The 143,304-nt window shown below is 40.3% G+C and overlaps 12 protein-coding genes and 3 long non-coding RNA genes across 21 annotated transcripts; 7 read left to right on the forward strand and 8 right to left on the reverse strand.

Moving 5' to 3' along the window:
• The first annotated feature begins 6,069 nt into the window (after window positions 1-6,069).
• On the forward strand, window positions 6,070-8,094 carry Ser7 (serine protease Ser7). Of its 2 annotated transcripts, none has more exons than XM_018017144.2 (3): window positions 6,070-6,297; window positions 6,349-6,491; window positions 7,047-8,094. In XM_018017144.2, exons 1-3 carry the CDS (start codon window positions 6,210-6,212, stop codon window positions 8,040-8,042), a joined length of 1,227 nt encoding a protein of 408 aa, XP_017872633.1. In that variant the 5' UTR covers window positions 6,070-6,209; the 3' UTR covers window positions 8,043-8,094. The 2 variants fall into 2 exon arrangements, with proteins under 2 accessions (XP_017872633.1, XP_017872635.1); XM_018017146.2 differs by having other exon boundaries at window positions 6,071-6,297; window positions 6,352-6,491.
• Window positions 8,095-10,177: 2,083 nt separating this feature from the next.
• LOC108619971 (uncharacterized) lies at window positions 10,178-12,423 on the reverse strand. Its single transcript, XM_089475109.1, has one exon. The coding sequence runs from the start codon at window positions 10,649-10,651 to the stop codon at window positions 10,421-10,423; it is 231 nt and encodes a 76-aa protein (XP_089331235.1). The 5' UTR covers window positions 10,652-12,423; the 3' UTR covers window positions 10,178-10,420.
• A 3,589-nt stretch (window positions 12,424-16,012) lies between these two features.
• On the reverse strand, window positions 16,013-19,284 carry LOC108619969 (uncharacterized). The gene is made up of 2 exons (XM_018016812.2): window positions 19,052-19,284; window positions 16,013-18,974 (listed from the first exon to the last, which is right to left on the reverse strand). Exons 1-2 carry the CDS (start codon window positions 19,278-19,280, stop codon window positions 18,958-18,960), a joined length of 246 nt encoding a protein of 81 aa, XP_017872301.1. The 5' UTR covers window positions 19,281-19,284; the 3' UTR covers window positions 16,013-18,957.
• A 763-nt stretch (window positions 19,285-20,047) lies between these two features.
• On the reverse strand, window positions 20,048-23,138 carry LOC108619967 (uncharacterized). Of its 2 annotated transcripts, none has more exons than XM_089475108.1 (2): window positions 21,955-23,138; window positions 20,048-20,188 (listed from the first exon to the last, which is right to left on the reverse strand). In XM_089475108.1, exons 1-2 carry the CDS (start codon window positions 22,345-22,347, stop codon window positions 20,138-20,140), a joined length of 444 nt encoding a protein of 147 aa, XP_089331234.1. In that variant the 5' UTR covers window positions 22,348-23,138; the 3' UTR covers window positions 20,048-20,137. The 2 variants fall into 2 exon arrangements, with proteins under 2 accessions (XP_089331234.1, XP_017872299.2); XM_018016810.2 differs by lacking the exon at window positions 20,048-20,188 and adding an exon at window positions 20,872-21,885 and having other exon boundaries at window positions 21,955-22,499.
• A 2,410-nt stretch (window positions 23,139-25,548) lies between these two features.
• LOC108619962 (uncharacterized) lies at window positions 25,549-27,870 on the reverse strand. Its single transcript, XM_018016804.2, has 2 exons — window positions 25,867-27,870; window positions 25,549-25,784 (listed from the first exon to the last, which is right to left on the reverse strand). Exons 1-2 carry the CDS (start codon window positions 26,969-26,971, stop codon window positions 25,720-25,722), a joined length of 1,170 nt encoding a protein of 389 aa, XP_017872293.1. The 5' UTR covers window positions 26,972-27,870; the 3' UTR covers window positions 25,549-25,719.
• A 3,523-nt stretch (window positions 27,871-31,393) lies between these two features.
• Window positions 31,394-32,176, forward strand: LOC108619963 (uncharacterized). The gene is made up of 2 exons (XM_018016806.2): window positions 31,394-31,717; window positions 31,786-32,176. The coding sequence occupies exons 1-2, from the start codon at window positions 31,435-31,437 to the stop codon at window positions 32,115-32,117; spliced, it is 615 nt and encodes a 204-aa protein (XP_017872295.1). The 5' UTR covers window positions 31,394-31,434; the 3' UTR covers window positions 32,118-32,176.
• A 1,513-nt stretch (window positions 32,177-33,689) lies between these two features.
• LOC108619966 (uncharacterized) lies at window positions 33,690-34,458 on the forward strand. Its single transcript, XM_018016809.2, has one exon. It carries the CDS (start codon window positions 33,855-33,857, stop codon window positions 34,344-34,346), a length of 492 nt encoding a protein of 163 aa, XP_017872298.1. The 5' UTR covers window positions 33,690-33,854; the 3' UTR covers window positions 34,347-34,458.
• A 707-nt stretch (window positions 34,459-35,165) lies between these two features.
• Window positions 35,166-36,055, forward strand: LOC108619965 (uncharacterized). Its single transcript, XM_018016808.2, has one exon. The coding sequence runs from the start codon at window positions 35,380-35,382 to the stop codon at window positions 35,890-35,892; it is 513 nt and encodes a 170-aa protein (XP_017872297.1). The 5' UTR covers window positions 35,166-35,379; the 3' UTR covers window positions 35,893-36,055.
• A 1,164-nt stretch (window positions 36,056-37,219) lies between these two features.
• On the forward strand, window positions 37,220-37,910 carry LOC108619968 (uncharacterized). The gene is made up of 2 exons (XM_018016811.2): window positions 37,220-37,689; window positions 37,755-37,910. Exons 1-2 carry the CDS (start codon window positions 37,302-37,304, stop codon window positions 37,760-37,762), a joined length of 396 nt encoding a protein of 131 aa, XP_017872300.1. The 5' UTR covers window positions 37,220-37,301; the 3' UTR covers window positions 37,763-37,910.
• A 5,170-nt stretch (window positions 37,911-43,080) lies between these two features.
• Window positions 43,081-64,740, reverse strand: LOC108619964 (uncharacterized). 3 transcript variants are annotated; one of them, XM_089475107.1, is made up of 5 exons: window positions 64,084-64,740; window positions 51,156-51,357; window positions 50,969-51,085; window positions 50,285-50,428; window positions 43,081-50,223 (listed from the first exon to the last, which is right to left on the reverse strand). In XM_089475107.1, the coding sequence occupies exons 2-5, from the start codon at window positions 51,354-51,356 to the stop codon at window positions 50,116-50,118; spliced, it is 570 nt and encodes a 189-aa protein (XP_089331233.1). In that variant the 5' UTR covers window position 51,357; window positions 64,084-64,740; the 3' UTR covers window positions 43,081-50,115. The 3 variants fall into 3 exon arrangements, with proteins under 3 accessions (XP_089331233.1, XP_089331231.1, XP_089331232.1); XM_089475105.1 differs by having other exon boundaries at window positions 64,501-64,739; XM_089475106.1 differs by having other exon boundaries at window positions 63,959-64,100.
• Window positions 64,741-65,008: 268 nt separating this feature from the next.
• On the forward strand, window positions 65,009-66,672 carry LOC149268095 (uncharacterized). Its single transcript, XR_016271198.1, has 2 exons — window positions 65,009-65,303; window positions 65,375-66,672. It is a non-coding gene; the product is annotated as an uncharacterized LOC149268095 (long non-coding RNA).
• Window positions 66,673-68,348: 1,676 nt separating this feature from the next.
• Window positions 68,349-72,523, reverse strand: LOC149268096 (uncharacterized). Its single transcript, XR_016271199.1, has 2 exons — window positions 70,631-72,523; window positions 68,349-69,210 (listed from the first exon to the last, which is right to left on the reverse strand). It is a non-coding gene; the product is annotated as an uncharacterized LOC149268096 (long non-coding RNA).
• An 11,918-nt stretch (window positions 72,524-84,441) lies between these two features.
• On the reverse strand, window positions 84,442-89,003 carry LOC108620249 (lipase member H-B). 2 transcript variants are annotated; one of them, XM_089474289.1, is made up of 5 exons: window positions 88,639-89,003; window positions 88,194-88,436; window positions 87,972-88,126; window positions 85,270-85,746; window positions 84,442-85,207 (listed from the first exon to the last, which is right to left on the reverse strand). In XM_089474289.1, the coding sequence occupies exons 1-5, from the start codon at window positions 88,698-88,700 to the stop codon at window positions 84,771-84,773; spliced, it is 1,374 nt and encodes a 457-aa protein (XP_089330415.1). In that variant the 5' UTR covers window positions 88,701-89,003; the 3' UTR covers window positions 84,442-84,770. The 2 variants fall into 2 exon arrangements, with proteins under 2 accessions (XP_089330415.1, XP_017872647.1); XM_018017158.2 differs by having other exon boundaries at window positions 88,194-88,433; window positions 88,639-89,000.
• A 25,477-nt stretch (window positions 89,004-114,480) lies between these two features.
• Idgf4 (Imaginal disc growth factor 4) lies at window positions 114,481-118,336 on the reverse strand. 2 transcript variants are annotated; one of them, XM_018016899.2, is made up of 4 exons: window positions 118,178-118,336; window positions 117,559-117,688; window positions 115,307-115,867; window positions 114,481-115,245 (listed from the first exon to the last, which is right to left on the reverse strand). In XM_018016899.2, exons 1-4 carry the CDS (start codon window positions 118,190-118,192, stop codon window positions 114,596-114,598), a joined length of 1,356 nt encoding a protein of 451 aa, XP_017872388.1. In that variant the 5' UTR covers window positions 118,193-118,336; the 3' UTR covers window positions 114,481-114,595. The 2 variants fall into 2 exon arrangements, with proteins under 2 accessions (XP_017872388.1, XP_089329497.1); XM_089473371.1 differs by lacking the exon at window positions 118,178-118,336 and adding an exon at window positions 117,773-117,797.
• Window positions 118,337-118,416: 80 nt separating this feature from the next.
• LOC149268097 (uncharacterized) lies at window positions 118,417-130,146 on the forward strand. The gene is made up of 3 exons (XR_016270897.1): window positions 118,417-118,702; window positions 118,811-120,828; window positions 124,301-130,146. It is a non-coding gene; the product is annotated as an uncharacterized LOC149268097 (long non-coding RNA).
• The last annotated feature ends 13,158 nt before the right edge of the window (window positions 130,147-143,304 follow it).

Here is a 143,304-nt window from a genome sequence, read left to right on the forward strand (position 1 = left end):
CTGCTTAAAGAAATCGCAAAATATTTGAACTCTTCAAATTTTGATATTGTAATAATAATAACATAAATCATATTAACTTTCATATATACATTGCTGCCGAAGGTATACAAACTACATATATTAAGTTCGTGAACTGTTTTGTTGTCGTTCCGTCCGTTTGTATGCATTTTATCCTTTTCGCCCCCAATGAAACTAGAAACTTGAAATTTTGAACATATGCTCTTGTATATCTATGTCCGATAAAGTGTCAAGTTTTTCCCGATACGTCTACTAGGGGCAATTTGGAATGCTAGAATGTTGATATTTGTTAATTGTGTTTGGTATCTGAACACATAGTGCTTTTTCAAATTATGCCTGTCCTGAGCAATATTCGATATTTAAATTTAAAATTATTGCTGATCAAAAATGATCGCATATCAAGGTTAAGATCATAAAGATATTGCGGCTATTGCAGCACACTACGAAAGATTATACATATATTATATTAGAGCTAGAAGCTTTCAAATTGAATATTTAAGTTATTGAGGGTTATCCAACAATAATTTTTATTCACTGTTGGGATGCAAGTCAAAGTCTTGCAGCAGAAGCATCCAAATTTGACAGCTACGTTAACTCAGGCTCCCTCTTAGAAAATGACAAAAATTATATAAATGATAAAATTATACAACTAAAAATCCATTTGCGTGTTCCACCTAAAGTTTGCCATTTTACTTGAGTTCCAGGCATAAGCATAAAGCGGGAGCAAAGTTTTATCCAATTGGGCCCAATTGCAGTTATGTCAATTATTTTCCAATTTACTATGTATGTATGTATAAGTATGTATTGTATCTAAATTTTTACACATTTAGCCCTACTATTTCTGGGGACAGCCTATTTTGAATATATCTTTCTATGAAATTGGCAAAAACAAATGAATTCTGAATCGAAAGAAACGGTATTTTACGTAAATTTCTTCAATACCTTCTATTCCACATACAAATTTATTTTTTATTTTTTTTTTTTTTTTTTGTATACAACGGGAAAAGTGCGTTGCATTTGGAATGCAGCACTACGATTTGCATGAGCACAACTGAATTCACACACACACACATACCTATGTATATTTATGTACATAATGGTATATATACATATGTATGTATGTACCTGGCGCGCTCTGCTCGATTGCATTTGTGGTGTGCTGGTGGGAAAAAATGAAAAAACGATTTCTTTTTGGGAGCAGCGCAGCGCAAGACTGCAACTGCTGAGGCAGGGGCTGAGGCAGAGGCTGAGGCTGAGGCTGAGGTTGGAGCTGGGGCTTGGGCATCAGTTACTAATTCCAGCCCCGCCGCCTCGGCAACATAATTCTTGTCGCAGCCACCTGCCGGGCTGCTGGCAGGAGAAACGGCTTGAAATTTCAATTAAAAACTGTAAACTTTTGCCGGCGCTGCTGCGGAGGGGCAGTGGCGTTATTTTTGAAAAGTTATTCATAACATTGAATCAATGGTAAAAAGGCAAAGTCCAAGTCCGATGCGAAAGAGCATTGTGCATGGAAATTCAACAACGGCCACAGGGCATTTTATCAGCACTCGCCACCGTTGACTTGTATTAGGCTGGGCAGCAGGTGGCGGTGGAGGTGGTGGTGGAGGTGGCGGTGCAGTTAGGGCAGCGCTTGGTCCACTGACAGCGATGAGCAGAATTGCTGCTGACGGAACCCGAAGCCAAACAGGCGCCAACATTATCGCCAGCCAGCATTATTCATTATCGTTTGCCCCGCGAGGCGGGCGGGCCAGCGCATTGCAAGTTGGTGACATTGCAACAGATACTTGTGCGAGCTCCGGGTGCTGCAGCAGCAGCTGCTTCAAGTTATGCAATGCCTCTTCCTGGCCGCAGCGGGCATTCAGGCTGTACAATGGACCCTCGGCCAGCCACCCGTCACCCGCCGCCCGCCGCCCGGGGCCTGCCACCTTTGCCCGCAGCCCAGGGCCTGCCTTTGAGCCACATAAAAGTCGGGCTCCAGACAAAGTTTTGCACTGTCAAATAAAAACGAAACAGCCAACAGGAAAAGCAATACCAACGACGTCGCCGTCGACTGCCGGCGCACAAAAACTTCCGTTTCATCTTGTCCGCCAGCAATTGCTGGCGCCCCTCGCGCGCCGTGTCGACCCGAGCTGGTCATCGGAATGGAAGGCACTGCTACCGCTATCAGGCCAACTAAACGGGCATAAGAATTATCGATATCGATACATGGAGATGTGAAAGAATTGCAAACTCCACAGAGGAGCTATCAAAGCATTAACAGTTGGGTGAGCAAGAAGTGCGTATACTCAAATCAGAAATAAAACCAGGAATGCTATCAAAGGATATACTCGATACCACACTCGATATATGTTAATTTGAAAGAAAATCTGATACAAGCATTTCAGCTTTATTCCAAGTGAATAGGCTATCAAAGCTAGAAGTTATTGCTAGACCAAAATTTTATGGTAATTTTTTTTAAACTCTTTCTGTTCGCGCTCTTAAGTTTCGTTGCTCGCACAGTCGCAACTGTGATTGTGATTGCTACTCGCATTGTTGTTGTTGTGACAATGCAACTGCCGCATTTATGTCTCAAGTCTTGCAGGCGAACATGTCACACACCCACACACACACCCATTGACCAGCACGTGGCCGCCTTGAAACCTGCATCCTCCGTATCCTCCTGTAACCCGCTTAGGGCTCACGCAGACAGTTGCTTTCGGTTGGCATCAGATTTTCATGGCTCGCACAGTTTGAGCTTTGCATATATTTTGCATTTATGCAAAGACGCTGGGCTCCGCCGCGTCTGTGTGCTCAGTCAGCTCCCCTTGAGTTGCTGCTCCTCGGCCCCCCGCAATACAGCATACAAAAAACGAAATGGAGCGCAGCTTGTAGCCCAAATAAAAGGCAAAGCAGCTGCTACGCCCACTGCAAAAGTTTAAACTTTTGTGTTCTATGCGGTTTTTCTGTGACATTTTTGTAGATTTAGCTTTGGGCCTGTTGAACGAGTCGACCAAACTGTAGAGACCTACCCATCCGCACACCCGACCATCCGCCCACATCCCAGCCACGCCCAGCATCATCATCCAGTTGGCTCTGTCTGCTCGGCAGTCAGCTTTATGAAATTTTCGGCTAGCAATCGCCTTTATTTATTTTATTTTATTTTTTATTTTATTTATTTTTTTTTTTGTATTTATATTTATTTCTTGAGGTCGCTGCTCGCCGAGCATTTGTGGTTAATGAATACTTCTTGAGGGCTAAACGAAAACTTATATTTTTAACAGTTTGCGCCATTTGCAAAGCCGTAGATCTTACAGCAATTGAAATAAGTTTGATGGCCGACCATAATACTCCTGGCTTGACTTGTAATAAATGAAACGCTTTGAGGATAAATAATAACTAAGAGTGCTTTAGTCGGGTCTGCTCGACTAGGAGATACCTGGAGTTCTTAGGTTCTTTTACGAATGCATAGCAATACGAGATCACAGCGTTCACATAGACAGACAGATGGACGGTGAATGGAGATGAAGACAGACAGACAAACAGACAGACGTATGGGGTGGACGGATAGAAGGACATACGGCGATAAAGACAAACAGACGGCCGTATGGAGAGACGGATGAACGTACAGATATAAGGACGGGGAGATAGACAGATGGACTGGCAGACGGACGGGCGGGCGGGCGAACAAGTAGATGGACGGAGGGATATATGCACATACGGCTATAAGGATAGATAAGGCCGTTATAAGTACGGTCAAACGGTCGGACGGACGAATGGACGGACATCTGAGTAGCACTTAAAATTAATAAATCGCAATCGCTGTCGATAAAATTCTGTAATTTATTGACTTCGCTGTGCCAAAGAAACAAAACGATATCATAGACTAGCTCTGTAGCTCCATAGAAAGAATTAGTTATAAATCAAACCTATGTATGTGTATATACATATGTATATATCTTTCCCAATTCAGCTCATATACTATATGCCATTTTTATCAGCAATATCTTATCAACGATTGACTCGCATACATATAATGTGTAGGGAAGCCTTCTCTGCAATGGCTGTAACAATTGCGTTTCTCTAGTTGCGTCGCATAACGGCAATATTTATATTATTCCGGCGAACTGCTGCGGGCCGCTCTGTGCAGCTCTGCAGTCAAATAACAACTACTTGGCGAGTTTTCAGGCTACGAGCAAACAGCCGTTCTGACCGAATGATTACAAATCGCTGTCCAAATTGAATATTCGGCTCGTATACCCTGTTCCAGGTGTCTGCAGTAGGCTATGACAAGCGATTGCCTAAGTAGGATTACAAGGGATTACGGATGTTAAGTTCTCTTCTTGTTTCTCGGTAAATAAATCTAATGTACTATTATTTTATTTGTGAGTTTCAAAAACTTCATTACACCACCCTCTTATACATTCCTTGCAAAGAAACTTTGGAATTTAAACATTAGTTAAATGTAGTAATACTAATTTTATATGTTTCCCTGTGTGAAAATGTCTCTCTTGTCTATAGTGCGCTCAGTGCTTGAAATGCTGTACATTCATCATGCTTGAGATGTATGCCTATTTAGCGGAGCTGATCGACTCTTATATGTACATATATAAGAAATTCTACCAACTAGGAATATTCTCCTAACAAATAAACATACATTTTTAACTCAAAGTAACTGAACTCTGTTGCTTTCTTCAGTCTCTAAGCTCGGGCGTTTAGGATAGTCGTAACGCTTTCGGCTCAAAGGTAAAATCATGAATATTATAGAGTTAAGAGACGCAAATGAGATTACCGTTAGAACCATATTCTTGCTTTAACCCTTGTAATACAAATACATATTTATTTGCTTGATGAAACTATTCACTAAGTTACTCCAACAATTTGCTATCTTGCTGTCTGTTCAGCCTATTTAAACCTACTTAGATTGTCGTTGCAATATTTTGTAATACCTCCAACCAATTGAAAATTGAAAATCAGGGTATACTGTTTTTTTTTTTTTTTTTTTTTTTTTTTTTTTTTTTGAGAGGCAGAAGGACGCGTGGCAATGGCATAATGTATACATATATATTTTGGTGGTCATGTTCCATCTGTTAAGCTCTTTGTTTTTTTTTTTTTTTACCATGGTGTGTGGATGGATGCGTATGAAGAGACGCAACGAATTATTGGATATCAGCTCAGAAAGATTCGGGAGATCTCTTAGTCGAGCAGTCTCGCCGAGAGCTTTTTTTCTAGTATATATAAAAATGGAAAACTAAACTTAGTTTAAGGTTTGATTGAATGCTTTTCTAGTTTGCTATTGCTATGCAGCAACTTGTATTGGAATATAGAATGAGATGTTAAAAAAGGCACTTGTTTGTGAGTATGGGAGAGATAGTTCAATGTTTAGAGAACTTGTTTGACATGATTGTCAATAATTATATTTCGATTAATTAATTATTCTTCAGATTGCGTATTATATAAGTATATAAGTATTACCATTTTATAATGTCGAAAAGAGCTTGTAAAATATAAAACATAAAAAATATGGAAAATGTTTAAGTATATCTCAAGTGTAAAGCCAACACAAAGCTTAACTTATATGTGAAAACATTTTTAGCTAAATCTCAAACAAAGTGAACTTTTATGTCAATAAATTTGATGCTATGTCAGCTAATTGTAGATCCCCTATTAAAGCCAATCGGAAATATGTTATAGCCGAAAAGAGAGCGAGAGAGGTGATTAACTTATGTAATTACACTTATATAAACATTATGAGATTGTTTAATTTCAAACGTGATTAACCTTGGCTACAACTACCTTGGTAACAACAGCTTGATGTAATTGCGACATGAATCTTTCTCGCAAGAGAACTTCTTACATAATGCGAATTGCACTATGTACATACACATATAATGGAATAAGTTTAGGTTCGTGTGAGCTTTGCACCTTTTACCGATCAAAGCCATCTTGCTTAATTGCAGTGTAAGTCCGTAGAAATCAAACGCCTAAGCTGGTTTTTTCAATTGAAAATGAGTTAGTGCAATTGCTAATCAGTGAGAGAGGCAGAGAGAAACAAAATCTGAAGCCAGCCACTCGGAGGTCAGCTCCATTCGCGTTGGCTTTGAGTCGGTTTGCCAGCTCTGCTGTGAATAGTTGATTTAGCGCAATTCAATCGCTGAGCTCAATCAAGCTCTAGTATCAGCTCCGGAATTGTGGTTAGCTGCAATCACCCATCGATGACGTCACATGCGCTGCTGTCGCTGACACTGCTGCTGGCGGCCGCCCAGCTGAGGGCACAGCAGATTGAAACAAACAGCGCGAGTAGTGAGTAGATCAGCCTGGGAATATGCAGTCATACAACTCTTATCCAATTAGCAGAGGTCTACTTCGGAAACTGCAATACGGAGAACTACGGCTCCGGACGTTGTGTCTACAGCAGCAATTGTGATTTCTACGATGTGAACTTGCTAAAGGCGGTTGTCAAAAGTGTTTGTCGCTCACAGCAGCGCCCTGAGTTGGTGAGTTCAGTGTCGAGAGAGACAGACAGCGGAAGGCAGAAACTAGTAGCATCTATGTAATATACATGATATGGCTAGGTCGATAAAAATTAGTCAACACAACACTACAAGGACAAAAGTGAATATCCGATGGATAGTGGGGGGAAGGATAGGAAGAGAGACATCAATTCACTTGACTGACAGCAAGAAGAAGAAACGAGTAAACGTATGAATGTAATTGCTGATATGTGGATGGCTCGAACTAGAATTGGAAAATATGAATATCAGCCTTTATTGTAGAGATGGATTAGTCGAGTCCATTGGTGATAATCAGATCACAAAAATAACACACTGCAGCTGTGACAGCTAGAGTTATTGAGGGTTATCTATAGACACAACGAACTGCCGAAACAAACTGGCGAGCTAAGCCACTTTTAATCACTGTCAACAGGCTATACCTAGTATGCGATCTATGGCAGATACAGAGGGTCCACACAGCAAAAGCTTGATGTGATGGGCAAGCCCGCATTGGCAAGGTCAAGGCCATTCACACCCGATTTGATCTATCCCTTGCAGATTTGTTGTCCACGTGAGCAAAGCGTGTTGCCTTTGCTGGCGGGTCGCTCGCAAAAGAACTCATCAGCCGTGGAACAGGGAAGGACCTTCCCAGCTGCACCCGCCACGCCCGATGAACTGCCCAGGCACCCGCATTGCGGCACCTCATTTGCATTCAAGGTGTACGGCGGCCACATAACGGGTCTTCTGGAGTTTCCCTGGACCACGCTGCTGGAGTATACAGTGATCGCCGGCGGACAGAAGCAGCACAGCTGCGGCGCCTCGTTCATCGCTCAGCGCTGGCTGCTCACCGCAGCGCACTGCGTGCACCAGAGCTTCGTGGGCGCCCATCGAAGACTGACCGGCGCCCGGCTGGGCGAGTGGAACAAGACTAGCGACCCGGACTGCCTAACGGCCTGGAACGGGCAGCGAGAGTGTGCGCCGCGCCACATCCAAGCAAGCATCGATCGGCAGCTGGTGCATCCGCAGTTCGACGTGGCCAACTTGACCCACGACATCGCACTGCTGCGTCTCGCACAGCCCGTCGACTGGAGCCAGCTGCCGCACGTGGAGCCAGTGTGTCTGCCGCCCGTGCGAGGCTCGCGCGCCGATCAGCTGGTGGGCAGCGCTGTGGACGTCTCCGGCTGGGGTCTGACCGAGCACGACAACAAGCCGAGCGAGGTCAAGCTCAAGGCCGTGCTCTACGTGCAGCCGCAGGAGCAGTGCCGCACGTCCTTGCGCAAACACGACTACACGCTCTCCGAAGGCCAGTTCTGCGCCTCGGGCGGCATTCACGTCGACTCCTGCTCCGGCGACTCGGGCGGTCCGCTCACCGTCGAGGCCTACTCGCCCCAGAGGGACCGCTTCGTCTACCAGGCCGGCATCGTATCCTATGGCAAAAGGTACTGCGGAGTGTCCGACTTCCCAGGCGTCTACACCAGAGTCAGCAGCTACGTCGACTGGATCGAGCACACCATTGAGAGCAACAGCGATGCTGCAGCAAAAGCGGGCCCATAGGTGATAGTTGATCCGATTATTATACTAATATATACTAATAGATACATAGTAATTTACTATTCTCATCAGCTCAATTCTGTTTACCGATACTCGTTCATAGCATGCACATTGACTTGACCTAATATACAATTTTCGATATTTGATTTCTTGAACGAGCATTGCATAAGCAGTTACAGCCGACTAAAATATTCCTTATATATTTTCAGCATGTTTCGACATTCTATAGAGATAATATTCGATCGAATTATCAATTCACAATTTTTTTTTTTTTTTTTTTTTTTTTTTATATATATTTTTATTCTAAGTTCCCAATATATTCTAAATACAAGACTTATATGAACTACAAAAGCCAATTGGTACACACTTTTGTATACCCACTAGCACTTGCAAAGTCGGCTATACCCGACAATAATATTTGTTATATATTTTCCACACTTTCAAGATTCACAAGTTTTGTTTTCTTATTGTCCCAAGTTCTCACTATTTTGTGCATACAAGAATTCTACGTATTTTCGACAGATTTATTAGTGCCAGCTGCAGTTTTCATATATCCAGACACGCACGTGTACATTTGTGAATGTATAACATTTCGATAATTTGAATATGCAAATTTGATGCCTCAATATCATAGGCAAACGCATTAAGTAAGCTCTTATATAATCATTTTCAATGAGTTTAGTCAAAATTATGTCACCAACAGAAAACGAACCTAAAACGCGACTAAAAATGGACACATTTTAATTTCTGCGCATTGCCGTTTGTCACGATTGATAGATCTAGAGATTGCGTAAAACACACACGACAGAGTGTAATTAACAGGATTGTGACGTCATTAACTCGATTTACGGTCTACGGTCTGCGTTTTGTTAATATAATTCTACAAACTCCCTATAGCAACTGCGAATCGCCTATTCCCTTAATTATGAGCATATATTGATTGTCACGCAGAGAAAACATTTACGGTTCGATCTTATCGGGCGACTTTATTAAATTTTTCAATTTGAATAGTTTTTGCTCTAAAAGCATTGACTGAAATTAGTTTTCCGGTTTGTGGAACACCTTAAATGTCGATAAGCCCTTGGCTAAACACCTTTTTCTGTGTGGGGTCATTCCGTAGATAACACCCCAAGACAAATACCATAAATTTTATAAAGATATTGTTGAATTCGTGTATAAACGAAAATAAGTTAAAGCCCTGGGAATTCAAAGTTTTTGTTTCCATTTAATCATTTCCTTTCTCCAGCTGACTTTATTGAGTTAACTGCTCTCCGTTGCTACGCCATCGATAAGATCGATCCCCTTGCCCCTTGCAAATTCAATAGTCGATCAATACGAGTCTTTGTCTTAGAAGAAAGAACAGCCTTAAATTAAATACTATGCCTATGACTTAGATACGAGCTGCGGACATTCAGCAAAGGGAAAGAACAAACAAATCATCAGTTGATTGGCTGAAAACTGAAGATTATTCAATTTAATGGAAAGTTTTGATGACATCAGCGAGCTGCCAATCATTGTAGGGTAATACCTCGCAGCCAAACATACGACAGCTTCAAGTCACTCCCAGCACTGTTCATAAAACATATACATGGGCTTTTATTATCATTACCCATTCATCATGAGCTAATAGAGGGTATACTGGACACAAGCATGCACGCGGATAAAATAAAGAAAGCACTGTTAATCAGGGTAATGAGCCGAGTAGTTGTCTAAGCGTCGCTGGCTAGTGTTTGGTCCACTCAGATCATGATTACATCCCATCGACAATAGCTTCACTTGTCTTTCAGAAAATTAAGAAATACTGCAAACTGCGCGTTGGATCATAGTTGGATTTTTATTGTTTCAGTACCTCTTGTTAAATTTACAGAGATCTATTTTGTAGGAGCTTCACTTAATTTACAGATATTTTTAGAATCTTGATCTAAGGGAGATGAGGCGGAATGATTAAGTTTTCACATATATCGACAGCGACTTCCAGATAAGAGAGATGTGTCTTTGGTTAAGATTACACTATCTTCAAGCCTTAACATTGGCAAACACTCGTAGTCTCGCATCTCTAATCGAAGCACAAATATCACTGTTCACAATCTTGTATAGAATACTTGTATAGTCGAATATAGTCCGGAAAAGTGCATATCTTTATGAGGTATAGGTATCGTTTATTTGTCTACATGTTCGTTACATGCATTACACAGCTTACAACTGTTAATACTACTGCGTGGATGTGCATAAATTACAATAATCAATAAATACTAAAAACAAACATAGTATAAATACTACAGTACAATTATAATAAATTAAATCGTAAGTGCCTAGCGAATACAAAAAAAAAAATTATAATAATAACCCGAAGAAGACGACTCTTCCCTGTCCCACTCACTTCACTTGTTTCGCGCAAAGATCACGGCGCGCCGACAGCGATCGCGATGATCGCGCATTTTACCCGCCGGACAGGGTCGCTTGACCCGACTGGAGATGAGCAGCTGGCCGGTTAGCGTCTTGCTGCGCGGACTGTAGAAGATAAGGCGACGCGCCTCTGTCGATTGGCTGCACTGGCCTAGCAGCAATATGAGAACACATCCCACGGCGAGAATCAGGCGTTGCAGCTGCATGTTGATCGGCGGATTGGCGAGATGGCAGAGTTCACTTGGTTTGGTTTTGGCTTTGGCTATTTCTTTGGCTTTGGCTTTGCTTATTTTCGTTGTTTGTTCGGACCGGGCGTGCGAGATTCTTTCGACGCTGGACTGACTACGACTGCGTACGATCGTCGATGTTGTGGCTGTAGTCGTAATTGTAGTCGACGCTGCCCTGTCGATGTTTTCAATACTTAATGCGCCGCTGTCAGATTAGATAAGGGCATTCCACACGATCCGCTCGCTGATAAGATACGCGATAGGCATGGGCTGGCGAGCTCCTCTACATACCAGCAAGTGGAAACCACATTTGTTGCCCCTGGACTGTAACTGGCAGCGGCCAGTCGCTTCTATTTTTGTATCTTAGTAATGGGCAGCCGCCTGCCACTCACAACAGCACACACAGTCTGTGACGAAAGCGTGCGGGAATTCACTCGGCGAATTCCACGACAATGCGTTGCGCTGCGTCCACAAATCGGTTACGTCATGGTCCGTGACATCAAACTTCCGGCCATATTCCTACCAAATTATTCGCAATTGCAGCTCACGCCTGAAAATATACTGCAAAACTTGCCAATCGAAAGCTTTGCTAGCGCCAGCCCCTCCCCGTCAGTTTCGTTTCTGCTATGTGTAACCAGAAATATGCTTATCAGATCTAAGGCTGGCTATCAACTGGAACAAGCCTAAGTAGAATGGTATAACAAAAAAGATTGCAATAGATCGCAGCCTGAATTAAATGCTAAATAATGAATACAAATTGTTAAAAGTGATCTCATTATATAACGGACGTGTTTAATTACACCCATGTAGAATAAAACAGATCTCTGTTTAGATACCAATTATTATATATAGAATAGAACTGCTTAGATACTTAATACGAGATCCTAAAATACTAAGTAAACCCTTAGATCTTCTGTTTATATTGTAACAACAAAAAGTAGGAACGTTGCAGTCGGGCGTTACCGATTGCAGAATACGCATTCGCAGCCCAAGTGCTGTCAACCCGAGCATGAATATTGAGAATATTGAGAAATCATTTATATTTAGTACATCTTTGCAAATAAGATCTTTAAATTACAAGTATAATTTACATAATTTTAATTTTTTTAATATTTTGGATACCGGCTGCAAGCTAATTAAAGATTAGTTCGATTTCCCCATACATGTGCCCACATTCACCGTTTATTCTATGCGTACAGACAGAAACGTTCTAGCATATTCTAAGAATTGCCATTGATTTCTGGATTTTCTAGTTGTTACTATAGTTTTGTCAGATGACTCTCTGTTGTGAAGTTATTCTATTTTAGCTACTAGCTGGTCAAGCAAAGTAGTGGCGGCGATGTTTACGACGACGCAAGTCGCGTTAGATAACGAGGGCTCAAAACCTCTTCGGTGTTATATGTTTTTCATATCTGTTTTTATACCCTGAACTCATTTTCAATGGGAAATCTGAGTTGAGTCTGCCTGTCCGTCCGTCCGTCCGTCGGTCTGTCCGTCTGTCAGTATTGTTGAACGCGTCGATTTCAGAAGATATAAGCGCTAGAGACCTCAATTTTTTTGTAAAATGTCTGTGTATACCACGCGGATATCGAGCTTTGCGTTAAAAATCGATAACTTGTTCTGTTATTTTGTTATCGATGAAAAACATTATCGAAGAATAGTAATAAATTTATATCTGGTACATCTTTAACGATAGAGTCGCCAAAATTTTAATGTAGATTCTTATGTACTTTATAGAATTTCGATTTTTGGTAAAATAAAAATAACAAGTAAGAAAGCTCTAGTCGAGACTACTCGACTACGAGATCCCCTGAACCCTTGGAGTAATAGCTATTTCAATAATTTTTCGCGTCTATCAGCTTACACAAGAAACACGCACACACACACACACACACACACACACACACACACACACACGCACGCACGCACGCACGCACACACAGGCATACATACACACACATACATACACACACACACACATACACAAACAATTACATACATATACACACACAAGCATAAACACGCATGGGCGGCAGTGAGCGCTTACTATGAGAACTTAATTGCTTAATAACTTTTTTTGTGGACGTACGATCTTCATGAAACTTTTAGATTATGATTATAACATGGATATGCATGTAATTGCCAAAGCACAAGTCTCTAGTATTTGAAATACGCTTTTTACAAAAGTGAGGGTGAGGGGGTGAATTTAAGGGTGGGGGGTAAATTTTAACAAAAACCGAAATTGTATAAATTGCATATAAGTATACATTAAAAATTTTGAGACTCTAGCAACAAAGGTGTAGAAGATATAATTTTATAACTGGTTTTCGATAAGGTTTTTTATCGATAAAAAAAGATCGGGATGAGTTATCGATTTTTAATGATAAACTTGATATGCGCGCTGTAATTACGGACATTTTAAAAAAAATTTGAAGTCTCTAGCTCTTATATCTTCTGAAATCGACGCGTTCATACATACGGACAGACGGACGGACGGACGGACGGACGGACGGACAGACAGACGGACAGGGCCAAATCGACTCAGCTCGTCGCCCTGATCAAGAATATATATACTTTGTGGGGTCTGCCACGCCTCCTTCTGCCTGTTACATACTTTTAACAAAACCATTATACCCTGATTTCCCATTTTCAATGGGTTCAGGGTATAAAAACTAGAAACTTGTGCTTTGGCAAATGCATGCAGTGTGTTTAGACGTGTGTGTGTGTGCTTGTGTGTGTGTGCCTGTGTCTTGTGTAAGCAGAAAGAAAAATTATTGAAATAGCTATTGCTCGAAGGGTTCAGGGGATCCCGTAGTCGAGCAGTCTCGACTAGAGCGTTCTTACTTGTTATAAATTAAATACTTTATTGGGAATCAGATATTTTATTTGTATAAGTTTAAATTTGTTTCTTCTTAATAACCCTAAATGCATATATATATATATATATATATATATATATATATATATAAATGATGTCAGAGTGGACGCGATAAGCGATGCGATAATGTTGAGCGACAATGTGCGAGAGAGCTCTGCATGCAGATTTACATTTAATCGCTTGAATCGCTTACATGTAATCGCTGTAATCGATTCTGAATCGCTTTCTTGCTTTATCGCATAATAAAGATTTTCTTAAACGTTTTTTGTTGCGTGCTAAGCTGAAATAACCGTTGGTTAGTGTGTGTAAGATATGTTCTTTTTCGCAACACTTTCCTTGACTAGATTTGAGTACTTTGACATTTGATAATCTTTCATAAAAAGGTGGAAATCAACAAAATCTTCCAGCATCTTGCTCTACGCTGATAAAATTCAATAAATAGCAAATAACCGAGCCAAGACTGATGATAGCAATGAGTCTTATGTATTCTCCATTTACTCAAGAATGTGGGTACAAGAGATCCGGAAAATGGAGCTGCCACGATGAGCAGGTTATATTGAATTAAAATTCAATATTTTTATATTCAAAACTATCGACATATTTCTTATTGTCTTGTACCGACTTACAAAAAATAAATTATAACATCATTTAAATCAAAACATTATCAATATTTTGTTGCTTTCCCATTTCATATAGTTCAGATGACTATCTATATATACATATTATCTCTTTTAAGCTGTCGAATATAAATATAGATCAAATTTAAAGATATATGTAGATACTCCCGCCCCAGAGGGCGTAACTTGGTCTGTAAGGTTTATATCTATATTTATTGCAAATCTATACGAAAATTTCAAGTTATTAAAACATGATTATAATAAAACAAGTAAGAAAGCTCTAGTCGAGACTGCTCGACTACGAGATCCCCTGAACCCTTGGAGTGTTAGCTATTTCAATAATTTTTCGCGTCTTTCACAAACACGTACGCACACACAGGCATACATACACACACACGCATACAGACACAAACGCATACACACACTCACATACACACACACATACACAAACACATACACACACATACACACACAAGCACCCACGCATAAACACGCATGGGCTGCAGTGTGCGCTTACTATGAGAACTTAATTGTTTAATAACTTTTTTTATGGACGTACGATCTTCATGAAACTTTCAGATTATGATTATAACATGGATATGCATGTAATTGCTAAAGCACAAGTCTCTAGTATTTGAAATACGCTTTTTACAAAAGTGAGGGTGAGGGGGTGAATTTAAAGGTGGGGGGTAAATTTTAACAAAAACCGAAATTGTATAAATTGCATATAAGTATACATTAAAAATTTTGAGACTCTAGCAACAAAGGTGTAGAAGATATAATTTTATAACTGGTTTTCGATAAGGTTTTTTATCGATAAAAAAAGATTGGGATGAGTTATCGATTTTTAATGATAAACTCGATATCCGCGCTGTAATTACGAACATTTTACAAAAAATTTGAAGTCTCTAGCTCTTATATCTTCGGAAATCGGCGCGTTCAAACATACGGACAGACGGACAGACGGACGGACGGACGGACGGACAGACGGACAGACAGACAGACGGACAGGGCCAAATCAACTCAGCTCGTCACCCTGATCAAGAATATATATACTTTGTGGGGTCTGCCACGCCTCCTTCTGCCTGTTACATACATTTCAACAAAACCATTATACCCTGATTTCCCATTTTCAATGGGTTCAGGGTATAAAAAATTAATGAAGTCGATGCAGAATTGTCTTATGTCCCATACCCCAATGCCATTTTAAAAAATTTTTAGATGTAGGTCATAATCTGCTTATTGTAAATTTTCAGAGTCCACCTTCAATTTTTTTTTTTTCCAACAATGCTAATACATATACTCCTATTACTAATTAAACAAGGACATAGATCTAAAACTTACTATAATATATTTACTATATATATAATTAACGGTTTTTTGACGGTGTGGATTGATCGGTCTTAAAAGTCTTTTCAAAAGAATCTCTTGCTCACATTAAAATCTAAACAATCATAAACCCTGGGAGAATCGAATGCTCAGCTATTCTTTTCTCTTCATATCTGATAAAATGCTGATATGCCAGTTTATCCATTCGTTTCTTTATTGTTTTTTTTTTTTATACCCTGAACCCATTGAAAATGGGAAATCAGGGTATAATGGTTTTGTTGAAATGTATGTAACAGGCAGAAGGAGGCGTGGCAGACCCCACAAAGTATATATATTCTTGATCAGGGCGACGAGCTGAGTCGATTTAGCCCTGTCCGTCTGTCTGTCTGTCCGTCTGTCCGTCTGTCCGTCTGTCCGTCCGTCCGTCTGTCCGTCTGTCCGTCTGTCCGTATGTTTGAACGCGTCGATTTCCGAAGATATAAGAGCTAGAGACTTGAATTTTTTTTTAAAATGACCGTATATACAGCGCGGACGTCGAGTTTGCTTTTAAAATTCGATAAATCATCCCGTTATGTTTTTATCGAGTAAAAACATTCAAGTTCAAATCAGGTGCCTCTATAGCTAATTGTGAATGATTTTTCTTTTTTCAAATTTCTCAAATATTCAATATAATATGTAGATCATATGCTGAAAGTTTCATTAAATTCCGTTCAGTCAAAAATTAATAAAAAATAATCAAATATTTGGCCAATTAACAAACGCACGTGCAGCAGCTACAACAAAAACATCACATCAGCTGTTAGTTTCGTTTAGTTTTGGTAGATGGCGCAGCAGCAGTGAATCTATTTGAGTTTTGCCAGCGCCACCAGCAGGAGTGGGGTGGCCTAGTGTGTTAGGTGCATGACGCTCGATCAAGAAGTCGCGGTTCGAATCCCGATCGGTGCAACACTGATGTTTTTTTTTTTTTAATTGTTTCAAAATATTTTTATATTTTCATAAATACGTTTTCTATTTAATTTATATTTTTAAATACACCGAAATTGAAATTTTAACTATACTTTATGTGCGTTTTTAATAGTTTGGTTATTCTAGCAGATTCTTAGAATCACATCAGCAGTTAGTTTCATTTAATTTTGGTAGATGGCGCTGCAGCAGTGAATCTATTTGAGTTTTGCCAGCGCCACTAGCAGGAGTGAGGTGGCCTAGTGTGTTAGCAGCATGACGCTCGATCGAGGAGTCGCGGTTCGAATCCCGATCGATGCAACTGATGTTAATTTTTTTTTAATTATTTCAAAATATTTTTATATTTTATTAAATGAGTTTGGTATTTTATTTATATTTTTAAATACATCGAAATTGAAATTTCAGCCATACTAAATGAGCATTTTTATTTGTTGGGTTCAGGGTAGTATCTAGTCGAGCACTCTCGACTAGAGTTTTCTTACTTGTTTTTATTATACCCTGAACCCATTGAAAATGGGAAATCAGGGTATAATGGTTTTGTTGAAATGTATGTAACAGGCAGAAGGAGGCGTGGCAGACCCCACAAAGTATATATATTCTTGATCAGGGTGACGAGCTGAGTTGATTTGGCCCTGTCCGTCTGTCTGTCTGTCCGTCTGTCCGTCTGTCCGTATGTTTGAACGCGTCGATTTCCGAAGATATAAGAGCTAGAGACTTCAAATTTTTTGTAAAATGTTCGTAATTACAGCGCGGATATCGAGTTTATCATTAAAATTCGATAACTCATCCCGATCTTTTTTTATCGATAAAAAACCTTATCGAAAACCAGTTATAAAATTTTATCTTCTACACCTTTATTGCTAGAGTCTCCAAATTTTTTATATATGCTTATATGCAATTTATACAATTTCGGTTTTTGTTAAAATTTACCCCCACCTTTAAATTCACCCCCTCACCCTCACTTTTGTAAAACGCGTATTTCAAATACTAGAGACTTGTGCTTTGGCAATTACATGCATATTCATGTTATAATCATAATCTGAAAGTTTCATGAAGATCGTAAAAAAAATTTATTAAACAATTAAGTTCTCATAGTAAGCGCACACTGCAGCCCATGCGTGTTTATGCGTGGGTGCATGTGTGTGTATGTGTTTGTGTATGTGTGTGTGTTTCTTGTGTAAGCTGAAAGACGCGAAAAATTATTGAAATAGCTAGCACTCCAAGGGTTCAGGGGATCTCGTAGTCGAGCAGTCTCGACTAGAGCTTTCTTACTTGTTTTTATATAAGGTTAGCCAAACGACGTTCATCTATCCTTCTCTCCACTGGTGCGGTTCAATGTCTTTTTACTTCCACGCAAAATATAGCTAATTCCCATGTAAACAAAGAGCTTACTGGTACCACTTAAATACAAAGGCTTTTTCCGACCGACTTCTTCAATACGATGTAAGCTATCGTGGCTCGAATTGATATGGTCGGTAAGGTGTAATACGTACATAATTAGCCATGAAGATATCTTCAAAAATGTAAAGTGGGGCATGGGGATCTTTAGATATAATCCGTATTTAAGTCAGCTCTAACAAAAGGGATATTGCTTGGTCTAGTTTTTGTTTATCAGAAAAGCTTTGATTTGACTTGGTGAAAATATTCAAAGTCGGCTGTTTTATAGTTTCTGATAGAGTTGATTTAGATGGCTGTCGAGATAATATGTTCTCTTCTCCGGAAGAAATCAAAAGAAATCTTTTCCGAAGACCACTGATTGAACTATGAACTTTATGATCACCTCCCTAAATTTAAGCCCGACTATAAGTTACCCTGACACAGATCTGATCTTGGAATCATGTTCAGCTTCATGCATGAATGTATGCCAGGAAACTATACTGAAATGAGCAAATATTAAAAACCTCTAATATTCAAAATTTTTGATTCATCACAGGACTCTACAGTACTCGAAGCGGCACAAATTTTTTTTTTTGAAATTGTAATGCTCTAGCTATTTTTGGTTTTTGAGACTTTCGCATCAATACGGATGGATGTCTTTTTGGATGGCTAGATATTCTACAATATGTATACAGTTTATGTGATCTGCCACAAATGCCTGTTACAAAGATTTCCACAATACCACTACATTCCTAATACCCATTTTCAATCATGCTTAGAGAATAAAAATCGCCACGAAAAATAAGTTTTTTTTTTTTTTTTTAATGGATAACCATTTTTTGTGTTATTTAAATTCCATTAATAAAATGTAATGTTGTCACATGGTAAGTACATATATCATTAGAAGCTATTTAAGTAATAAGCAAAAAAAAAACAAAAAAAACAAAAAAACTGTTAGACATCCATAAAACTGTCTTTGGGGTAGGTAAACGTAGGGTGTGAAAGTAATGTAATAAATAGTGCACTGAACGCGAATAAATAGATTTTGATGACGTTTATGTTTAGTTTCTGAGAGAGTTGGAGATTCAGTTGATAGCGCTCGACGATATCCGGTCGCGATGTCAACAGTGCGAGCCATCTGAAAGAGGCAAAAGCAGAGAGTTGAGCACACTCGAGATAAGACACTGGGCCATTGGCCTGGGCCTCAATACACACCTGAACTGTACGATATTAGACGCCGACAGTTGCCCCGATGGTCTCTCATGTGGCACTTCTGGCAGGGCTTCTCCAGGCCGTGCGTGGCCAGTATCTGGCCCCGGGCGATGCCGGGTGGCGCGAAGAAGATCACACGGCGCGATTCACTTGGTGCTGGAGCACACAACACGACCACGAAGAGTAGACACAGCGCGTACAGAAGCAATTGATGGATGCGATGCAGCATCATGATATCGTTCTCTCTTTACTGATGGCTCTCTAGCTCTCTCTCTCTCTATCAATTTTGATCACTCTCTCGTGACAATGCACTCACTCCCTTTTGCTTTCTGTGTTCAACTCTTGTTCTCTCTCTCTCTCTCACTGTATTTCTCTCTATCTCTCTCTCGTTGGTTGCACTTTCGTGAGAATGTGAAATTGTGTAATCGCTATTGGGGGCTGGAGCTCTAGTAGGCCTGGTCTGGTAGCAACCGAGTTATACGCTCCAACGCCGTCAATTAACTGATTATATACGATTTGGGCAAGCAGTTCTTAAGTAAAAGTGGCCTCTGCCTGCCAGCCGAGCATTGGCGTCGTCTTCGACTCCGTCTCCGTCTCCGTATCCGTCTCTGTCTTGATAAACTATACAGGCTACACCACTGACTGAGTGACTGTGGGCAGCACCCTGTATGGGCGAATCTTATCTGAGAGCCGCTACTATGTCATTCGCAATCTGGGTAATTGAATGTCTTGCTTTGCTTTACTTTGCTTTGCCTTGCTTTACGTACTTAACAAATATTCAACGTGACATTAAAATCAGCGCGCGAAGCCCAACTCCAGTTTAGATATCGGTACAAAGAAACGAAGCTTATCATTAGAATTAATTGATATATTGCACGGAACGTGCGGCAGCGCTTCTAAATATAAAACCATTTGGCATCGCTCCAATCGAGCAGATCCTCGAAAATAGTATATGAGCTAATACCTATTTTTTAGTAAGAGCTTCTATCCACTTGTAGATCGCAAGAGAAGAAGGAGAAGCCAGAGTGCCGAAGATGCAATACCCTGCACCTTAGACTCTATCACGTGAGTTAAAAAGCAGATATGTATTCAGATCAAATAGGAATTCACATCTATATTCCGAGTGTAATTTTTTTTTTCCTAAAATTCGTAAAATTCCAATATTTTTGTTAAATTAAAATTGTAATGCCATTTCGTGTTATATGAAATTGAATATACAGATGAAAAATACTTTGTTAATTGCAAGTAATTACTTTAATTAAATTTTGTATATATTAATTAAACTCTTAAGTAAAGTCGTATTTGAACTAAATATAAATACCATTTACCGTTTGAGTTTAGCATATAGTTAAAGTCCGAAAAGCATTGCAACGTATTGCTTATTAGTCAATACGAATTCGATCACCTGTCGCCCAGAACATATGTATAAACATATATAAGATAGCGATAGATGATAGCGATGAGCGCAGTATTGATGAATGAAATTTTATTGGTATAGTATGTGTTTAATTGTCTGTGAATAATGTCAACTATAAATATATATATTTTATCTAGATTGTTTAGAATCGTTAATATAAGTTGCAAAATTTCTTGCTTGAGCCTTGGGCTGTCGACTTCAAGATACCCTGCAGAAGATACAAAGATTGCGGCGGCTCTTAAATAGAAACGATAATTATGGCAATGCGACAACATTTCAATCAGCCCATTCAGCGTTTCCATTGGATACTTAAAAAAGCTAATTTCTATTCCATTGTGTCTCTAAAGACATTTATTGAAAATAAAAAATCTCGCAATTTTACCAAGAAGTAAGCAGAAGTAATTGATTAAATTTTAATTTAATTTATTGAGCAAAGTAATTGAGTATAATATTATGAAAGATAAACTACAAAATTCACGAAAAACAATGTGCATAATTATAAGTATAGAAATGTAATTTTTGTTGAAAATATAATCGCTTATGTAGAGAAATCATTATCAATTAAGTTTCGGGGCTGTAAATTTGAAGGGCGAAAATTGAAATATATGTGAATGTAATGTAATAAACTAATTGGCTATGTTTACTTATAATATTGCAGGAAAAACGTATTCACATTTATGGAAAAATTGCTTAACATTAAAGAGCGCCATGCTAGTCTAGGGTATTCGTTAGACGACTAATTCCAACTAGCTTACATTAACTTGTTTTTGTTTCCGATCGGCTGACCAGTCAACAGACAGCAAGTTAAGCAGCAATCAGCACTTGGAGATATGTTTTCCACATAACCATATATGTATGAACCTTATACAATGTAAAGCAGAGTGAGCGAACTGAGCTATATTAGAGGGGATCATCGCTGGCAGACGTTCACGATTTATTGGGCCCATATTGTGGGCCAAAAACACCGCCGGCAGCATGACTCGCTGGGCCACGATCTGTGTAATCAACTGCAGTGGTTGCCTCATGGCTTTCCTAGAAAGCCCCCGGCTACGTCACAGAGCAGCTGCTATGACAACATGAGTCGAAATTTCCAAAAATGTGATCGAGCCAGTGGCAGGCAAATGCTCCATTATCGATTCGAAAGCGCACGACTGAGTCAGCGCCGTGCGGTTGCTCCCTTTATCTAGGAACACTGTATCTTGTAGTCGTGTATTTTGTATCTGCATTGGTATCTATGGAGTGTCTAGCGCAGTTCGTGAAATTTCGCGTAATTTCATCATGACAAATATGGGCTGGCGGTTGTCTTGTGACGTCTTCTTTTTTTTAATATATTGTATAAACATAATGTATTTGTTAAACGTTAATGAGTTCTGGATAAGCGATAAGGTAACGAGCCCCAGTCCAAAGGTCGCTACACAATCTGCAATCGGCACCGAGCGAGTCAATTCACGGAAATTCGAATATTCACACGGCCGGTGGCCTCACTTACCCGGCGGCAGCGATTGTGATGATCGTACATGTATCCACGCCTGCAGCCCATCCGCCGTGACTCGAACAGCATGCCCCTGCCCACGGCATCCAGGCTGTCGTTCCGGGCCGCCAAGCTCTCATTGCTGCTCAGCGCATTGAAGTAGATCACGCGCGCTGCACTGCCACGCAGCTGGCACAGCATCAGCGCTGCCCAGAGCACGCCCAGCACGGCCAGCCGCCACAGAAGTCCCGAGCGCAACAACATCTTCGTTCTCTTAAGCCAGCACGTCGCTGTCTGACCACCGTTTAGCACGCACCCAGAATCCAGATTCGATATGAACCTTGCTGCTGACACGCTTAATCTGTGTGCTCGCCTCTCCGTCGCGTCGCCTTTTGCGCTCCCTTCGCCCATTCGCCCATTCGCCCATTCGCTTATCAGTCTGTTTACAGTTAAGAAAACACTCTCTATGCGCTGTTCAGCTAATCCAAGCAGGCTGTATTAGCTTGCCCTCACACGACATGAAAGCTGCAAACTAAAACGAGAGTCGAGCAGAGCTACCGCTGATGCTCACTGTTTCCGAGCTAAATCGGAGTGCTGCTAGGGTGGGATGTCTGCTCGAAAGCTGCAACTGATTGGCTGTCATGAGTATTGAGCCTAGCAGCGCATCGTGCAGTCGGTTGGACTCGTTGGCCACGCTTCTGTTTTTGTCAGCGCTGATTAGAAATCCGCCGTCAGCTAAGACACTGCGCAATTGATTATTTCGATATGATTGCATACTTTGCGGCACATAATTCTATTCGATTCACAGCGAACTGCGGCGACAGCTGTTGCTGCAGCATTTGAAATTGGGGGACAGTACGGCTGAGAAAACAAACGCTGCTCTTCTGTTTATGCATGTTTTGTTGCTACACTTGTAATAAGTTTTTATTGGGAGTTAAGAAATTAATTAAGATACCATGTGAGAATGTTGCGAGCGAGCTCTACCGACTGCACAATACCCATTCGCGGTCATCGACAATGGAATCTCTTTTGGTAAAGTAGTTGGAAAGGAGTCTGCAGTAACTTAAGTTTTGCGCTTTACAGTCAAATCATTGCCTGATATATAAGTATATACTTTTATAATATTCTATAGCTCTAACAGACCTCACAATCATTCATAAGATATAAGATATGTCTTTTACATTCGCCACGCCCCTAATGATCGTGACATACATGTATAAGATTCCCCTAACATCTTTAGTTAGAGTCGCAAAATAGCTGTCGAATTTTTAATTGTATGCCACGCCTACTATCTAGTACTATCAACCTTTTGAGCGAATTAAAAAAAAAAAAAAAAAAAAAAAAAAAACAGAATATTATATTTTCCGGATATTTGTCCGATTTGAGAAGCACTTAATATTGAAATATTCACATTCTATATAGACGAATGTACCCATGGGAATATACATACCAAATTTAAAGTATCTAGCCCCATTGGTGACGAAATGGTTTTCGTTCATATGAACGGGCGAATGAACGGACAGACAGACAGCAAAACGGACATTGAATTTCACTTTGAGAATGTGTTGAAAAGTCACTTAAATTATAATGTCTAATAAAAAGCTTTGTTTTGCACATATTGTTGCCCAGTGGTATAAATTGTATTTCATTCGTAATAATAATACTAATATACTAGTTGGGTAGTATATGTATATATAGCTAGCTATGTAGAGGGTATACATGAAATATGTTTCTGCCTCGAACGGGTTGAGTTTCTTTTGATTTGAGGACTGAAGAAGAAGAGCATTTGATCATAGATATCTCTGCATAGCATAGAAATTTTCTGGCAATCATATACAATATGTAGATATTTAACACAGTTGAAAAATCTGAAAGCCTTTTGACACGTTAGATTTTAAGAAAGTTGGAATTTATCTCAGCATCTGAACTAAATAGAACATCATAGCAATGTTGCTATCTAGGGATATAGGCTTAAGAACATTGCAGTGTAAGATTATCTGCGAGAGATTGAGTCAACTATAATATAAATAAGAGCATTAAATCTTGGCATATCTATAATGTAAGACTCTTTCTGACTTGTGACCTTATTTAGTAATTATAATGACAGCCAAGCTTAGATTATTATACCCTGAACCCATTGAAAATGGGAAATCAGGGTATAATGGTTTTGTTGAAATGTATGTAACAGGCAGAAGGAGGCGTGGCAGACCCCACAAAGTATATATATTCTTGATCAGGGTGACGAGCTGAGTTGATTTGGCCCTGTCCGTCTGTCTGTCTGTCCGTCTGTCCGTCTGTCCGTCTGTCCGTCTGTCCGTCCGTCCGTCTGTCCGTCTGTCCGTATGTTTGAACGCGTCGATTTCCGAAGATATAAGAGCTAGAGACTTCAAATTTTTTGTAAAATGTTCGTAATTACAGCGCGGATATCGAGTTTATCATTAAAAATCGATAACTCATCCCAATCTTTTTTATCGATAAAAAACCTTATCGAAAACCAGTTATAAAATTATATCTTCTACACCTTTATTGCTAGAGTCTCCAAATTTTTAATGTATACTTACATGCAATTTACACAATTTCGGTTTTTGTTAAAATTTACCCCCACCCTTAAATTCACCCCCTCACCTTCACTTTTGTAAAAAGCGTATTTCAAATACTAGAGACTTGTGCTTTGGCAATTACATGCATATTCATGTTATAATCATAATCTGAAAGTTTCATGAAGATCGTACGTCCATAAAAAAAGTTATTTAACAATTAAGTTCTCATAGTAAGCGCACACTGCAGCCCATGCGTGTTTATGCGTGGGTGCTTGTGTGTGTATGTGTTTGTGTATGTGTGTGTATGTGTTTGTGTATGTGTGTGTGTATGTGAGTGTGTGTATGCGTTTGTGTCTGTATGCGTGTGTGTGTATGTATGCCTGTGTGTGCGTACGTGTTTGTGAAAGACGCGAAAAATTATTGAAATAGCTAACACTCCAAGGGTTCAGGGGATCTCGTAGTCGAGCAGTCTCGACTAGAGCTTTCTTACTTGTTAATTTATAACTCAGATAATGAGTTGGCATTGAGAATCCAAGTTTATCGCAGGTTGTTCAAACATGAACATACATAATAATAAAAATAGAGACAGTACTCGAATAACCTGCGCGTTATCCGACACAAAGTAATAAATATGTCATCCCTTAGTTGCAGCGACCAATGCAGCGTCTAATATATGTAAATGTAACGTGAGCCTGGGCCCAAAGATTCAAAAAAAGGGACACTTAAGTAAACATCTGGGCACTTGTTTGTGTGAGAAAATGCACCCTTCCAGTGACTGGAAGTAGTTTTAAGAGTCTCTGTTAGGTATATAAGAACTAGGATTTTAAGCAATAAAGAGTTCAGTTAAGATCTTGAATTCGGCAAATGTGGAGTGTTTTTCATTTTAACGCTCTAACACAGGTACAACAGGTAAGCCTAAGTCTTGATAGTTAAACTGTTTATATAGCATTAGGCCAGGCCATGTCCATCCATATCCAACTGCCTCGATAGTTGCTTTGTTCATTCAGATCGCTAAACGTGCACATGGCGTATACGTAATGGTATTTCGATATGCCCGTGGATCATACGCAGCTTTGCCATTCACTGTGTGTGCTATTCTTTTTATTTGCATTAATTTACATAGAGTTGGCTTTCAAGACCAAAACAAAGCAGGAGGTGGCGCATATATATGTATATATATAAGTAACAGTAAGTTGTCTCGACGCTCACGTGAGCATAAGTGTCTGTATATCCCGTCCGCGAGTCAGCGCTGCGTCGCGCAGGGCTCCGCTCTATAGATGCAGTTGCCTGGATCGACCGTGATGAGCTCTGGGAAACAAGAGAGAGAGAGAGAGAGGAAATAGTTGAGCTGTTCAGAGAACAGACAGGTCTAGCGCCAAACAGTGCTCACCTGGCGCCGGCGAATCCTTGCCGCAAGCGCGCTTGCCACGCCTGCCACGCGAGTGCCTCGCCAATGGCTTGTGGGCGTCGGCGTCGGCGTCCTCGTCGGATGATACTGGTGGCGCCTGCCGGCAGCGCAGCTGCGACTGTTGACGCTTGTGCGCCGTGACCTGCACGTCGCTATCCGCGGGGCTCTTGCCCTGAGGTGACAGCACGTTCTCGGCGGAGGAGTGCCGTTGCCGGCGGCGGCGCTGCCGCACGCGACTGAAGCTGTCCTCCTGGATGACGAGGGTGCCCGCCTTGCTGCTGCAGAGGTAATAGCGCGGCCTGTGCTCCAGCTCCTGCTCCTGGACATACTCGGGCGATGAGTGCCGCCCGCGCGTCATGCTGAACCGCTCCAGTATCGAGTGCTGGCCGGAGCTATGCGAGCGTCGGTAGCGACGCTTCTCCCGCGGACCGGACGAGGAGGAGTTCGCCGTAGTGGTTAGCGTCGAGGTGGACGGCGGCGTGGGGTACGCCGATTCCTGTGTGCGCTGCGGCTGGGCCTGCCGCTCCTCCTCCACCGCCAGCCGCACGCCGCGCAGCGAGCTCGAGCGTCGCGAGCTGCCCACCTCAAGCGGCTGCCAGTCGGGCAGCTCGTGGGTGCTGAACTCAATGCAGCTGCCGGTCAGCTGCTGCCTCGTGGGCGAGCGGAGGGTCGAGTGCGTCTCGCTCGGCGTCGCCTCGCCAATGCTGAGGCCATTCAGCCTGCCGGCGAGTCGCGCCTGCTGCAGGCTCCTGCTGAGGCTGCTCGAGGCCCGCTTGCGCCTGCAGTCCTGCGCGCTGCTGGGCCGGTACGTCTGCTCGCTGTGCCCATCCGCGTTCACCAGCAGGGCGCCCGTGTGATCGTAGAGCAGTATGCGGGGCAGTGCTATGTTGCTGCAGCTGCGCGAGGTGCTCAGCTCCCAGTTCCAGTGGCTGGGCTTGCGCAGCTGCAGGCGCAGCAGATTGGACAGCGGGTCATACTCATCCTGCTCCGCCTGCTGGTCCAGCTCCTGCTGCTCCTCGTAGTCGGACGTGGAGTCTGTATTCAGTTGTTCCTGTTGCTGCAGCTGCTGGTGCAGCTGCTTTGACATTGCTCTTGGCTGAGGCAGCGCTGGCAGCTGGCTGCCTTTGTTGACGATTCCACCTGTTTGCTGTCCGTTGCGCGACGCGCCAGCCAGAGAGCACGTCGCAAGCGCTTTTCCTGGCCGCCCTACGGCTGGCTGGCTGCCAATTTATTGTTTATCTCAGCTATGCTAACAGTTATACTATATTGTATGTATGCCTTCTGTATATGTATTAACTGCCGCCTCTCTTTGTCTGTGTGCATGAAATAAAAGGCGTTTCTTCTTTGTGTTGTTTTTTTCTTGCTCCTACCCACGCGCCGCGTTCTTGGATGCTTTCATCTCTGCGCTCTTAGTATGTGGGGTATATTTTTAGTAGGCATTCACTGCCGCTACCTGCTGCTGCTGCTTGCCTTCCCGTGACATTTAGGTGTGCCACTTTCGACAACAACAACAACAACACTGCACTACAAATTTGAATGCACCTTCAAACACAGTTTCATTCAATTTGTGTAACAAGAAAAAAAAAACCGTACACACTCACACACATTCGCGCAAAAAAAAAAAAAAAAGAAACAAATATTTTTAGCACTGAGAACGAATTGTCCGTCTCGCTCCAACGCACGCGGCGCTCTCTCTCACGGCCGATTCGCTCGTTGTGCCTTCCCGCTCTCAGTGTTGCCCTCTCTCTCGATTCTGTGCGATCAGCTGGTCGGCACACACTCGTGCTCGTGTGTGAAGCGCGTCTGCCCGCCAGCGAAAGCAGCCACCAACTGCTCGAATCGCTGCCCCCGAGCAGTGGCCGGAGCAGCGATGCTATAGTCGCCAATGCGGCCAAGTGGGTGGAGCAGGAGCCGGGGGCAACATTAATTTAATGCCGCTGCGACTTTGCTTCTTCCACGCTCTCTCACAATGCCAATGGCTTGCTTCTTGGGGCAGCTGTTTTCTACAAAGAAAATGAAAATGAAAAAAAAAAAAAAAAACAACAAATGAAAAGCTCTTTATACCCTGTCAGAAATATGAATGAGATTGTTGTATGCACTATTATTAAATTCATAAGTTAATGAACTTAAGCTACTATACGTATATACATACATACACATTTAATACATATACATATATAAAAATTTATATTTTATAAGTAAAATCCGAGTACCCATTTCAATTTTTCAAAATTTGTGAATTATATACGTATATTGCAAATATAGTCATACCCTGTAATTGAAAATGTTTGACTTGTCAATATGGTATACATTTATTACTGTGCATCTATACATTGTACAGCGAAGACTTTGAATGCTGATCAAGTATGCTTAGCGAAATAAACATTGAGTGATAATCAATAAACTTAATGTATTTCTTGTCGTACGGCATAAAAAAAAAATAATGATTTGGCTTTTGCCTAAAAATACTTATTTTCGCCTTGTGGTCATGGTGCCTCCAAGTCGGTTGCTATCAAGCATATACCCATATGTTTATGGCTTTATCCTATATATATGCCTAAGCTGATCAGTTTTTCGATTCCCATGATGAAAATGAACAATCATGAGGCATTTGCAGATAACTGCCGGAACTTTTTTCTTTCATGGCTTATCTAGAGCCTCCAAACTTGATCATCCCAGTTACAAAATCCCATTACATAATATTGGGTAGTCTAAAAAGTCTTTTCGTATTTGTAGTGAAACTTCAAATCATATTTTTTAATATTTATAATAAACTTTATTAAATCAAATATGCACCATTTTGGTCGGCCACCTTTTGCCATTTTTCCACTAGAGACATAATTCCATTCGTGTAAAACATTCGTGGTTTCTCTTTGAAAAACTGCTCCAAGTAATTTTCACAGGCTTCTCTTGAAGCCAACTTTACTCCATTAAGGGAGTTCTGCATTGACCGAAATAAATGGTAGTCCGAAGGTGCAAGGTCAGGGCTATATGGTGGATACATCAAAACTTCCCAGCCAAGCTCTCTCAGTTTTTGCCAGGTCATCAAAGATGTGTACGGTCAGGCGTTGTCCTGATGGAATACGATGCCCTTTCTTTTGATCAGTTCTGGCCGTTTTTTTTCGATTGCTTGCTTCAATCTCACCAGTTGTTCACAGTAAAGTGTCGAATCAATCGTTTGACCAGGCTGAAGCAGCTCATAGTGGATTATTCCTTTCCAATCCCACCAAACACACAGCATTACCTTTCGAGCCGTCAATCCTGACTTTGCGACCACTTGTTGAGCTTCACCACTCTTGCACCATGATCTTTTTCGCACATTATTGTCGTATTTGATCCATTTTTCGTCCCCTGTTACCATTCTCTTCAGAAATGGTTCGATTTCATTTCGTTTCAGCAAAGAATCGCAAATGTTAATTCTGTCCAATACATTTTTCACAGACAATTCATGTGGTATCCATACATCGAGCTTTTTTTTGTAGCCAGCCTTTTCTAAATGGTTCAGAACCGTTTGATGATGAATGTTTAGTTCATTTGCGATGTCATGGCTGCTTATGTGACGGTCTTGGTCAATCCTTTCCATAATTTCATCGACTTTTTCAAAGATTGGTCGACCAGAGCGAGGTGCATCTTTCACATCGAAATTTCCTGAACGGAAGCGTGCGAACCATTGTTGTGCTACACGAACTGATAGAGCATCGTCACCGTAAACATCACAAATTTCATTAGTGGCTTGCGTGGCATTCTTCCCTTTTTTATACAAAAATTTCAAAATATAGCGAATTTCTTCTTTATTTTCACTCATTTTTGAACAGCTGTAACTTTTTTCAAATTCTTTGAATTACATTTTTTTTTTTTTTGGCAATCGAAGCTTAAAGTGCTACCAATCGAACACCATAATGTGCACATCATGTGATTTGTAGCACTGGAGATATATGACGCCAACGACATCTATTGGCAAAATACGAAAAAACTTTTTAGACTACCCAATATACACCGGTGAGCGCAGCTACTGCTGAAAGATCGCCAAATTAATGAACAGGCCCATCATGCCCTTCCAATGCGCCGTTGACAGCCAACTGCCCACTCGCTGCCTATTGACAGTGACGTGCAACGCGATGCGATTTGGGGAAGTAGATAATTTCTTGTACCTTTTCCTGTACATTGGGCAATGCGATCAAACTATTGCAAAACAAATGCAGCACGATGCGCTTGACTTAAAATGAATCTCTATATACCCTGCAGCCTTTGAAGCGGGCTAGGGCATATAGGATAAATAGACCTTGCGCCAGCCTATCAAATCTATTGGTATTAACTTTTGGTAAAGTAACTTTTAAATCTAAATGAATTGCTTCAATATAAAAATATTACTTATTAGTTCCCTGACTTAAATTGAATACTGATTGAAAATACATATTGTATGTGAGAGCCGCTGAACCCTGAATGAAAATGTTGTATAATAGAGCAGCTGACTTGATCTATGATTAAGAACTGCGAGACTCAGACAAAGCAATTTCAACATACATATTTATTGCTAAAACATCAATATTCGATAAATGAGTTCCTGACATTTTATATGACTATATTATAATATAGCTTATAGCGTGGGCCTAAGGCTTAAAGATTGTATTGAATCGTAGTGGAGTGATAACGAGAGAGTTGAAGGGAGAGACGGGGGTAGAGTGATGGGAAGAGAGTAGGGAGGAGAGAGGCAGACAGAGTGAGAGAAAGAGAGGAGAGAGAGAGAGAGAGCGAGAGTGAGATATACAGAAAATGATAGACATAGGGAAAGAGAGAGAGACACAGAGAGAGAGAGAGAGAGAGATACAGAGAGAGAGATAGAGAGAGATTCAGAGAGAGAGAGAGAGAGAGATAGGGAGAGATTCAGAGAGAGAGAGAGCGAGAGAGAGAGAGAGAGAGAGAGTGAGATAATTGGAAAGGGATAAAGAGAGAGCTAGAGAGTGGGACAGAGACAGGCAGCGAGGTACAGAAAGAGATAGAGAGAAACAGAGAGAAAGAGAGAGAGAGGGAGAGATACATAGAAAGAGAGAAAAAGGGATGTTGCTGAACGTGTTTTTTGGTGATTTCGATATTTGGTAAATTCGGACAATGCTACAAGTACTTAATAGTCTGATACGCCTTGTGCAGTTTTGTATAGACAGATATCCCATTTCCAAGGGTTTCAGTTTTGTTTTTTCTTGTTGATAATTCAAAATCTGCCTTTAATTCCGGACACGACAGCTTGAACTATGCCTGAGCCTAGTTGGAGTATTTCGTATTCACTTGCCTCGATTTATTTGACATTTTTAAGCCAAAAGAAAACAGAAAACAACAAATCGCACCAAGTCGAATTAATTACCTGCTGTAGTTATTGGAAATGCATATGTATATTAAAACGTCAGCCCAAAAGTATGCAGTGCCTGTTAATTCGGCGTTGGGTCAATGGGTTATCGGACCCTGTTGTGGTCAACATCTCATTTGATAAGGAAACCAAGTCGATTGAAGTCAACGAGCGGCGGTTCTTGAGTCAGTGCTTCACATACTGCAGCAATGGCGAAACTGTCAACTTTCTTTGGTCTAATGCTGCTCTGCGGCTTTAGCCTGTTGCTAGAGTCGGCGGCATATCCGGCCGATATACCCCCCAATCCTGTCAAGTATAAGCGCTACGTACGTCATCGTCCGTCTGCCGTGAATCCGGATCTGGAGGTGTACGAGGTGCGCGAGATTTACGTCGTGCGCCGCCCAACGCCGCCGTCCAAAAAGATCAAGTGGTTGGACGACATCGAAATGACAAAGCGCATACGATGCGACTTTGAGCCCACATTGCCCCAGTGTGAGTGGGTCACCAGAGCAACTATTGACCGTGAAGCCTTTTGACCTTTACATTTCTTTTCACGACAGGCATCAAGTTCCACCGTGAGCCAAGCAACAGTTGGCGCGGCGACAGATCACCAGCATCAACAACCACAACTACCACCGGTAAGCCCACCCCCACCACCACCACCACTACCACCACCACCACCACCACAACCGATATACCATTGCTGGAAACGCTCTCAACGGAGATCGATAAGACGCCCGACGAAGAGCCGGAAGACGCGTACGTCTTAGAGGGGGACGACGAGGAGGATAACGAGGATGTTGTTGATGACCCGGATGCTGACTTCGGTCTGGATATCACCGACTACACGAATCCCAGCGGCAGCATTGGCGGCAACGATATGACCAAATAGGGTCCTTCCTCTTAGTAACCTCTTGTTCCTAATTATAAATATAATGCGCTCACCTTGAATTTCATCATGTCTTTGTATTTGTGAATTTTTGTATCTAACTGTCGGATTGCATATAATCATGAATTCAGATGAATTAATAATAAATACAATAATAAAATATTGCAATTTACAATTGCTTCTGAACACCTCAAGCGATCGGTTACAAGATGGCCCAGAGCTTTCAGTCCTTGAAACCTTTATGTACACAAATTAGGATTCGCTTAACTAGTGGGCTGTACGTGTGATAAGCAGAATCACAATATTGAAAAGAGAGGGAACTCAAAGTGCTCAGACACTGACTCAGTATGGAGAACAAATAGCAAATAAAGGAAATATTCTTTAATTTGTTTTTTGTTTGGATTTTTATTTTTATTTTTTCTGCTCTCCCATTTGACAGTGAGTAAACAAGAATTTATGAAAATTGATAAACAGGTGTTCATATATGTAAATAAATAAATAAATATAAATACAGTGAGTAAACAGAAATGCATGACATTTGATGAACCAGGCGTTCACGTTCACATATACGTATAAATGAATATAAATAGAACCTGGGGCTTTGGTGCATACGTACTGCATATGATCCTAAAAATATGAATCAAATTTTGTTGGGATTCATAATCACCAACTTAGCCGTAGTTCACTGTATACAGAAGCAACGCAGCCGCTGCGCAAACTGCGCAGTTTCCTAGATACGTACGTGGAATGATAATAGAAAGCAGGATTAGGGTATCATCAAATCGGGCAGTGGTTTGTCGAGAAGTGCGTCTAGTTGAGCGCATTGAAAACTGGATTGTGACAAATAGAACGTTCGTGCGTAGCTCTGATCATGCTTGCCTAGTATAAACAAAATCATAACTGGACTCAAGTGAGTGCGTCAGCAGAGCGTAGAAAGATATATTTGATGATTATCCCAGTCCGTCGAACATAAACAAACGCTGAGTGAGTGTGCCAAGAGATATGAATAGGCTAGATACGCTCTATATGATGATCTACAGGTCTGAGGCGCTGCCTTATCAGAGTTCAGATACGGATGCGAAGAAAAGGCTAAGCTGCGAATAGATTTGGCATAGCTGTGCACAGTTTTTGCTTTTTTGTTTTGTTCAGACTTGGAGAGCTTAGATAAGGTAATCTATAGTATATATATGACGGCATATTTGGACGCTTGAGATCAGGTAGGCATATTTGGATGCTGCTGCAGCTGGAAGTCATCGGGCAAGCGGGAAGCACTCTTGATTGTTATTAGGTTGATGTTGCTGTAGAGTCTGTAATTGAATTTGCACTCGTGAATTAAGAAAAGCGAACAAGCGACTCTGACTGCGACTGCGACTGCGGCTGCGACTTGGCGTCAGGCAATAAATTGAATTAAGCGGAAAGGCGAAGGCATCTGGGCAACAATCAAACAGACGAACAAACAAATGGCGACAATTTTTCACAAATACGGGGCTGACTTGTTATACGATCGCCATTGTTGTTGGTGTGGCTGTTGTTGCTGTTGTTGTTGTTGTGGCCTTTATTTATAGTGTTATTACTGTGCCTCGGCTGCCACTACCGAGGCAGTAGATAAAACGCGTGGACAGTCCTCGCTCGCAGCCAGTCAAGCGCAGTCAATTGTCGGGTTCAGTGTGGAAACGGGCGCCTCAGGAACTTAACGACAACGGGATTATAGCAGCTATTCTTCAAATTAAATAAATCGACATGCGACAGTTATTTGTAATTGGTGTGCTGACGGTGCTCCTGCTGGGGCTCTCCCACAGCCAGGCCGATCTGCTGGACTGCGAGGAGAAGGTGCCCGCCGTGCTGTCCGAGATCGGGGACAAGTTCTCGGAGATGACGGGCAGCAGCAGCAGCTCGGAGCATGAGGTGCGCGACTTCTTCAAGAGCGTCGGCTGCCAGATCAAGAAGGGCGCCAAGAAGCTGGGCGAGAGGGCCAAGGATCTTGGCTCCGACATCAAGGAGGGCGCCAAGAAGCTGGGCGAGCGCGCCAAGGACCTGGGCAGCGACATCAGCGATCGCATCGCCGACTTCCGTGACAAGCTGTCCAAGGACTCGGCCGAGGACATGAGCAAAGATCGCGGCTTCCTGGCCAACGTCGAGATCATCAATCCGGACCTGCTCAAGGGCGAGCAGCAGTGCGGACACGGACACATCCTGGACGCCTTGGGCAACTGCAGCAAGTTAAGGAAGTAAATCAGCCGCTCGAAGTCGATGCTTCTTCTTTTTTTTTTTGTGTGTTTATTATTTTTTTATTTTTTGTTTTGTTTTCTAAGTAAAAATAAAAGCAAGCGCTTTGCAACATAAAGAGCTAATTGTTTTTATTTCTCTGTATGGGTATCATATCATATCACAGAGAGACGGCTTTTAGGTCTACTTCCATCGCCATCTCTAAGTACTGGGGCAGAGTATTCGCTAGTCGAGTCGTAGGCAAGCGTGCCAATGTTGTATATTGTAATCAAAATTGCATTTTCGATTATCGGATTAAGGGAGTAAAAGTAGTTTGTGCGTCCGCCACACTTTAGCCATTTACAGCTAGACAATTGAGTATAATCAAAGAGTTGATTATGCGTATTATCGCTAGACACGATATGTCTTTATCCAATTAGGTACGCCATCAGCATATTCTTCAATTGGCATGGCCAGCTGCTTGGCTTGGCTGGCTTGTTTTAAGATCCATTCGTCATTCCCGTCGATCGTAAATGAGGTCGCCAACCCTATCTAAAGAACAATTTGAGAGTCTCGAGTGTATTTGCTTGCAGTCCCAGTCCAGACTTCCCTTTGCGTGCACTGGCTCGCAGCAAGCAGAGTATATTGGTTTCTGGCCCAAGCATGGTCTGAAGATTTTATAATGAATATTCGGTATATGCTTAGGTTGGCTGCCTTCCGCAGATCTTGCGGCCAATCTTCGCTTTGCTCGAACATTCCTGGAGCAGCGTATTTGCTGGTCGATTGCACCCGATTTGAAAGTTCTCGTTGGCTTTGTCTGGCGTCTTACTGGCTTGACGACTTTCTTAAAAAGCTTGCCGTCGACCGATCTGTAACCCATCTGCAGCTGAAAGCCAAGCTTGGGCAGCCCATTGCTGCCGCTGGCTGCAAACAAGTTTCAGTCAGGTTTTTGGTCTCAATTGCTGCACACGCCACACGCCACACGCCAGACACCACAATTCAGACGCCAGACGCCAGAGCAATTATTTCCGACTATAAAGAAAACTTTGGTGCAGTTGGAATGATGACTCAGACGCGGATGCTGCTGCTTTTCCTGCTGGCGATCTGCCTCGGGCAGCTGCAGGCCGCGCCCATTATCTGCGGATCGGATGGGCAGGCGAGTGTCAAGTCGTCGGAGTCCGTCGAGGTGACGCCCAAGCCCAGCGAGGTGAATCAGTTTCTGCACAATGTGCAGTGCACGCTGGAGAAGGCCAAGCCCTGGATTGAGGACCTGGAGACGGAGGCCAAGCGCCTGGAGGAGACAGCCAAGCGCGTCGGCCTGAGCATCGTCAATCGCTTCGGGGATCTGATTGACTCGCTGCTCAGCACGGTCGCCAACAGGAAGCCCTCGGCAGGCGCTGATCCCGGCAAGCACACGACCCTAGCCACGCCCACTGAGAGCACGGAGCGCGACGCTGTGGCAGACGCCGATGTGGAGCTTGGACAGGTGACGCATTCCACAGAATCGCCAGCGAACGGCCTCGCTCCCAATGAGGCTGAGAATGAAATTACAAATCAAGAGCCGCTCAAGTAGACGCGCCTGCCACAGCGAATTTACATATACATACACAATTTATATATACATACATATATTTATTTATCTAGTTTTAGATTACTGCTAATGAAATGTACTCGTAGTCTTAGATGTCAAACGGTGTGAATCACAAACCACAACATGATTTTATTTTCTTTCTCTATTTTGTTGTGTTTTTTTTTTTTTTTTTTTGACAAACGTGTAATAAATGAGTAAGTGCACTCTGGTCTCGAGTGTACGACAAAGAGATACCCTGTAAACAAGTATTCTCTTTTTATCTGTGAATATCCCTGTAGGCAATGCATTATAATATATGTATAATATATGTACCTATGTATCGTAAATATACATACATAAACATATGCATATGTATACGTGCCTACATATATACAATATGTATGCATACTATGTGTACATATTGTACATATTCATTCATAGCTATACATACATACGTACATACATACATAAATACATACATACATACATACATACATACATACATACATATATATGTAAATTTATATTTCATGTACATTTGCAAATATTTCAAGATATATTCTCGAAAATCTTTAACCTTTCGGATATGTATAGAAGTTTCCATTGTTAAACAGCGCCATCTAGTGTATTTCTGTTCAACTTTATCATTTACGCCGGATCATTTGATACTATGTCCACGTATATGTATGAGTGGGTGTATTTAAAGATACAGTCTCGAAAATCTTTGATATTTTCGATATGTACAGAAGTTTCCAGTCTTAAACAGCGTCAATTATCGCATCTGTCCGTTCAACTTCGTCAATTACGGCGGACCGTTTGCAACCAATTCCATATTCAGGCAATTGGAGATCATTCAATGATAATATCAGATGTACAAGTCGCAGTATATGAGGTCTCTAATAGCCTGATCAACTGATTAGAGTCAATATCGAAGCTGACGTTGATCGGCACTCTATAAGCAATTTCTCAAACTACCGCATTGGTTCCAGGGTCAGTCAATGGTGAAAGAATATTTTGAAATCGTTGAGTTTCTCTCATTAGCTGCGCTCAGTCTCGGTCGCATTTCTACAAATTTGCTATAGGTCAGCTGGGATTATTCTGAGGCAGAGGCCAAGACAGATTAGCCCTGGCTTGCGTTCCAAGTAAACCAAGATTTTATGTATGTATGTATGCCAGGTACGGACATGTGTGTGTACGATCGAAACTCTCGGGTCTATTAATTAGTAAACGTCGGAGCGGAGCTAGGGCTTGTCGAAGAGCGGGACCAACCGGGGGCAGTTCCACGAAACGCTGATAAACCGGTATAGCCCGCTAATCTAAGCAGCCCCGTACGATTGCGAGTCGAGTTTTTGCGTCGCTCAGTCGCATTGCCAAGCTCGTGGAGAACAGTCCAGCAACAAACAAACGCCGAAATGAAATCAACAATCATCTTTTGCGCGCTGCTCTGCCTGGCGCTGCTCAGTGGCCAAGCGCGCGCCGCCGACTGCGACGAGGTCAAAAATCCGGAGGACAGCGATTTCAAGAACTTCTTCAAGAGCATCGGCTGCAAGGTGAAGCAGGGCGCCGAGGACGTCGCCGATGCGGCCAAGCCCTACACCGACAAGATTGGCGAAGGCGCCAAGGAACTTGGCAGCTCCGTGGTCGAGAAGTACAAGGAGCTGAAGCACCGCCTCACCGACGATGCCTCCACGCCCAAGAGCACGCTCGTCGCCCAAGTCGACGCGCCGACGGAGCGCGTGCCCCTGGCGCCCATTGCGCCAACCGTGCCAGCTGAAATTGTGGGCAACGCTCCACCCATTGGTAAGTCCTGACTGCAACTATCCTGACACCAAAAACAATAAATGCTTTCTGCTTTTACCTTTCAGCTGGATAAATACTACGCAAGACCAAATCCCATATATACAGGACTTACTTGTTGTTGACTTAGCTAACCCTTCTCTTTTTTTTTTTTTTCATTCTCCAATATATTATTTTGTTTTTGATATTTGTTCTAAAATAAGAAAAAAAAACCTGAATCAAAATTAGTTTTTGTTTACTTATATGATCTTCGTGATTTCTTCGTTAAGATCAAAGGCAGCTAGAGCACTGTTGGCGTTTGGGCTATGCGAAGTTAACTCTTACGGACGGTAGATAAGGATGAATCGAGTTTTCTAATTTTGTACGGTGTTGTTGGATCAGATTTGGGGCTAAGTGTAGTTTGAGAGTACATATATGTATGTATATATTCACAGAAGAGTACTGTTTCAGATCGCTTATGGATCGGATGATATATGCAGTGGTTGTTGATGGCTTGAATAACCAATTTAGTAAATTTCTTAGTACCGTCTTCCAAACGCGTTTTCTCTACATTATATTATAATCTTCGATGAAGATCTCTAACTAGAACAAGCAAATATGATTTATATGATATCGATCTTCTGATCATCATTGCACCTTGTTTATCTTTATCGTATAAAGCTCTAGCTGAAAGTCGACAAACGATGATCACTGAGAACTTGCAAAGCGTGCATATTTAATAGACATTATTATATCCTGAACCCATTGATAACGGGAAATCAGGGTATAATGATTTTGTTAAATGTATGTAACAGCCAGAAGGAGACGTGGCAGATCCCATAAAGTATATATATTCTTGATCAGGGCGATGAGCTGATTCGATTTGGCCCTGTCCGTCTGTCCGTCCGTACGTCTGTCCGTATGTTGTTTTCATTTACCTAACAGTTATAGACCTAGAGCAAACAACAGTTTTTATCGATCTATAATGGATCCAACAGAATCTAACGTGGATTTAAAATGGTCACATATGATCCTACGCAGATAAAGGTTCTGGAGCCTATACTTTGCATCTATTGACAATTTGTATATAGAAAAATTAAGACAACAGAATCTCAAGAATCGCTGAATCAGATAATAGAATCTTATCTGATTCAGCGATTCATAAGAATAATTTTAGATTCAGAGACATCTCTGGCGTGTCTTTGGGCATTTCAAACTGCAGAAATATATCTGGATCCAAAATTGCTCGATAAATGCAAAATCTGAACTCTCCAGGACTCTTCTCTATCCATCTCTCAAAAATTACTTACTGTCCGTTATATCTCGTCATCTAATCGATAAAGACGGTGCAGGCCAGCTAAAGATTGAAGACTATTACTCACAAAAATGGTTGACTAATGCACTATTTCCAGAACTTGGCCACACAAACAGGAAAAAGTAAATTTAAATAACAAAATGCGCTCTGTTGAGCACGTCTTGGATAATCAACTTCCCAGATTTGCTCAATGCCGAATGCAAGGTAACATAATTAAGTCACCAATAATCGAATCGGCGCAACGGCACCTGCAGACGGCTCGACTGTCAGTTTCGAAGATGTTTTGCTAAAGCGCATCGAGTGGAAGCCGAGTGAAATGTTCCCACTTGTCATAGTTAATGTAGTTCCTGTCGCTCCATTGTCAGTGGCTGGTTGTGCAACAGCTTAAAGTGTTAATTAGCTTTGCGTGATTTGATTGAATCGGGCTCGCGCTATTTTGTAATCATATTTTAGTATTTGCCTCTGAAATGTTTTGATTTTGCAATACCCTCCTGCTCCGCCTCGCTCCCTTGTCGTTGCTGTTGCCCAGCATTGGGATTCGGTTCCGGGGGTCATTGTAGCCGGGAATGCATAATCAGATTTAGCCTTTGGCTGAGTTGAACAATAAAAGTGCTTGACCTTAGCCGTGTTGAGTCAGCTGAGTCGAGTACTGAGGGCTTATTCACTGTAGGCTTAAATGTAAATTAGTTTAAAGTCTACTCAAGCTTAATGCTAAATATACATATACATACATGCGTATATATGTATGTACAGCATTATCACGCAAGGTGGAATGAATAATGAATAAAGCATTTGGAGCTAAGGAATTATTACTAGAAGTTAGCCGAGTCTAAAGCGCGACCAATAAAAAGTATGCCTAGAGTATATAAAAGTCGATCACTTTATATATAACATATTCTAAGCAGGATGATTGATGAATAGGCTTTGTTTCTGCTTTATTTTTACATTGATTCGCTTATGATTAAAGTTGTTGATATTATTTGTAGCATTTGATGCTGTCAACCTTCAATTAGTTTTAATCGACACAATTCAACATACACTATGCATACAAATGTAAACACATATACACATACATATACATAGAGGTAGCCCGCCACATACACGTACATATGTCCATTTGCACGTGAAGTAATTACAGCAATTATAAGTAGTTTGTACAAATGCTATACGCATATACATATATACATATATATATTTACATACATACATACATATATGTATATGCATATGTTTGTCATGCTATCTAACAGCCAAATGGTATAATTTGTTGCCAACACACAGATGGACATGTGTGCATGAGTGTGTGTGTGTGTATACATATATACAACAATAGCTAAACGTTTTGACGGATTTAATGCCACTTGAAAAAAAAAAAACGAAAAAAAAAAAAAACAAAACAAAACATATATGACAAGTGATCAAGTTCTCCAGTTTGCAAGCTTTAATATTTAATGTGCCATTAAATTAACAAGTGTACAAAAAAAAAAAAAAAAAAAAAAAAAAAAAAAAAAAAATTAAAAAATTCACACATAACAAATATGATTCATATGACACTTATATACAATTGAGTTTAATTGCGACAGCTTTGAAGTGAAATGACATTTGTCGCTGACTAAATTACGTACAGCATGTTAGAGTTATACATGATCAAGATGGAAGCGATTAAGATCTTAACATAAATTGAAAACATTGAATCATTCACACTGAAAAAACAGAAAAGACTTCTTCACGTGCCAGGATCAAGTGAGAGTTCTCAGTGAGAGTTAACAGACGTGTTTACTATTGTGCTCTTCAATTATTCTTGTTTTCTTAGTTAATTATTCTTATTAAATTTCACATAATTGCGGTTCGGTTGTATATAGCAAATATCTATATTTTCCTGTGCAAGGTTTGATCCGTTGTTCACTGTGTTTTTAATAATTTGCTTTTTTAATTTGTGAAGCTTTGTGTGCAGTGTCGGTTCATTAGTTTCATTATTTGCATTTCTGCTTTAGTGTTTCTATTTGTTGGCGCTCTCCCCAGTTCACTCTTTCTAAGTTTGTGTGAGTGTGTGCATAAGTTGCTCTCACTATCTACGGTTGTTGTATTTGCCTCTCTTGAATCTTTGATTTTTGTGGTGTGCAAGTATACTCTCTCGCTGAGGACTTTTGATCTGCTCTGTAACGGCTGTTTTTGTTGTTGACTCGCTCTCTCAACATATATTCTCGTTGCGCTCTGTAACGGCTGTTTGTTGTTGGACTCGCTCTCAACACATTTATATCTCTCTTGGTTTTTACATTTCTGTTTACATTCAGTAATTTTGTGATCTATCCCAATTGCCAATATGAGTTGCTGCAAAAAAGCTTGCACTTTCAGGCAAACAGTTGATTCTGCACAAGCGCAATTTATAAGTTGCTGGCTCTGTGATAACATGATGCATACTAAGTGTGCAGGTCTTACTGGGCGTGAATATGACAAGATTATGTCTACTTCTAAAGCTGGTAGTGGAGGCATACGCTGGTCTTGTCCGATTTGCTTGGAAAAACAAATAAATTTTTCTAAAATGTATAGTGCTGTGAGGGCTCAATTTTTAAAACTGAGGAAGATTTCTATGCAGTTGACCAGTGACATGGCTGCTGCTGAGGAAATCTTAAATCAGTACGGCTTTGAAAGTCCTCTCTCTCAATTGGATACTCCTTTGTTGTCGGTAACTCCTTCTGTAATAGTACCGTCACCTAATTCGCTTGCTCCTCCCTCACCTTGCGCTTCTGTTTTGTCGTCGGCTCCCAATTCTCTAGATCCTCCTTCACCTTGTCCCATATCTGTTTCTCCTATTGAGGCTTCTATTGAAACTCAAGCCCCTGTCCCAAATTTGGATGTTACTTCTATTGTTGCTCAAACAAAGAGTGACAATAAGTCAGCCTCTCAGAGCATTACCTTATCTGTTGTCTCTCCTAGAAAGCAAGTTTTCTTATCTAGGCTTTCATCTGACACTACCATTGAGGCAGTATCGGCTTTTATCTCAAATAAGATTCCGGCTAATGTTTTTATATCGAAGTTTAGTTTTGCGACACCGCGTGAAATTGCTTCGTTCAAAATCAATGTGCCTGTAGAATACTTTAAAACCCTTTGTGATCCTAATTTCTGGCCACCTCATGTAGTTGTTCATGAATTTAAACCCAAAAATCGTAACAGATCGATGCCCATTTCAGTAAATTTACCTTCGGTGCAGTCTTCATCAAACGTTGTACCAAAAAACTAAATTACTTACAAGCCTCTTCTCAGCTGTCCCTGATTTATCAAAATGTACGTGGCTTAAACTCAAAACTTAAAAGTCTTTTCTTGCATAGTTTCAGTGTACAATATGATATTATCGCTTTCACTGAAACATGGCTAAGTAGTAATATTCATAATAGTGAAATTCTTTCAAGTAATTTCACTATTTATCGACTCGACCGTTCGTCGCGCAGAGGTGGTGGGGTGTTAATTGCGGTTAAGTCCATTATCCACTCTGAATTGTTTACCTTTTCGTCCCTTCATGATGTGGAGATTATAGCGGTTAAATTAACTCTCCCATCGTGCTCATTATACATCACATGTTCTTATATCCCTCCCTCTTCTGATGTACAAGTTTATGCTCACCACATAAATTGTATTAAACAAGTTAATGAACATGTAAATGATAGAGATTGTCTTCTTGTGTTGGGTGATTTTAATATTCCGAACACTTCTTGGTCTTCAACTTGTAATGCAAATTACTTTATTCCGACAATTGATCACTATCTTTTTGATGAATTGTTTAACCTGTCTATGTTTCAGATGAACTCTATTTCAAACCATCTTAATCGCACGCTTGATCTTGTGTTTGTTAATCATGATTCGCTCATTAATGTCGCGAGATCAACCCCTCTCTCCTTACCTGAGGATATATATCACCCCACTTTAGAGGTTTTATTAACTATCGATAATCCTCCCTCTACTACACCAATGCCTTCTAAACTTAGTCGCTGTTATCGTAAATGCAATTTCGTTTTGCTTAACGAACTAATTAATTCAACAGACTGGTCTATTTTATATGAATCGGTTGATATTAATTTAGCAGCATCGTTTTTTTATTCTACCTTAAACTCTATTCTGGATGTTTGTGTCCCTCTCCGCCGTGTTTCGCCAGTTTCAAATAAGCCACCTTGGTTCACCAAAACTCTGTCGAACTTGAGAAACATTAAAACTAAATGTTTTAAAAATTACAAAAAGTCTGGTTCAAGTATTGACTGGTCCAAATATTCCATTGCCAAGTCAAACTTCAATCTTTTAAATTCTAGCTGTTATGAGAATTATCTTACACGTTGCAAACGTCAGTTTACTCGAGATCCCAAACAATTTTTCTCGTTTGTAAACTCGAAGCGTAAATCCTCTGGTTTGCCGTCCTCATTCGTCCTTGGAGGTGAAAAAACATGCAATGATCAGGATTCCTCTGATCTATTTGCTGATTTTTTTCAATCCACTTATTCTTCTCCTGATCTCTACAGCAACTCATATCCTTATTCTCTTCCTGAATATGGATCTATAAATACTCCCAAAGTTACTGCATCCTCTCTGGCCGCAGCCATTAGGACATTGAAATCATCTTTCTCTCCTGGTGCTGATAATATTCCTAGTTGTGTGATTAAAGAGTGCAGTGTTTCTCTTCAGTCACAATTACTAAAATTGTTTAACTTGTCCTTAGATACTTCTGTGTTCCCTTCAATTTGGAAAGAATCTTTTATCATTCCCTTATATAAAAAAGGTGGAAGATCTGATATTTCCAATTATAGAGGCATCGCGAAATTATCTGCTATTCCGAAGTTATTTGAGAAAATCATAACATCGGCCTTGCAGCATTTTTGCAAATCGATTATTCAACCATCTCAACATGGTTTTGTTCAAAATCGATCTACGTCCTCTAATTTACTTGAGTTCACTTCGCTTGTTAATGACAGCTTTTCCAAAAAAATGCAAACCGATGTTATTTATACGGACTTCAGTAAAGCATTTGACTCAGTACATCATCACATACTAATTCTTAAGCTTGAACGCTTAGGATTTTCACCCAGTCTTGTCTCTTGGATTTCATCCTATTTAACGGGTAGAACCCAAAGAGTCTTGCTGAGAACAGCTATGTCTAAACTTATCTTTGTTTCGTCTGGTGTACCTCAGGGTAGCCATTTGGGCCCATTGCTCTTTTCCCTTTTTATAAACGACCTTCCTAGTTGTATCTCGTACTCCACTATATTTATGTATGCTGATGATGTAAAACTTTGCCTTCCATACTCCAGGGCAAATGGACATCTTCACCTTCAAGATGACCTAAATGCATTTCAACTTTGGTGTGTGGCAAACCAGCTTGACCTAAATTGCTCAAAGTGTATGACAATGACCTTCAGTCGTACCGTTCCTCTAATTGTTGATTATAAAATTAGCAATATTTCCTTACGACGCATCTTTACAGTCAAAGATCTTGGTGTGTTCTTTGACTGTAAACTTAACTTTAATCTTCATATTTCTACCATCATTAATGAAGCCAAAAGTGTGCTTGGCTTTATTAAACGTTGGTCTAAGGAATTTAAAGATCCTTTTATTACCAAGCGCTTATTTACTTCGCTTGTGCGTCCTATTCTAGAGTATTGCTCTGTCGTATGGTCTCCGCAACATAAACTGTATCAGGATCGTATCGAATCGGTCCAAAAACAGTTTCTTCTCTTTGCCTTAAGAGACCTTAGATGGGACAGTAATTTACGATTACCGTCTTATCATAGTAGGCTCCAGCTAATTGATCTTCCATCGCTAACCAATCGCAGAACAATTTTAGGAATTGTTTTTCTGCATAAATTGATTAGTGGTGATATTGATTCGTCCTCTTTGTTGGGTCGTCTAAATTTTTTGGTTCCGTCCCGAGCAACTAGACACTATCGTCCGCTTCATTTACCTGTGTGCACTAGGGATTATTCTTTGCACAGTGCGTTTCATGTTCTTTGTGTTAATTTTAATAAATATTATCACGTTTTTTCCTTAGAGCTCTCTCCTTCTAAAATAAAAAGTGTACTATCAGCTTATCTTAGGGAAATCACTCACAATGCCCAGGCATAAGCATTGGCATACGTTTTTGCTGCTAATGTTGTGTTAGTGATTTCTCAATTCTATTCTTATACTCTATTTTTGACTCTTCCCTTTCTCTTTTCTTGTTATTATTTCTTATTCTTTTTATTAACTTTTCTTGCAACTTCTTTTATTACCGTCCTTTTTCTTTTTCTATACTTTATCTCTTCTTATTTTCTTTTTTTTATTATTGTTTTTTTTAACTTTTATTTATTTATTTATTTTTTTTTTTATATTATTATTATTATTTTTTTATTTTTATTATTATTTTAAGAATTATTTTAATTATGCTAGATATTGTTAATAACCAACATTTTAATATTTTATTTTTTTAAGTTTCTTACTAACACTTTCTTTTCATAGCTTCAATAGTATCACTGACCATATTTGGCTGTGAGACGTGGGCATAGCCGGCCGGACTGGCAAATAAAATACCCCCATCGGGTTGGTGTTACTATTTGAAATTATATCGTGTACTTTGTATAGGCTTTTTTAAATTAAAATTGACTCTCGTTTTTGTCAATAGCTTTAAGAAATAAATAAATGTGTGAGTGTAAGAAGTCTCTAACTCTAACACTAACTCAAACTTGCCACGCCCCTATCGGACTTTTTATACCCTGAACCCATTGAAAATGGGAAATCAGGGTATAATGGTTTTGTGAAAAAGTATGTAACGGGCAGAAGGAGGCGTGGCAGACCCCACAAAGTATATATATTCTTGATCAGCGTGACGAGCTGAGTCGATATAGCCCTGTCCGTCTGTCCGTCCGTCCGTCCGTCCGTCCGTCCGTCCGTCCGTATGAGTGCGTCGATCTCAGAAGTTATAAGAGCTAGAGAGCTGAAATTTGGCATGCATACTCGTGTGTACCATACGCAGTACGAGTTTGCTTTATTTTTTCGATAAATCGTCCGATAACTTTTTTATCGAGAATAATCGAAAAATTGATTTTGTTTTTTTAGCCTAACTTGAACATTTTTAGACCTGGAGTCTTCAAATTTGTGTTGTATATAAAGTTAATAGATACAAAGATTTTGTAATTTACAGATTTTGGATACCACGCCCCCTTCTCCCCCAATTTGTAAAAAACGCATTTCAAGTACTAGAGACTTGGGCTTTGGAATGTACACACATATTTACCATATGATTACACTCTGAAAGTTTCATTAGGATCATATGTTTACAAAAGAAATTATTCGACAAATAAATTCTCATAATATTGCCCACACTGCAGCGCAGCCCAAGCGCAGTCGCTGCTTACTGCGCAGTTAGCAGAGCGCAGGCTTATGCGTGCGTGTGGATGCATCTGTATGTATGTGTGCATAAAGGAAGTGCAGAATGATTAGAATATCAGCTTAGAGGGTTCAGGGTATCTCCTAGTCGAGCAGTCTCGACTGGAGCTTTCTTACTTGTTTCAGTTGGAGTAATATTACAGTTTGCATACTCGAACACCATTGGACAAAGCTACATATGAGAATCTACCACAATTTGCATCTCTTCAAAAACTTCCAAAGAGTCCGAAAGTGCATGTATGTATATATATGTACATATATATACATAATTTTTTGAAGCGCTTGAACGAACAATAGCCAAAATCAATATGCAAAATGACAGTACTCTCATAAATTGAAGTGATTATGTGAAGTGTTCTCAACTAGGAAATGCACTTAACCCAATATGGAAATCGCTCTAAATAAATATCATGTGGCTCCATTAGCCAGAGTTGACCTACGGCTAAAAGCAGTTCTAAGTCGTCCATATTGCGAATGACTTTTAACCTTTGGAGTGCTACTTCATTCGAAAAAAAAAAGAAAGAAAGCCCTCATAAATGACAAAAACGAAATTAATTAAAATGATATACGTATGAAAACAAAAAATAGAAAACTTTTTGCCTCTGCTGCTGGTAATCGAAGCCTGACTTCGTGATTGTGCTGCTGCCACTGAGGCACTCTTGTGGAAAAATAAGCCAAAACAAAAGGCACGGTAAGGAGTATTTAGAACTAGAGAGACTTGAAAATACCCTGCATGAATGTAGAACAACAAAGATAAAATACTGAATACTTTGCGAAGTGAACTCTGGGAGGGAAGACTTTGAGGATATGGATACGGAATTACATAATGGAAAATAAAGATCAGATATTGAATGAGAGAAATATGAAGGAATAGTTCATTTCATAGATTGCTGCATCTTTGCAAATACGTCATTCAAAGCAGCTACTTCCTACTGCCAGAGGTGTTCTAGAGGGTATAAATATTTCTCACACATAAGCACAATGCGGTTCCTTTATGCCTGTACATGTGCACACACACACACACACACACACATACAATGTTGCTGTTCTTGGCTGTGAAATCGAAGTAAAGTTTGAAATAAACCCAAAGAGCAGGAGCAAAGGCAAGAGCAAAAGACGGAGCCAGTCTGTGTGGCACTCTGCGGCAGTCCCGAGTGGCAGAAGGCAACTCGCATAGTTAGCAAAAACCACTAAAAGTGTCATAATTCGATGCCCATGAGATGCCTGTCTCGAAAGTACGTTGGCCAAAAACTTTGACGCCGATAATGAGTGCCAGGTTGCGTCTGTTGTTCTGCCAATGGCAAGCGCCTCGGGCCGGCCGGCGATGCATATCAGCAGTCTGTCCGCTTTCAGCACCGCCTGCTGACCTCGCCCGCAACGCTGTCACAGGCCGTCAGCTCCTCACCGGCTGCGGCCGCTGTCCACGCTCCCTGCAACGTCTGCAAAGTTGCACGAACATCGATTCGAGCCGAATCGAATCGAATCGAATCGCATCGATTCGATCCGCCTGCAGCTGCTCCTTGTTCCTAAGACTGCATTTCAAGCATTGCGTTACAGCTGTTGACATAAATCAAAGGCAACACACAATCCTCCAATTTGAAGTCGGGCGAGCAGAGCCACCCACACGCCTCCCACACTCGCTCCGAGCATGCCATAAGTTTAAGCAGTTTATACTGGAATACTTCAAGGCGAATAATGAAGAGACAAAGTATTCCACAGAAAATGCTTATGAGCTTCAAAATATCATAAAAAAACAAGTAAGAACGTTGCAGTCGGGCGTTACCGACTGCGGAATACTCATTCACATCCCATCAACTATAGTTAAGTTTCACTCTAATACTGTATAATATAGAGGCTTTTCCAATTTGCCACGCCCTACTGGGCGTAGACACCTAATTTTTGGTTAGTTTCTAGAACGAGATAACAGTACCCTAACTGCAAAGTTTGAATGCTTACTCTCAAAAAAGTGAAAATTACAGGGTATTTTTCGATATGCCACGCCCCTAAAGAGACGTAAAAATTATTTTTTGGAGAATCGATAGAGGAGGCTACCAGTAACTCAACTATCCAAATTTGAAGCTTCTAGCTATTATGCTTTAGGAGATATAAATTTTTGCGGTTTGCCACGCCCCCTATGGGCGGACATATATCTACCATAGCTCGTTGGACTTGGGCGATCAACCCGCGTATATATACCAAATTTCAGATCTCTAGCATCAATAGTGCCTAAAATATACCAGAATTCGAAAAATCACTATATCTTCAGGTCCGATTTGCCACGCCCCTAGTGGGCGTAGATATATAATTTTTTACCCATCTTCATAGAATCAAAACATCAGCTTACGTGCAAAATTTCAGCATTCTAGGTTTATAACTTTAGGAGATACAGTTTTATCCGATTTGCCACGCCCCTAATGGGCGCAGATATATCCGCCATAGCTTGTGATCTTGGATGGTCGGCGCGGACCTACATACCAAATTTCAGTTTTCTAGCTCTTTAACTAACATGATTTCTGGTATATCGGAAAATGCATTTTCCGATTTGCCACGCCCCTAGTGGGCGGATCGGGAAAATTTTAACACTTTATAAATCGGAGATATACACGAGTATGTGCTCCAAATTTCAAGTCTCTAGCTTCGATAGCGCCGAAATAGATTGCGTTCATACGGACAGACGGACAGACGGACAGACGGACGGACGGACGGACGGACAGACGGACAGACGGACGGACAGCAAGACGGACATTGCACAAAACCAATATACTGATTCACTTTCGTGAATGAGTATAAAAAACATTTTATGTTTATTTAAGGGGCCAACAAAATCTTATTTTTCAGCTAATAATTTTGAGGAATTTTAATAGTTCACTGATATTTTATTTTACTTATTTATTTATTTTTTTAACTCATGTCTGTTATTTGTTATTTCTGCCGTTCACCCGTCCGTCTGTCTGCCCGGACTCATACAGATGAGTGAAAATCAGTAATCTGGCACACTAGAAATATTGCCATTAATTTCTAAACTATTATAAATTAGTCCTTTGCTCTACAAACTAAGACTATAGGGGGCGTGACAAATCCGACTAAGAGCTGAAAGCCAAAATTTCTATTTTTGAGTTGCTGTTGAGCTCCACTGATACCTTTTGTACTTTCTGCAGCTTTTGAGCTTTACTCCTCAAATGTAACACTTTCGTAGGGGCTCTAGGGATTGACCTAGACTATTCTATTAGCTAGAACTAGAACGGAAGCTGTAGTGCTTAAGCTGTGAATTATTTTAAAATTATTCGATTCTATACATTTATCATCTATAGCTTACCTGATATTCATTTTCTTGCTTATACAAGTCACCATAGTCCAGGCTGCAACACTTACCTCATAGATGAGTTAGAAACCTTCAGCCAAAACACAAAAATAATTGTTATAGAAACCAGAACAATCTACAAGATCTATGTACACTAGCTGTTAGCTCCCTTCAACGCAGTTTATTCGATGGAAATTTGTACAATAAATAGTCATAATCAGAGATATGTACAAGGCCTTATGCTAGCTCTGGTAATTTGAGTTCTAATGGGTCTTCTAGGCTACTTATAAGTTAGAAATAGTAACAACCGTAACATATGTACACAGGTGAGTTAATTAACGCGCTATCAACGCCCACAAAGAAACAATTTATATAACAACAACTACAACAATTGGGGCAGTGGAAAAGAAAGGTCGGGGGAGCTCTGGGCTCAGCCCAGGCCGAGACTCTTCAGCTTGTTCTTCTTCTCGACGCCCACGCTGTTGGCAAACTGTTTGTCCGCCTCCATTTTGTATTGCTGAAGATTGTAGTGGGTCGCCTGCAAGAGAGCAAACAGAGCGAAATAAAGGCGTATACACGACCATATACAAGCGACTTACATTGAGGGCGTCTTTGAACTCGATCTGGGCCAGGCGCTGTACGCCGCGGAAATTACGACCCAGGATACGGCCCAGCTCGTACCGGGAAATGGCGAAGCCCTCTGTCGTTGTTTTCACTGTCTGATCATCTTCGTCACTGGATGGCTGCAAGTGGAATATATGGTATGATGAATTATATAATGAGCATATAATATGAATAAATAACAAAACTACATTCAACTGGGAAACTAACAATTTTTCAATTGGGGAATACCTAAGAAGGGATTCAGCGAATCGGTAGTTGGAAGAGATAGATAGACTTTCATTTTTATAAGAATATAACACATTTAGTTGGTAATGCCTAATAGAAAGAAATAGATGTTGGTATTGTGTGTAAAAATAAAAAATTGAGTGAAATGACTGAACATTTATACCGATTTTGATCTTGATCGATCAGAAAAACTTTAAGTTCTTTTCCATAATTTCAGCTTTAACCTGCCCATGCAAGTGAAACATAAGTTTGTCTAATTGTCTAGTAATCTTGATCTCAAAAGGGACGGAAGACAAGGCATACGTTACTCTATTATGTTATGAACGAGTATAATGAATTTCCATCTACTTATGTAGACTAAATTCTTAACGATATTTACGTCGTCGTAGGCATGCGAGCAGAGTATTTAAAATGCTGTTCATCTAGCGTCTTACCAGCTTTTCGGTTGTTACTCTTGGATGCGATGTCGGCTTCGCTGGAGCCGGGTCGCTGAACTGCTCATTTACGGTGTTGTAGATGTCGTTCAGAGTGTTTCGCGTGTCTGTGTATTGCTGTCGGGTAATGTAAATAAATGGATTTGTGAAGAATTCAGTTAAGTACAATTCAGCTTGGCTCACATACATCGACAATCAGATTCTTGGTTATGACCATTTTCTGAAAGAAGTCCCAGAAGATGCCCCGCTTGTTGCGAATGTGCGGCTCATCGCTGGCAGCCACTGGCAGTCGCTCCACCCGTTCAGTCGCTGTAGCCAAGCCCAGCACCAGTAACCAACTGCCTAGCAAAAGCAGTGCTAACAGTCGATTGGTTCTCATATGATTCATTCTAAAAATAAAAAATAAAAATAAAAAAAAATCGAAATTTAAAAAATATTCCTTCAAGTGGCGCTTTTCTCAGCGAACAGATTTCAGCCGAGTACTGGAGTACTGGACCATTACAAACTTATAAAACGAATGAGTGCTCCGTAGCGCTTGTAGTTTAATTACAGATCATGAAAAACCATAACAATAGATATAAGTTATATAATTAGCAGATATCCAAAAAGATCCCGAATTCAAAATCCTTGAATATCTTATGTATATCCAAGAATACCCAGAATTAGTTATCCGATATCCTGGAGTATTTAAGTTGACTCATAAGATAGCCCGGATATTGCAAAATGTCAAGAAAACCCAATAAGATATCATAAAATATTAAAAATCAATAATATCTGAAAAATTAGATATCATAAAGTATTAATAGACAATATGAACGTGTTATCCAAAAGTATCCAGTATAGCATATTAATTAACGTATAAATATCCAATAATATCTAGGATAAATCCGATATCCTGGAATATACAGATTAGCTAATAAAATACACATGATTATCTAGTTAAATATCTTAGAATATAAATCGGCAATAATATCTAGAAAATGCAATCAGATATCATAGAAGAATAATAAATATATTAGACCTCCTGAAAAATCCAGATTAATTTATCAATATTCAAAAAATATCCAGAACATATTATCCGATATCAATAAATAGCCAGATTAGCTAATAAGATACCCCAATCAGATATCACAGAATATCCAGAGAGCCAGTCAGAAATCCGGAATATTCAAAATATCTTATCAGGTATGTTTATCTTTTGAGTAAAGTAAGCCTTATGGGAGCTCTCTGATTCGCCATTACAGCGATTGTATACCAAAATATGTACATATGTATATGGGTATAGCTTAAAGGTATATTTAACTAGCTTTAACAACTATACTTTACGCTCTACTCCACTCGAGATTCAATTGTTCACTTGGAGTTTTCATCCTCGACTTAGTTGATAACGACCATATCAGACGCGCTCGCAAGCCGAGCAGTTTTATTGGCCCTAAAGTGGGGCAATATTAACCTTTTATTGCCAGCCGACATGATGAAGGGCCAACAATAACAAATTTACCTAAAACGATTGGCAAATAAGTGCACAACAACAGATTTCAGCTGCCGCCACGGCGCTCTGACAGTTGCCATTTGCCAAATTGACAAATTGCGCATACGCCGCGTGAGCGCCTAGTAAGACTCACACTGTTGTTGGGCAGATTAATAACCTAAACATACGGAAGGGCATCAAATAAATTGTATCGCATTTATGGAAGCTCAGCCAACATCGACCAATGATTCATGCCTGTCAATTGTGGGCCATGCATAACTCTTTACTGGTAAATATTTGCGCTCAATTAATATTTGCGAAAGGTTTCTCTTTAGCTTGGCGTGTGCGGGTGTGAGTGCGTGTGCGTGTGGGTGTGTGAGTGTGTGAGTGTGCCAGTTATTTGACTAAGTACTGCATGCACAATGCACAATTTCAATTAAAATCCCGCCAATTATTTTGGAAGTCAACTAGAGTTGCAGGCTTAGGGATCTGCACTTACCTATCTCGCATTGCAGGTAATAAACATGCATATGCAATTATTGCAGTGCTCACTCAGACACACACACGCACGCACATATGATAGAATATGGCCAAAGAAAAAGAGAAAAAATTCATCATCGAGAATGTTGAATATTGTTGCTGTTGCTGTTGCTGTTGCTGTTGCTGTTCCCAGTTGGCCGTGGCCGTAACTGGCAATCCTTTGGACCATCGTGATTGCTTTAATGCTACTTAAGTGCTTAACTGTTTGCCAGACGGGCGCTGCATCAGGCCCAACAACAACGACGACGACGACAACAACAGCAAAACGGAGGCGAGCGAGGCATCGAAAGTAATACACACAAAACCAGAAAACAAACAAGCCAAAGGAAAAAACTACTTCAAGTGCAAACTTTTCCTTTTGGGCTGAGCAAAAACGAAACGAAACCAAACCAGACCAAACGCAATGCAACGAAACGAATCGAAACGAAACGAAATGAAATGAAATGAACAGAGTTGAGAAGCGAATAGAAGCCCTCGGCGGGCAGCTTACATATATGTAGCATTCGCATGCACATCTGTATGTGTATGTATGTGGCCCAGCTCGTCTCTATACATACATATATGCATATATATGTATGTATATCGATTGCTAACTGCAGCATAAGGCAATCAGTAGAAAAACATTTCACTCTGCAATTGACTTTCATCACAAAACTTGCCAGCTCAATCGAGATATGTAAATATGCTGCTGTCCGCATATGATATCTGCATATAGTGTCTTGAGTTTGTCGACTTGTAGAGCCCTCGACAGCCCAGAGAGCGCGAGAGAGAGAGAGAGAGAGCGAGAGAGGGGGAGAGTGGAGCATGGATGGCCAGGTGTTGCGGCTCTCATGACCAAATCACGATTGTTGACAACCGCAAGCCTCAAGCCAAGCGACTAGCCACGCCTCATCCCTCGGCCAACTCAAGTTTGCATTGGCAACTTTGTTGCCTTTGTCGCTGTCTGTTGTCTGCTGTCCGTTGTCGTTGTCAGCGTCTTCGTCATTTGGGCAGCAGGCTGCAGCAGCACAGCAGCCGCTGTGCAACTGGAGTATTTTAATTATACCCTAATGGCGCATAACAGCCACCTCTGTATCTGTCTCCAGCCTCCAAGTCCAGCCCCACTTCGCCACTGCCAGCTGGGCCAGCGACGAGCTGCGAGCTGCTCATTACGCCCCAAAGAACTTCATTGGCTTCGGAATCCCTCTGCCGCTGCCACTTTCCACAACTTTGGCTATTTTTCGAATAGCTATTTGCTGCCCGTCCTGCCCCGTCCAGGCCGTCCAGGCCGTCCATCCCACTGTTTGCAGGTAAATTTGCACTGGCCCGCAGTTAGGTGCAAATCTCCTCGCTCCCTCTCCTTCCCTCTCTTTCTCTGCCTCTCTCTATCTCTGTGAAAACTCTGCCTTTTCAACCTGCCAAGTGTAGGGTATAAGCTGAAGGGCTTATTGTTATTGCCAAAACCGAGTCTGTGATATATAATAATTTTTCAATTATAAATATTAATACATCTTATTATTCCATAGAAAGTTGCACTTCTCTATTTGAATGAAATGCAAACGATATTATCTAAGTAGTCATTTAAATTTGCTCTTAAAATATGTATTATCTGTTCATCTATTGTGGCTCCCATCCTAATATTATAGTAATAATAATATTTTCTACATTTTCTAGAGCAAGGTATTCGGGTCACAGCGGAAGGGCTTATTGTTATAAGCAAAGCTGAATCTGTATTATTATTTTATAATTTTTCAATTATAGATTATTCATATTAAGAGATCTATTTATGCATTACTATTCTAGAGAACTTTACTATAGACTACATACTTTTCTCGGTTTGAAACGTCAATTCATATTATTATTTATAATTGATCTATAAATATGCATTGTATTTCATCTATTGTTGTTGCCATTCCAAAAATAATATTTTCTGAGTTTCTCTAGAGCAAGGCATTCGGAAGCGAAAGGGCTTATTGTTATAGTCAAAGCAGAATCTACAATATATTATTTCCCGGAAATTTTCATTACAAGTAATTTCAATTATATATTATAATCATATTGTAAAATTTGCACCATGTTTTTGTGTAAAACTAATAATTCTTCGATGATGTTATTATTATCGAATTAATTAATATATATATAATATGCAATAGCTCGAGCAATGTCAAATTTATTCAGCTCAGAGTGCACAGAATGGAATTTTGTAAATACTGTTATTTCTTTATACTGCACATTTTTCACTTCCATTCAAATTGCAATTTAAATTTTCTAAATTATCATTGCAATTCGATCTATATGTACTATATATATGCATATATCTCGTTGTTTTTTGCTCCCATTTTCATATAATAATATTTTGCCAAATTTGCTGGAGAAAGGCATTCGGGCTGCGCTTTGCTTGGCAGAGATTTTCCTGATTTTCCTATTGCCGCCTTTCGCTTACTTTTGTTACCAGTTTTTCGGCAATTCTCGTTGCACTTTTGTGCACGCTTTGATTATTTTATTGCCACCCCAGCCCGCCACGCCCCCGCCCGCCGCTGTGCAGACCCAGCCACGCCTGAGCTGAGCATTGAAACAAACTTCATTTTGAAATTAAAACTTTTTGGCCAAACGGCAAACGGAAAAGCGACCAAGGCAATCGCATTCTTGATTTTGTTTTCCAACTGGCTCATCAACTGGCCAACAAAACTTTGTAATTATATCAATGAATAGCTGCTGCTGGTCAGACAAGCAGCGTCCGTAAACGGAGAGAAAAAACTGGCCGACGTGTGTCTGTGTGTGTGTGCGTGTGTGTGTGTCTATGTGTGTGCGATAAATTTATTCCATCTGGCATGAAGTCGAGCATTGCAATAGTCAAAAATCAATCAATTTTCTTATGCTGGTGCGAAATTTTTGCATTGCATTTCAATTAAATTAAATTTAATTTGATTGTGGCCAGGACAAGGAGCACCAACAAGCGAGCCTAGCTCCTTCGTCTCCTGCGCCCGTCACCAGGACAATCACATTCACATGCACATGCACATGCACATGCACATGCACATCTAACGACCACTGTCCACACGGCTTTCTCTATGCTCGCAACAATAGCTCTGAATTGCTTCGTCCGTTCAGTCAACTTATAATTTTAATGCTCGCACACATACACACACTCGCACACAAAATGGCAGAGACGTCTTCTTGGAGAGGGAGATAGCGCACGTCAGGACAATTTTGCTTGGATTCTCGCTTCATTTTGCATTTGCATGTTAAGTACCAATTAAATAGGACTTAAGACTGAGTTAAATGTTGACGATATGTTGCTACGCCAGCAGCAGCAGCAGCAGCAACAGCCTCTTCACTCTCCACCACCAACACATTTACAAGCAAACATGTTTATTTAAAGACACCAACACACACACGCGCACACATCCTTCAATTGGTCTAATGCTGCATTGGCGCATCTGCTGAAAGTAATGTCAATTGAAAAACAGATCTCATAACTTGCTCTAATATGAACAAATCCAGAATCTCTGTAGTTCACAATGTCACTTCGGGTATATTGGCTATTAGTTCTACGATATATCATATCTTATCATAGCGTCACTAACTGATTTACATTTGCAGACAACAAGGACTTCTTATGAATCTTGATATATTTCCTTTCGTATATTGTCCATAGGACATATTTAGTAGTCCAACAAAGACATATCTCTAACTCTCTCTCTCTCTCTCTCTCTATCCATCTATCTATCTATCTATCTATCTCTATCTCTCTCTCTGTCTGTCTCTCTCTTCTTTCACGAAATAGTCAATACTTTTAAATGGTCTTTGATGTGAGTTCATCATTATATTATGTGACGAATATATACCAACCATGCTTAGTCAATAAATCGCTCATTTTCAAAAATATGATTAGGATACCTTATGCAATATATATATACATGTATATATCTTTCTTCTCTGCTTTTCTTCCTTTCTTCATCTCTCTCGCTCTACCCCTCTCTCTCGTTCTCTTGAATGACTGCTTTGTTAGGGTATCTTAGATTTTGATATCTAAATTTCATTTACAACCATAGTCTCTTTCCGATTTATTTACTTACACTACATATTGTAGCTTGTGGTATTTCATTGAATTAGACATAATTCTGGTCTATCCGTCGTTAAAGGCCTTTCAATCTAAATGATGTTACCCAGCAATAGCTATCCACTTACGAATTTATGTGTTTATATTTATTGCATTGCAATGCATTACTACTCGTTGATAATGGCTAATGAGCCAATAAGCTTGGTTTAATACTCAAAGAATGTAAACAAGTCGTCTTTATAGCTATTTCAATAATCTCCTAGTCTTATTATCTTGTTTATTGAGTAATCATTAGGCTTCCTCTTCTCGCCCTTATTCTAGTTAAGCTGTAACACTTTGGGAATCGTACAACTACAGTTGGATCTACTTCACAGTAAGAAAAGCTCGAAAATAGCTCTAGCATGGGCGAACGTCACTATTCAACAACTCAGTTGTGATGATGTACAATATAATATAATAATGATGTGAACAGTAATACAATAAATAATTAATATATTTTTATACCCTGAGCCCATTGAAAATGGGAAATCAGGGTATAATGGTTTTGTGAAAAGTATGTAACAGGCAGAAGGAGGCGTGGCCAGACCCCATAAAATATATATATTTATCTTGATCAGGGCGACGAGCTCAGTCGATATAGACCTAACCGTCTGTCCATTCGTCCGTCCGTATGAGCAAAAGGATCTCAGAAGATATAAGAGCTAGAAAGCTGAAATTTGGCATGCATACTTTTGTAAGCCATACGCAGTACAAGTTTATCTTATTTTTTCGATAACTCATTCGATAATTTTTTATCGATAACAATCGAAAAATCTACTTTGTTTTTTCAACCTAATTTGAACACTTTTAGACCTGGAGACTTCAAATTTGCGTTGTATATAAAGTCAATGGATAAAAATATTTTGTAATTTACAGATTTGGGATACCACAGCCCCTTCGCCAAAAATTTGTAAGAAAGGCATTTCAAGTACTAGAGACTTGTGCTTTGGAATGTACACACATTTTCACCATATGATTATGCCCTGAAAGTTTCATTAAGATTGTATGTCTACAAATGATTATTATTATTCAACAAATTCTCATAATATTGCCCACATTGCAGCGCAGCCCAAGCGCAGTCAGCAGAGCTCCTGATTATACGTGCGTATGTATGCATGTGTTCATAAATGAAGTGCAGAATGATTAGAATATCAGCTTAGAGGGTTCAGGGTATCTCCTAGTCGAGTCTTGTTTACTTAAAAGAAGGCCAAATTATCAGGAGTGTTTGCATTATTATTACCAACCTATGGTAAATTATATACGTCTTTAAACACCATTAGCAGGTTTTTCGCTTATACATATGAACGGACAGACGGACGGACGGACAGATGATCTGATGAATGGACGATCAGGGACGGATGGATGGGCGAAGAATGGTCAGACGGACACATAAACAAGCGGACGGATATACGGATGTACGAACGGATGAATAAACAGACGAATGGACCGATAAACGGGCGGAGTGAAGGAACAAAATATAATAAGCTAATGCCGTACACAGCCTGGTAATGCCAGCTAATCAAAGTAGATACAAAATTTGCTTTTCCGATGATTTAATTGTATCTATTTAATTTACCTCGTACACAAGCATACATATAACTGTATTTAATTTCTTTTCATCAATATATGCATATATATGTATGTATACAAATTCGCTTCTCCATCAAGTTGTCGGAATATTGATTTTCATTGGAGTTCGTGTGAAAAACAATGAAATTGGAAATAAATGCAACATTTTGGTTGCTTCTTGCCGGCATTGGCATTGGCTTAGCTGGGGCCAATTAATTTCGTTACAGCCATATGTGGTTTTATTGGCGCCCAAATGACGCTCCCAAGTTTCTGGGTTAGCGTGCGAGAGGCGAGTTGGTCTTTAATTGCGACCTGGCGCTCAAAATACTTGCTATAATTAAATTGGAAAGAAATAAATTCAAATGCTCGGGGCGGCAGCATATGGCAGTGCTGGCCCATCAAACTGGCAATAAAATGTATTTTTATTTAAATTAAAAGATGAAGGTCGAGGAGGCGATCATAAAACACAACTACAAACCGAAACTGAAACCGAAACCGAGACCAAGACCGAGACCGAAGCCGATGCCCAAAGCTAGACCGAGCTAGACCCAGCTGGCACATAGAACGGGTTGCATAATAAATGCAAATAATGCTTTACGACGATGGCCCCAAAAATAGTTGCCGCACACCAAAAGGACCTGCCGCAATTGACCATGTGTGTGTCACGTTTTAAACATATACATATGCATACATATATACATTATATGCATACGTATGCCTGGTGCTTGAACGTGCTTTTCGGCTGGCACCTGCCTGTGGGCCCAGCGCAAATAAAAACAGCACGAAATTTCATTTAGCGAATGGATAGCGATTCATAACTGTCGTATATTAACAGCAACTAATGTGCGGCTCGATTGAGCGAGAGGGGATTTGCTGTACTTGCTGTACTATGCAGAGTGCATTGGGGCTGAGGCGGCGCCACACCTCAGGCCCCAGCAGTTCCATCAGCGACGACGGCGACAATCCTATCGCAGGCATCAGCAGTATATATGTATACCCTGGATGGGACATGCAGGCGACGGCGTGCTTGCCTCACGCAACTCATAAAGGTGACCAGTCTAACAGTCTATCTCTCTCTCTCTCTATCTCTCTCTCACACACACACACACACTCTCAGTGGAATATGTTATTTATTTTCTGGGCACGGCAGGGCAAGGCGTTTGCTTTCTGTAAGCTCAACCGGAAAATTGCTTTTCTCGCTGAGTAGTCGCTGGCCGTAGCCGTAGCTATTGCGTTTGCCTTTGCCGTTGTGTTTGACTTATGTTTGTGACTCTAATGGCCGCCAGACAGCAACATCAAACAGTCAACAGTGGCGAAGACAACAGCACAGAATAATCAGCTGGCCGCATCTAATATACTCTGCCAGCCCAAGGCAGCTGAGGGCTCGATAAGAACTTTGGCAAATACAGTTTACTTGGCATCAACTAAGAGGCCAAAAAGAGGTCGATGAAACCGGTATCTGATCCTGAGCTATTGCTAGCATATGCAAGCAATACCCCAGTTCTCATAGAATGATCAACTAATAGCTACAAGAAATGGCCAAAAAGTGGTCGATGAAATCGTTATCTGATCCCCAACTATATATAACATATGCTTCAGCTCATTTAGATTGATCAACTACACAAATTACCGTAAGACTTGGAACATCATAGCCATATGATAAATGCTGCAGCATATAGAGCTGTGAAAACTTTGAATCGATATAAATATATTTGAAATCATACTATGAACAGCTGTTTGTTACTATTCGATATACTTTGTTTCTTATATATGTAAATTTCTGCAACTTTCCACAACCGAATATATGTTCTTTGCATTTCCGATTCCTTAAAGTGCTAAGAGCGTAGTAAACTCATAGCCAAGGCTATATTTGTGTGATCCCTGATCAGTGATCAACAATGAATTTCTTTTCTTTACTTTATGGAACGAACGATATATCATGTGTCATTCTATGCTCATCACATGATTATTGTGATATAACGATGGATCTTATTTGATATATATTTCTATAAGCAGTAGATCTATAAAGCATTAATTTCCTATCATCTCTAGCCTCTAGACAAATACAAAAATTTAAGATTTATTATTTCAAATGAATTGACAAGCACGATCATGATGGCATTGACCTAGTGTAGCCATAAAACTTGATTGATGTCCTAAGTTCAACCTAATTCACTAAAGTGTGCCATATAAAAATAAAATATATAGCTTTAAGTAAGTATATAGCAAAATAGTGTATGTATCTAAGTATGAATTTTGCTGACTCAATGCCAATAGCGACTCAATATTAATCTATCTTCATCTCAAGGCGCAAAGTGTTCAAAAGCACTGAAAATGCAATAAACCCGATCTGAGATGATTTCAAGTGTGATGGTTCGTTAGTTTGCTTGGTCAGCCATCCATATATCTAAGGCATATTCGACCTGTTGCCCTAGAGACTTTCGGGCCAAGTCCGACACACTTCACACTGATCTCTCGCTCTGTTAGGGTATGCAATAAGTTAACAAATACAAAAACAACAAGTAAGAAAGCTCTAGTCGAGACTGCTCGACTACGAGATCCCCTGAACCCTTGGAGCAATAGATATTTCAATAATTTTTCGCGACTTTTAGCTTACACAAGAAACACGCACACACACACACAGACAGGCACGTACGCACACACAGGCACACATACACACACACGCATACAGACACACATACACAAACACACACGCATACTCACACAAACGCATACACACACACACATACACACACAAGCACCCACGCATAAACACGCATGGGCTGCAGTGTGCGCTTACTATGAGAACTTAATTGTTTAATAACTTTTTTTATGGACGTACGATCTTCATGAAACTTTCAGATTATGATTATAACATGGATATGCATGTAATTGCCAAAGCACAAGTCTCTAGTATTTGAAATACGCCTTTTACAAAAGTGAGGGTGAGGGGGTGAATTTAAGGGTGGGGGGTAAATGTTAACAAAAACGAAATTGTATAAATTGCATATAAGCATACATTAAAAATTTGGAGACTCTAGCAATAAAGGTGTAGAAGATATAATTTTATAACTGGTTTTCGATAAGGTTTTTTATCGATAAAAAAGATCGGGATGAGTTATCGATTTTTAATGATAAACTTGATATGCGCGCTGTAATTACGGACATTTTAAAAGAAATTTGAAGTCTCTAGCTCTTATATCTTCTGAAATCGACGCGTTCATACATACGGACAGACGGACAGACGGACAGACGGACGGACGGACAGACGGACAGACGGACAGACGGACAGACAGACGGACAGGGCCAAATCAACTCAGCTCGTCACCCTGATCAAGAATATATATACTTTGTGGGGTCTGCCACGCCTCCTTCTCCCTGTTACATACATTTCAACAAAACCATTATACCCTGATTTCCCATTTTCAATGGGTTCAGGGTATAACTAGCTGGAATTGGTTGCTTGAACCCGTTTATTTCCTTTATTTTTCTTTTTTATTTTCTTGTTTTTTTGCTGCTCTGCAATTCGCGAATTGTTTGCGCCGCTGTAATTAAATTTGCGCCCGCAATGCAATCGGCGGCTGCAGCGCGCATCGCCTCAAATTTAATTGTTATATTAACATTATTGCATGATACTGCCAGACAGACAGACAGACAGACAGGCAGACGGCAAACGGGTCGGCTACGTGATCGCCGAGGCGGGCTTATAAATCACACATTTCGTATACGCAGCGTGGCACAGGCTCGAAGTGGAGCTGCGTTCGGAGCAGCCATGTCCGGCACGTCATTCTAGACTGGCAATGTACGTGCCAACTGTCAGAGCAGAGCCCGGGCAGAGTCTGGAGCAGAGTCCGCAGCAGCCGAATGGCTCAAGAGCAACCTCGAGCAAAAGCAACTCAATAAATAATACATACACATACGTGTCTATCGAGCGGCAGGACATGTGTGCATGTGTGTGTGTGTGTATGTGTATGGTAAGCAGAAGTATGCTAGAATTTTAAGTAATGCCAACATTCAACATTCATATGTTTGATAGAATTCGTTCTGCCTGACGAATTGGTCAATGGTGACCAAAGGTAAGAGCCAAAGTTGAAATTGAGCTGAAACTGTGAGCTTTGACAGATTAAAGCTGAACGGTTATATATGTATATACCTATGACGTGCTCTGTTCAGTTGCTTTATATTACCTAGTACTCATAATACTCAAGATTTGTGTGTAGCTTCATTCATAGATCAACTACTTGTTCCCAACTCTTTCAATTTTGAATGAAGCTAAAGCGTGAAATAGATCTTAAAAAAGTAGATTGACAATATACAGAAGAGAGATAGCAAAGTATAGAGTAGAGAGTATTCTGCAGTCGGCTATAGCCACCTGTCAAACAGTTGCCTAAGCAAATGATGTGCTGTCTGTAGTTGGCTTTGGCATGCTCGAAATTTAATTCGGGCCGGGTGCCACCTGCCAGACGATCTATGAAACAAAGCAAACATGAAAAAATAGCAACAATCAGATTCATATCGGGTGGCACCGACTGCGCCATGCTCGCTTACAACTATCTCGGCGACAAATCTCTCTGCATATTCTACTTCATTTTTATCATTTAATATTAAAAGAAGAGGATTTGCATTTATGCAGATATTCAATTAGACAAGCCAATATGCCCGTTACCGCTCGCTAAACGAGCATTTAAACAACACACACTTAACCTTGATTTTTATGGTATTCGAGTCGACTTGGTGACTCAATAGACATTGACTTAAGCAGCGTTAAATATGCCGAGGTCAGTGAGTTTTTTATGAGTTATTTTAATTTTTATTTATTTTTTCTTTACGATTTACTGTTTGGTTTTCTTTTTTGCGGATTGACCAACAATAACAACAAGTTGGGCTAATCGTATCGACAACTATTACCAAATTGAGCTAAGCTAAACAAAGTTTTAGAGGAATTCGCCAATTTGTTTAAATATCTCTTTAGGAGCTCTGCAACTGCAATTGTTCGCTTCGATTTGCCACTTGTTCCGAAAGGGAGTAAACAAACACATCTGTATGTCCATATGTATGTATGTAAATATATCAACTGAAATCGATATTTCCCAAGTGTCAGTTGCGCACGTTGATTCCAAACATATTCATTTACATACATACATATAACATAATCCATAATCATAATTCATTTTTTTTTATCAAATTTGATCGATATCCACTCCACTTGACCTATTGTATATTTATAAATAATAATATTATAATTAATAATAATTAAAATTGTCGACGTATTTATATTTATAAATTACTATTATATTTGCACTATAATAAGTATTTGCTTTTTGCTTACTAGCCACATCCGAACTATGGAGCTAATAAATTTATCGATAAATTTAAATTGCGCCAGAATCGATTTTTTGAAATATATATTTTTGATTACCGAATTTTTATCAAATATTAAAATTAATTACATACAAATATATCGATTTTTATCAGTCTTCACTTCAGTCGACTTATTTATGTATGCATGTGTGTACTTGGAATGAGGATATATCCGCATATATACACATGAATTTTAAAGAAATTTTTGGGTCAGGCTTTATACACAAATAGTAATAAAAGCCGGCAGATTAATCATCTCCAGTAGATAATTCTTCAAGCTTTATTTTGTACATTAGTATATAGTATATATAGTATAATGCATGTATATTCAAAATTGATCTCTTCTTTATCCTTCATTCCAACTATTTTCATAATTCACGGGTCACAAGTCACAGTCGATGGCGAACCGATTAATATCGAAAGGCCAGCCAGCTCACACATCAAGGCCGACAATAATAATTAAAGTATAAATATTTTGGATCACATTGTAGCAACAGAAAATAAACTCACTCGCTTTCACTTGGCGCACACACGAAAACAAAAATAAACAAAAATGAAAATAAATAAATAAATTTATTTAGAAAACTGAACAAAAACAAAAAGAAGAAGCAATTGCAGTGTAACCGAAAACGAATTGAATTTCTGGGCGAGCACCGAGCATAAAAATGTTTTCGGATTACTTGATTTAAACGCACGCGAAAGAGAACTAAACGCAACGACAACCAAATTGTTTAAGCTCTATGCAGCCAAATAAAAAAAAAAAAAAAAAATACAAGCAGAAATAACAAAAATAAGTAAATTATCCACAGCCGAGCTGACAACGTCGTCCGAACCGGACTGCGCACAGTGGCACCAGCCTCGCGTCACTTGTTACATGCCAAGAAACATGTAAATATGTACGCTCAAAAATAAATACAAATTATGACAGTTACACTTGATGTATATATTATTATTATTATTATTGTCATATAATTATTATATAATAGAGTGATTAGATAAACATTTTCATATTCAAATTGTTATTTAAAGATAATATATACACTCATGGTCAAATTAATAGGTGTGACCCAAAGATTCTAGCATATTTTGGAATAATTACGGTATGACAACATCTATCAGCACGAAATTTTTTTTGTTAGGTATGGCCACACTATTTGATAAGAAAATAGGTAAATCCCCCCAAAAAATTTACTCGCTAAAAAGTTTTGGCTATTATACATTCTCTACCTCAAAATTTACCTGGTCACATTAATAGGTGTGTTTAACTAAACAAAAAATTATTAAAATATTAAAGTGTTTTTGAGTAAGCAAAGGTAGTATTATTATTGAATATAATTTGATTGAAGCATAAAAATTTTCATTTGCAACATTTAAATAAAATTAGATGGGTCGTGGAGTTCACTGCAGTGCTGAAGAGAGAAATCTCGTTCTCAAGCTTCGTGAAGAGGGTAAAACTTATAAATACATTGCCTCACTAATGGGACGATCGTAGAACTTCGTTACAAATGCTCTAAAACCAAAAAAAGATAACAGGAAGCCGGGTGCCCGGAGGAAAACTACCGTAAGAGAGGATTCCCGTATAGTCACCTTGGCTAAAAGGGACCCATTTAAGTCTTCGAGAGCGATTGCCATCGAAATGGGCAATGTTGTATCGGCACGAACTATTCGTCGACGGCTATTAAGCTCGAATCTACCTAGGAGAGTTGCTCGCAGGGTTCCTCTATTGCGAAAATCAAATATTCGGATGAGGCTTAATTTTGCTCAAACTCACAAGGCCTGGTGTGGTTTAGAGGGAGAGCGTAAATGGAGGAACATTCTCTGGAGTGATGAGATGAAAATAAATTTGTTTGGGAATGACTCAAATTTACATGTCCGAAGACCTAAAGGCAAAGAGTTAGATCCTAGATATACAAAGAAGACGGTTAAGCACGGAGGAGGCAGCATAATAGTTTGGGGCTGCTTTTCGTGGCAAGGCGTTGGTCCGATTCATCGAATTAACGGCATCATGGATAGATTCCTGTATAAGGATATATTGAGTAGTGTTATGCTACCATATGCCGACGACAACATGCCTCTGAAATGGAAATTTCAACAGGATAACGATCCTAAACACTGCTCCCGAGTAGTTAAGGGTTGGTTGCATGAAAATAGAAAATAGTTATTGAGTGGCCAAGTCAGTCTCCAGATCTCAATCCGATTGAGAACCTTTGGGGACACCTTAAAAGGAGACTTTCCAAAACTAGATGCTCCAATAAGAACCAATTATGGGAAAATATTCGGGAGGAATGGTACAACATTCCTGTGGAAATGTGCAGAAAGTTAATATCCTCTATGCCCCAAAGAATCAGCAAAGTCATTGCGAATAAAGGCGGATATACAGGGTATTAACCATACTTATCTAAATATATTCTAAATATTCTACAATATTTGAAAATTTTTCATTTTTTTTTTAAATTTGCTGGGCACACCTATTAATCTGGCCAGCAAAATTTGGAGTTTTTTGTGAAGTATGCCAAAATTATGCTAAAAATTATTATTTTTTAAACTTGTTTTTTGTTGTTGTTATTCTATGATGTGTCTATTTTTAAATATAAGTTGAATTTTTTAGTTACATGAAAAAATATAGACGTTATTCCCATTTAAAAAAAAAAAAAATTTCACACCTATTAATTTGACCATGAGTGTACATATGTTATATTTAATTTTAGTTACCATTTCTTTATTATACTAATATTTTAAAACATTTAGCTATTCTTATGAATATCAGAAGCTTTGCTCTCCACACTTCAGTTTTCATCCATTAAACTGCCGACATCAAACCACTGTACGAAGCCAGCAGCAGCGAGCGACGAAGAGCGCGGACGATGTCGTCTTCGGGCTATTCAAAGTGCAGCAACGGCATCTGCGACTGCGCAGCTGACCGAGCAACGGCAACGACGGCAACTGCGCAGCAGTGCCGCTGCACCGCATGAGCAACACACCTCCCACCCCACCTCTCATCCAACTTCTGTAAAGTAGTAAACGGTGTAAGCGGCACCAGCTATTCATATAGCGACTATGCAAACGCCAGGGCAGGTTTCGCTTTTATTTTGTATTCATTATTTTTCAGTTATGCTCTTGCATAAGAGCAGCCGGCGAGCAATAGCGAGAGTACATACATGTACATATGTATGTGTGTGTGCTTGCATGTGCATGAGTGATGTAACTGTACATGTACATACGCATAGACTGTCGAGCATAAGCGAATGAATGAAGAGCGCGCGAAGAACAACAATGGAGAGCTTAAAGCTCGTGGCTGGAATGCTTGACTAATGCAGTGGACATATACACATACATATGTATGTACACATGGCTGTATGTACATAAGTGTGTTTGACTGTGGGGTGAAGTAAAGATCGCAAATGCTCAAATGACTTCAAGTTATAACAACTCAGTATTTACTGCAACATGCATAATACCGTCAACTAGTCTGGGAATAATGTTACGAAAAGTTGACTATGAAATCTATTAGCGTATGGGTGAAGTTTCCCCCGCATACATACCTCTTAAAAGCCCAATAAGGTATATTGGCTTTTATGGAAATTTTTTATATTTGCATAAAGGTTCTCTGGATACGGACATGGATTATCGTATGATTAATCAACTTTGAAGATATTTTGATTAAACTTAATATAAATATACATATAAACTATGTTGTCCATTCATGCATATGCGGTTAAAATCAGATCAACTTCGTAATCTACATATTTAGCTATATAACTATTTTTTGGCTTTTTGAGGGAAGTATTACAAATTTTTCTGTTCCATTTCTATAAATTTCACTTGTTCACACATTTTATTGATTACGAGCAGAGCGTCAAAACAGTTATAAAAGGCAGCAAGAATTCAATGCAAAAATATTCTTTGATTCAAATTATTTAGTTTTTCGACACGTGAAACAGTAAATAGTCGACTGTTAGATGCCCTGTACAACGCTTTTGGCATTTCTTGTACCTGCAAGCTTTTTAGTCTATCCTTGCTTACTTTCGCATGTTTAGAAAAATAAATCTTTTAGTATCGAAATACAACAGGCTCAAGTTTTGATTGATGGGATAATATCTTTGAAAAAAATGCCTGAAACTTCTAGCTATTTTATGGTGTGTTAACAGGGTATATCATTTTGTGTTGGAATGTATGTGAGCTTTATATAATATATATTCTTTCTGCTTTTTAAAATCTGAGATCCGACATATGATCCATAACATTTATGTCTTCCTTTGATATGAAATACATTCAAATCTAAATCAGATATAGACATTTACCAAGTATAGATATAAGTAAAAGTTATAAGACAGACCTTTGCTCAATCGCGAATATTTCTTCTTTTCTCTATAATTATTGATTCTTCTCTAGTTATCAGTTATGGAAGAGTACAGGGGATCTCGTAGTCGAGCAGTCTCGACCAGAGCACTCTTGGTTGTTTTTATTTAATTATTCTCTTTAATTTTTTTTTTTTTGGCTCAGTCCACAACACGTTTCGTCAGCTGGCCCAGACGACGCCCTCTTCTAGCCATTGGCAGTGGCAACTGGGCTTAAACAACAAACAAAAGAGCAAAGGCCGGCTGACCACATGGCCCCAATAATAGGCGAGACAATTTCTGATCAACTTTAATGGCAGCTAGGGGCAAAAATGCCAACGGACTTTGTTAGCCTGGCCAATTCAATGCTCGCACCTGCTAAAAGAGCTTAAATGCTGAATAAAAACTGTACATTTGCATGTATAAAATTTGCATATGTATAAAAATATGTATATTTGATTTGTGTGTAATGCGCTTCAATGAAGCTTAAGTGATTTGTTCTTCGGTTAACTGTAACTCGCTGCGCAGCGCCATCTGTTGTTCGCTGCGCCTCAACTGAGCCCCGCAAAGCCACACAGCTTGCTGTGTGTGGATCCGTTCCGCACCGCACCGCACCGCACCTTTCCATTCCGTTCCGTTTGGCTGTGCACTAGACACAAATGCAAAATGCATAGCGTAATATGCAGTTGGCAAAATGTCGGCTTTTGGTATTTGTAAAAATATTTTATCGGCTTCATGTTTTCAATATCTTTGCGTATTAAAAATACATGTGTATTCATTTGCGTACAACAAAACCCCACAAGACGAAAAACAAAAGAGTATTGTCGAAAACTCCACTGGCGGGGCGTGTACGACCGTCATATACCCTGTAACTCGCTAATAACTGAAGCGAAACGAAAAATTTGAAAATTTATGAATGAAAATTGTTATAGCTAGAATTGATGGACTACAACATACCCTATTTGTATTTATATATAAATTATGAATATGCATATGAATACCTGTTTTTAGCGTCTAATTTCATGTATATCCCTTCAATCTAAATTTATTTTCGAGGGAAGATAAAAAAGTAATATATTATCGGATTTTGAAATCAGGGAGCATTAAAATCTAAAATTCTCACTCGAGCGTTTATTTGAATAGCGCGCATTAATACTCTTGGCAAAGCAAACATTTTGGCATTAATGCGCTCTCCTATCAAGGCCAAAAGACAAAATTTGTTTTGTTTTTTCTTATTTTTATTTATTTTTTTTATTTTTATTTTAATATCTGCTGGCCACTTGCAAGAGATTATAGCGGACAACTGTCAACTGCTTGACAAGCAGTGTTGCCGAATCAGCTATTTTGTAGCTAGATCTGGCTACTTTTTAAGGCCGATTGCTACACAAATTTTCAAACAGCTATTAGCTACAAATCTGGCTATTTTCAAATATTACATTTAGCTAAAATGTAAGCGAACTTATAGCAAAATTTGCTTTGATACTTTTTAAATGTAAATGATTTAAATGTATTAAGTTTTGTGTAGAATTAATACTACAACTGAAGAATAGGTAAGCTTTCTAAAATGTTATGGAAAATTCATTTCTTATCAGTTTTTATACCCTGAACCCATTTTCAATGGGAAATCAGGGTATAATGGTTTTGTGAAAAAGTATGTAACGGGCAGAAGGAATCATCGCAGACCCCATAAAGTATATATATTCTTGATCAGCACGACGAGCTGAGTCGATATAGCCCTGTCCGTCTGTCCGCTCGTCCATCCGTCCGTCCGTATGAGAGCGTTGATCTCAGAAGTTATAAGGGCTAGAGAGCTGAAATTTGGCATGCACACTCGTGTGTACCATACGCAGTACAAGTTTATCATTTTTTAACTCATCCGATAACTTTTTTATCGAGAATGATCGAAAAATTTATTTTGTTATTTATGCTATGAGTATAGCGTTCCACACAACGACCTTAAAAAGGCAAATTATAAAACCGACAATGGTGAAAATGACGAGTTGGTAGTAATAGATGAGATATTATCTAAATTAAATTAATAAAGTTGACTTTTTGTGAAAAAAACAGCACTGTTTTCTTTTTTGCTACTTTTTCAGCTATTTTAGAAGAAAGTTAGCTACTTTTAGCTACTTTCAGCCTTCGGTTTTGCTACTTTTGCTGAAAAAGTTTCGGCAACACTGTTGACAAGCTTAAGCCATCTGCCCATCAAGTCATCAATTATTCCAATGCTTCCAGCGACCAACTGTTGCTTTGGCACTTCCAAGTGCTCTCTCGCACGCCTGCCTACTCTAGCCGAAACTCACCACAGCAACGTCGCCACGAATGGCAAATTCAACACAAAGTTTAGGCTCGTGCTTTCAGTACGCCGCAGCTGTTCGCGTGAGGGACATCGTTGCACGCGTTCTGCGGCCGCTCCTGAACGACTCTATCCAGAATGGAGTTCTGCTTCGACTATTCGACTATGCTGCCGGCTCTATTTACATAGGCCACTTGCTCACCCACACACACACCCATCCACACACACACACACACACTTACATACGCGTTCATATAGATAACAATGAAAATATAATTTTAGTGCCTAGTAAAAATCCATAGTGGACATCACTTTTGTTACGCTTCGCTTTGCTTTGCGTGCAGCCAAATAAAAGATAATAGAATTGGCAAAAAAAGAATAGGCAGACAGAGAGAGAGAGAGAGAGAGAGAGAGAGAGAGAGAGAGAGAAGCAGAGAAACCAGAAAAGAAAAAATGATAATAAATAGTTGGAAGAGCTAGGACTTTTGCTCTATTGTATGGCTAGCCCTTTTTTGTTTCATTTTTTTATGAAAGCCTCCCCAAAAAAAAAAAAAAAAAAAAAAAAAAAAAAAAAAAAAAAACTATGAAAATGATATCGACGCGGGCGCAAGTCAAATTTAATTTCACGCTTAGGAAATTCTTTCCGTTAGACCTCGTAAAAAATATATAAAATAAAAATGAATTTCTAATAAAAAAAAAAAAAAAAAAAAAAACTAAAAACAGGAAGAGAAAGAAGGAAAGAAAGAGACACACACATTGACTTCAGCCAGTCGAATGTATTCAAAAGGTCGACATGTACCCACATATATAGCATATCTATCATAAAGATATATACATGTGTATTTATGGTAAATGTTGCCCGTGTCTATGCATATTCCAGTTGGGAATTAGAGTTTTACATGCATCGAGCATTAGTGCTAGCCATTTGGCTGCTCAAAGCCATTGAATATCGAGAGAGCCTTGCCCTCACACAGCCAAGTCTATTGTCTAAGCAGCTGGAGCTATCATTATTTTTATTGCATATAGAAGACAATATTTTTTAATATTCTGCAACAGAACGAGGTTTGAGAGGGAGAGAGAGAGAGAGAGAGAGAGAGAGAGAGAGTGAGAGAGAGAGAGAGAGTGAGAGAGAGAGAGAGTGAGAGAGAGAGAGTGAGAGAGAGAGAGAGAGAGAGAGAGAGAGAGAGAGAGAGTGAGAGAGAGAGAGAGAGAGTGAGAGAGAGAGTGAGAGAGAGAGAGAGAGAGATAAGATAGATAGATAGTAGATAGACAAAGAGAGAGACATTATGATTCTCTATCACGCAGACATCAAACACCAGAAAGTACTTTAATGTGCCCTTAGTTGATCAAGAATCATATTGATATATTTTTACAAGGCATTTAATCATATTAATAAGATCATATAAATCAATCTAAAAGCTTTGAATTAAACAATAGATAAAAGATGAGCAAATATTTTTGGATCAATGGAGCCATTTCGGAAATATTTCAGAGATATGCTAAATCATCACTAGCATGAAAACTATTCACGTGCATTGTAAAAGCCCTACTTCAAGGAAGACCCCTCCTCACACAGCCAAAGATCTTCCCACGGGTCTACAGCCTCTTCCAGCCAAGTATATTTCCCAATTCCAATCGCCTTCAAGTGTCCACTGAAATGCCCGTTATTCAGGAACTACTGCCACCTGGACATGCAGCGTACACAAGCGGTCGTAATTAGGGGGCTTAAAGCGCCTTCGCAGCCTTCGGGGATTAGCCCCGATGGTCGCACCCAACTGATGTACATATATATTTATACCTAGACAATGGGTTTACGGCGTATAATTGCTTGTGCAAGCCTGCGCACCCAACAGGCAGCAGGTGGTTGTCCTCATCCCATTAGGAGTGCATTAAGCTCTCCGTCCATTCTATGGATACTCGCTAGAATAGACAAAGACTGGAAGCTTCAAAGATAAACAAATATTTACAGTAAGCACTCAAATATCACTACGAACTTTGGAACCAAGCAAGATATTTTAAGGTTTTATGTAATTCATGAAAAAAGTGAGTTTAGTCATAAAATTCATGTATTTGTATGAAAAACTTTAGTATTTCTGTGCAAAACGATTTTATCTTAATTATTTGTAGTAAATATGGTCTTTCTGTCCGTTATTCTGCATCTATCTATTTGTCCGACCATTTTTTCGCCCGTCGGTTCATTCCTTGGACTCTTTGCTTGACAAACCTTGTTTCCCCCCGCCCGTCCGTGGGCGTGCCTTTCTGTCCGTGTCTTGGTCGCTTTGTCCGCTAGTCCGTCTGCTAGGCGTCTTTGTGTACGCCAATTTATCTCCATCCGTCCGTTCCTTTTCCCACCTATCCGTATGTCCATCTATTTTGCCAGGAAGTTTTTTCGTCGGTTCCTCCATATTCCGACGAACTGTTCGTGCTCTACTACATACACATATCTTCAATCTTGAGATTTGCATTTTGGAATGTATAATCGACAACCCCAGACCGCGTGGACGCGTGGCCTACTATCTCTTCTAGATCTTAACAGCTACACACTCCAGTTTTTACCTTATTCCTTTTAGACAGTGCTAATTTGGGAAAAAAAAAGTCATTCGTTTATCTTGGTCTGAGAGCTCTACTCAAATGGGGCAGGTTAGCTACTGGCCTTTGCTTCTAGAAACTATTCATATAGAACGTAGAGATTTACTTTTATAGATTAAATTAAAGAAAACAACAAACTATAACAATAAATATATATATTATATAAATAAGTTTAAAATATATTTTTATTACGTTTAAACTTACTTCGAACATTTAATAATTAATTAAATTCTTAGTGTTTACTCTTCCTAGTATATTCGAATAGAATTATCGCCACATCTATATATATAAAATCTGCATATATAATATAATCCTTGGGTATATAGAGGATACAGAACGGAGGAACTTGTTTGAATATCTAATTTAAAATTAAAAAATTCGAATTTCGAAAATGTGTGCTTAAAACTAAAGCTTTTTCAGTAAAGCACAATTCGAATTCTTAAGAATTTTTAATTTGTATTTTTTATTTTTAATTGGTTTTTAATCTTATTTTTCTCTCACATTGAAATTGAAAAGGGCTAAGTGAAGGGTTTTTAGCAGCCTTTTTGCTTTTGAATCTCTATATAATATCTGCTTAGAGTGAAAGGAGGAAGTCCACATGTATATCCATGTATATACATATTTATCTAAATATATATGTGTATAGACATACATACACATACGCTGCCATCAGGCTGGATATAAACAATGAAGTTTGTTGCTCACTTTTATGGGCAGCCGCATTAACATCAACCTACTCGCTCGTTGCCTGCTGGCGAGTCTTTTCAGCCAATTTAAGTGTCTTACAATTTTGCGCATTGTCTCCGTTTGTGTGCGCTTATATATACATGCGTATATATGTGTATGTGGATAGAGTAGAATGTCGTGCGGGGCTTCTGTCATTGCTAAGCTTAAGTTGTTGCAGCATTTTGTTGTCACTGCTGCCGCTCGGCGCCTGGTTAAAAGCATCTTAGCGCCGGCGAAAGCATATCAGCTGCCACGCCACGAGCCCATGGTCCACATCGGACCCACACACACACGGACACAGACACAGACACAGACACATGTGGAAGTGGCAGCAACACGTTGAGCCGCGCCCACAGAGGCGAGCCAGAAAGAGCTCGAGCTAGAGTGAGAGAGGGATAGCTCGTCCTAGTCGCAGCAGTCGTAATCTGCTGCGTTTAGTTTATTGCCGCCCATTTGTTAAAACAAAGCGCTGCCAGCGAGAAGAGTTTATGATGCGCTTTGCTTAAAAGTTATTAACTAAATTGTATACGCTTGAAATTGAATGCTGCGCAACGGCTCTTTGTTTTGGCCGGAAACTTAATCGCTTCAAGTAGAGCGCAGGCGAGCACTCTGCAATCATCGCAGCATCCAAGTGAGACAAAAACGCCAACAACAAATGCAGAGCCAGCAGGAGGAGGACGAGGAGCAGGAGCAGCAACAGCAGCTGAAGCAGAGACAGAGGCAGAGGCAGAAGCAGAAGCTCCCGCATAAGATGTGCCACGGGGCCAGGTGCTCGGGGCACCTGAGCGGCCAGTAGCTGTGGGCTCGATAATAAAGCAAAAGTTGCAACACAATATTTCAGTGTCATTAAAAATCCAGAGCACACTGAAGGGCAGCCAGTGGCAGCAGCAGCAGCAGCAGCAGCAGCAGCAGCGGCAGTGGCAGTGGCAGCGGGAGGCGTGGCATCAACGCCAAACCATGCATATAAATTGTGTGCAGCGACAGCAGTAAGAAATTGCCAAAGGCAAAGCGAAAAAGTCTCTCGCAAGTTGAGCGAAATATGCAACGTAAGATAGAGAGAATCTACGCCCCCAGCCCCCAAACTCCCAGCCCCCAAACTCTCTCTTTCTCTCTTCTCTCTCTCCTCTCTCTGCATTTGGAGGTGTCACAAAAATTTCGTTCAATTGGTTTCATATCTCTGGTGTTTTATCTTCAACTTCTGCTAGCTTTTTTTTTTTCTGCCTGAAAAGCAATTTTTAAGCCATTTCTAAGACTGTTGCAACAATTGGCGCTCGAGCACGAAATACCCTGTAATCTGTATGTTTACTTACTTGCTTAGAGAGTACAGCTATATCCTCATATCAAATGAAAGCGGTTCCATTTTCTAATAAAGAAGCTGTAGTAAGTTGATATGAGATGAGACTTGTTGATGCGATGAGATGAAAGGAAAGAACAAATATTTATAGCTTAAATAAGATAAGATTACGATACTCCAAGTTTTTGGCTAGATCCTCTCGGTGAATATTGCTAGCCATAGACTGGATCATTAATTTGGTTTCCAAGAAAAGCTTGTAGAGGGCCCCAAAAAAAAAAAAGTTGTTCACTTTGCAACTTTTTTGTGATTTCTGAAGTCGGCTCCAGCCCAGACAACAGAGCTGTGATGTCAGTCCATTGCTGCTTTGATAGCTGCGAGTTATCAGGCAAGTGTTGTCGGAGCAACTTCCATACAGTCTTGAGCATTTCATATGTTGAACTCCATCTGGTGGGCACATCATCATCAGCAGGCAGAGGCAGCGCTGTGGCAGAAACTGCTAGTCTAAATTCAGTACACAAGAGAAAAACTTTTCATTGGTATAATTAAAATTCGTTAATTTGTATGCTTACCTGTGTGGTGTTCGGTGTGAGCAACGCTTTTCCAAGTTTTCGCGCACCTGCAACGGTTGCCTCCCTTGCATCGCTGTTCAAAAAAAATCTTACGGCTAATTGCTGTACATCAGCTGCTCATTTTCGAGATCAACTCTGTGCGCACTTTCCGGGTCTGTCTTCGTTCAAACAAGCATTGTCTGCTTTGAAATCGAAATCTGCCGAAATACTTTCGATTTCTATGCTCAAATTGAGTCCTGTGTGTTGTCGCTGCAGCCCTTCTTCACTTCAATGGCATGATTTCTGTAATACTGGACGCTTACACGCAAAATGCCTTTCGAGTGTCGGGAAGCAATGTAAAATTTGAGCGATAGCATCTCGATCTCTTAAGACGGACCTTTCGCTCTCATATTTTTCTGTAAAGTGATGCATAATATTCCGTGATGTAATGGGGCTCATCTGCAATCCATTAAAAATTTGGTCTGTCAGCGATTTGAGCGGCGCAGAATCAAAAGGTGAGTAAGCCACTTTTTCATCTGTCACCAATTGCACGCACGCTCTTGACCTCGCTTGCCGACATTGAAATAGAAAATTTAGTTTTCTTCTTTTGGGGTTCACTTTCTTCCTGCTGCAACTCAGAATGGTACTCATCGGCATGGCACTCCTGAAGATGTCTCTTCAAATTAGTGATGTAATTGCCCTTGAAGGAACGCTTACAAATTTTGCAAACCGTAACTTCTTGCTCCACTTTAAAAAAGGAAAAACTGACGGACAATAGCATCACGTTTACGACTTATCGCAATCAATCGCCAAATTATAAAAGAAACAATGCGCACAAAATGTGAAACGATGCTGCGTTAACCACTTCTTATCGCAAATTGAATTCTAAAAATAGATTTTAAGCGGGTCACTCCGTTGCACAGTGGGACGAACGGACTATGTAGTTTCCTTATCTTTTCTTTAAAAGATGGACTTTTTCCCAGAATTCATTCTTTAGGACATTTTTTACAAATAGTGTTGAACAATTTGTTGGTTTTGTATTATTTTTATAAAATACATTGACCGATAAACACCCACTGTGCGAGTATCAGTATGCTTTAGTTCAATCCATCTCTTTCACTCTTTTGCGACTGCACATTACCTGCTGAATAGGTACCGTTAAGTGCACAGGTCATAATGAAATATATATGTATATATGTACATATTTACATACATATTATATATCATCTGAATATGAATGCGTAGATCATATACATATATGTATATTTCTATATATGATTTAGCTCCTTTGCTTCATTTTCTTTTTTTTTTAATTAAAATTTAAAATTTTTTTATACAACTTAATTTTTTTAAGTGCATAACTGTTATTTGCGGTTCCCGATTTATTCATCTCCATTGGCTAGCATCATAGGCTAGTAGATTTGAAGTGAAATAATATTTAATCTGAACTTCTCTTTATAGCCATTTCTCTGTCTCTCTCTCTCTCTCTGTCTCTCTCTCCACTCTCTTTCACTGAGCTTTCATTATTTTGATGACAGATCTATTAAATGAACATATCATGTGGTCTACCAAGAAACAACTCAACTCACACACTCACACACACACACACACACTAGCGACTAGCACTGGTCAAAGCGATTGCAGCAGGCGTCATCAGAGGAGAATGTGAACGGGAGAAGGGAGGCATTTGTGTGCATTAAGCAGTCGCCGCTGCCAGCTGCCTAATCGAGCGATTCGTGCAACATGTTGGCCAGGTTTGTCGAACATTTTTGCATGTGTCGTTGACACTCCGGCATTTGTGGTTTGCCTTAAGCTCGCTGTGAATTTCAACTTGTTGCTGGCTCAGCTGACTCCGACTACATCAATTTGTATCGTGTCGGCTATTAGGGAAGCAGGAATGAGTTCAGTTGCTCCACAATCGCTCTACAATCACCTTTGTGTCTCGCTTGACATCGAATCTAGGTGGACTGAGTGGCACCAGCTGATGGCCTTGGAAGAACTTTGGTCCAAAAGCTCTCGTACTCCTAGCAAATATTCTGTACGGTCGGAAATGAGTCTAAGCGGCCGAGAAAAGATTTTCTTCTCCGTGTATTGCCTTCTTGCGGCTAGGTCTGGTTAGACTATTTGTACTCTGTTTACATGAAGTAGGGTAGGGTAGGGATAGAAAGAGCGAGAGAGAGAGAGAGAGAGAGAGAGAGAGAGAGAGAGAGGTAAAGACACTAAGATATGTATTACCGAATGTATGGTTAATGAGGTTATTCGGTCAGGGTTGTTATGATTGCCAGCGGACGCACAGAAACTGAACAGAAAAGTATATTCTTGAAAAGTAGATGCTAAAAGAGTTCATAGACCCCCCCACCCCCGTTTGAAGTATTATTTCCAGCTCCAAATAACTAGAATTTAGCAAAGGGATTGCACTAAACGAAATATTTTCAACAGAAGTCCTTCATATTTTCTTTCCAGATAAAGCCTGGCCATGGCCATAACACGGAAATATGTGCTTTAAGAAATCTAAAATGTGAGAATTGATTGATTAGCAAAGGAGCTTAACGACAGACCTCCAATAAAAAACATTTGGTATACCCAGATGTAAGGATATATAGAGAGAGAGATTCGTCTCCAGAAATGTTAACCAAACTCATTTTTCGGCTGTTCGACATGGCTGAATCAGTGCATTGCATATATAGAGAGTGTATTCGTCGGTCTGGTATGCCCGACCGGTGCTCTTTCATCTGTGTTGAGCTCTTTTGTTGTGTGCTGCCTCACTGGGGACTGGCTTGCTGACTTGTTCAGCTCGTTGCTGGGCGCTCGATTGGCGGATGTGCGCTCTTAGTAGAAATTGCATTTTGAAATTGAGTGCAGGACGCAGGACGCAGGGCGCTGGTCGCCGAAGACTGTCCAGGGACTTGGAAGGCGACGCGTTAATATTTCATCTTTCATGCTCACTTGCATTTACACCTACATTGTGGGCAAGACTTGGCTTGGCTTGGAGGGGGCCGCGAGCGGGTGGCCGAACAATGGCCAGACCCCACGGCGTGTAATCAAAAGAAAACGTTGCCTTCGGCTGCACGTCGCACATCGCACATCGCACGTCGGACGTCGGACTGCGGACGTTGCAAGTCGCACGTCGACTGTGCAGCTTGGCCGTCTTCTCGAGCGCCACCACGGAGGGCGTTCCAGAGCCAGCGACGACCATGACGCCGACACCAGCTGCGAGTTATTTACAGGCAGTGGAGGGCCTTTTTCCAAAGACGGCCAGAGCGTAGAGGCGCAGAGGCGCAGAGGCGGGCAGCAGCCAAAAGAACGTCCTTGTACAGCTTTAACACATCGCCGGAAGCATTTAAATGTGTTTTTGTGTAAGCGGGTATCGTCCAAGCAGCGACCAGCAACCAGCAACCAGCAACCAGCAACTAAAATATTTCCGTTATTAAGCTAAAGAAACACTTAACTTTGCCAGGATCACGTTGGGACGTTGGACAGGTGCGCCGTGCCGTAATGCCGAGGGTCCCTACGTCAAATGGCGTATGGGATCTTTGCCTCGTAAACAGAACCTGTTATTACACACACAGAGTGTGTGTGTGTGTGAGAGATAGAAAGAGAACACACACACACACACCCATAAGCTGCTCACTTTATGTCCACTTTCTATCCTCAAGCCTCAGCCACCCATGGAAAATGCATTCATGAATAACTTCGATACTGGGCCGGAGTTATGGTACTCGAATGTTGTATCAAGTCAGTTCTTACCAACAAATATATTATTTCTTGAGACACAAAAAAGCCTAAATTGAGACATGATTTAGCAACTTACGGAGATTAATGATTGGATGGAGCAATGAGAGATGTCGATTGATTTACATGTACATAAGAAGCAACGATTCAGTAATTCATAAATACTTTTCATTTGTTGGTTATTTTAATCTATTTCTCGCGACATACATTGTAATAATATCAAGTGAATGTGAAATAAATGAAATGAGGAATAAAATAATATTTTTTTTTTTTTTTTTTTTTTTTTTTTTGTGATATATGGTATTGTTTTACTTTATTACAATTTGGGGTATTTAAAATTTTTATTCCGAATTATTTTATCTTGCCAACACTATTGATGAAGTATAATGTGTGCAGCGCTTAAAATGTATACAGAATACTTTGTAGTGGTCTTAGACACGCCCACTAGAACTCGTATCTATAAATCCTACAAATTTATCCAACAAAATACAAGCTAATAATTGCTCTGAGGTGAAGCTCTCTTACGTTAATCGTTTCTTTTACTGTAAACATAAGATAGCATAACGAATATGTTAATATTAGCTGCGCTGTTATATTGGTGATAGTTGTTACTTTTAATACACTGAACCCATTTTCAATTCGGAATCATGGTAAAGTGGTTTTGTTATATGTATGCAACTCGCAGAAGAAGGCATGACAGACCCCATAAAGTGTAAATATTCTTGATCAGGGCGACGAGCTGAGTCGATATAGCCCTGTCTGTCCGTGCGTCCGTTCGTATGAACGCCTAGATCTCGGAAGTTATACGAGCTGAAGAGCTGAAACTTTGTATGCATACTCGTGTATACCATAAGCAGTACAAGTTTATCATATTTAATCGATAACTCATCTGATTTCTATTTTATCGAAAATAATCGAAAAATTGATTTTCATTTTTTCAGCCTAATTTAAATTTAAAACCTGGAGACTTCAGATTTACCATTTATATAAATTTGCTGAACAACGTGTAAAAATGCATTTTAAGTAGTATAGACTAGTGCTTAGGAATATATCATTTAATTTCATAAAGATAGTCCCACTGCAGGTGAAACTACTCAACAAGTAAGTTCTCATGGTATGACCGAGATTGCAGCGCAGCTCACTCGCAGTCGCTGCTTACTGCGCAGTTAGCAGAGCACGTGCTTATACGTGCGTGAATGCATATGTATGTATGTGTGTATAAAAGAAGAGCAGAATAATTAGAATATCAGCTTGGAGGGTTCAGGGTATCTCCTAGTCGAGCGGTCCCGTCTAGAGCCTTCTTGTAGTTTATTATTATTATTTTTTTTTTTGTTTGCCTTTGTAAATGAATGGAGCCAAAGTTCCCATTTTGAATATTTCTATTCTTTAAAAAGTGAATGCGATAAGTTAGTTCAGTGTGCGCTTTACATCAGTCATCCAAACCAAGACAGACTGTTTGACTGAGACTCAGTGATACCCGACCGCAACACCGTGACTTTTGTGAAGTGCTGAAGACTGTTGTTCCTCTTGTTGTCACTGTTGCCATTGATATTGCTGATGCTGCTGTTGTTGTTGCTGCTGCTGCTCTTGCTGTTGTTATTTTACTCTAGTGCAGGCGCCACTGACATTGATGATGATTATTGGGAGTAAATAGAATTGAAAGTGCGCCCGCCACTGGCAAAAGCTCGCTTTGGGCTGAGGACACGTGAGCTGCTGCTGCTGCTGCTGCCGTTACCCTTTGCCCATAACACGATACCCGTACCCTCTTACCCTTTCCCCGTGCCCCATTGCCCATCGCCCGTGTGTGCTCCTCTGTTTATGTCTGTGTGCGTTTGCATAATGCGCGCAAATAAATTGCAAAATCAATTGAGCGGTAAAATAGTTTTCCTAACAACTCGTTGCTATTGAGTGAAAGTCCTGCCTTCCTCCAGCTACGGGCACATCATCAGCCTCAGTCACAGTCCCAGTCCCAGTCACAGGCGCAGGCACAACATCAACATCAGCATCAGCCACAGCTTCAGCTCAGTCTCAGTCTCAGTCTCGGCCGGGGCTTTAGTAACTGTCACGCCTATTTGGAACGCCCTCAAGTTGAAATTGAAGTCTGCAGCCAATGCGAATTACAGGGTAGAGCCGAACAATGGAAACTTTCGTTCGTCGGGCTGGCAACTCGAGCACAAGGCCATCCAAGCATTCACTTGGATCCACTGGAATGCGCTGAATAATAAGGACGCCACTTCTCGGTCTATAGGCCATGTAAGTGACCCTGTCAATCAGGCATAAATATAACATAAATACGCAGTTCATAGTAAGTATGAAAGAACTGTAATAGAGTGAAGTTATGTGTATATTAATGAGAGAAAGACAACGATTTATCATTTCGAGAGAACAATGCGACTTGCAACGTGTGAAAACGATGGCGATGGCTGCGATTGATTGAATTGTGGATGAAACATATTAAAGACTGCAATAAAAGGAAAACAATTCCTGTCACCACGTAAAAAATATCTATATACGTTTACAGTATTTATTTTGGCTGCGCATATTAATTGTTGTTGTGAAAAACAAAGCGAGTATCATCAAACAGCTTTATTGAATTCAATTTTATGAATTGATTTCTTTTATTTGCATAGAGCAACACACAGCAAACAAAATGTAAATTCAAGGAAAAAGAACTATTTTGGGAATGCTGAAAGCCAAATACCCTGGCGTAAGCTCATGCTGTCGCTGTCCATAGACCATAAAGGAAACTTTGATTTCTAAACGGCCCAGCAAGATATAGCTGTCTATGTATGTAAGTACAAATGCGTGTATATATCGAGTAGATTCAGTGTGCAATAATCGAGCTCAATACAAAATTTGGCAATTCCTTGGCCGAGTCTCTCGGTGGACTGCTGCCACGTTTTGCCACACGCAGCTGCAATAACAAAGATAACAATATCCTTTCATACAATCAGACAAACAAGCAGGCTCTTCGTAGCAATAGCTGAGAGGCCTTTAAAGCAGCAGAAGGACGCAATTGAGTTGCACTAAAGCACAGCCAAAGCCCAGCTCATTGCGAACTTCATCTTCGGATGCAACTGCCTGACCAGTCTCTAATGTCATCTTCAGCGCGTAAGCTGATACTTTGTGTAGTTCCAAGGGAATGGGATAGGCAGAAGCAACCATTAACAAAGCTGTATTTGGCTATTGCCAATACTTGGAAGTAGTTCCAAGTGAACTGGGTACAGGGTAGAGGACTGATTTGATTTAAATACATGGGAGTAGTTCCAAGCGAATGGGACTGGGGGATCTCTACCCCCACTTGTTGGCTTGCAAGACCCATGGGATATGGAGAACTCGAGAAGAGCTGAGGACTCATATAATACATTTTGAATTCCAAAATTGTGCTGCTAGTTTCCATTGTCATTAGCAGGAATCAATTCTGTATCATTAGATGGAAGTGCTTTACTTCGTCGTAGTGCCAGGTGAACTGATTATGGATATGGGATCCATTAAACTTACTGGAACACTATTTTATATCAGGATATTCAGTTGAGCAATATATAATTGCTTTTGTTAATGTCTTCGATTTGCTAGTTCGCAGGAAGCGCACTTTCCGATTATTTATCATATTAGCTGGGAGTAAGCGAAATCTATTCAGTCTAAGGCTATTAAGTTCCTGAAATGAGTCTAGTATTATATTTATGAAACTTTCTTGACATGAAAGTCAAGCTCGCCCTCCAATTTTAAATTTTGCAAGTGTAATACAGTAATATGACTATAGCCAAGTTCTTTGAATACATCTGCATGTCTTCTCAAATTTACCTTAGCCTTGTTAAGAACGGCTGTCAGCAAATGGGAAAAACGTTTAGGGAGTTCCTAAAGCTGATTCATAAAATTCGGCGCTTGCTGAGGCACAGCATGCTCGATTCGAGCCCGCGCCTATCGATGTCTGACCCCTATATTATAAAGCCCCCAGGGGCCAGAGGGTAGTCGATTTCGATACTTTTTTGCAGCTCAGCCCGGCTGGGTCTGCCTGTGGCTGTTCGTTCTATTTCCGAATTCAATTTTTATACGCTGGTAACTTTTAAAATTTCTAATTAATTTGGCAGGTATCGAATGTTGTTTCTACATGCTACCTACAGCAGGTTGTCCGAATGAAAACAACGGCCCACACAGCGAGCACACAGAGATATATGTGTGTGTGTGTGTGTGTGTGTATATTATGTTGGTACATACAGTCGAGTACAGGGACTGGCAGGAAGTCATTGACGTGCAACAAAGTTCGGCCCTGGCTGGCAGCACACACAGCGTATACGCAACGTACACTGGCGGCTGCACTTTACAGTTAATCGTAAAACAAAATGAAAAGCGAAAACAATAAACTGAAATTCAATTTTCGCATTGTAAAACATAATTTTCTACAACTTTACGTCAGCTGGCCTTTCGCATTGGGCACGCCTCGGCTAAAAGGTAGTTAATATTTGCCGTCTACATGAGACCAGCTCTGCTTTTATTTAGCTTGTTGTTCGTTTTCTTGCCCCAGCTCCTGGGGCTCCTGCTCCTGCTGCTGCTCCTTCTGCTGCTGCCCCTCCTCCTGCTACTGTTGTTGCTGCTCCGTTACATTCCACTTGAGTTGCGAGTTGTTTTTGCTCGGTGCTTCCTGTTTTGAAATTTATGGCGCCGTCGTCGCCAGCGCGGCCGTCGACTTCGCATGAGTTATGTGAGTTGCATTTCTACAGCCAGCCAGGTCTGGTTGGGTCTGGTCGGGTCTGGTCCTGGCCGGGGGTCCAGAACCTTGTCCACGTTAAGTGTTAAATTATTTTATGTTCATGTGCACCTATATCAGTATGTAGATGTCAGACGGAGAGACAGCCAGCCCGACCCCTCTTAATTATGAGCGGCCATTTTAGCCAACACGTTAGACAGCTTCTAGCATGCACTGAGTGCTTGTTTTTCCTTTCTTTTCATTTTGCATTTTTTATTCGACAATAATCAACTTAACACCAACAGATTGTTGTTGCTACTCTATTCATTTGCTGCCAAGAACAATGCGCGACTCTCGACTCTCGACTCTCGACTCTTGACTCTGGAATGTGGAGCACACGCGGCACAAATGGTCTGGTAGGGGCGTCACTCTTATTCTTCTTCTGGCTCTCTTCTTTTATCGGACATGCATATCGAATGATTCTCCTGCATATAACAACAACAACACTAGGAACTAGTTCCGCTCAACTCCCTCTCCCACTCTCCCTCTCGCTCGCTCTCCTTCTGTGGGCTCATCTGGACGGGCAGCGATGGCGCTCACGGCTGCGCCTTCGCCACCGTCGCGTCCACTGCGGAGTGCGGCCCAGAGGGTCGGCGGTAGTTGCCATCGCTGTTGCTGTTGCTGTTGCTTTTAGTGTAATTGCTTCGTCTTTAGCTGAGTGCCTGGCGCTAATGCGATTCCGATTGTGAGACCTATCCCAAATCCAATTCCAGCGGCGATGCGGCCGTTGCCGTTGCACGTAGGGGTGGCTCGAGCTGGTGTCGAAATAGAAGCTACCCTGTATCCAGCGGCGCGAGTGGATGCCGAATACGGCGCGCCGATTGTTATCGCAGTAGCCCGCGCGATAGGCACGATAGCTATCGCACTCATAGCCAATGAAGGGGTACTGCGGGTCCATGGACTGCCTGAAGAAAATCGCAGCTGCCGAGTGACTGCAGGCGATGGGATCTACGGAGGAATGGAGGATTATATCTTGTCTCTTTCGGCACAGCTGTCCACCCATCACTCACTTGTATTCTGCATGTCGCGCAGATTCATAAACATCAGACAGTTGCTCTGAGGCGCTCGCCCGCCATTCGGGTAGAAGTCGGCGTGGCCGCACTTCAGGCTCGTGCCCAGCGTGCCGCCCGAGGTGTGCAGCACCTGGACGAACTTGGCGTCCGTCTTGTCCAGCCGGTACTTGGGGTGCACATCCGCGGGCAGCGTGAACAGCGGCCCAGCCGGGTCCAGGCCAATGATCTGCTCCACCTGCCCGCCCAGCACGGCGCCCGCATAGCCAGCCGCATGGGCTCCCAGGCTATAGCCAGCCAAGGTGATGTTCTGCCGATTGAAGTGCTGCGGCCGCATTTCCTCCAAGGCAATGATAATGCCGGCGACCGTCAGGCCAACGTCGAAGATGGACATCGAGGCGCTTTTGTAGTCGTTCTGCGACAGATTGCCCCAGTCCACGACACACACATTGTAGTCCTCGTCGAAAAGCGTCCAAGCTGTCGAAATGTTGGGAAGGAGCATTAAACAATGTTCACAATAGAGCTACATGCATATGTATGTAGATGTAAACGGTGCTACCGGAACTAAGGGAATATATGTGTTATACATATGTAGTATGTATCTATAAACCATCAGCTGAGCAAAGATTGCCTTCCATGCACTCAATATCTGCCAGATAATGTGATAGAAAGAGATAGACAGAGAGAGAGAGAGAGAGAGAGAGAGAGAGAGAGGGAGAGAGAGAGAGAGAGAGAGAGAGAGAGAGAGAGAGAGAGAGGGAGAGTGGCAATGGAGTGAGGCAGATGTATTCTGACTCCTATAGCTACAGCGGCAAATTAGAAATATATAAAAATATGAAATAGACCAACGGTAGGTCTCAACAATAAGAAAAGAATATATATGAAACAAGTCCAATATTAATATATTTAAGGAACTGAGTATTAAGAATATAATGATTTGACCCAAATAACTTTAAAACATTGTGATTACTTAAACTTCATTTAATCACCAGCTTCTGTATCCATCCATCAATATCCATCAATATTCTTCTCAAACTGGACAAGGCTTGTCAAGCAACTTTACATATAATCGACAAATAGACGCTCTTGACTTAAGGATGAATTTAGGCAGGAGTCTGTGTATAATTTAGTACCCAGGCTCAGAAGAATAACGAATTATACTAGTTGGACCACAACAATTACGTGTCATGATTCTACGATGTCTAAGAGAAGTGCTCAGAAAATATTTCGCCGCATGCTGGCGAGTTTCACTTCGATCCCTCAACTGTGTGGATTTGATATATATATTTTAAAGTTTCAATGAACTTTTTAAGTTTTTTTTTTTTTTTTCTTTTTTTTATGAGACTTACTTATAATTTTTGGTTTAATTTCAACAAGAAACTTTAAACCTCGTAATGACAGTAAGTGACAATGATATTAAAAAACAAGTAAAAAAGCTGAAGTCGGGCATTACCGACTGCCTACTACTCATCCACAGCCCATTTTCTGATCTGCCAGTTTTGAGCTAATAGCTAATAATGTACAAATAACATAAATATTCAGCTATAACAAAATAAAGTTTTATATCTGTAAGCTTTCATAAAATATGTCATTTGAGTTGTTAACAAACTATCAGCAACGAAACGACAAAGAATACTTTTGTTCAGCATTTATAACTTGGTGTGTTCATTATCCCAATCCTTCATTATCAAGTATGCGCCTTGGTAAACTTTGGCTACTTAAGTCAACGTCAACAAACCTTCAGTTAATTACACTGGGATATGGAATATGGAGGCCCGGCCGAGCCTCGCCTAAACATATATGCCACACATGTCGCCTTCCTGTGATGCTGAGAGGTCTGGACGAAACTTAGAGCTAGCTATAAATTTAAACGTAGTCATTGCTCACACATAAGCATCAACAATAAATCACTACAAAATGAACTCCATTCCAGCATGATGCCAGAAGACCTATCCATAGTTGATGGATGACGCAGTACACTCAAGGGGATCTCTTTCTCACTACACTTTCCTAATTGTTGCATTTCACTTGCATCTCAATATTGAAATTATTGCTCACGCTCAAAAGCCTCTCCTACATAATCAAATACTCAAGTTGAAGTAACAGCAAATTGCATAAGGATTTAGAAATGCATATCTAGGGTAATATTTAATTTTATGTATGTATAAAAATAACTGCCACACCTTCACGAATTTTAATATTTCTAGTTTTGTAGCATCCACATAATAGTCTAACATAACGTTTGAAATTACAAATTGTAACTAATTATAAATTTTGAGAAAAAAAAAAAAAAAAAAAAAACATACGAGCTGCCACGCCCAAATATGCATCGTCTCTTTGAATCTGTTTATAAAAAGTTTAAATTTAAAGTGAAATATTATTCCTATTGCGATCAGGTTTGGAGCAACAATTGATGTTGAGCTGAGAAACGAAACAATTCTCAATAAGACAAGCAATTGACAAAGAGAAAGTGGTGATAAAATAGTCTAACTGAAAAGTCTGATTGGAAACCAACTTGTGAGGAGGCAATAGGGGAGCTAAAGAGTTATGTCAGCGGGTAAAGTTTCCAAAACTTTCCAGAACAAGTCTACGACAAATGAATATTGGGAGCTAGGGTCTGGCATGAGCCGCTGAGTTCATGAAATTAAAATTGAGAAAATTCTTGAAATCGCATGCAAGTTAGTGTTTCTCGCTTGGCTTACTCAGTAGGAGCTCCTGCACCCAGTCCTTGCTGCCCTGATCGTTCCAGCCGTGCAGAAATAGCGCCAGCTTCTTATTGGCATCCAGGCGACGAAATCCGCGCAGGTCTCCGAGCTGCAGATGGAAGTGCACTTCGTCGCCCAGACTGGCGTCGGAGCTGTGGGTGGCATGAGAGGAGGAAGCTGGGATGAGGATCTTGGGGAGCTCGGCATGACAGCACTTACATGGTGCGGCACTCGAACACAATGCCATAATTGAGATGAGCGCGCTCTAAGCTGTTGCTCAGCATCGTCTCCTGCATGTAGCGAAAACTCTTCTGCAAGATATCCCATTTGTGCAGATGGGCGCCAGAGCCGCGGATGTTGCCCAGCAGCAGCAGCAGCAGCGGCAGCAGGCAGGCCCACAGCCAGCCAGAATCATGGTAACTAAGGTGTTGCTTCTCTTGTCGCTTCCGCCGTCTCCAGCTGCTGGGGCAGAGATAGGGAGAGAGGGAGAGTGAGAGAAAGAAATGCAAAATATTACGAGCTAAATTAATAAATCAAATCTCGACAAAGAATTTTAGCTATGCGGAAGGGCGAAACCGGCAAATGAGTTAGACAAAGACAGAGTTAGCTAGAGTGAGCGAGAGGGCGCGAGAGCCAAGAGAGAGCTCAGACAGGTAGCACGTACTAGATTCCACGAGACGCGAATCGGAGTCGGTAAATTGGACCGCTTGGCTTGCCCCCTGACATACTACTGAGCCCAGAGACGCTCGCGAGCGACGTCCAAGCGCTGCTTTAGGCTCCAGCACCAGTCGGCTGCACGTCTAGGGCCCCGCTGATGACCCTCGCGTTAGCAGAGATGGCCGCCAAGTGAGCTTCAGGGCTGCTGGCAGCGCCAGCTCTTGTTCTTGGCGCAAGCTCGCTCCGTGTTTGCACAAGTGAAAGTAAAGCTTGTAACGGTGTTCTTTATCTTTGTCGCTGTGGCTGAGCTGCGGCTGTATTCGTGACTTGGGCAACTTGACTGATCTTGACATAAAAGCATCTCTGGCTGTGCTGACGAACTGATACCTGTTTGGATTTTACGAGACAAGACAATCAACAGACGCCAGTCGTCGCCCACCGTCAGCTGAGCAAACATAACAAACAAAAATTCGATCGTAAACATCATTGTAAAATCGAGACAATCGAGCTGCATTTATGCTACTCAGCACGCCTTGTAGATCATAAACTGGGAGAGTTTTGAGTGCCAAATATTCGGGGCCCTTTCTACCTCGCTCGAATACACTGAGAGAAAAACAGTGGCTGCTAGATGAAAGCAATTTGGAATTTCACACAAATATACACAAGATAAATCTGCAGAAGCTCATTCAGATTCATGCTACAAAGGGCATTTAGTCATGGACCCCATGTATATTGTCACTCCCAGCAATTATCATAGCTTGATTAGCTATGATTTTACAAACTCTTTTTATTGGATTAGTTACGAATTCGAGTAAGAGTGGCGGCAGTGGACGCAACTGAAAGACATTTAGACTCTAATTTTAGATCAAATCATAAAAGTTTCACGCTCTCCCTCAGTTTCTCTCTCCATCTCTCTCTCTCTCTCTCTCTCTTTCTGTCATCTTGTGTCCCTCAGACTGCGAAGCTCTCTAGATCGATAGGCAACGAAAGCGTGCACAAAGCACAAGTCATGCTAATGATGACAACTCAACAAGATGATTAAGAATTCCAACCGAATACCAATTCGTGTTTATCTCCTTTCTTCATTCTATTACAATTATCAAGCTTCTATCTGGAGCTTCTACTTTTATCCACTTATAAACCCGTTTTCGACTCTGCTCACAAGACGAAATATCAAATTGAATGCTTTTTCTAGACAAATTTTTGTTTTTCTGCCCATTTCAGAACAGTACTGAAAAGTGGGCCTGGGCCATTTTATGACTAGCTCATTGTGTTCACGTGAAGCAGTCTTAGCTGTTCTGTCGTGAGAATCTAGTTTGTGATCTGTTTCCTCTGCACTATTTAAAAACAATGGGGAGTGCCAGACTAAGAGATACCCTGAGGGCTTCTCTTTTAAACATATTAGCTTTAAGCTTCACATCAAATCAGACTTTCCAATAGATAAATCTCTAACAAACCCTTACAATATATCCAACAGTTAGGCTCGATTCCATTCAAGATGCGATGATTCCTAAATAAAGCAGCATGCGTCATTAAGTATTGTCTACAACTGCAACTGAAATTCGGAGCATAAATATAAAATTTAAAATTGTAGGGAAAGCACAATGATCTAAATAAATGCTATATGATAGATAGATATGATAGATAGGCGTAATTAATCCAACGAACCATCATTAATCTCGTACTACAGAAACTCCTTGTAAAATGAAATTCTGTTTCAGCTTTAATAGTTATCAATATCGATACATTCTTACGCGCGGATAGATGTACAAAAGGACAGCCGGGCTGTAGCACGGACGGACTGTCGAACAGACAGACGGACGGACTCTGTAACAAATGGGCGGATAGACTGTCGTACTATGGACTGTTGAATAGCTGGACAGTTGAACTGGTGGACAGATGGACGGACAGAGCTAGATCGACACCGAGTATCATTTAGATTTTGATATACCTTAGTCAGGGTCAGGGTCCTTCGTTCTCTTACTATACCTGTTCTAACATACCCATTCAACGCTCGATTTCTATTCTCAATGAATTGTGGAAAGCACCAATAGAGACAGAGAATTCTACTGGTTTTCCCCACAAGATGATCTTAATATACTGCACTGAAACAATATAATATGGAAATACCAAACAAATTTGATCATATCAAGCAGGCAAGTGACAACACATTAAAGTTAAAGCTAATAAAAGCTAACTTAGCAAACTCTCGACTACGCGACTCACTGAGCTCTTCGATGAGCTAATTATACGCTTCTTTTATGCAGGCATAACAAAGTACATACATGTGTATGTACAGAGACACACACACACACATACGCATGCACTCAGTGCACACCCTCTGCAAACAGCGCACTATGGGGAAAAATCCAAATTATCGGGTATTAATTAATAACTTGAAAACTAAGCCAGATTTTTTGATCCGGTTTTTGTATTATTAATATGTATACCATCAGAAATATATTTTAGAAAAATGGGCGTGTCACCGCCCACCCAAAAAAAATTAATTAAAATTTTGTATTAAAAAATTTATTTTTTTTTTTAGAATTTTGCTTGTTTATACTTTAAAATAATAATTTTAATTGAAAACAGTCGAACTTTCATAAAATCGAAATTAGTTTTCTTCAGTTTCGAGTTCCAGATCAGCCAGAAATATTGATCCGCTGAAAAAATTAGGGTTCTTCAACTGATTTAATTGTGCCTTCAACTTTACATAATACAAGACGTACAACTTCATTAGACAGCGACCTTTATGCTTTGAAACTCGTTTCTAAAGATTTGCTGAAGAAATAATCTGATCAGATGTATACATTGCTCTATCAACCATCAGCGAAATTATGGATTCTGCTATCCTTCTATGCATGATGAAATTAGTCTGATTTATAGACCTGGTTGTGCAAATTAGACGCTGCCTTGCCAAAAATGCCTACAGTATTTTCCATAATCTGCCTCAAATGAACAATTATTTTATAAACATTTGCTGTCATAGGCAGTCATTCATAGTTCTCAGCTAGTTTTTGTTCCTGCTGCATTTCTTCCATTTGGCATTTATATTTTGGCAAAAAAGCGGCTTTTGCTTTTTTAATATCATTAATAAGTTGAATCAATATTAGTCTTATTTAGTTTCGCCTTAAAAAAAAAATCACAATTACTATTTCTTGGTTATAGTTGCCTTTTTCATTGAGCCAAATATCACACAGGTAAGCTCGCAGTCACCTGCTAAAAATTGATTTGCGCCGGTTGTGCGCAAAAGTGCACATTGCGACAAAGGCACTAAGATCCCAATTGATTACTCTATAACATGCAATTGGAATTATATTTATGCGCCCTTGTGGCTGTTTTATATGTCTTTGCAAAGTTTAATTTTATTTACAAGAAATGTAATTTGACAACATTTGCTAATTATACAATAAATGAATAAAATAAGTTCAAACATCAATTGGTTTTTAAGCCAACGCATAGTAGAAGCCCTAAAAATTCATATCCTTTTTAAATTTCTCAAAAATAATGTCTGGTCATTGAATAACGATGATTTGAAAATCGGCTACCACAAATTGTAAGCTGAAGGCAAATGCTTTTCGAAGATAACAGCTCACTTTAACAGCTGTTAGGCTTAACAGTTTAACAGTGGACTGTTATTCAACATTTTGGGTACAGTACCTTAAAGTTTGGAGTTTTATTAAGATGTTAACATAAAAAAATTATAAATTTTCATACTTCGCAAAAATGACTAAATACCCGAAAAACGGCAAAATTCCCCATAGTGCAGCGCAGTTGACGCGGAGCCGCAGTGTAGGCTATATTATGGCAGCTTAGTTGCTGAAGAGATCCTATTGTAAAGCGACTAAAGATTTATAATATTTGTATACATTACTTCGACCTGCACAGCAAGTCTGAAATCCCTAGCTGAATATTATTCAAAATACGCTTAAAAACGTTTGTTGTCGATATTAAGGAAAAGATTTCCCAGTTTAACTGGGTTCAAGGTATACAAATAAAACAAATGTATAAAGTCTTCGTCATAAGTGATTTAAGTTTCATATAACAGCATTTATTTCATTCAAATTGCATCGTTCTTTCAAATCTATTCAGTTGAACGGAAACCGAGCAATCGCGGCTTATATCTAAGGGCGAAACAGCCATTGATGAAATTCAGTATGCTCAGGTTAAGCATTCTGCTATCAGTCATCAGTCAGATATCCGGCTATTATCAGCCCCATCAATTACTTGAGAGAGAGAGAGGAAGCTTTCTTAGTTTGCCCAAATAGTTAGGTAAAGTTTCGCCCTTGGTTGAGCAAATGGAGTCTAGGCTCCATTTGCAGTGTCCTACCATTACGGCAGATGTAATTTCGCATGGGGTAATTTTTAATGCACAATGAGCGTTGGCTGCTTTTTAGTACTCAGTACTGTGTGCGATGCTGAGCAGCCTTCTGCCCGGCTGTTGCGCCGACAGCGGCCACAGCACCCATCGTTTTTGCCTATTAAGCACAATGATAATAATAATGAGTAATGGCAACAACAACAGCTGTGCACAATAACTTTACATGTGTGGCGGAAGGCAGCTCTATCTGTATATATGTGTGTGTGTGTGTGTGCCGTATGTGGATATAACTTGCTTATGCCTCTGTCTAGATGTCTCTCTTTCTCTCTTCCACTCTCGCTCTCTCTCTCTCTCTCTCTCTCTCTCTTTCTCCCTCTGTGTTTGCGCGCTTGGGGACGCATTCAAAGCAATTTTCACAATTTTCGTATTGTTTACTTAATTAATTCTGCACAAAGATTTTCATTTACGAGTGTGCTGCCTGCTTAAGTGTATGACTATGTGTATGTGTATGTGTGTGTGTCCTACAATACGCATACGTGTGTGTGCGCTATTGTATTGGTATGTTTGTTATGTTTGTTGCGGCATATGCAGCTGTTTTGTGGTTATTAAGGCAACCCACACTCACACACACACATACACAGCGACCACACATTGAAACGAACGCCTTGTTTCGCACAGATCAAGACGCGTAATGAGTTTTTAACATTAACAGCGGCTCAAAGCAAAGAAATTGACACTTTTTGTGGCTTCAATTAATAGCTCAAAGCTGCGGCTGCAACTTTATTTGCTTTTTTCTCTCTCTTACTCTGGTCGAGTCAAAAAGTATTCGAATTGACGGCCAGCCAAGTTGACTTTACCTTTGCCCGTCAACAGACACCTACAACAACAATCAAAGGGATACATTTTGTATATCAACTATACGCCCAATATATACTCCAGTAGGAGTAAGAGTCTCAGAGATGTGAGACATAAGATAGAGCTCAGATATTAGTATAGAAATAAAAAAAAAAAAATTACCACTGAAATATCCCTATTCACATATTCTAGTTGGCATTACTGGGCGACGGGCCTTATATGAAATTAATGGAGTAAAAACTAAACTAGAATAAACTAAAATTTATATATTTATATCAAAGTGAAAGAGGGAAAAAAGTGAGAGAGAAAGAAGTAGAAAACAAAGCTTGACGTAGAAATAAAAATAGAAGATATATGCATAGTCCGTAAATATAAATTCTTCGTTATATAAATAGCTTTTAAATTTGATATTTCAATTTTTAGCTCTTCAGTGCAGCAAACTAATTGTGATAAACAGAAGAAACACTGCTCTAGTTGCTTTCGGACTGATAAGATATTCGATATTCGTCTGAATGTAAATTAAGTTGAAAACCCAGACAATGCTTCTTATTGTAAGCAAAAAATATAAAAACTTAATAAAAAAGAGGTATCTGGCATTAAAAGTTTTGTTACGGAGAAAGGGACTAACAATACAGCATTGTATAAACTCATTTTTGTATACACTGAACCCATTAAAAATGGGAAATCAGGCTATAATGGTTTTGTTAAGTGTATGTAATAGGCAGAAGAGGCGTGGCAGACCTCATAAAGTATATATATTTCTGATCAGGACGACGGGCTGAAATAAAATTCAAGTCTCTAGCCTTATATCTTCCGAAATCGACGCGTTCAAACATACGGACAGACGGAAGACTTGAATGTTTTGTTCCTAGGTCCATGTATACCGCGCGCATTTCGAGTTTTTCTTCAAAAATGGTTATTTTGCGCTTTTATTTTGATATTGATCAAAAGCATTATATCTGCTACATCTTAAGAGCTAAAGTCTCCGAAATGTAACTCATATGTACTTTATAGAATATCGATTTTTGTTTAAATTAACCCCCACCTCTAAATATATAAATGGAGTATTTCAAATACTAGCGACTTGTGCATTTCAATGTTATAATAACGATTTGAAAGTTTCATGAACTTCCATCCACAAAAAAAGTTATTAATTATATGTTGACCTTAACTAGATTTTTGCCCACACGTTAGTAATATTAATACAAAATTCACCATTCAATCTTGAAATATTGTAGCTGACTTTGACGGAGCTTAAAACATTAGGGGCAGTCTCAACATTTTATAAAAATTGTTTTTACGTCTATTGGAATCTCCTTAAACAAAAAACATTCAGCGGATTCGAAAAAAAAAAAAAATAGGTTGATGCCAAAATATCGGTATTTTATGCGTGAATCCGTATGCCTGTGTGTGCGCATGTGCGAATAATTATTGATATATCAGTTGCTCAAAGGGTTCAGGGGATCTCGTACTTGAGTAGTCTCGACTAGAGCTTTCTTACTTGATTTATTATTTTTTCTCTATTTTGCTTTTCTTTCTTTTTTTTTTATATTTTAGCAGTTTTTTTTTTTTTTTTTACATATACTCTATAAAAAATATAGTTGCATAACTTTGGGATGCTGTTGTAATGGCCGTTCGCGCCAATATTTTAACGGCTATTGTCAAAAGTACCAGGAGAACCGAAATGAGAAAAGCAGAATGGGAAAAGGTAAAATATTATTTAATTTGTTAAGTAACTGTACACTATTAATTCGCTGTTAATTAACATTTTACACTCTACTTCTCGTTTCTGTGCGCCTGGTATTTTACCAAAAACTGTAGAGCTGTAGTGCTGTAGAAGCTCTGGAAGTACTAGGTGAACAGAAATGAGTAGTACGGTGAAAAATGTTAGTTAACAGTATTGTAGTAGTACACTTGTAGTTTACATAATTATGTTAGCAAACTGTTATTTGTAGGGGAAATAACAGTACGATGTTAACAAGCTGTTACATAACAGTGCACTTAGAGTTATATATTAATACAATGTTAGCGAACATTTTGCACCCTACTTATCGTTTCTGTTCACCTGGTATTTTACCTAAAAAAGTAGACCTGTAGAACCGCAGAAGTTCTGAAAGTACTAGGTGGACAGAAATGAGTAGTGCGGAGAGAAATGTTAGTTAGCAGACAATTAGTGAGTCGCTCTTCCTTCACTGTTTTCAACATAAACTAAAATTTAATATAATTTTTTAATACCTCCTTGCTTCTAATTTTGTTCTCCTGTTGCTTCACCTACATTTTTGTATGCTGTGATTTTTATACTTATTCAAGAAAGTGAAATGAGTGTATTGGTTTAGAGCAGTGTCCGTTTTCCTGTTCATTATAATATTATAAAGTGCTAAAATTGGCAGTACATTTTTACGTTTTTGGACCGTAATCTTCCAAAAAGTATAGCTATGCTACTTATGGCTCGTTCTAAATTATGTGTCTACGCCTACTGAAGGCAAAAAAAAAAATTTATAATAATAATGCATATATACATATATATACATACATATATCACGGTGTGACAAATCAGAAAATGCGTTATGAATGAGTAACGCCCGACTGAAACGTTCTTACTTGATTTTTTTTTTTTTTTTTTTGTTTTTTTTATACCCTGAACCAATTGAAAATGGGAAATCAGGGTATAATGGTTTTGTGAAAAGTATGTAACAATCAGAAGGAACCATAGCAGACCCCATATATTATATATATTCTTGATCAGGGAGCTGAGTCGATATAGCCCTATCCGTCTGTCCTTGTGAATGTCGAGAAGTTATAAAAGCCATAAACTTCATGCAGTACGAGTTTAGACACTTGATTAAATAATCGTGTGGATGCATGTGTATCTATGTACGTATAAAAGGTGTGCAGACTGATTAGAATATCAGATTGGAGGGTTCAGGGTATCTCCTGGGCGAGCCGTCTCCACTTGAGCCTTCTAACTTGTTATACTCATTCACGAAAGTGAAATGAGTATATTGGATTTGTGCAATGTCCGTCTGTCTATCCATATAAACGCAGCCTATTTCGGCGTTCTTGTAGCTGGTGACTTAAAATTTGGTGCACATACTCGTGTATATCTCCGATTCACAAAATTTTAAAATTTTCCGGATCCGTTCACTGCATTTTCTGATATGCCAGAAATCATATTAGTTGAAGAGCTAGAACGCTGAAATTTTAAATGTAGATCGTCGTGTGATCACCCAAGACCAACAAACTATGGTGGATATATCTACGCCCATTGGGAGCGTAGCAAATCAGATAAAACTGTATCCTAGAGTCTTTTTATATGCCTTCGCCCACAAGGGGCGTGGCAAATTGGACTTGAAAATATAGTGATTATTCAAATTCTGCTAAATTTTGGATTTATTGATGCTACAGATCTGAAATTTTGTATACATATATACTGGGGCTGACCACTCAAGACCAAAATGCCATAGCGGATATGTGTCGGCCACAGGGCGGACATTGCTTCATTCATTCCACCAAATGACTGCAGGACGACACCGTTTGAGCTGGGAACTAAGGAAATATTGGTTTTAGCCATTTGCGTAACTGTAATCAACAAGTAATTCATCAAGTATTACGTCAAATATACATAGCTACATAGATAGGGCAAACATTCTGAAATGATTTCAAACATTGAGGAAAAATGATTTTTTTTTTTTTTTTTTTTAATTTTATTCATCGTTTGACAAGATGTGTGTGAAGTGTTTTGCTACCCTTTAATATGGGTTTACATATAGAGAAATAAGCAAATGCTCAGAGCTGAGGTTATACAATGAATGTAACATATATAGAAATATATGGAGAAATAAGAATATATATATATATATGTATATAATAAGAAGCCTGGACCGCCCAATGGATGACAGCTTTTGATGGAAAAGTTAATATTTCTGTAGGGCATCAGCAATTGAAGAGCAATTAATGGGGCCTACTGAAGCCATGGCTTAACGTAATCTCTACTGAAGTTATTCAATCTAGCAGCCACTGGGGCTAATCACAGCCCATAGAACTAACGCAAAACTGCACTTCAAGTAGGGAGATGGCCTTAAGGTCTTGTCAACAATCGCATGCAAAGTTTTGGTTCGAACCAAATCCTGCAGGCTCTGTCGAAGTGAAGCAGAGTTTGGAGTTGAAGCTCGAACTAAATTGTTTACGCTTTAAGTGATTCGCGAGGCACGAGCAACGCAACATAACATGAATTATATATGTATATATCTCACCATCATATTTACTCTTACAAGTCTGCAATGTACAAGCAATCCATCAATTTTCAAATTATACTCCTTAATATTGAACTGCGCCGCCGACAAACTATACTATTCGTGCCGAGATAGTCCTTGTTCATTGTGCCTGATTGACAGGGTCACTTACATGGCCTATAGACCGAGAAGTGGCGTCCTTATTATTCAGCGCATTCCAGTGGATCCAAGTGGATGCTTGGATGGCCTTGTGCTCGAGTTGCCAGCCCGACGAACGAAAGTTTCCATTGTTCGGCTCTACCCTGTAATTCGCATTGGCTGCAGACTTCAATTTCAACTTGAGGGCGTTCCAAATAGGCGTGACAGTTACCAAAGCCCCGGCCGAGACTGAGACTGAGACTGAGCTGAAGCTGTGGCTGATGCTGATGTTGATGTTGTGCCTGCGCCTGTGACTGGGACTGGGACTGTGACTGAGGCTGATGATGTGCCCGTAGCTGGAGGAAGGCAGGACTTTCACTCAATAGCAACGAGTTGTTAGGAAAACTATTTTACCGCTCAATTGATTTTGCAATTTATTTGCGCGCATTATGCAAACGCACACAGACATAAACAGAGGAGCACACACGGGCGATGGGCGATGGGCAATGGGGCACGGGGAAAGGGTAAGGGTAATAGGGTACGGGTATCGGGTTACGGGCAAAGGGTAACGGCAGCAGCAGCAGCAGCAGCAGCAGCTCACGTGTCCTCAGCCCAAAGCGAGCTTTTGCCAGTGGCGGGCGCACTTTCAATTCTATTTACTCCCAATAATCATCATCAATGTCAGTGGCGCTTGCACTAAAGTAAAATAACAACAGCAGCAGCAGCAACAACAACAGCAGCAGCAGCAACATCAGCAATAACAATAACAACAACAACAACAAGAACCTTGAGCACATCAACGTCAACAGGATCATTGGCGGTATTGACAGCAACAACAGTAACAGCAGCAGCGGCAGCGGCAGCAACAACTACAAAAAGAAAACACAAGTGACAACGTTGTGGTCGGGTGTGACTGACTGAGCAATGCCCTGTGCAAACATAGTGCAATACAGTCAAAGGGATTGAGCTTTGGCAATAGCGGAAATGAAACATGATACTGAGAGTGGACAGTCGAAGAGTTTGATGAAACCAATATACTCTATTTGATTACAGGCAGGGAGCTTATAAAGCAGCTGTGTGTTGTTTTGTTGTCACAGTTGCCCAGACACTCCAAACGAGGCACACACGATGGCAAGATGGAGAGGCAGCAACGCATAGGAAAGTTGATGTTTATATCGATTGCTGGCAATTTCGAGAATTACAACAGTCACACAGATGCACACACACACACACACACACACCCACACCGTGGCAGACAGGACGTGCGCATGTTGCTGTCCTAGCGTGTCCTCCCCTACAGCTACTCCGCGCTGCCCTCTGCCCGGTTGCCAGGTTCGTGTGCTGAATTGTCGCCAGCGTGAGAGGGCGCAACCGGCGACGAGGTCAACGTCGCAGTCGCTGTCGCAGTCTCAGTCGCCGTCGTCGTCGCAGTCGCCATCACCATTTGACATTACTTTTCGAACAATAACATAAAGAGAGGTCGGACGGCAAGGAAGGGGCTGACACAACCGGGAGTGCTCGACTGGAAAGTACCAAACACCTAGCTAGAAGAAGATTTGTCTATGAGCTCTTAAGCTCTCTCTGTGTTAATTGAAATGGAATATACATATGTATTTATTATATAGATTCTAAGCCTAGACAACTTACATATCAGAATTGAGCGTAGCTACCTTCAAATACATAGACGTGGGTGTACTTGCCTCTGAAGTATCTAACTCGTAGTAATGCAAGCAAAGATATCTATATGAGCTCTTGAGGTTGAACCGTGTCGCTACTGGATTGTATATGTAAGAGTCTATGTTTGAGCGACAACTCACAGATCAGACTGTTCCCTAAATCACTTCAAATACATGGGCGGGGGAGTACTTGACTGGGAAATATCTAGCTCGTATGTATGACAGCTATGAATAGAATTATACATGAGCTCTTAAGCTCAATCAACGTCTGTACTGGATTCTACAGGGCTGATGGATCGACGGATCGACGGATTCATCTGGGAGACCTACTAAAGAGATATGTCCGTCGAATATGGACAGCCCTGTACGTAAAAGTGTCCCTGTTTGAGATGGTACATTGGGGGCGTGGCAAATCGGATAAAACTGTATCTCCAAGAGTTTTACATTTTGCACGTCAGCTAACGTTACGATTCTATAAAGTCTAAAGACAAAATTATACGTCTACGCCCATTAGGGGCGTGGCAAATCAGACCTGAAGTGATTTTTTAAATTCTGCTATATTTTGGACACTATTGATGCCAGAGACCTCAAATTTTGTAAATATACTCGGGCTGGTCACCCAAGACCAAAAAGCTTTGCCGGATGTATATCCGCCCACAGGGGGCGTGGCAAACCGCAAAAGTTTATATCTCCTAAAGTATAATAGCTAGAAGCGTCAAATTTAGATAGTTAAGATACTAGTAACCTCCTCTATCGATGACCCAAAAATAATTTTTACTCTTTAGGGGCGCGGCATATCGAAAAATTCCCTGTAATTTTCACATTTAGAGCGAAATTTAACTACTAAATTGCTGATGGGATGTGAATGAGTATTCCCCAGTCGGTAACGCCTGACTGCAACGCTCTTACTTGTTTTTTTTTTTTTTTTTTTTTTTTTTTTTTTTTTTAGATTTACACAGAAATTCAAATTATCGAGAATTATTGGGAATGATTTTTTTTCTAGGGTCTAGGGACAAGTTACATAGTCAATGTACTTAGATAACTTTAAGTATATAGGTGACAGTGCTTTTTGGGATTTACCTAGCTCTAAGCAAGAGATCCAAAAATCCAATCCAGAAACAGTTTCATAAAAGCTTCAACAATATTGACCAACGAAACGGAATATATATATTATTTAGATATGTACGTTAGATATATTAATACATAATCTAAGAATAATTGAAACTTTAATCGAGGCTAACGATTAGCTCCTTTCTCCATCAACGCTCGTATGTTTGGTCACAGGGTATCTATTAGTCGCCCAATGTTTACACGCACACGCACAGACTTTGTTTTGACTGTTATTTGTTGTTATATGGTCATTCGCCCGGCTGTCCGATTAACCAAAGCTGGTCTGAACCCGTGTGCCTTTCCTCTCGCCTGCGCGCTGCACTTTAAAGTGAAGTTTTGCACCAATTATTGGTGGAAAATTGCTGAAAATTGATGGAAATTGTCATAGCTTGCGTCATAAAAATAAAACACACACACACACATATGGGGCTAAGCGCACTTAACAGTAAATCCGCTTGTCAGGGTCACACAGGCACAGGCACACGCACACGCACACACAAATACAAATTAACAACAATGGACAACTATAGCGATCACAGTGTAAGCAGCTCACGCGCTAAGCTCGCATAATGTGTACAAAATACCAAGCCCAGTAAACACCGCACACACACAGAGAGGGCGGGCGGACAGATACATTCATATATAATCATAACATTTTTAACAAGTAAACACAGTTAACTGCAGCGTCACGAGAATGGCATACCCTGGGCATCCATTCGAATAAAAAGTAATAGAAACTTGCTATGGTTTAATCTAACCCATCAACACATCTTTTATGTCTAACAAAGTATTTATCAAATAGCAGTAGAACATTTCCTAATTTTCCTAATATTATTATAAATCTATGAATTTTGAATTTTTATGAATTTGATGTATACCTTCAGTAACCGTTCATACCCCATTTCCTCGGTGTGTGTTTGGCACATTTCGTAACCAAAATAATTGTAATACCCTCAGCATGGGTGTAAAAATAGATTACAATGGTTTAAAGCTAACAATGGAAGACCTTTGCTGCGACTGACTACACGTTACTACCCAACACAGCGACACACACACACACACACACACAGGCACGCAGAATGAGATATACATTTGTGTAGCGCCTTCGTTGGTGTGCCAAGTCGCTAAAAACCCAAACAAAAATTTGCAGCTTTCTATCGCATAAATAAAGTTTAAAATAAAGTGAGCAAAAGAGTTGTGGAGCAGTGCAGCACCACCACCACCAGCAACAACAAGAACAACAACAGCAGTAGGAAAGGCAAAGGCAACGCCAATGCCATATCCACAGAGTTCACACGCAAACGCGTTTGTGCCACGCCCCAAAAACAAACGTCATTTAAAAGTTATTTCAACGTTAGTTGGTGCTTATGTAAAAGTAGCTGCCGGGCGCAAAAATGTTATCCGCTCAGCCCTCGCTAGTGTTTAAACAAACTTCGCACTTGCACAACCAAACTCACACACCCACAAACACACACACACACACACACACACACAGATGCACACATGCACACGAACACACACGCTCACGTGTGAGCACGCACACATAAATGAACTAAACGCTACGTGCTGATTACTGCAAACGCAAGGATTTTCCCACACAGGATTTTGCCCGGCACCAGGAACAACAACAACGACAACAACAACAACAACGTGAACAATCGCCACACAGAAAAAGGCGACACCAGAATTTACTACAGGATCTCATTTGTTGGTTTTGCTTCTGTTTGCCAAGCATTTCGCGCGATCCAAACACGGCAAAAACACCATCCATACACACATCCAGGCGTATGTACGTGGACATTGCCCGCTTAACAAAATATTTACCAAGTGTTCACATTGTACTGCACCCCCTCATCCCTGCTCCCTCCTTCCATCTTCCACACACACAGTAGCCCCTCCCCCAACCAGCACTCCTAATATACAGCGCAGGCAACGACAGAAGCAAGACGTCAAGTCGCATGAGAAACTGTGAGTTAACTCGACTAGTAAGCACCCTGACTTTGATAGTGTGGAAGAAACACATATAGACGTGGACTATATGGGATTTACACAATGAAAGATGTTCTCTTATCCAAGCGTTAAAATCAAGAAAGAATAATTTGTTAGTTAAACTATGATTAAGTGAACAATAAATGCATAATTAAATTTGAGCATAGTTAAACCTATTTAAAGTTTCGACAGGCTTAGAATTGTCAATATATAAAATACTTGTATAATACAGAACTCTTAAATTTGAAAGATTTGCTTTATACTTTCAAAATACTCAGTAAAAAAAAAAAAAAAAAAAAAAAAAAAAAAATTAATAAATATTTTGTTATAAATTACCATTTATAAAATTTATTTAAAATATAAGAATAAATAAACCCAAAATAAAAATATAATAAGAATTATAATGCAAAATTTTAATAAAAAAAACTTTGAAAAACACAAAAAGGAATAAATATATTATAAAAAATATATTTTAAAAATAAATATTTATAAATATAAATATATATAAAAAATATATGAAGCATATTTATTTGAAATTAGAGAAACAAAAAAATATATATACATATATTTTTCAATATTTTTCAACATATATATATATTCAAACAGATATAAATGCATTTTATATACACATACTTATGCACATTCATTACTTATTCATTATGTATATTCATATTTAGGTATAAGCCCTTCAGGGTTCGGATATGGCCTCTCAATTGTCTTTGCAAGCGCACAAGATGCGCCCATAAATATATATATTTTATAAGAAATTTTATTATCAGCAAAAAAATAAATGAAAATAAATAAAATAAAATAAAACAAAATCTGCTAAGCACGCAGCGCAGAAAAAAGCTAACTGCGTGATTCTTGTGAACACGTTGTAAGGATTATTAAAGTTTTGACACGAAATAATAATGAAAGCAGGGCAGTGTATGAATTCCAGATCAGTATCAGGAGAGGAGTCGACATGCTTGAGCCCGATAGCATCTTGTAGTATCTGCAAACCGTATCTAGTCCCGTTAGTTTTCATTACGGGCCGGTCTAACTGCTTGTGCTATCTGTAATCATAATACGAATAGTTGGTAAATAAGTAAGGAATATTTTCAAAGAATTTGCTTCTAATCAAATATTTGAGCGAGTCTGTGGCAGCTCTTGGCCAACTTCCATTTGAATTTATTGTACTAATTGAGCCATCTGGTCCTGTGTCCTCTGTCCTCTGTCCTCTATCCTCTATCCTCCGGCCTGTGTCCTGTGAGCTTGCTTGTGGGTCCTGCCAGCAGAGCCCCAAAGCACACTGTCAGACAGATTACAAGCTGGGCCACAATTGCTGGGGCAGTCTGCTTAACTGACGGACAGCATTAACAAATTTGTTGAGCCATGTGTATTTGCGGATTGGGCTATTGATGTTTGCCCATTGTTGTTGACTGTTTGCACGCACTATAATAACCCAACAAAACACATACAAATGCGGCTACACGAAAAGGAATTTGAAAACAAGCTATAGAATGCCCATTGAAAGGGGCAATTCATAATGCAAACATATATCTAGTTGGACCATCAACATTTTCGATCACGCATCCCGATTACGTGCTATCGATAAGAGCTATCAATATTTTCACTTACTTGACATGGCCAAACCAATCTGAATTTTCATTTCGGAATATGTTCCCCATTTGTTGCCATACTTAACATCAAATCGATATTTTTAGGTTTACTAAATTGAACTAGACTTAGGGTATCGTCTACCCTTTATTGGTTCGAGACATGGCCCAGAGCAAAACTATCCATACCAAACTTAAAGGATGGTACTCGATTACCATATAGAATCGAAGCTCAATAGGAAACAAAATATATACTCGTATCTGTATTCTTTATTAAATAATTGATATACATTCTCCCCACTAATAAATGGTTTTGAATCTATTTTCACAAAAACGATGCTTATATATTGAAACATGGCGCCTTGAAATGACACAGATAACAAATAATTAATTTCTATTTCATAACTGTATATGTAGATATCTGTATACTTTATTATAGTTTCCCCAAACTTGTTTTTTTTTTCATAGTGCAATGAGTAATTTTTCTGATTTACATATGTATGTTATATAGACCGCGTCAACTAACATTTTAAAAACGAAACAGTCGAGTTTTAAGCGCGACGACTTCAATTAAATCGATAATATTGAAATGCCCTTTCCCTTCTCCACTAGGATTTACAGAAAAGCCCAAGCTCGAGGCACGCCTAATTCCTATTGCAGCATCTTTTTGCGCTGTGGAATGCACGGATTTCCACATTCGAGCCGGATCGAACTGTGTGTGTATGCGTGTGTGTTTGAGTGTGTTTACAGTTGTCTCTGTATAAACCTATTGCTGTTTACGGTCGGGCAATTAGCTGCCATTTAGCTTGCTGAATCCGCCAAGCGATACAATCAGCTGCCGATGGGGCCGCCGCGCCGGGATGCATTGTGAAGGCGAGTCAGCTCTCCGGTCTATCTCTGTTTGCTGACTGCCAACATTATTCTCGACGCCATTCACTGGACAGTTGTGAATTCGGCAGGCTGGCATTGGCTGTGGCTGTGGCTGTGGCTGTGATTGATTGATTGACTGCATGATTTATTGGCTATTTAGTTGGGTAGCAGTAAATTAGCTGCATAAATCGAATCTAAATACTTTATAGCCACGGTCCCTTCTGCAGTCACGAGACTCTCGTTTCAGCGAGTTCAAGTGCGTGTATGTGTGTGTGTGTGTGTGTGTGTGTGTGAGTGTGCCCTTAAGCACTCATCAACTTTTGCCGTAGGTAAAGTTTTCCTGTTGTTCGTTCGTGGGCCAACCCCAAACAAGCAATTGTAACTCATTAAGCGTTGACTGTGCAGTAACATCAAATTTTCAGCAGGTAGTCAAATGCGAGGGCAGCTCAAGCCATCGCTTGCTTGCTCGTAGCCTTGCTCTCTTCAGTTCACCTGGAAGTTGAGAAATTGAGGCCTCTTGCGACAGCTGGTCACAGCTGCCAAGCGCTGGAGCAGCCCTCCAAATACTTGCTGTGAAATCAACCAAAAAGTTGAAGTTGCCTTTGCTTTTCCGGTTGTTGCTATTGTTTTTACCACTTCTTCAACCGAAGCAAGAACTAAACTAACTTTCTAGCAACAACAATGATAAATACAACAACAGCAACGTCGACGACGACGTCAACAAGAACTGACACTAGTCTCTCACAATGACTGGCTTTGTTTTGTAATTTGCACCTATCGATGGCAAACTTTTTGCGCAATTTCCTCGAGTGTATATCTCTGCACACAACTCAACGACGGGCGCAACAAACAAAATATGCACTGGCGGACAGGTTGGAGCAGGGACAACGGAATAAAAATAGGAGAGAGGCGACGAGTGGTTGGGAATGAGCGATCCTGTTGGCTGTAATGATACGTATAGATTCCGGCAGTAGACATTTAATTTCACTAATAAAGCAAACAATGCGTGGCATCTACTACGCCTAAGATTGCTCCTGGCAGCCCAGCCGGGGCGAGGGGCCCGTCAAGATAAACAACAAACACAGACAGATGAGAAATTGTACGGAGCATTAAAAAGGCAATCGGAGGTGCGGAACGCGCTGCCGCTGCTGCCGCTGCTGCTGCTGTTGCTGCTGCTGCTGTCCGTGGCAAGCGCTATGACGAGGAACAAACAGACGACGTTCGAGCCAAGCGAAACGTGCAACACTTATACGTCATGTTATACGGGGCCTCCGTCGGCAACACGCACAATGTAATGGCATTTTTATGTTGCATCACGTAGCGGTCATAAGTCATGTTTAGAGCACTGACTGCTGCTGCTGCTGCTGCTGCTGCTGCTGCTGCTGCCGTTGCTGCTATTTCTGTCTCTGTCTGCAACATAGCAGCTCTACTCCCCTAACCTCCCTTCCACCTTCATTATGCCCCTCAAGCTAGAGCTTTGGTCTTACGTCTCTGCATCGCCCTACGCGCTTCGAACTCAAATGAACTGTAGCTAAATTGGCTGTCCCTGTATGTGTGCGTGTGTGTGAGTGTGAGAGTGCGACCCCTTGGTCCCTCGGTCCATCAATCGTTGCTGGCGCCTGGCGTGTGCCACCCAGCTGCCCAGTTGTCAGTCAGCGCGCATAGCTTAACCGGATATTACAAGGTGTTGTCCAAACATTGACCGTACATGAGCTTAAAGCCAAATTTAGTAACTAACTGCTAAGCACGGTGCGAACTGCCGGTCCTCGCTCGACTACCGACATCTGTGGCCGTGCTCTGGCCTCGCACTGCGCACGACGTTTTAAAGGCAATTAAACTGGCCAGCTCCGTCCTGACATTGATACATAGACTCCAATCACATGACCTCGATTTCCTTTCGCCAAACTTCCTGCGCTCCTTCACAAGATAAACAAACCACAAGGTGGGGGATACTTGCCAGGAGTCGCAGTAAGAGGTGGCCATGCTCTGCTGACATTGCCGGCCTTTATTATATAAATAGAATACTAAGCTTACGTCTCGGCTTAATATGATCAATTAAATTTTTATAGCCTGAGCTGAATTGAATCTATCATTTGCTAGTCTTATAGATTAGTCTGCTATAGGATGGCATGGATGGCTAACAGACCAGCTCGAACTAGGTACAAACTGCAATGCAGCTGGTGGTCTTCGATTCCCCGATTCCAGCTGCTGCTCCTTATCGCTTATGTAGATCAATATCTTAGGTCATTTGATATTAATTCAATGAATATCGTTTAGAAGCGATTTAAAATGTTTTTATAAATTCGATTATTCATTCTATATGAAGAGCCGTCTATATTGATAGAAATGTTTACCATTTTGCTTATGCCACATTACATCAATAGCAGCTGGGATAAAAGACATAGTATATTTGTTTACTCCATAAAAGATATACTAATATCAGATCAGTTAATACTTCGCAGGCTGATGGTATACAGTCTTAGGTCTCCAAAAGGCACATAAAGGACAAGCTAGACGAGCATATCTCGACTAAAAGTTGCCCTGGCGTATATCCACACACCAGACAACTCAAGCCGAAGCACAAGCCGAAGCATACACGGCTGCACACAAGCTCTTCCTATTATTCCAAAGTACAGAATTAATTTATCATCTCATCTTAATTAACTCTTCTGATTGAATGCCAAAAATCGAGTATTCGTATGTGAAAAGGACGTACAATTTGGAGAGATGATTTAATTCATCGAGTCAATATAGATTTTAATTAAAGCAGTTATAAAAGGGGAAGGTAAGCATACCTCTTCAGTTGTGCTTAGCTTTCACAAATATTTTAGTTAAATTTATATTTTTTGAATGGGAGATCTAGAAAATGCCGTGCGATTACAAATAGATTGACTGACGGACACCGCTGAGCTGATCGAGTATATAAATAGTTACATCCTGCTAATGGATATGCAAACAACCCACAAAGTCTATTATCCTGTTCGTCCAACTACTTGTCCATTCGTTCGTTCGATTGAAAGCCACAAGCTCATTTATTTCCAAGCATCGATGACTTCCTCTACATCTGTATAAACACGACGCATGCAAGGTATCTGCTAGTCGGGTACTGCCTACTCAAGGCACACTTACTTATTTTAGTTACCTTTAAGCTTGCTTGCGGCCAGCTCTTTCCTTCTCTCGTTCTTTTCATTCAACAATGTTCTGTTTATGCATGGGAGATAATATCCCAGGCACAGCTCAAGTAGCAGTTATGGCCGCAGAACGCCTCTTCCACTCTTGCCACGCCCTATTGGCGGCCCACTTCGCCTGTCGAGTTTTGATTTATTTGGCCGGCTTGCAGACAAAAGCCGCGGCCGTGGGAGGCTGGCGCATCGCTGATGAGTTGGGTGGCTACAGCTTGGCCTGGCCTGGTCCGGCCCGGCTCGGCTGGGGTCAACCTCTCACCCCTTCTAAGCCATTTCACGTAGCTGGCCATAAGCGCCTTTTCACTGCAGACTTGGCCCAATAGGCGTGGCTCAGTGGCGGGGCATAAACTACACGCGCAGACAATTGCTCCGAACTAAGAGCGATAAATAATTTCATCGTTGTTGCTGTCGTTGTTGTTGTTGCTCTGCTTGTGTTGCTGTTGCTGCTGTTTCGCCTTCATAATTCTAAACACTGCTCTGATAGCCTCTCTCTCGTTCTGATCAAACGTCATACTAAGCCTATTTCCATGTTCTGGTACCAACTGCCACCCACACGCCCCTCCACCCCGCCCCCAACTTTGCTTCGGACATCGCTTTCGTTTTGTTAGCTGCTTTTTATGATTTACGCAGACAATTTTGACGCGCCTCCCAGCTCTTTGGTCAGTTGGGTAAAACTTACTGCTGCCCCTCCCCTTTCACCGCCTTCCACCCACCCTTTCGCTCCCTTTCCCTTTCCCTGACCCTTTCATTGTTATTGCTGTAGTAGTCTTTGTTTTGTAGGTGTGTTCAGCGCTTTTGTTTAGTTCACGTTTTGCTTTTGTTTTTGTGTTATTCTCGTTTTATTTTCATTTTATTTATTTTTATTTTTTTGCTATGTTTTTTGTTTTTGTGTATTTCCTTGACGCCCGTGTCCTCAACTGGAACTACAATTTTGATCAAAAGCGTTGGCTGATTAATGAATTGATAAAGTCCGAGCTGTGCTCACATGTTGGCCATGTAGTCCTCGCATTTGCTAATTAACATTCGCCCTCGCCAGGATTCGCGGCTGGTGCTTGACATTTTCATTATGGGCCCAATGATTTGTGCCCGACGATAAGCGTGCTTTGTTCAGAGTTGTGGCCTTTGACTAATATTGGATGAAGATTAAGGTGGTTTTTAATTAATTAGTGGAGTAGTCAAGGCGGCTGGCCGCATAAAAGCGAAAATTGCATCCTCCGCAAAGTGCTGCAGCCGAGCTCATCAAAACTAAAACCAGAAAGATAAGGTGAACAGTTAAATATAGTCGCAAGCCCTACTGTTTACAGTTATTTCCCTAATGGAGTTATGTAGTTCTGGGGATGGGCTAATCAGTCAACATTGATTCAGAAACCTTTCTCTTATACAAAATCAATCGATAGTTTCTGTGGCAGCTAAATTAACTGGTCAGGTGAAAATAATTAATGGAAATTTTGAAAAAAAAAAAAAAAAAAAAACTATAGAAATGGGAATAATGAAATCTTAATAGAGCCTGAATAACAGCAGTTAAGTAATGAAGCAATAGTAGTTTACGTAGTAATAGTAGTAGCAATAGTAATATACGTAGTAATAGTAGTTAGCAATAATATTATACGTAGTAGTAGTAGTAGCAATTGTATTTTACGTAGTAGTAGTAGTAGCAATAGTATTATACGTAGTAGTAGTAGTAGCAATAGTATTATACGTAGTAGTAGTAGTAGCAAAAGTATTTTACGTAAAAGTAGTAGTAGCAATAGTACATTACGTAGTAATAGTAGTAGCAAAAGTATTTTACGTAGTAATAGTAGTAGCAATAGTATTATACGTAGAAGTAGTAGTAGTAGCAATAGTATTTTACGTAGTAATAGTAGTAGCCATCGTATTTTAAGTAGTAATAGTAGTTAGCAATAGTATTATACGTAGTAGTAGTAGTAGCAATAGTATTTTACGTAGTAGTAGTAGTAGCAATAGTATTTTACGTAGTAGCAGTAGTAGCAAAAGTATTTTACGTAAAAGTAGTAGTAGCAATAGTACTTTACGTAGTAATAGTAATAGCAATAGTACTTTACGTAGTAGTAGTAGTAGCAATAGTATTTTACGTAGTAGTAGTAGTAGCAATAGTATTTTACGTAGTAGTAGTAGTAGCAATAGTATTTTACGTAGTAGTAGTAGTAGCAATAGTATTTTACGTAGTAGTAGTAGTAGCAATAGTATTATACATGGAAGTAGTAGTAGTAGCAATAGTATTTTACGTAGTAGTAGTTATTAATTGCTGCAGTAGTGGTATGACAGTCAGTATGTAAAATTAAAATAGTCGGAGCAATCAAAATAATACTACTAGTAAATTAGTTGTTAATGGGCGTTGCATAATTAGTAGTATATAAATTAACGTGTATCAGCCATGCTATGTACGAGTTTTATTTGCAGTTGATTATAACAGTATAAGACAGATAGGTAGTAGTATTAGTAATAGGAATATTAGTAGTAACTTCATTAGACACATAATGCATTCTATGAGATTTCTAAAAGACAACAAATAGCTATATATACACATAAGTATATACATGAATATGTCAACACTTGTACATATATTCTACCTATTTATTAGGGTCAATAAATATGTTCGACCCTAATAAAAGATTTTTAGGAATTTCGTATAAAGTCCAGTTAAGTTTTTGAAGTGTATGAATGGAGCGGCAACGGCAAACTAGTCTTGGGCGAAAACACTCATAGACACTCACGAAGCGCTCGTAGATATGTTCGTACAACTCTCAAGCAACTCCTAATCAAGTGGCCCCCGAGGAGTCGTAAACAAAGCCAATGGACTACAAATGTAAAAATGTGCACGTGGGCGAAAGTCGCACAGACATATACATATATACACACACACACACACACACACACACTGAGACACACTAACATTTAAAAAGCATGTAAGTGTCCTCTTTGCGGGAGTATCCGACTAAAGTATACTTTGGTTCACATAAGTGAGCCACAAAATGTTAGCTTTGCTATATCTCTTTACATCTGAGAATTGGTTTGATTCATAAATTTAAATATATATTTCTTCTATACCTATATGTATGTAATATTTACTTATTAACAAATCTGTTATCTCAAAGCGGAAAGCTCAAATCCAAATGTGGTCAAGGGCATTTAACCTTCGGCATATCCTATATCAACTTGTTTTTGTGTTTTGTTTTGAGCAAAATTAAACCTTACCGCAGCATAATTTCTGCAACTCTATGGTTAGGCATGCCCTACTATGAATGTGTATACGTATACGTGTGTTAAATTTAACACTTCCGCACAGAACACGTCAAATGTTAAAAGCAGCATCCAGATACAAAGGTCATCCGCACTTGATACCCTAGACGGTGAAGTCGATCAAAGCTGTCGATACCAGGCAAAATATAAAATTTGCTACTGGTACGTAGTACTAGAATACTATGAGATATAATGGGCTACACCTATTGGTAGGTGGGGCAGACACTCATAGCTCTGTGTTATTCTTATGCTGATGACGATAACTGCATAACGATAAGCTACTATACGTCCTCGATAGCTTTGACCTATATCTATACTCTTCTGTACTAGTTCCAGCGCCAATTGATATACCCACTAAGACCTTACCCCTAGAGTGTAAGCATGGACACATCTAATGCCAATGTTTCGCAGTTCATGTGGGCTGCCAACTTTTCAAGGAGGCCAACAGCCATTAGGTATTACATTAGATTTAGAGAGTGTGTAGTGAAGGCCTGATGGTTGTACTTAGGCAACGGGCACGAGAAACTCTCACAATGACAAATTTACATATGCGTGTTGCACACGGCCGCTTGTCACGTTGGCAAGCGGCTAGCACACTCAAGTTTGCCTATTGACCATTCGGAATCGGTGTCATGCCACATGGTACGTTTACGACTGCGAATACATTCATAGTTCGCCTATTGACCATTTAGAATCGGTGTCAAGGCTGACATATGCTCGCATAGCGGCTGGCGGCTGGCGGCTTAGTGCAAATTCCGTTGGTCCTCCGCACGTGTCCTGGCCATAAAATGTTTATCCCTAACTGGTAACGGTTTTGGGTCTGCATTTGGCTTCTCTATGTGTGTGAGTGTGTCTGCACTTTTTGCTGCTTTTCTGTGCGCCTCAGGTGCTGACACAGCAAAGGCACCCACGGTGCTACCTTAGTGGACCATTTGGCCTGGGCTGCCGGCAATCGGGAAAGTATCTGTGAGTATTCAGTGTAAGTGCTCATATGTATATCTGGCAATCTCTCAATGGCTGTTTGGGCCGAATGTAATTGCTATGAACTTCATGCAATTGGACTACATCATCAGCATGCGTGCTGCGACTGCCAAAAGCGACGATGACAACTCCATGACGAGCAGCTCAACCCACCCCGCCCTCAACTTAAATGCGAGCTCAAATTGCTGCGATAATTGTTGGCGGGTTGGCTGGCGGGCGGGCGAGCTTAAACTGATAAGCAATGCTCATGTGCCACTTCAAAATCGGCTGTTGCGCAATTAACAAGTCGGCGAACCCGTTCCCAAACTGCTGACGGAGATGGAGATGAAGATGGGGAGGGCGAGGCAGATGGAGCTGAAGATACAGCTGGAGCTGGGGCGTGGCATTTTGCACGGCAACTTGTTATTTTCAGTCTGACTAATTGCATGCGTGCAAACGAGTGACAACAGCAGCAACAACAATGACAACTGCAATGTCGTCTGCCAGCGTCATTTTGGTCAACATGCAGCAGCAGCAGCAGCAACATGAACCGTAGCAGTATCATCGGTCCCCAGGGGCCAGCTAGGCTCTCTGCTACCGTCGCTAGCTCAACACGCAGACATAAGATTTATGTTGTTGTTGTTGGTGCTGCGGGTGCTGGTGGTGCTGGTGCTGGTGGTGGTGGTGGTGGTGGTGGTAGTGCTGAAGCTGGTGTTGTTTGGTATTGGGTGCAGTAACAGTTACATTGCCAAATGCAAGCCCTTCTTCGAACCGAGGACTAAATCAACGGCACCCAGTCATGTTCAGGGCTAGCCCATATATACGGACGGACAATGTTTCCGGGAACTGCGCTGCGTATGCTGCCCGATGCTGTCCTGGACTCTAAAATATACTTTGTATGCGTCAGTGTTATGGTTTTGTGGTTGCATTTTGCAATTTTGCAAATGATAAAGTGATTCAGAGGGAACGAGAGAGAGAGAGAGAGAGAGAGAGAGAGGGGGCGCTGGTGGGTGCTGCGAGTGGAGGCTGGTAGTGGAGTGGAGTGTTCGCGTCTCGTGGTTGTCAGCAACGGCAACGGCAACGGCAACGGGAACGATTCAAGTGGTCCCAGCGTGACCGCCGCACAAAAGATGAATGAGACATTGGACGATTTTGCAGCTAGTGCTGTTGCTAGGTGGCTTTTCCGGCACGGGCAGCAGCAACAACGGCAGCAACAGCAGCAACGGCAGCAGGAGGACCAACACAACACAAATATCGCACATAAAACAATCAACGACAACTGCAGGCTGACACAATCGCCGGAAGAAATGCAGAAATGAAGTCAGAACCACGGCAAATGGAACCAGTTCCTAGGGTCACACTCGGCACAATCATTGGATACATTATACAGTGAGCATGACCTCACGGACAGCTCTCTCGCTCTCTTCCTGTCCTCCGCCTGCCCCTGCTGCTGCCCTACTGTCCGTCGCTCCGACCTCTCTGCATTTTGTCACACACAATGTAATCGCTTTTTATCGAATCTATTTCATATGCAGTGCGAGTCTCTGCTCATTCAATCCAGCATCAGTAATAGCCACTTGAATGCTAAGTACTTTCATCTACCGAGGCTGCTTATCATGCATGCTATTCGAATGAGCCCTTCAATCCCTCTATGTCAATTGATTGTATTTATTGGGGATTACAAAGATTAGTTACATAAAAAAAAAAACATGTATAATCAAGAGTCGTAAAAACGCATTACATATTTGGTGGGGTATAGGGCTGCCCGCCTATAGCTTATACTTGATGGCGCGCAGAATGGGATACTTTTCGTTGCCGGTGCAGCTGCCGCGGAAGTCGTCGAAGCTGAGGTCGACAAGGGCCACGCCGCCCAAGCCCTTGGCCTTGACGTAGGCGGCCTTGATTGCAGCTGTATCGGGATCCTCGTAGCCGACCCAGAGACCGTTCTCGCCCTTGTCATCGGCTGAGCGGTAGGCGTAGCTGCCGAAGCGCTTGGTGGGGTCGCCCACCTTACGGAGGGGTCCGTCGGCGCCCTTCAGATGCTGGTTGGCTTGGTTGGGCAGCTTGGCGCACACCTCGGGCCAGCTGTAGAAGCCGGGAATCTGAGTTTGGATGCCAGCGGGACCGACACTATCGGCTTCGGCTACGGGCGGCAGGCCAGTCAGGCCGGAGTCCTTGGTGAGCTTCCACACACGTCCGTATGTCGGGATACCAACGTTGATCTTGGAGGCGGGTGCATGGTTGTTGAGCCAGTACTGTACCTGGTAGTTGATGTTGTGCTCGGGATTGCGCTCGTTCAGCTCGTAGATGGGCGCGGGGAAGTCAGCAACTTCGGGATTGCGTCCAGGAGTCTGGAAGTCGTAGGCATGTAGGTTAACGTAGTCGACGTTGTTGATCAGAGCAGGCACATCATAGAACACTGTGGGAGTCAAGAAGGTTTAGATTTTATATTGCTTTCACAGCCGCTTGTAATATCTTACGCGATGAGTTGACATTGGGCAGGACGCTGAGGCCCAGCAGATAGCCGTCCGGACGGAATGCGTTCTTCAGCTCACGCACTAGGGCCGTAAACTCTTCCTTGTGCTCTTCGGCCTTCTCGTCGACAACGAAGTCGCCGGTGAAGATCTTCTTGAAGCCCTTCCAGAACGAGCCTATGCCGCTGTGGACCTTCTTGGGCTTGTTCTTGGGGAACTGCCAGGCGAGATCGAGACCATCGAAGCCGTAGGTCTTGACCAGCGAGTGGGCGCTATTGATGAATGGAATGCGGGCGTTGCTGCTCTCCAACAGAGTCAGATACTTGGAGTTCTCCTCCTCAGTAACATCCTTATCGCCGCCGACGCTCAGCAGAACCTTCAGTGCCGGGTACTTCTTCTTCAGGCCAGTCACCGAGCGGTACAGGCTGCTGCCCAGATCCAGATCCAGCTTCTCGTTGGTGCTGACCAGCTTATTGCTGCTGGGATTGATGCCCGCATAGCCGTAGATCAGATGGGTGCAGAACTGCATGGCCGGCTCCAAGTCGTTGAGGGTCAGCTTGGAAAGGCCTGCGGGTGGAACAGAGACAGACGGACCGAATGGATGAGAAAGAGAGAGGCAGAGACTACGCCCAAGTCCAATTGCCTTCGACATTAATCAATTAGCAAAACTTGGCATCAACTGATGACTCACAGTCGACATTGTGTCACATGACTCAAATTTTAATTAGCAATCAAGACGCCAACAACAATCGCCAGGTGTTTTGTTATCCAAGCTCAATTTACACGCTTCACTGGAACACTAATTGCGCTGATCCAAGATTAAGTCCCATATACCACTTTAATAATTCGGAATTGATAATTTTTCACATTTGAAACAGGAGATGACAAACTCTTTTCATATATAAATAATTCTTATATACGGGAAATATTCCTAGTTGGTATTCTCTTGCTCTAAATGAACAATATATGAATTTCTATAATTTTCCAAGACTTGATTTAGTCTAAATCTAAACTCGTTAGAGGCCGAAATGAAAATGGTTTATACAATATAATATTCTGCAATGGTCTATCATGTCATTTTTAATGACAGCACAGGCCTTCGAAATTTATAAATATGGAAGACATATTACGTAAAATGTCGTAAGCTGCCAACAGGGAAAAAAGCAATCAGTAAAAATATCGCGTAATCGATGTATATGCAAATCTTGTTGCTTGCTCAAACATTTGAGAAATGAGACTTTAAAAAATGACATAAATATAAATTTAAAAAGTAAATAAATGCACAAATAAGATAAATAAGAAACAACGAAAAATCAACTACGTTCCTGGTATACATTAATATTTTTTTAAGTGACAATCGTGTCTGAGGCCGACCCCGCCTCTTTCGTCCAGTTTGTTTATCAACCCACAGTCAATTAGCTAAGTGTTATGAAAAGTAAACACACTCTGTCGAGATCTTGAGCATTGCTCATTCGGCAATTATAACGAACAGACATATATATAAATATACATATATGTATATACATATATCGAGGCGGGCGTTAATTCAAATTGCCCAAATCGTTGATAATCGTTGACCTCGCCGCAGCTGCAACGAGCCAGTCATTGAGACAAGCTGAAATGAAGTGATGGATGCCCCCTATAAGCGGTGTTCACTGTGATCTGATATTGATATTCATACAGCTTAAGCAAACAACCTATCAAATGTTATAGTTCTTGGAAAACAAAACTCGATCTATTATTGAGAAGGCGTTTGTTTAGACGTTTTGTGTATGAGCTACTCATGGAATATTTTTAGCAATTTCCAGTTTTCGTAGCCTGCACTAGAGAATTGTTTGTCTGATTGTTGATGACCCAGAAAGTTGACTAAAGACCATATATATGTATGTCTAGTTCTATTAAGCTCAACTCTTTAATTGAATAAAAGTATATGGGCTGCGTGCAAGTGCCGTGCAGAGTATGTCAAGTGTCCCATCTTTACACATCTATTCATACTAGTACATGTATGACTCTATTTATATTACTCTCTATATTTCCCTGCTATCAGCAGATAAGGTTGTTGTTTTCGCTTGCTTTGCGGGTATTTTTATAGCGAACTCGACTGACTAATTAAAAAGTCTTTCACTACCTAAACTTTAACTGCATTTATGTCAACTGCAGTTCCCCTTCGTCTTATTTACTTTGGCAGAAATGTCTTTTATCTGGCATAGAGAAAGCATTTCAGCATCATTGTTGGCTCTTTTTTGTTTTTTTCTTACCTTCTCTGATGAAGCTGGCGCCATCGTAGTAGCAGAGCAGATGCGCGGAGCCCGCAGCGGCGCTGCTTTGACCAATTGCCAGGATGCCCAGGAGCAGGGGCAACAGGGTACAGTGGAGCTTCATGTCTAGCTGCAGAGAGAGAGAGAGGGAGGAGATTTAGATGGAGGAAAAGAATGGCGAGCGAAACGAGGCACGTGAGTAAGCTGCAATTACAGTAATTGACGGGAGCATCGAGCAAGCGTCTAGAAACGCCAGTTAACTGCCGGATGCTGGGCTATGACTCACAAATGTGTTACAATTCGCGAAAAACTCCCGTTTATTACGAGCACACGAGAACAGAAATCCGTAATTAGCCGGAGCGAGAGCGAGAGTGAAAGAAATGAAAGATCTAACGAGCTGCACAGGCTGTCAGCGGCACTAATAATATAATCACAAAACAAATTAATTATAAATCGTTTGACGAGCAAAAGAAGTGACAAAAAAATAAAAATAAAACTATAAAAAAATTTGTATATGTAAAATAAAATCTTTCTTTGCCTATACACGTTTCGATTATTTTTGATATTCTTATATACTTATGTATATTTGTATTTGGATTTAAATCATTCCACTACTAACTTGATGTGTTCGCATCGAATGTTGATTTGAAACTGTGAACAGCTCGAGGCGAGTCAAACTTAAAGTGAACTCGCTGAGAATAGGGTAGAGATAGAGACTGAGCTGAGCTGCGACTGGAGCTGAGACAAGGTAAAGACGACAAGCAACAAACAACAACAGCAAAACAGAGCAACAACAGCCACAAAAGCTAAGCGAACGCAATGAGAATGAAACGCGACTTGAAAATGAAATCCAAAAGTGGGCGATGAAAATCAACAAAACAGAGCAGCAAAGCTCAGGCCGAGGTTCGATTGGAAGCTCTGTGGCCATACATCAGTTTGCACTTATGTAAGCACACACGTACGCACCGACAAATATATGTGCATACGTACATCCATGTTTGTTTGTCTGTTTGTAGATCGTATATAATTCTGAATTGTATATAATTCGGAATGATATCATACAGAAATGTCTGATGATAAACAACTCGACACATGTTTACGCTCATTTCAACGTGTCAAGGTATACGCACACTTCTGCTCAACTGTAAGATACCCTATACATATTAGTTTATATTAAAAGTAGACTTTAACAAAAAAATTGAAATTCTTAACATCATTAACTTATTTAAATTTTTATTTTATATCTTTTCAGTTGATTGGGCAACTCTATCAACTCCACTTTTACATCATCGAAAATTTTATCAAGTCATCCAATAATAAATTTATTTTCGTCGGGGCATTCACTGCACGCATTGTCCTCGCTTCGTTTAAAATTAGATAATCACTTCGCATCGCTCGATCTTCCTGGTGCAAAGCCCGAATAATGTTTACTCAGGGTTGACCTTGCCTTTTACAGTATTTTCTGATCAGCCAAATTAGGGATTCTTTATTCACATTCTTTATATCACATAAAGCTCCATTTTCAATATTCTTCGGCATAACAAAAGTGACTTCACTTAAAATACTCAAGTTGAGAAGCCAATACATTTCTACAGCTACATTTCTATATTTTATGTTGCGAAATAATAACTCTATTCTCTAGAGAATTGTTCGCCAGTGTATCAAAGAAACGGTAGAAGCGATAGAAATCAAACGTGATAATGTGATTTCATTAGCTGAAAAATCATTACGTTATATATTGCACTATTAATACATATGGTTTTATTTATAAATTAATCTTAAGCAATCCAGAATTCTCCTTTATTGTTCGTTTGCGAAATCGTATCGAATCGAAAACATAGTTCATAGATCATAATTATTACATATCCATCCATCCATATCCATTATTACATATTACATTACAATTACATTATTACATTGCCAATTTCATTTTCTAAAGAGACTAAAGTCTATCTTAAGTTTTCTAATTAAATGAAACAGTGAAAAGTCTTGAGCAAGAAGTAAATAATTTAATAAATAGCATATCTAAAAATTAAAAAAAAAAAAAAATCTTTAAGTCAAAACACTTCTAACATTTAAAGGGTATTTTAACCTAAGCCATTTGAGCTATTTTGTTGCTTATTTTCTAATCAACAGATATTTGTTCAGTCTAAAATTTGTAAGAAATTTAATCAGTGCGTTATAATTTTTGAAATTACTTTCTTACTAATATTAGATAGGTTTCGTATATAGAAAGTGAGGTGCTATAACAGGGGGATTTATACAAATTGGAAAGTACATTCATTATCTCCTATATATATACATACTATACATATTACTACTGCATACACATCTATACATATTATAAGCTGTGAACGGTGATATTTGTTTAAATTTTTCCACGAATTCGCAGAAAAGCACAAATCGAACAATGCGTTTGTAATAACTACGGTAATTCGTAAAACAAATAGATTTAATAGACTGTTCAGCTGCGAAGTGACGGAGATTAAATACCCTAAGAAGAGACTTGGCCATAGCAAACAGCCGTGAGGCAGATGCAAGCTTTACTTTACACGTTCATGGCATCAGAAGCAGGTGAAAACATTATCACAGGATACGCAGTTACATAGATGAGACTTTCGATTGTCAGTGGCTTTAGAGCCAGGTGTCGTGCTGAAACTAGAATACTTTCAGCAAGGGTATAAAAAGCTGTTGTCTTATATTAATGTATATAAATAGGTATTTGTGTGAGTCGCGTATACATATTGACACGATGAAACCGTAGCTCGACCTTATCAATTTATGTCAGCCAAAGGTCGTTAAGATACTTTGCTGCCACAGTTCGTTCACATATTTAGTTTTAATTTGGTTTGGCTTTCGTTGACAACGTGACTTATCTGCGGATTGGCTCTGAGCTGTTGATCTGCTCTCCGTCTAGCTGCGGCAGCTGTCGGACAGACAGACGGACAGACAAACGGATGGACAGACGGATGGATGGATGGAACGTTTAATGGGATTTTGAATCGTTTTTGTTTTTCTGTTCGCTTTGCTTTGATTTCGTTAGATCGATACTCTTTGCGCGGCATTAACGAGAACAATGGAAATTGCTGGAATGCCAAATAATGAATACCCTTTAAGGCAGTCAACTAAGGAACTACCTAGTGTAGAAAACAATAAGAAATATTGTTTAATTTGATTTGGTTGGACTACTCTACAAGGAAATTGATGATAATTGCAAATGAGTAAACTTCGAGTACAAAAACTTCATTCATTGATTTTCTGTGTGTTCGGGTAAGATATTGCCGCAACGATTGGGTCTAATTGGATTCACAAATGTTTTCACTTATTCAAGTATTCATCGAATACAAATATTCCACCAGTCGACAGGTTATTGCTAGTCCATTCCATTGCATTTATAGATAGTGCAAAGTTATGGCTAGTGGAGACGCTTTAATCCGATTTAATCAGATTTCGTACTTTAAAAGACTCTTATCAACTCAAATCGAAAGCTATGGAAATATAAATTATTCATAATCGAGGCAAACTGTACGAGCTATTTTTTATACCCTGAACCCATTGAAAATGGGAAATCAGGGTATAATGGTTTTGTGAAAAAGTATGTAACGGGCAGAAGGAGGCGTGGCAGACCCCACAAAGTATATATATTCTTGATCAGGGCGACGAGCTGAGTCGATATAGCCCTGTCCGTCTGTCCGTCCGTCCGTCCGTCCGTCCGTCCGTCCGTCCGTCCGTCCGTCCGTCCGTCCGTCCGTCCGTCCGTATGAGTGCGTCGATCTCAGAAGTTATAAGAGCTAGAGAGTTGAAATTTGGCATGCATACTCGTGAGTACCATACGCAGTACGAGTTTGCTTTATTTTTTCGATAATTCGTCCGATAACTTTTTTATCGAGAATAATCGAAAAATTGATTTTGTTTTTTTAGCCTAGATTGAACATTTTTAGAGATGGAGTCTTCAAATTTGCGTTGTATATAAAGGTAATCGATACAAAGATTTTGTAATTTACAGATTTTGGATACCACGCCCCCTTCTCCCCCAATTTGTAAAAAACGCATTTCAAGTACTAGAGACTTGTGCTTTGGAATATACACACATATTTACCATATGATTACACTCTGAAAGTTTCATTAAGATCTTATGTCTACAAAAGAAGTTATTCAACAAATAAATTCTCATAATATTGCCCACACTGCAGCGCAGCCCAAGCGCAGTCGCTGCTTACTGCGCAGTTAGCAGAGCGCAGGCTTATGCGTGCGTGTGGATGCATGTGTATGTATGTGTGCATAAAAGAAGTGCAGAATGAATAGAATATCAGCTTGGAGGGTTCAGGGTATCTCCTAGTCGAGCAGTCTCGACTGGAGCTTTCTTACTTGTTTATACCCTGAACCCATTGAAAATGGGAAATCAGGGTATAATGGTTTTGTGAAAAAGTATGTAACGGGCAGAAGGAGGCGTGGCAGACCCCACAAAGTATATATATTCTTGATCAGCGTGACGAGCTGAGTCGATATAGCCCTGTCCGTCTGTCCGTCCGTCCGTCCGTCCGTCCGTATGAGTGCGTCGATCTCAGAAGTTATAAGAGCTAGAGAGCTGAAATTTGGCATGCATACTCGTGTGTACCATACGCAGTACGAGTTTGCTTTATTTTTTCGATAAATCGTCCGATAACTTTTTTATCGAGAATAATCGAAAAATGGATTTTGTTTTTTTAGCCTAATTTGAGCATTTTTAGACCTGGAGTCTTCAAATTTGTGTTGTATATAAAGTTAATAGATACAAAGATTTTGTAATTTACAGATTTTGGATACCACGCCCCCTTCGCCCCCAATTTGTAAAAAACGCATTTCATGTAGTAGAGATTTGTGCTTTGGAATGTACACACATATTTACCATATGATTACACTCTGAAAGTTTCATTAAGATCATATGTTTACAAAAGAAATTATTCGACAAATAAATTCTCATAATATTGCCCACACCGCAGCGCAGCCCAAGCGCAGTCGCTGCTTACTGCGCAGTTAGCAGAGCGCGTGCTTATAAGTGCATGTGTATGCATGTGTGCATAAAAGAAGTGCAGAATGATTAGAATATATGCTTAGAGGGTTCAGGGTATCTCCTAGTCGAGCAGTCTCGACTAGAGTCTTCTTACTTGTTTATATTAGGCTATTTTATTTTTTATTAGGCTAGATTAGCACTACACTAGTTCCGTTCAAGCTCTTACTCTTAAGGGGTCATCCCAAGCAATTTGTTCGTACGTTGATCGGGGCAGAGCCAACCCGACTCAATATGTATTTTGCTAAGGTAGAGCACATATTTGAGATGCCGGCGCACAAACAAGTAGGTGTCAGGACTTATGTGGTTAGAAACACGCATCGCCTGTTTGTTGTGTCGATTGCTCTCGGTGGCGTGCGAAGCGCCTTGCAGTGGACAGCCCATTGCTTCACGGACTCCGAATGTGTACTTACAGCCACTTCCTTGGCTTGCATAGCAACAAGCTCATCTCGCGCCGCGGCCGCCTCCTGCTTACTTAGCTAAACAATCTGGCTAACTGTGCAAGTACAGCGCTAAACGAATTTCCACAGACACTCGCACTTTGATGGGGTTTGCGTCTTGGGCAAGGAAGGGATGCATGAGCATGTTCAGAAGTGCGTGGAGCTCTTCTAATATGGCTAAGCTAAGCCAAAATTGAAATTCGTCAAACAAACTCTGAGCTGATTCAATGAGGGAGATGACTAGATGACCTGAACTACATAAATAGATACAGTCCTATACAGCTGATTGAATAGGAGCAACAAACAAAGCTGAATAAGTTTAAGCTCAATATATTCGGGCAATTTGGATGTAATTCTCATAGCGCAAAACTCATTTCATCCAAACGTCATGAATTGTGAATTCTATTGAGCTCAGCTTCAAAAGCGAAACACTAAATTTTTCGAATATATAAATTTGGCAACCAGTTTTAGACGGACTGTAATTTTTTAGAAAATACAGGGCTATTCGATGGACCCATCTGGCAGCCCTATATCTTTTGAAATAGACGGGCACAATACGTCATACATGCTCAAGGCGCCCATTGAGAGTAACCGATAAAACACAACAATATGAAAATATTCTATTAAAAAAAAAATAAATAAAACAGAGCAACATTGGTCCGTCGAATATGGACCACCTTGTATGTGAATATAGAGCAAAACTTCGATTCAATTTGTAGTCTGTTGAAAAATTGCTTACACCATTCGCTCCATGACTGACTTTAAAAATCGATTTAGATCTCTGGCTACCAATGCATCGCATTCTCTATGGAACCCAGCTGTGGACAGTTATTCCTAGGCAACTCCCTGCTTGGATTTGGTATGCCATAGGCTTAATTATGTATATAATAATGAATTATGTTTGATTAACTTTTAGAATAGCTCAAGCATAATTCAAAACCCTTTCGTTAACCGAAACTCGATTAACATTTAAGATAAAATCTACGTATTGCTTTTATGTTCAAATCACAGTCAAGTCTATTCTACTCAAAGGCTTTGTTCGCTAATAAATTTGAAAGGAAATGGCTATAATCATCCATCTGTACTCATTTAAATAAGTAGATTAAAGTTCTCTGACTGATCTTAATGCTCAGACATACACTATATCTAACACAAGTATAAACACCTTCACTTTAAGCCCTAATATTAATATCAAGAATCTGAAGCAGAACATTATGTATAACTATATTTAACATGTATAATATGTTTGCAGCTCTCCCTGTCCGCAGCATCTCTGGCCCTGTAAACTATTTACATGCATTCTGATATGGCATCCCCCGTCCCCTCCCGGCCCCTTGTTCAACTATCCGCCTGTCTGTCTGCTAAAACGAGAAATTTCAAAGCTATTCGGAGAGAAGCAGATGCACAATGCACAAGCAAAACAGCTTGGGGATTGATTAGATTTCAGAGCAATGGAATGATAGACGTCCTGTGTCCATGCAAACAAACATATTGCAGGCAAGAGCTCTTTAAGGGCTTAAGGCCTGGATGAGCCATGCAAGTGCAGCTCAACCTGCGAGTAAGCGGATCTTAGAGTAACGAGAGTAAAATACTTAAATTTCATTCTCGACTTGCCTTTAATCCGTAGTCCAGTTTTAGTTCACAGTATTCAGTGCAATGATCGATAAACTTGATCCAAGACTCCACAGTAATGTGTCGTGGCAAAGGCGTCTGACTTGCCCGGCAAACCCAAACGCATCAGTGGCGGCGTTGATGGACCAGCGATGGACCCCCTGACTGGGCTGGCCGGCAGCCCAGACAGATTTTTGTTAGTAAAATAAATGATGTTGGTCGTGCTTGGTCATGTGGCTGGCAAGTGGAATGGAAAACAAGAAACTAGAAAAACTTTGTGCTTAGATTGCTTAGAAGTTGGATGATAATGCCACGCATAGATAAGCACCGATGTCAAAAGTTTTGATTGAAATTAATAATTTTCAATTGCTTTCCCTCTGTGTTTGCTGCTCCGCTCTAAGCTGCGGCCCGCTCTCCGAAAAGTTGTCAATTTGTGCCAGCTGCTCCCCCACAGCTGGGATCCAGACCTGCCCTGCCCGGCCTGCCAGACGACTCCAGATCTAGTGTTCCCCCTGACTGACTCACGCCATTCAGCTAAAATCTAAATATGCTGGCAAGCCTGAATAGCTGACGGTTTGCTCTAGTTGTTGTTGTTGTTGTTGCTGTTGCTAGCGCAAGTTTTTGCTGCTACTCCTGGCCGAAGCACAAGCCTCAGTCTGATATTGAGTCAGCAGATTGCATGGCGACCTTGTCCGCCTTTGACCTCATGCTGCTGCTCCCGCTGCTGCTGCTGCTGCTGCTGTTGTTGTTATTGCAGTTGTTGTTGTTGCTGTTGTTCTTCATGACATAGTTGCGGGTCCCAGCAGCCGTCAGACAAGAAATGCGGAAGCATGCCCAGCTTTGGTTTGTTTCCTGTTGCTGTCTACGTACCGAACCGAACTGAACTCGCACTGAACTGAGCTGAACTGAACTGAACTGAACTGAACTGAACTGAACTGAACTGAACTGAGCAGAGCAGAGCCCAACTTCGGTTCGGTATTAACGCTTTGTCTATCACCATCTTCATCTCTATCAGCATTGCCATGCCGCTGCCAACTCAACTGGCGTTCTGGCTTAGAGTCGAGGGCACAAAAATTTCCAATCAAAACCAGATAGCGTGAAACCAGAAATTCACAACAACTCTTTGCTGCAGTCGTCCGATGTTCTATTCGCTACTCCTGCCAATGTCGCTGCCTCTGCCTCTGCCGCTGCTGCTGCCATTTTGCTTGCTTTTCGCAACCCTTGCGTGCGGGCGGTGTCCCGCCCCCTTGCCAGTTTTCAGCTTCAACTCCCACTACTTAACGTGCGCAGCCCATCAGCCGGCCGCATCCCGCTGCAACTTGAAAAGTTTTTTAATGCCGTACAACGAGTGCCGCTCGCCCGAATCTCGCCACTCCAAAAATGCCGCACTGCACAAACTTCGCTACCCACTCGCAGGTGGGCCTCTATTCCGACTAGTGCATTCACGGCTCGAATCCCAATTATAATGCGATCAAGAGGTATCGCAAGACCGGTCTATCTTTATCTCAGAGCTTAACACTGTGCACACCAGCAGCAACTTGCCTTGTTCAATAGTGCTTGCCAGGCATTCTTGGGTAGGTACATCCCAGAAGGCCAGACTCAGCTGATGTCTTCCATAAACGAATTATCTAAGGGATGAGAATCAGATTATTTTAAAGTTGATCGAAAACGCAAAGTTTGCAATCTGGATTTCTGCTTATTAGCAGAGAAAAATTAAACTTTTCTTTAAACAATAATATGCAAATCAGTTTGCCTCTTTTTCATTTCTTTATTGCTTAATCGTAGTATATACACTAATTTTGAAAAGTAAAGAAAAAACGATTATTTTTTTAAAGCTTTAAATTCTGATTTTTCGCACCGCATATCATTTGCATATATATGTAAGTTGAAGAGGTAGAGGGTTTGTAGAGCATGTAGGTTTTTGAGTCGTAATTGAATCCATGGTATTCACTTCTCTCTTAGGTCTCTCCTCTCTAGTATCACTCTACATAGTGAATGTATTGAAATTATAAAAATGTTATCTAAAATGTCATCTCCTGCTCGGAACAAATATCAGTTACACTAACTATATCCGATCATCATTTGGGTTTGATTGCCTGACTTTACGATAATAGTTTATTGAAATTATTCTCAAGCCCAATGAGAGCTGCACTTCAATGCAAGTATAACATTGGTTCAAAGAACTCTTAAGTATCATTTTAACAGATGGCTGCGATATTGAAGAGGCTCAGAAAGACGAAAATATGACAAATGTCCCAGTGAAACGCCAAAAAGGAAAGAAGTCTGACAGCGAGAGAGTTGCTTCAACCGGGTGTGCTGCAATTGTGCTTGGGAAGGGCACCGAATGGGGCATCCACACAACAACAGAAGAGAGCAGGACAATAAGTCGGCATAGAGAAGATATAAGACACTATCTGAGATTGATAAAGTACTACGAATAAAATGGGGTCTGATATGAATCCCACCCTGACATACATATGTATATAGCTCAACCGAATCAGTTCAAAGAAATCATTATATGAATTATGTTTGCTTTCTATCCACTGTCTGCTCCATATACTTTTACATATACTTTTCCAGCGAAGAACAGGAAGTTGGATAAAAACGACAAAAAGTTGTGTAAATATTTTTTGTTCATGTTAGAGAGCTAGTTGAAAATCTAATTGCCATATTGCGTAGATCTTTGGAAGGGTCTGCATTGGTGCTGTAAAGCCATCGATAGTAAATCCACGCGTGTTGTATGGTTAGTGATACTATCTATGTTATATGATGCTTTGATGTGAGTAATCAAAATATATTTGATATTTTAATATACATATATTGTATGTATATATTCAATCTGTCTATCGCGCAAGTGTTTGTCTATCGATACTATTGACGCCAGCTCTACACTAAGTGATCATTTGATGTGATTCGTGTGTACTTGGATTTCTTTAGTTAAATACAGTCTAGTCCCAATAATTCGAATTTGATTTATTTTTCCTCAGAAATTAAAATTATCGAGAATCATCGAGAGCAAATAGAATTTTTTTTTCGATCTTTTGCGATTTTCAATTTAGCAGTGTACAAATTATCGAGGCTCGACTCTATCTATAAGTCATATTGATATATTTTCCAACATGGTCGATGGTTCCCAAGTCTCTAGTCATCAACTTTGCTTTGCCAACCTGTCACGTGTATCAGCTTGAGTTACAGGGTATATTCGGTGCGACGGCAATCGATTTATTGTTCTTGCTGCTCACTTTGTGTAACTGTTTTGTTTTGCCTGCTGCATATTGGCATACGCAGTTCGATTCCCATTTCCATTGTGTGCGTTTGCCAGTGAAATTTGCAGCTGCCCTCAGCACACGCACAACAAACACACACGAGCCGAGATGGAAGGGAGCTGCCGTTGCCGTTGCGGTTGCACGCAAATTTGCTGCTAGTTACCAACTGACCGAGTTGGCCGAGCTGGTCGAGCTGGTCGAGCTGGCCAAATGGCCAAATGGCGGCCAGTTTGCATTGCCATTGCAATTTGCCGCATTGCCATTCCGATTGCCATTTCGGCAGCCATCGGTTGCAGTTGCACGCGCTGCACAAAGGGGCAACTGGAGCCAAAACAAACGTGCAACGTGCTGCGGAAGTTCATGAATCCACAACAATGACTTTTAATGTCGGAAGCCGACGCTAACGCCTTTTGCTGCCTTCAAAGACCTTCAAATGCATTTGGCAAATTTACTTACATCGCTCTGCTCGGCATTAGTGCCGAATGAATTTGGACTTCTGTTGGCTAATTGCCTAATTAATTTCGCTGCAGTCGAGGGAACTTGGCCGAAAATGTCTTTAAAATTGAATCGCAATAAAATCGATTGCGCTCAACTAGCTACTTATGGCATTCAGTCGAGTCGAGTCGAGTCGCAGCAGTTGAGGCAATGACCAATGCATTGGGCACGGCTCCCAAATCCCGCCAGCTGTTGGGCTGCCTTCCCAGGTCGTCTCCTCCTCCTCCTCCCTCCTCGTCTCTTGCTCTCCCCATGGCAAATGTGGCATTACATTTGCTTTAAATTGCACTTAGCCGCTGACAAAGCACGAGCACGCGCACGAGTCGGGAAAGCGAAGCATCGTCAAAACGAGGTCTGAGTTGGAGCTGGAGCTGGAGCTGAAGCTGCCGCTGATGCTGATGCTGATGCCGGCAAGTGAAGGAGCTGGGCGAGCGAGCAGCTGAGTTGAATCGAAGCAACTATGGAGTGGTCTAAGTCACAGGCATCATTACTCTTGGCAGGCAGTCGAGCGCATGAGTTGACAACTCTGTGTGTATTGGCTGTAATTTTGGAGAAAGACAATATTGCACATGTCATTGGCTGAGGTGAAGAGACTGAGTGGGTGAGTGGGCGATGGGATGGGCAGGAGTTATGGAGCGACGGCTAGGCGAGGTGGCTGAGTTAGTTGTTGGCAGCGTTGCCTGTTGGCTATGACTTATTCATGTCAGCCGCTGACAAACGGCTCGAGTCGGAGCTCTGGCTCTGCCAACTCCAAAGTTGAGACGGCAAAGCTAAAAATCTCAATCAGCCAGCTGCACTAAGATTCACTTTGGCAATGCCATTTGCCATTTGCCATTTGGCGTTGGCACTGCCACTGGCGTTGGCGTTGGCATACTAATGAACTGTCACACTCACGCACCGAGTGAGTGAAAGAGAGAGCGAGAGAGAGAGAGAGGGAGACGGGGAGGGAGATGGATAGAGTCAGGTGTATTTTGTCAGGCTGCTGGACGTCTGAAGTGGCCATATATCTTTTGCAGTAGTGCGCTTAAATTACACTAAATCACAGCCAAACAAATTGAATTTTAAGTTTACAGCCCACAGGCAAAGCCGCATTGCAGCCGCACGGATGAAAATCACTTGAAAAAGCCACAGTAGAGCGCTGCCAAATTGACGAGGCAGCATTCAGTCCAGGCTGCCCCCACACCCCACCCACGCAGCCGCCCACTGTCCCACTGCCCGCTCAGGTGTCTTTCATCTTCATCTTATTGTACTTGTGGCCGTACTTTGAGGCCGGTGGCACCCGCACAGACATTAGGCTGACAAACAATGCAGCTGCAGCGGCCAAGCACTCGCTCTTGCTCTCTTCCCCCCTTCTTTCCCTCTCTGCCTCTGCCTACCTGTGCACCATCTCGGACAGCTGAAAGTCAGGACGGCCAGCACTTGAAATTGCACTTAGTGGGCATTGCATCTATACAAAAAGCAGCTACAATCGGACCAGATGGCCAACGGATGTGCCTCGAGTAGAATATGCGATTGTAACTGCATTCGAGTCGATTCATTATCTTTATTTCATAAATAGAACCGCGTCTTGAAGGCCTGAAGATCTGCACAAGAGGCAAATCAACGATAACAAATCTGTGAAGCGAGAGAGAGAGAGAAACTGATGGATATACTAATATATGAAGATTATAGAGTATATCAATTTTTTAGTTAACAAATAGTTTTAAGAAATACGAAAAGTGAGATCTTGCACAATATTTATAGTTTATATAATTTTATATGTTAATTATTTAAATCTGATCTTTTAAACAGATCTAGAAAAATATTTAATTAATTGAATTGTATTTAACATCTTAATAAATTTTATGTTTTATAGAAAATTATTATTATTATTTATTTTTTATATATTTTATTTTACATTGAAAATTTAGAAAACTAGAAAATTAAGTGTAATTATTTTTATACATTTTATTTTACACTAAAAATTCACTTTATTTACTGTCGCATTTAAATGTAGGAATTTATTTAAATAAATGAATTTCATTTTTGTTTTTTAGAAATTTTAATTTTTATTTCATGAATAAATCCAATTGCTGTAGAGAAAGCATTGCCTGTCGGTGCTGAGCTTAAATTAAGCAAGCTTGACTAATAATAATTATGATAATAATAATATTAATACGCTTAAGTGATATGTAAAATATTTTGAAACATCATATCTTTTCTTATATAGCCATTTGCCTTAGCCGCCTTCGCAAAGTTTTCTGCCGTTTCTCATGCTGTTCGGCCCACTGGTACGCTGGCTCCTAGCCCATGCTGGACCCCTGCTCGCCCCTGCGCCCTGCTCCGGCTCGTGGGCGTTGACTAACGAACACTATCAGCGAAATCTTGAAATTTCACTTGGCAAGCGTTCAACACGGGCCCAGCCGCAGCGTCTCACACCTGGGATCGTGGCGCCAGTTGACGCGCTAGCTCCATCTCCGGCAGTCGGCAGTCGGCAGTCCGTAGTCCGGGCGCAGAGGCAGCCAAACTGGCGCCGACACCGTTTAGCTACCTGTCTGGGTCGACAATCTGATCTGCCGAGGGGGTGAGTGGGTGAGGGGCTGAGGGGCTGAGGTGGGGATGGGCAGCGACGAGGTTTTGCAAACTGCTTTGCATTCCAAGCTGTTGAAGTGTTCGGCTGCTCCGTCCTTGCAGTGTTTTCTGCCTTGCCCTCGCTGTCTTCTAGTAGCTGCGCTGCTTCTGCTGCTGCTGCGCTTCGTTTTATTGTTCAGCTTCTCGTGCTTTTTTTTTCATTTTTGTACGTTTTTTCTGCACAATTTCTATTTCATTTTGGTTGGTTTTTTAACTGCTCGCCGCAGATGCCATCAATATTTATCTTCCTCTTTGCCGCAGGCTTCGTTCGCTTTTGTCCTTTCGCCAGCAACAATATTTTTCTTGAGATTTCATATCATTTATCAGGCTTGACGACCAATTTGTCATTCTGAATCTGTCAATTTCTGCTTTATTAATCTTATACGAGACACACCTCCCACACCACTTCGCCTCCCTAACCTCATCGCCCTACCGCCCCACCGCCCTCCTGCCTCCCCCAGCTCACCTATTTACCTTAGGCGAGCGTCTTAAACTCTGCCACAGATTTTCACTTACACAGATTTGATGAACCCGCCGCATGACAGGCTAACCACATAACGCCTTCAGCGTGGCCGATGCCGTCGACCATGCTCTAGAGGGGGCCTTCATCAGGGGGCGTTGTCAGGTGGGCGTGGCCGTCAGTCATTTGACTTGCTGTTGACAGTTGTGTGGGCGTATGTGTGCTTGATGAGTGTTTGTGTGCGGTCGTACGTATGTAACTTCGTCTGTGTGCGAGTGTGTGTTTGACTCACCTGTTAGTTACCTTTGCCAAGCGAACGATGTGAATTTATTGCCTGCTTCTGTAAATGAACGAAGAATTAAGCACATCAGCTTTTAAGCAAATTTGCCCACTTGGAAGCTCAAATAGAATTCTGTAAGATTGATTAGGCTCAAGCTCGTATGAGACCAGAAAAATATGTTTTACTCTACTTCAGTAATCCATAAATGCTTAACGTAATTAAGATTTCATCTTTTATTTGCATGCAAGATGACTTCAACTGCAAAAGGCTGCAGCTGTGCAGGCTCCTGCTGTGCTGACCAGAAATTCTACAATAAATCGAGCTACTGAAGCTCTTTAGCAATATTTGATTGTATGTTAATATATGTATGTATGTGGCAAGATAAAAAGTAATGAATTGTCTATTGCATATTTACAGGCGCATTCGTTAATTAAAAAATTAATGTATGTATTTGTCGTATCGGTATTTGTATTTTCTTTATTAATTTGTATATCCGATATTTTGTTATTCAATTAATTCTTGTACCATCCCTGATCTATATATGTACCATCTCTAGTAAGCGGAGTAGAGAGAACGAAAGAGAACCAAATTATTGTTTTACCGTTAGGGGGTGCTATCCCTTTCCTTTACGTGTAATTCTCTCGCGAGCCCAACAGATCTTTCTGTTCTGCGTAGTATGGACCTGACAATGCAACAGAGTGAGATAACTATAACATATAGGAAAACGTATTAGTATTGAGAGCAGTGTTGCCAAATCAGTTTTTTTCCCGTCAAATCTGGCTTTTTTGAAAGGCCGATTGCGGGAGAAATTCCAAAACAGCGGGCAGCGGGAATTCTGGATTTCTTAAAGAATAATTTGCTTTATTTCCGCTTTTTTTATTTATTGAAGAAATTTTCGTATTTGGAATGGATAATTCGTATGAAGAATGAAGTTTTCTTCATTGTAGTTAAATTAAAACCAAATAGCGCAGTAATTCAATTTTCAATGAACGAACCAAGCGGTAACAATATGAAACTAACTAAACTAGGATATGATTTATATTTTATTCAGAGCAACTTATTGTGAACAACAATATCGAACTTTTTGATTCTATGTAAATAAAACAAAAAGATTAAAAAATGTATGCAACTCTTTTGATAGCGCGTAGTACAAGAATTTATGTGTTTAAGGTTGCTGACAAATTTTCAAATAGTGAAAAATGTTGATTCCTTTTCATGCATATATATTTTTGGAGAACATTGATAGTATTGAACTCGAATATAGGAACATCCACCCAATTCAGTAGGAAACTACTCAAGACGCTACAAATTTTTGAGTTGAGAAGCGTGTTCTAAGGGTTTAGGAACTTGGCCACTTTTGCATTGCTTTCTTTGTCAATGCCCAAGTGGGTAACATTTTTCGTCAGATCAATACTGTGATGCTTAACTAAATTTCAAGCATCAGGTAAAACATCACAGATACGGCTTGCGGTGGTTAAAAAAATTATGCCATGATTATAAGTTGTTCAAAATATATTCAAATATCAATCAAATCAAAGCAAAAAACATCAGCTGTTTCCAATTATTTTCACAAAATTTCGGCTTTTTTAAAAGTATTTTCCCACTAAAAACAGCTTTTTTTGCTCAACAAAACAAATTGGCAACACTGATTCAGAGTGTTCTGTATCCACTTGATTATACTAAAGAAGGGTGAAGTGACGTGCATTAATGCTGAAAATTCGAAGCGAAAAGGTTGCATTATGCCTGAACCGAGAAAATTAAATGGTGGAACTGGACGAGAACGAGTCTGCGACATAGCAATTTATTTATTTATATATAGCTTTAATAGTTATCAGAAGAGGATAAATTAAAAAAAAGATGCATTTTTATTTTTAATTTGTCATGTGTTGCAATCATTGCTTTAAAGTCAAAGACAGCAAATTTTAACAGGTACGAACGTAGCAGTCACAGCCCGTTTTCGGATTTGTCAGGAATACAGCTCTACAGCTCTACAGATTTTGGTTAAATACCAGGTGAACAGTGTTGCCGTTTTTTCCCGAGAAATCATAGCTGAATCAGGACAAAAAATAAGCAAAAATAAGCTAAGTCCCAGAAACAATTAGCTGAAAAATAAGCTAATATTTTAGAATTGTTTTTTCATATTGTATTTTACACGTACGAATATTGTAACGAACATTTCATATTTATGAAAAACAAAACGAAAATAATAGAAAATTTAACATTATACATTGTAAATGTTTACATTGATGATAAATCTGCCAATAGATAGTCTACAGACTCATCGGTCGCATAATTTAAATATTCCTTGGTTGCGATCGATTTGAGGCAGTTTACAAAAACTCTGTAATCAAAGCTTCAGCTGTTATCTCGGCTCAATTCGGATATAAATTTTTAAAAATATTAGTTTCTGTTTTAATGAGACTGTAATTCTTTAAACCTTTACCTTTTGGTTGATATTGAGTTTAACGTACCAATGCTCATCCTATTTCTAATTTAATATTTTATTAAATTGACTTGGCTAAAAACCCTTCAACTTTAGCATTTCATCAAGATAACGAATGTATGCGAAGCGTTTTCTATCTAACAAATATATGTTAGAGATGAAAGTATCGCAGAACTAGTTATGTTAGCCTTTAATAGTTGCCAGCTTGTTAGTTTGTCTATTAATCGGTAACTAATATCAGATAATATGTATTAGCTGATTCCATTCATAAATAAGCCAGATTTTTCCGCTATCCGCGATTTCCAAATTTTTTCCGCAATCGCACTTGAAAATAAGCAAGATTTGGCCGAAAATAAGCCTAAACGGCAACACTGCAGGTGAACAGAAACGATAAGTAGGGTGCAAAATGCTCGCTAACATTGTATTAATATATCACTCTAAGTGTACTGTTATGTAACAGCTTGTTAACATCGTACTGTTATTTCCCCTATAAATAACAGTTTGCTAACATAATTCTGTAAACTACAAGTGTACTACTACAATACTGTTAACTAACATTTTTCACCGTACTACTCATTTCTGTTCACCTAGTACTTCCAGAGCTTCTACAGCACTACAGCTCTACAGTTTTTGGTATAATACCAGGCGCACAGAAACGAGAAGTAGAGTGTAAAATGTTAATTAACAGCGCATTAATAGTGTACAGTTACTTTACCTTTTCCCATTCTGGTCAGTGCTGCCAACTTTCTTCCAGAAAAAAAGCTGTTTTTAGATGGAAGAAACGGAAAAAAAAGCTGAAAATTTTTACAAAAAAGCCTAAAAAAAGCGGTTTTTATGGTTTGATTATTTTCATGTTTTTTTTTTTTTTTTTTTTTTTTAAATTTAATTTACAAGATTTTCAACATGCTATCTAATTCGTCGCGACTAGCATCGCTTTCAGAATCGTACGACCTATTAGTACCTATCATGTGAATTTGGAGGAACTTTGTATTCATAGCAGCATCTGCCCAGTCTTCGCAAACCATATCTGTGTTTTATATTAAATAAAAAAGTAATATATTAATCGGTATCATCTTTTCACTCTTAATAAAATATTACCTTATGCTAAGAATACTGTTTATTGTGTTTAGGCTCATTGAGTTCCTTAACTTGGACTTTACCAAGTTAAGCTGGCTAAATACGCGTTCCACCTCCGCGTTGGACCATGGTAATGAAAACATTTGCAGGGCAACAGCTGCCAAGTCAAGGAATCTGCGGTTGCCGCCAGAATCTTTGTAATTAGAGACTTCATTCCAAAATTTGGAGCTGTCATTGACGTTAACTAGATTAATATCATAGTACTGCCGCTTAATCTCGGCTATTCTGTCTACTTGGAGGTGTTCTAACAATTCTGTGATTCCTTTTTTTTAGTTGACAGAATTTTGTCAACGCAAAAAACGTCAATGTTTTTCAAAATTTTAAAATTGTCGGGGAGCCTGCAGATAAAATAAAAATTATTTAACGGTCGGTAGAAGAATCAGACAAATTGGTTACCTCTGCTTTAGCTGCTTGATAAGTTCAATCACAAAATAAGAGCAGCGAGCACCAATTTCTTGTTCGATATCGTAGTCTCTTGTCGCTCTTTATCCAAGCATCACGGCACTTTTGCTTATATTTCTCTGGCATGGCAAAATTTGTAGCCGAAAAAAATCCCACTTATTGTGATCACAGTTTGTGTAAAGTAGTGGTGGTGATATTAGCGAATATCGATATAAACGTATGATAAAGCTGCCACTCTTTGACACATTTGGTATATTTTTACCAAACTTCTTCACAGGTTTATCGAAAATGGAAGACTTTAATACCAAACTTTTTCTACAAGTGGCAACCGCGCTGCTACATTTTTTCATTGGTGGCAGTATTAAAAAAAAAAAAGCGAAGAAAAAAAACCTAATTCATTTTTAAAAAAAGCCAGAATTCCCGCTTCCCGCAATTCCCAAATATTTCCCGCATTGGTCTTCGGAAACAGCCAGATTTGACGGGAAAAAAGCTAAATTGGCAGCAGTGATTCTGGTACTCATTTCGGTTCTCCAATTCAAAATAGCCGTTAAAATTTTTGCCCCCTAAGCTATGCAGCTCTATTTTATATGAAGCATATTTGTAGCCGTTGATTTTTGAATATTAATTCCCAGTCCAGGAAAAAATGAGTGAATGAATTAATTAATAGAAAACATTTTATTATTGTGTTATTTATTTGTTTTAAAATTTATACAGTGTTTGCTGATTTAAATCTACGTATGTATATTTATCTCTTAAATTATATCATGTCCGAGCAGGCGGTCCTCTGATCCTATATTACTCCAATACACAGCCTGCTATTATATACTATACATATTAATCCGATTTGAATATATGGTATATATTAATGAGAAAGTTATATTCTACTTAATATACATAAATATTTAGCTAACTTAACTGATTTCGACGGTGATTAAATTTAAATGCAAGTGCTATTAAAAAATGAATATTCCATATTCAGTTTTCCAATTTGGAAACTGATTACCTTACTTTCCGCTACAAATGTCCACATACATATATGTAGCTACTGAGAAGCTCTTGAGAACTGTCAATGCAGCTCGATGAGTGTAATATATTCAGGCTACGAGCGTTGGCATAGCATGATCAAGCCGTTGTGTTTTGACTCAAAACTTTTGAGATTTAAAGACACATGTGAATCAGAGAGATGAAACGGGAGGAACGACTCCTTACATATATGAAGCTCTTTCTATTAAAATATTTATTAGACCCGCTCTTGTTACCTATTAAATGTAACACTGGCTGTTAGATTCAACTTTCCGATTAACTATCATTTATGAAAGTGTTAGATGGAGAGAGAGAAAGAGATGGCACATGGTATATCCACAGTCTTTCGTCTTGTTTTATATGCCTCCGCCACGCTCAGCACTCCAGCCATTTAGTAACGCCTATGTAACTCATATATCGAGTCTATAACTTCCAAAGTAAATCAGCCCAAAGCCAACCAGACTAAAAAGTTAATTTTCTACACTAAAAGAAAGGGGCCGCAGGTTACCGCCGAAAAAGGATAATTTTCTTACATATGTTATCGACAGAAATGAAATTAATTAAAAGGAGATATTTCCAGTAGACCAAAGACGAAATACCCATTACCCAGAAGACGGTGCTGATGTATAAGCAGCTTATATCATTTGCCTCACGAATAATTTCCATACACTACGAACTAGTTACGACTCTTGAAAAGGTAGGACCATTACACCCCTTTGCCCACGCTCAATGGGTATAGGCTATAAAAAGGACACGGGGACACGGCGCCATTTGAAGAGATGGCATGTCGGCCGACTGCCGACTGCCGACTGAAGAGGGTCCATGGACAGAAATTGTTAATAGCACGTGGCCAAATATATTCGGACGAGCATGTGTCTGTGCCTGTGCTCACGGACACAGACTCAGCTCGGGTCTGGGCCACACATTCATTTAGCGTGCTTTGGGGTGGCGCTGCCGTTGCCGTTGCCGTTGCCGTTGCTTATTGTTGTCAGCTGTTGTTGGGCACATTTGCGGACCGCCGACAGACAGGGCTGACGGGTTGGGCTTAATCTGCACGCATTTGGCCATCGCCTATCGTCTCGCGCATATCAATGGCACAGCCTAAGTTGTTAAAAGGACATTTCGCCTTGCTAATAATAAATGTAATATACAAACCTACAACTCGCATTACAGACGAAGACAGCAATAGAGCAATAGAGAGCGAGAGGAGGAGGTAGAGGGAGAGGGAGAGGAAGAGGAAGCGCTGTGGCAGCAGCAGGCGGTAACAGTACTCGCCCGCCCCCCAAAACTGTGTCTAGCCCCAGCTCGTGGGGCGATAAACCAATCAAAATATAATTCAATGAATTTTTATTAGCAAATTATGTTAAAGGGATTTGAATGTGCAAAATAAAAACGATGTCAACGACAGGCCAGAAATCATTATAATGATGATGACGAGCGGAACAGCCACCCAAAGCTGTCCGAAATAGCTAGAAGAAAGCGATTCTTAAAGCCAAGTGCCATGTGCTGCTGGGCTGACTTCAACTTTGAATATGGATAACTATCGATTGAGCGTACTTTTCGAAAGATGTGGTCTAATGGGAATTCCAAACTTGCAAGTGCACATCAAAATTAGCTATAAAAGCAATGAATACAAACAATAATAATAGGCAATATAAATAAAATAATTTGACAAGTAAGTGCCCCAGTCAAGACTGCTCGACTAGCAGATACCCGATTCCTGTAAGCTGCTATTCTAATCTATTCAAAACGCTTTTTATAAATTGAGGGCGAAGGGGGCGTGGTATCAAAAATCTGTAATTTAATAAATAATATTTTATATTTTATAAACACAGTAAATCTGAAATCTCCAGGTCTAAAAGTGTTCAGATTAGGCTGAAAAAAAACAAACTCAATTAATCGATTATTATTTATATCTTCTGAGATCTCGGCGTTCATATAGACGGACGGACGGACAGACAAGCCTATTTCGGCTCAGCTCGTCGCCCTGATTAAGAATATATATACTTTATGGGGTCTGCGATGCTTCCTTCTGGGCATAAAAAACTTGACCTTAGGGTAAAAAGTAAAAGAGAAAGAATAGGCAAGAGACTAAAAAGTATTTTCCTCGGCTTGGCAGTTAGCCGTCTGCAGCACGATCGTTATGATCAGAATATTATCGGAACCCTTACAGAGTAACATAATCTTGATGGTCTGTATTGACCATCTCATATTTCACATCACATTTTCACTTTGCATCTCTTATTCTCTCTTTTGACAGACCAAACTTTTTTGCTTGTTATCATTACTTCTAAAGCAATAAAAAAAAGTCAATGCTTTCAATTTTTCAGTGAATACTTTCATTCAGGATTCGAATGAGAGCTCAGTACAGAGCATGAGTAAACTAGAGTTTGTTCAGCTTTTCCCCAATTTATAAAAAAGTATTTTTTTCTCTCAGCATTTAAATAAATTTAAAATAAAACTGTAATATTTTCAGGCAAATTCAAAGTATGCTATTCGCAGTTCATTTCAGCATGCAAACTATTTTGCAACTTGGCTCTCCATGTGGGTTTGTAATTGTGATTTGTCAGCAACTAAAGCAATTAAAGCAAATACTTAGTAACTAGTTATTCCGTTGCTAATAGTTTCAGTTCGGTTGCCCAGTAACTGTTTGTCTAATTGTTTTATTTGGCAGCACACTTGCCACTGGACTAGCCGCTCTGGCTTCAACTTCTTCATTTGACTTTCGACCAACTGTTTGACTCCTTGCAACTTGTTTAGTCAACTTTTCAAATATATCAAATGTGTCCTTGCCATGATCGAAGTAAACTTTTTTACTCAAAATTTTCAAATTTCTTGGGCAAAATGAAATATTTCGCATCACATATTAAATTCATACAGAATTTAAGTGAGTTCGACTCCTTGATATATTTTACACTGGATTCGTGTGGCTTTAAAGGTGTAGCGTGCATAGTTTAGTTATATATGTACATATATAGTCGACATTAAAAACATCTCCACACGTTACACTGGCTGGGCTGAGCTCTGCTCTTAATAAGCTCCTCTCGAGTGGAGTGCTTCATTGGCCTCCAAATTAGGCACAAATAATAATAATAAATAAGTAGAAGAACTAATAAAGCTTTAATTGAAAGCAAAATAATTTAAGACGAAATTAAACTGGCCTCAATTGGGAGATATGGAGTCCACATATACGGAATTGAAATGAAGTGCCCCCCAAAGAGCTTCCATTCAGTCGAACTTAATTTCAAACTATTTTATAATATCATAATAAATCAACAATGTATCAATACAAACTGTGATTCCAGCCTAACGTGCATACCAGAAGACACCTCTACAGCAGAATCGCCTCATGCCATGCTCATCTTTGTATTGCATTCATCCCTCAGCTCACCTAAGAGCCCCGTCTCTAGCACTTTAAGCAATGGGGACTAAGGCTCTCTACTGCATGTAACATTCCCCGAATTGGCACGCCCTTGTAAGACGTATCAGGAGAATATCAAACCTTTATAGGAAGGGGGTTACCGTGAGTGTAGTTATCAAACTTAACTAGCTTTAATATCAGTAAGGATTAAGGGGAGAACAGATGGAAGAGACGTACATTGCACAGACTCTATATATACTCTATAGAGACTCTATATATACTCTATAGAGTATAGAGTTTATATAGAGTCTGTACAATGTACGTCTCTTCCATCTGTATACTCAAACACCATATATATTTCGTGTATCAATATAAAGAATTGCGAATTGCATTAATGAAATACAAAATCATTCACTTAAATAGGAATTCGAGTTCAACAAATTGGTTAACCCTTGGAACTAGAAGATATCGCATATTAGCCTCCAACGTGGAGCTCTGACTGTCATCTGTTTCTCTTCCTGGGTGGTGATATTGATAAGATCTGTATATCAATGAAATGCGAAATCTTTACAGTTGCTGTTAATTAGAATCGGGGTCCGAGAGATTGAGAATCTCTGTACTACTATATAGTATGTATATAGATTAAATTCGGTAAGCTAACACTTAGTCTAGCATGAAAATATTCCACTGGCTCCCCGATAGAAAAGCCTTTCTCTAATTTTGTTTTTCATTTATTTATTTTATTTAATGCCTGTCCAATGTCCGACTGACGGACGTGACACTCGACTAATCAATTTGACTAGTAAGATAATCCTTAACCTTGACTAATTGCATGTGGACCGTGGAGCGTGTATTTGTTTTTGTTTCGTCTGCTGTCAGTTAAATTGTTGAAGCCACTAAACGACAGTTTTATGGCGTGTGCATAAATATGAATGCAGACAGTGGCAAGGGCAGGGGCAGAGGCAAGGGCAGAAACGGAGGCAGACAGACCTTCAATACTGTCAAAAATATTATTTACAACTGCTCACAAATGATAAAATAAGAACAACAAACACATTAACAGCAACAACAACAACAATAATATGAGCTAGCGAAAACTAAATACTTTTTATATAGACAACATTTTGGCGGAAAAGTTTTTGTTTTCTTCGTGACAACTTTGTTGACAGTTGACGGCATTTTGGCTGACTTTGCTGTGGTAGCTGGCCCGCGCCCCATTCCCCAGCCCCGGAACATATTTCTGGTCGTTTACATATTTTTCGTGAAGTTTGCCAACTAACAAACGCAACAACAACAACAGCAGCAGCAGCGCCAAGGAAATTAATTTAAGCGCCACATGCAAAGCTCGCACGCCTAGAGTGTCACCTTCACACTCACCCAGCCCAGTCCGTGTGCCCAGCCTCTTTGCTTGCGAAGGGCCGGGGGCTGGGCATTGGGGCATGGCACTGTCTTGTCATGAATCTCAAATGCGCACTTCTGCCAGACTTGACGCGCGGCGTCGCGAGTTGCGCTTTCCTTGACGTTGCCACGCCTCTCCCAGCACCCGACTCCTGAGCGAGCGAGTCACATACACACACACACACACACACACACACACACACACTATGTGAGCCACTGCGGCGAGGAAAAACTTTCGCCTTATTCTCGTATTTGTTTAGAGCATTGCCTGAAATAAATCATATGCAGCGCACATACGTGAGGCTTTGAGCGGCGTCTTCCACTTGCCGTTGCCGTTGTTGTTGCTGTTGTTGTTGTTCTTATTGTCATTGCTGCAAATGGGAAAAGTTTGAGTTAATTAGCGCTTAGAAGTCTGGAGCTGCGCTGCGCTCTCAAAAAGATACACAAAAATCAAGCAGCACAATACAAATGTCAATATCTTGGCCACAGCCATGCGAATACAAAAACTGTTGGTTGCAGCAAAACTTCAAGTGTAAATAACCGGTAAGTTATACAAGTATGCAAGAGCTGGTGGCATCCGAAAAGGAATTGGCGGACGGGCGGACGGGCGGACGGGTGGACGGGCGGCCATCTGCGAAGATTTCACATGAGCAACTTTCTCGACAACTGTGCACCCGCAACAGTAAAAGCAACAGCAAGTGCAACAATATCAACAGCAGCAACAACTGCAACAACTGCAGGAGCAACATCACACTCATACAAACTCACGCCAGCTGTATAGAGACTCACGCATACTTATGTATGTCTCTGTAGCTTTGCTATTTGCGACTCAGGACAATTGCATGCGGAAGCGGAAGCGAACATTTCTATAAATAGCTAAAAGTCCTGACGTAGCCAAAAGTCAAAACTCTGTGAGTGTGAGGCTAGGGTGTGTGTGTGTGCTGATAATAGATGCAGAAAAATCCAAAGCAGAAACATAAAGTTTATATTAAGAATATCAAAATTATCCTCGGCTGGAGCCTAAGGTTTGCATCTCTGCAGCCCAGTCAAGTTTGTTCCAAGCCAAGCTCCAGCTCGAGCTCGAGAGGAGCTAAGCAAAACTCTCGACTGTACCCAAAGGTTTCCATATGTGCTACAATATACCGTATCTGTAATCCTCTAAAGGGCTACACGCCACATACAATATTGCTTGGATTTCTAACTTAACCAAGTGTGGGAGCCATTGCAAATATCTTCTATTACAGCACCAAAAGCATTGTTCATTTTTTTTTTAAATACAGCAAAGGAAATTCGAGTGTAATAAGTAATAAGCTAGTCACCATAGCTCTGAAGATGGATATGCAATAGGATCCGGATAGTTCGAAATGACAAGCGAATACCTTTTTTTTTTTCGATTTACACAGAAATTCAAATTATCGAGAATTATTGAGAAGGAATTTCTTTCAAAGGAATCGAATTTTTTGTTCGATTTATCGCGATTTTCAATTTTGCGGGGTACGAATTATCGAAAATCCACTGTATAATTTTATTACATATTTTCAATAAGATTTTGAATCGATAAAAAAATAACGGGAGCAGTTTTTGCTTTTTGTAAAAATAAAACTCGTGGCATACACGAACCTCCAAAATAATGTTTTGTAGCTGTTATATCTTCTGAAATCGAAGCGTTCAAGCAAACGAACAGTCGGACTGACGGATAGACAGACAGACGCGAAGAGCCAAATCGATTCAGCTCTTCGTCCTGACCAAGAATATATATCACCTCCTTTT

The sequence above is a fragment of the Drosophila arizonae genome, chromosome X (assembly GCF_054131065.1).
Source record: "Drosophila arizonae isolate 15081-1271.41 chromosome X, UAZ_ARI_1.0, whole genome shotgun sequence".
NCBI lineage: Eukaryota > Metazoa > Arthropoda > Insecta > Diptera > Drosophilidae > Drosophila > Drosophila arizonae.

What these genes read in the sequence shown, in the direction of transcription:
- LOC108619965 (XM_018016808.2), top strand. Translation starts at nt 35,380, where the DNA reads ATGATGACTCAGACGCGGATGCTGCTGCTTTTCCTGCTGGCGATCTGC.
- LOC108619971 (XM_089475109.1), bottom strand. Translation starts at nt 10,651, where the DNA reads ATGCAGCTGCAACGCCTGATTCTCGCCGTGGGATGTGTTCTCATATTG.
- LOC108619966 (XM_018016809.2), top strand. Translation starts at nt 33,855, where the DNA reads ATGCGACAGTTATTTGTAATTGGTGTGCTGACGGTGCTCCTGCTGGGG.
- Idgf4 (XM_089473371.1), bottom strand. An exon ending in CGCCAGCTTCATCAGAGAAG is followed by an intron (nt 115,868 to 117,558) that starts GTAAGAAAAAAA and finishes TTCCACCCGCAG; the next exon opens with GCCTTTCCAAGCTGACCCTC. An exon ending in GCCCAATGTCAACTCATCGC is followed by an intron (nt 115,246 to 115,306) that starts GTAAGATATTAC and finishes TGACTCCCACAG; the next exon opens with TGTTCTATGATGTGCCTGCT.
- LOC108619969 (XM_018016812.2), bottom strand. Translation starts at nt 19,280, where the DNA reads ATGATGCTGCATCGCATCCATCAATTGCTTCTGTACGCGCTGTGTCTA.
- LOC108619964 (XM_089475107.1), bottom strand. Translation starts at nt 51,356, where the DNA reads ATGAATCATATGAGAACCAATCGACTGTTAGCACTGCTTTTGCTAGGC. An exon ending in CCAAGAATCTGATTGTCGAT is followed by an intron (nt 51,086 to 51,155) that starts GTATGTGAGCCA and finishes ATTACCCGACAG; the next exon opens with CAATACACAGACACGCGAAA. An exon ending in GAGTAACAACCGAAAAGCTG is followed by an intron (nt 50,429 to 50,968) that starts GTAAGACGCTAG and finishes TTCCACTTGCAG; the next exon opens with CCATCCAGTGACGAAGATGA.
- LOC108619968 (XM_018016811.2), top strand. Translation starts at nt 37,302, where the DNA reads ATGAAATCAACAATCATCTTTTGCGCGCTGCTCTGCCTGGCGCTGCTC.
- LOC108619967 (XM_089475108.1), bottom strand. Translation starts at nt 22,347, where the DNA reads ATGGGCGAAGGGAGCGCAAAAGGCGACGCGACGGAGAGGCGAGCACAC. An exon ending in ATCACAATCGCTGCCGCCGG is followed by an intron (nt 20,189 to 21,954) that starts GTAAGTGAGGCC and finishes TACGAATTTTAG; the next exon opens with GAAAAAAAAAATTACACTCG.
- Ser7 (XM_018017144.2), top strand. Translation starts at nt 6,210, where the DNA reads ATGACGTCACATGCGCTGCTGTCGCTGACACTGCTGCTGGCGGCCGCC. An exon ending in TGAAACAAACAGCGCGAGTA is followed by an intron (nt 6,298 to 6,348) that starts GTGAGTAGATCA and finishes TTATCCAATTAG; the next exon opens with CAGAGGTCTACTTCGGAAAC. An exon ending in CACAGCAGCGCCCTGAGTTG is followed by an intron (nt 6,492 to 7,046) that starts GTGAGTTCAGTG and finishes TATCCCTTGCAG; the next exon opens with ATTTGTTGTCCACGTGAGCA.
- LOC108619962 (XM_018016804.2), bottom strand. Translation starts at nt 26,971, where the DNA reads ATGTCAAAGCAGCTGCACCAGCAGCTGCAGCAACAGGAACAACTGAAT. An exon ending in CAAGGATTCGCCGGCGCCAG is followed by an intron (nt 25,785 to 25,866) that starts GTGAGCACTGTT and finishes CTTGTTTCCCAG; the next exon opens with AGCTCATCACGGTCGATCCA.
- LOC108619963 (XM_018016806.2), top strand. Translation starts at nt 31,435, where the DNA reads ATGGCGAAACTGTCAACTTTCTTTGGTCTAATGCTGCTCTGCGGCTTT. An exon ending in TGAGCCCACATTGCCCCAGT is followed by an intron (nt 31,718 to 31,785) that starts GTGAGTGGGTCA and finishes TTTTCACGACAG; the next exon opens with GCATCAAGTTCCACCGTGAG.
- LOC108620249 (XM_089474289.1), bottom strand. Translation starts at nt 88,700, where the DNA reads ATGTCAGGGGGCAAGCCAAGCGGTCCAATTTACCGACTCCGATTCGCG. An exon ending in GGTGCAGGAGCTCCTACTGA is followed by an intron (nt 85,747 to 87,971) that starts GTAAGCCAAGCG and finishes ACATTTCGACAG; the next exon opens with CTTGGACGCTTTTCGACGAG. An exon ending in GCGCGACATGCAGAATACAA is followed by an intron (nt 85,208 to 85,269) that starts GTGAGTGATGGG and finishes ATTCCTCCGTAG; the next exon opens with ATCCCATCGCCTGCAGTCAC.